Here is a 144179-nt window from a genome sequence, read left to right as displayed (position 1 = left end):
GACTTTTGGAATTATGGAGAGGTTAAAAATGTCTATGTTTTGTCTGTTAAACCCTGGAGGGAATAAATGTGACAGGTCCAAGTATCCATAATAGGACCAGACTCTGTATGTCAAAACAGTAAGGTTGTTCAAATATTTTAATTGCTGTCTGTCTGAGAAATGTCATATTCTAAACAAGCACAGAGAAAGAACAGCACATCTTTTTTTGACTAAGTGACGCACAAATGGCAGCTGGATCCATTCGCTTCTGCTGATGTACAATGATCGGATGTCTGATTCAGGACCAACTTTTCACAAATGCAAATGGAGGTTGAAACACAGCTGTTGGCTTTAGCTTTTGAAAACACAACTTTCAGGAGACTTAATGTATTGACTTTAAAGACAGAACAATGGGTCTCAGTTAACAGGTTAATGATAGTGATCACAGAAATGTATTAATTATAGTCGCAGAATCACTACTCTAATTGCAATGATATCAATGAGGAAATAAATATTAATACAGTGAATGTAAAAGGATATGAGCAATGGCAAATGAGTTGCACACTGGTCTATGTCTGCGTAGATCCTGTGGTTCCACTCAGTGACTCAGGAGAGACATAATTCAGCTCAGACTCAAAAATTTAAGCCTGGTCTGACCTCAGTAAACAGGAGTCCAGCTGCAGCTTGAGGCCGGCACAACGCCAAACATTTCACTGCTTTGTCATCTCAGGCAGATTCTCCCATGCTGTATGATGCAGATTCTTACAAGAAAATTACTGTAAAACACATCAAGCTGATTCAACTTAAAGACGCAAGTTCCCCCGACTTCCTTAAAAAATGTGAGACAGTTGAACTTTAGCTGAATAACTAGTTCAAAGTCATCTGATGAGTTTTAAAATGCAAACCCAAGTGAGCTAAATTAACTCAACTAGAGATAATAAGTTCAAGAGACAGTATTGGGATGTCTGCTAATATGCTGATCATATTTTTTTTTTTAGGAATTTAATATTTAGAGTTGAATGAAATCCCGATTGTGCATTCACTGATAATTTTGATGAAAACTACACATTTTAAATTAAATTGAAATGAATAAAACTGATATACCTACACTCATATTTGCATTACGTTAATTACAAAATATGAGTTGATTTCACTTAATTCCTGTATGATGTTTTATAGTCAAAACATCAAAGCACCACATTTTATTTTAACTCATGCGGCAGGTAGAACATCATCAACATTAACTATATGTTGAGATACTGTAAAACCAAATGGTGCCATTAGATAACTGGGTGAGAGAAGTAAAATTAGTAACAGATCAGATCGTTACCAGATCGAGTGTGAACAAAGATTATACATTTTGGCTATATTGAACTTTTTTCTTTTTTTTTTCCAAATATAGCCTATTGCAAAAAAAAATAAAGGACCGAGCTTTTGTGACCACAATTCATTCAAAACCCTAAAGTAAAAGCCCATGAGTAAGCATGAGGACAGAATCACTGTCACTTTAAGGTCAGATCTGGCTTCATACTCTATAATTCATAGGCAGCATTAGGATTAACGGATATATACTGTAAATGTGGGTGTCATCAGCATATTGGTGGTAAATTGACAGCGTGGTTCTGTAGGATTTGCCATGTCATAGCACTCAATCTTGTACTATAGTTTGCTAAAGTTGATTGTGCATGTTCCCTGTGAGATTGTGTCAAATGTGTCTAAAGCCGCACAAAGATAATAGTATCCCATTGTTTTTTTTGTTTTTGTTTTTAGGTCTGGTCATTTGTTCATTATCTGGATAATAACTATCTCACCAATAAACTTTTGCGATGATGCCAGACAACATTGCTAGGAGACTGGTGATGCAATTGCAAACGCTCAAACAAAGCAGTGTGTGATTCAAATTTGATGACTGTGGTATATTACGTGTGTATGAGTCAGCTTGTTAAAGCAGTGCAGCCGTCTGAGTTAACCACAAACCTGCTCAACCTGACTGATGCTGACGACTGAATGCATTGCAGTCATAAAAGGAAGGAAGAAGAAAGTTGAGAAAGTTGTTGGTTTCGATTGTTACTCCATTTTATCCCAAAATGTTTGAGGTTGCCTTTGTTTGTCATTTCCCATTTTTGTCTTATAAAGAAATAAAATGCCCCCCAAAATTACTTAAAGGTGACAAATCATGCTTTTTGTGATTTTATGATGTCAGATATTTAATATGCTAAACGTGGTCAAATGTATGTGAATATATGTAAACATGATCCCTGTAAGTCAAAAGTTTCAGCTTGCCCTGAACACTTTGTTTGCAAATTTTACCTCTACATCCTCCTTGTAATGACATCATATTGTCCGCACATGCCCATAAATGGCCATCCGTTGTATCGACTTTGCTGCTAAGGTTGTTGCATGTGTTGTTTGCATTGTCCACTCGCATATTTCAGATTGGATTCAGGAATCAAACATGTACCGATGTATTTGAGAAGTTTCCATTTCAAGTAAAGAATAATAAAAATACAATAAATCCTGCTACTACTGTTTGTTTATAGCCTCCTGAGCCACCAAAAGTCTGCTAAAATGTTCAAACAGAGGCTAAACTGAGTCAATCATGCAAAGATATTCCAATTAAGCTCCAGAATATAAATATAGACCTGTAAGTGTGCAAAATGTGTCTAAACTAAACAAAAAAACCCTGTTACAATACAATATGATATGATACAATACACCATATAACTTTATTGATCCCTAGGAAAAACAACAACAGCACAAAAGACAAGTCTAAGATAAAAAAATAATGGATAGAATAATAATTACCTTATGTAACAAGGGTTTATTATATGGTAACAGTAACAACAAAATGTGTTATAATTACAAGAAATCTCTGCATACCTGACTTGCTATTCCTCCAGTCAAGTGGAACGTATAAGTGTTTGTCTCTGTACCCTGACGTTTATTTCAGTGGGTCCCCCCCCCTATAAGTTATGTTATCTGCCTCTGCCTCTCCCCTTTTGTCAATGTACTTGATTTTTGTCGCGGCTCGTCAATTTAATTAATTGATCCTGTCTGAGTCTCTGCACCTACACGACACATCAACCATCACCAATTACACTTATACTGAATATTCAAAGTTGCAATGCAAATGTTGCTCATTAGTAGTGCAATCATATAAATTCCTTATTAAGTATATTATATAATATGATATATAACAACACAGGAAATCCATGGTTACCATTGCACCCAGATGTCACAATGAAATGTTGCAAAATCCAATTCTGACCTCATAATAAACCATTTTGGGGACTATGTGACCGGCATGGTTTCTATGACACATTATGATTAGTACCATATGTGTGTCCTATTAACGTCATGAGACTCAGAGTCATACAGTACAGCTCAATGGTTATTATGAAAATACTTTTCATGATAACATTATGGAATCTCCTGTAGTGTTGGTCATAAAACTGAAGCGACATAACTGTGCGTCATATGCAGTATGATACATTTGTGTCTAAGCAACACCCTAATATTTAAATCAAATATTGCACTGCTGTAATAATATGTAAAAGTATTGTCTAACATTCCCTGGTTTGTATCTCAGTGTATGCCTGGTGACTTGAAGATTTATGTAAATCTTGAGAGTAACAGAATGTTTTCTTTGGAAAGTCAGCCATTTTTATATCAATTAAAGGGAAAATGATGGTTCCTTTCAAGTGAACATTAACTTTGTTGGAATTTAAATGATCGGTGGCAAGGTTTGATTATTCAAGCTACATAAACATTGTTCTCTTCCAAGTAAGCCCTGTCTTGCGATAAAGTGTCTTCAGTGGAAGAAAGTACTGGCATGCCTTTAGCGTCATCTGTGACCAACTGCCTCTCACTGGCTAGGATTGCTGCTTACTGTGTTTCAGTGAACGGTGCGTGTGAGTCTGTGTTTGGAGGGAGAATAAAGAGAAACGGTGACGATGGTCGAGTTGAGCGTTTGTGAGTCAGATAGGCTGTATCAACAGAGAGGTGATTTAACGTCATGAATTACATCAATATTTCATGGGATGCATTTCCCTTTTTTACTCACAGGAAGAAAAGTCATTCCCACAGAAAAGGACATTTTCTCAAGTAGTGTACCGTATTTAGTCAGTTAATGATTAATTTTCTACTCCAGACATGATGAAGACAAAAAGCACATTTTGCCACAAGGGATGCTCCTGACCTTGTAAACGGGAAAGTTGAACAAAAATATTACTTGTGAAGCATCTTCCCTCTTGGATAGCTTTTTTGGGAATCTGGCAGCAAATCATGAGAGGAAAGTTTGAAGAAGTATGATTTATTTCATGGGTCAAAGAACTTTGAAAAAGAGTCTTCTCATACTTAACTCAAAATTGAGCAGTCAGTCAGTCATGCCATAATTGATTCAGGGCAGTAAATAATACTATAAAATCAAGGAAAACCTTGTTTGAAAGACAAGAATAATGAAGGAAAAATCTAGGATCGTCGTCTAGGATACGCCAAGGACAGCTCAGCAGAATTTGATAGGAAAATAAACTGGACAACATCAAAAGGACATAAACTGCAACAGCACAAATACACTAAACTGGAATTACTTAAGGATAAATCCAGCTAATTACCACTTTTGAGTGATGATAAACACTCACCAAAGTAAGTGTCTGAAGTCCGACTGGGAGAGAAACACGAGCTAACTCTTTAGCTAGAATTGTCTCAACCACTTGTGGATGTAAAACTGAAGGAGGTCAAACCGCAAAATGTGGGTTATAATCCCATATTTCACAGTAAAACAGTTTGCTCTCTCAACTCCAACAAGTACTGCAGGTCAAACTTGAACCAGGACCTCAGACTCTGAGGCCAAGCAAGTACTAATGAGCTAATCTCTTAGCTGTGTGGTTGTGGGAAATATTATAACAGTATTAGATTATGTAGATCTGAGTACTTGATGGGGTTATTTCATGAATTTTCATGGTTACAGTTCATTGTTTATTGACACAACATTCACTTTTTAGTCAAATATGTTGAGGTTTACTTTCAGCTTCCAGTTAGCCCCAGTCTTTTACTCTCAAAACACATTTTTATGAGGTTTTACACTCATTACTATATTTCAGTTATCTTGTGTGCTTTTCCACAGATGCCTTTTCAGAGAAGAAGCTTTTAATGTTTGGGGGCAGCTGTGGCTCAGGAGGTAGAGCTGTCGGTCCACCGATTAGAAGATTGGCAGTTTGGTTCCCGGAAGAGACACTTAACCCCAAATTGCTCCCTTTGCTGTGCCAACGGTGTATGAATGTGTATGAATGGTTAGTTTCCTCCTGATGAGCAATCTGTGTGGTGTCATCCAGTCATCAGTGTATGAATATGTTTGAATGGGTGAATGAGACATGTAGTGTAAAAGCGCTTTGAGTGGTCATAATGACTAGAAAAGCGCTATATAAGTACAGTCCATTTTATCATTTACCATTTAAAGTAGCAACAGTAAAACAGTAGTGAAAAGAAGCCTTGAACACTGCCTTGCAAGTTGTACTAATAATGTATAACACCTAAGTATTGTAATAAAGTTTAATTTTACTGTTTGTCTTTGGGCTTTTTTCTTCCTTTTAGTCCGGCTAACTTGGGGATTCGTTCCAGGTCTCTGCATCTAACTTGGTGAGTACAGTGTTAACATTACCATCTGGAATCAAAATTACGAAAATAGGTCTCAAATTGTAATAAACTAGGATTATTATTTAAGGACTGAATCAAACACATTGAGCCAGTTCAGACTTGCAGACAGACAATGCTGCAACCTGAGACATAATGTAATAATCTAAACTAAGGTGAACTAATGAACCATGGACAGTGAAATACCGGCGATAATTTATGAAATCTGTGTTTTGTTTTTTTAACATTGCCAGAGAACCAAAATCCCAAATCCCAAATCGAAGACTGGAAATTACATCTTTCCCCCGATGAGAAATGAACAGCTGCCTGCAAAATGTTTGTGTATGAGGATGAATTGTGTCTCTGCCAATGTAGATAACATTGATTTTGTTGTTACACATTGGCAAAGAAGGATAGTAGAGAGTTTAGGGACTATAATGCAACATTATTAAAACAAAGTATAATGTCCACTCTGAAGAGGGCAAAAGTTTAACCAGTTTTAAGACACTAAACAGGAGCTGAAACAATTGCTTTCCCTTGTTATTTCCAAAATATAATGAGTTATAGTTACAATCGCTATTTTGACATTATAAATGTATCATTACTCTGAACAGTCTTTGTATTTCTTTGGCATGTGAAGTGCACTCTTTGAAACATTAGGAGTGTGACCTCTTGAATATTTTTAGCCGTAAGGGTCCACCCTGGTCAGCCGTTGGCTTCTCTAAGTAGCCTTGAGCTTTTATCCGAATGCGGGTGCCAGCTCTTGTTAAACAAAAAGTGACGATCATTTTTCAATGCTTGTTAGTCAACATATTCAAGGCCTACATCCCAATGGAGTACCTGAGTCTCACAGCCTTGCCAACACAGCTACAGGATCTGGATAGGATTTTTTATTAGCTGATGATTTGAGAGGAAAATGTGTCTTTGTTCACACATCCCCCTGGCCACAACATTTGGCCTCTACGCCAACATATTGTTTCTGTTGCTATGGAGGTCATTTAATTGCCAATGATAGTACAATAAAATGCACCACTAATACACAAAGTCATAAATCTAGCTAGGCAGTAGCTCGCTGCAGCGGCCAGTTTTATAATGTTCCATGTATAGATGTGCATCCTGTGCTAGTGGGGTGATTTAATTCTGCCAGAGACCATTGTTCCTGAAACCCTGCAGACGTCAAAGTTGTTTTTTTACAGGTTTCTTTTGGGACACCGCAAGAACTCCGTAATGCATTTATAACAATCCAAACCACAAAACAAAGCCATCATTACAAATCAAAATCAAAATCTCACGCTGGAGTCAGTCAGTGGAATAATCAAGCAGTAAATGCTGTCAAAAAATAACTTAATTGGCACAGTTTAACCTTCTTATAAAACTTACTGGAACACCACACAGTTTTGGAGAGGACTCTGCTCTGGTCTCTGGACCAGTATCGATACAAAGTCAAAGCTGAACCGATTCCCAGTATAACCATCCTCTAACAAAGGGCCCAGTGTGAGAGACTCGTCCAGTAAATTAATAAAAGAAGTTGCTTGAAGCTCCCTCTTAGTAGCAGGAGCAAATTTAATTTAAAGCTGCCTGGAAGCTGTTTTACTTCCTTTTTAATTCATGTGATGTAAATTAAACCCTCACATCCAGCAGACAGATAGTTGTGTTTTTGGTCTTACACTGAAAGCTAAAATGAGGTGAGTGTGTTGGGTTTTTTTTTTTACATTCTAACCACTGCTGCATGTTATACAGCAGGTTTTATATATCATCTGGTGTTTGCAGCTTTGTAAATGCTCAAATTACGTCATAAAGAGGCAACTTCCCATTCAAATTTAAAAGAGCATGACGTTGAGAAATTTAAAAGTGTTCTTTATAGGTAAGAAAAACATTTGGGAAGCTGAAAGGGTTCTGAAGTATTTTATTTGAGTGTTGTTTATTGATACAGAATGGCTGCATTAGTGGAAAGTATGTGAGGTACATTTACTAAGCTTCTTACCGAGAAATTACATTCATATGCTGCTAATTTACAAAAGACAGGAAAAGTACTGCGGTTTGGATGATGCTTCCTCTGATGTTGTTTAACAAAGTATCTGCCAATTTCCATTTTATAAAGCTTTATATGTCTTTTCCACGACACGTCAGAGGGAAGTTGTGTTTCCTTTTCTTGTATTACATTCATTTTTACAGCTATAGCTACTTTAAAGAGTCCAATTTAACACAGAGAACATCTGATAAGTAAAGAAAATACAATGCATTAATAATTACTAACTTACCAATAATTGATAACCATCAAAACATATGCAAAGTCGTTGAATATGATCTAAAGTTTAACATTAAAATGCTTCTTACAGATTACTATATCAATAATTTTAATCTAATAATCTAATATATAGAATAATATAACACTGATAGGGTCATTCTGCAAAAAAGAGCACTTTAACATCTGATACTTATAGTACATTTTGATTTAAATCATTTTGTATTATTTGCCCTTTTTTTGGGTTTGTTGGGAATTGATTTTGAAAGGTGACAGGAAGTGAGGGGAGGGAGAGGACAGACGATGATGATGATGGAGGAAGGAACAGCACAAACCATGTAGGCCTCACAGAGATGCTGTATACTTTGAATTCAGGACTTTTATTAGTAATGGGATCATTTTAAATGGTAATATTGTATCTTTTTCTTCTGCAACACTGGATTGACATGCATGGAAAATTACAAGTAACATGTTCTCAGATGGACACGTGCAACACTCATGACATGAGGATAGCATGAAGGAGGACAAGAATATTTTTTGGTAACTGTTTTATTCAAGGCAACAGGAGTGAAGTGCTTCATGTCAAAGGTTCATGTTAACAACTTAACCCGAATTAGACCTTGACTGGAGCTCTGCCAGCAGCTGGGTCAGTGCGTGCATGTGAACGTACCCTTCCTGATTGTACTATGGATTATAAATAGCTTGATTTAAAAAATAAAATTAAAAAAAACGTTCCAATAAAAACTAATTTTTCTTGCTGTTGCACTTTTGCCCGCATTTATTTGTAATGATTAACTGAATTTCCAAGTACTGAACATTCAGTCCTAGCGTGACATGAGTAGCAGCTGTGCTCCTGCTCCAACCATGAGGTTTGGAAATGAAAGGAAAGAAAAAGAGAGAGGAAAATGTAAGACAGAAGGTCTATTACGCTGCAGTAAACACTGTTCTTTAATTCCAGTCAGTCCTCTTTAATTTTTTGACATCCAACAGCAGGACGTGTTGTTCTCTTGTTTCTCTAGGTGACCGGACTGCCTGCGTGAAATGAAACTCGATAACAGTGCAACTCGGGCTCTTTGTGATTCAGTGTGATTCACTATTTATCCTCAGAAGATTTAAAACATGTGTTCATGGTTCTGTGTCATTTTCTGGGGTGTTGGCCTACAGTACAGCATGAGGTTTGATCAATGGATACAACAGGAGCAGGCTTTTTGAGTGAAAGCCCAACAAAAGACGCACTGTTAGAAAATATGCTGAAGCCTCCCTGACTTATTGTCCACAGTTATGTAACATGTGACATAGCCTATAACTCCATTCAGAGAACAGCTTTCACTTATCATTTCCTTGTATATTTTATAGGCCTGTAGTAAATCGACCCTTGTACAATAATATGACTGCACGGTTTACATTTCTGGACTCTGGGCTTGGATGTGCAGCCTGATTCAGGCAGAGAGGACTTCCACATAACTTGTAATTCAGCCTCGGGGGTTCAGGAAGAGAGTGAAAAATGTTTGCTATCCATCTTTTGAAATACCTCACACTGCTTATTATCCATATGTGTTTACAGAGCTGTAATGAAAATATAAATGTTAAAGCACTGCAGTGACAAATGACAAGTAAAGTCCTCAAAGTCATCTCAGGACAACATTTTCTAGGATGAAAATTAAGAAGGAATACATATAAAATTCTTACAAATAGCTGTTATTTTCATATTTGTCCGTCAAGCAAAACCTAATTAAACAAATCAAGCCTAATCTCAATTACCACCGATCTCCATCCCTGGCCGGCTGTCAGTGCATTCACCAGAATTATTCATGGAGGGATAATTAAGCCACAATGAAAGCCTATAATCACTGTGAGCATTCCTTTGTTTTGGCTCCGGTTCCATGCCCAGAAACGATGATCTGGAATTCATTCAGCCCACAGTTTTCCTGCTGATAGTAGTATTTCATGTTCCTAGTAACAGCTGAGGGTCAGGATGAACATATATGGTATCAAACGCACCACTAAGAAGTCTCCTTGCTTCTCTGTGTCTCTGTTGCAGCCCACAGATTAAACTCTAATTACTGTATCTAGCTGGAAAATAATGTTCGTTACTGACAAAAGTTGCTTATATTCATTTTTATTTGTTAGGTCATTTAACATTGAAAGTGCACATTAATAAACCGCTGTAATATGGGGCTAAGACATGATTAAAGTAAAATATCATACATGACATTATACTACATTGTCAGATACTAATTAAAACATATGACACAGAAACGGAGAATACAAGAGAAAAAAACAACAGTGAAATTTGGAAATGATCAATATTATTAAAAGCATGGACTGAATAAAATGACATTGCACATGCAGGAAAATAAAAAGGTTCATGTTCCTCTTTGCTGAATAAGATTTCAGCAGCAGAAATGATTAAAATTATAATAGACGACATTGTTAATACGTCAAGCAAAAACTTCGGTGGATTTGAATGTGTTATAAAAATTAGGATTATGATGTAATTCAGATGTCTTGAAACATGCAGTGTGTGTTCCTATTTCTATATGACTGTTCTTGACATTTGATATTTCTTGTTTTACCTAAAAACTGAAATGACTGTAGCAAAAAGGAGAAGATACGAAAAGGTCAAGAGGCAGGGGGATTTTTGTCTACTGATTGTAGGAACTGAGAAACTGTTACGTGATACCTGTGCCTGCCAGTTATGAGTGGGGGCTGGGATCATACAGCATAAAACTTCTCTGATCACGCTCCACGAGGAGCCTTTTCTTCTGTAACTCTTGTTGTTGCATTTGAGAAACGCTCTAATTCTTATGACAAAATGGTTAGTATGTATAATGATGCATGTTTTATGTCACAGCCATAGTGTACATGTGCAGCTCTGGGCAACTTGATCTTTATATAGAAGATTTAGAAAAAATGTAGTACAATGAGGATGAATTTAATATCAATAGATTTGTTGTAAATGAATGATAAACTGAATTCCACACATGGTTTTATAGTATATATGTCAAGAGTATCAGCAAGTATTTAGTTGTTTATTTAAAAGTCAAAAAAACAAAACAAACGATACTCAAAGCAAAGACTACAACAACAAAAATCTTGCTTTTTCAGGAGCTTTCAACCACATCTCACTGTCTTCCTCTATCACCCTTATAAACAATGACAATTTGCAGCAGATAAACCAGAAAGTGCAAATAAATCCCAGAACTGTAAAAGAAGATGTGTTTCTAATCAACATTTCAATATTTTACTTTTTACATGACTAAACTGGACTCCCGTCAACACACACAACAGCTCCAGCAGTTCCTCACGAAGACGGACGGGCACAATGATGCACGCATGAATAGCAAGCAAGTATGCACCAAGACAGACACAGAAACACACACAGACCCTGCTGTGTTATGCCGTAGCTGGTATTTCCTAAGTAATCTTCCAGCTGTTTTCTTTAGGAGAATCAGTCAGCTGTCTGTCTTTCTCTGACTGTATGCTCAGACGGTGGGATGATCCTCCTCTAAACCATCTACCACAGTGACTGTCCCATACATGTTGTCCTAATGACGTTTTTATCACCGGAAAATAGGTGCTGCAGTATCTTAAGATCATTTTAGCATTTCATACCAATGAAAAGCCTTTAAATCACACATAGACCCATTTTTATTAGAAAATGCACAATGCTGCTGCAGCTGGTGCAGCTGCCGAATTGAAAACATATCTTTTAAAACTTTATATTGATACAAGATGAACTGCACATGTGCTAAATGCTGGTGGGTTTACACAGCTTTATTTTAAGAAACTGGCTGTGTAGTCAATCTGGCAGACAACTGGAAGTGTGTTTTTTTTTTGACGCACCACCAGTTTACGGTCATTTATATACAAGATATACTTGTAAAAAGAAAGGAATCATCCTTTAATACAACATGCATCACAGATTGCGGTACGCTGGAAGTTGTGGTAACTGTGACTCAAAGATAACTACCACATTTCCCCCCCCCCCCCCCCCCCCCCGCACTTGTTTTCACAAGTGATCTTCATCGGTCAAGAACTCCTCTCATTTACTCCCTCCCCAACTGCGCCCACTGCCACTAACAAAGCATCAGCCAACCCTTCGATTGCCAAAATCTTCCTGGTTTCTCCTGAACAGCCATCGATCACACTCCACACTTGTTTTCAGACAGTCCTCCCCTCTGTGACTCAAAGCTCTGGCAACAATTCAGCATCTCTCTGCCTTACAGCTGGCCGTCGAGCGCTTGTTCAGAATATGGGAAGTAGCATCCGTATACACTCAATCCAAAAGCCAGATGTGTCTTATGTCATCATCGTGCCCCTTCAACAAATACAAGAATTCAAGTTTTTTTTTTTTTTTGCTGCTGCTGCTGACAGAAATGAATCATTTCCATGGAAAAGTTGGGATTTCTAATTCACATGCACTGATTTTAAAAAGCCAGTGGTGGAAGAAGTACTCAGATCCTTTTTACATGAAAGTACCAATACAACAATGCAAAAATTGACAAGTAAAAGTCCTGCATTTTGTAAAATCACATAAATATTAGCAGCAACATGTAGTTAAAGTGTTAAAGTAGAAGAATTATTAGGATTTATAGAGCACTCCTCTAGTGTTCAACAACTTCAAAACAAGCAGATTGTAAAAAACAAAATAATCAAATAAAGCAAGCGTTTCCATGCAAAACAGCAGTCAAAAAAATAAATATATAAATAAAAATCAAGTACAGGAAAAACAGGAAAAACTCTCAGATAAAAAGCATGTTTTTTTTTTGGTAGAGATTTAAAAGGGGCCACTGATTCTGCTGACCTGGCAGCTCTTTCATAACTTTGGGGGCTCTGACTGCAAATGCTCGGTCTCTAGTTTTCAGCTGCATCTCAGCAACAGACACATGGCTGCAAACAGGAGTGGGCTATGGTAATTAAAAAGTGTACAGAACTTTATTTGTTCATTAAAAACGTGAGAGCATATAGAGTGGGGTTGGACAGTGTTAATGTGATTTATTTCACAGGTAAAAATTGTATATTTATGGTCAGATACATTCATATTTATTGATTCCTCAGTGTGCACTCTCACATGAAGTGTGAAAACAAGGTCCAAGGTAAGGCCACAGCTATATGTTGATCCACAAAAGAACGGTTTAAGGTTAAAAGATGTAGTTAGGTCTGTTTGTTTTAATAGTGAAGCATCAGTGTTAGAGCAACATGTTACTGTTGTAGCTACTGGAGCTAGTTTGAAGTACTTTATGTACAGTTACCTCATTGAGTTCAGTGGTTCCCAACCTAGGGGTCAGCCCCCTCCGAGATAAACCTGAGGGGTCATGAGATGAATAATGGGAGAGGAAAGAAGAAAAAACAACTGATACAACTCATACATCTGAAATGTGACCCCGACTACACAATTATTTTTGTAAGAAAGCCAAAAAGGTTTGAAACCACTCGTTTCGTTTTTAACAATGTGTTGTATTTTAAAAGCTTGTTATATTCATTGTGTCAAATCTTCATCTGAAAAGTAACTAAAGCTGTCAAATAAATGTAGTGGAGTGGGAGTATAAAGTAGCATCAAAGAGAAATACTAAAGTGAAGTACAAGTACCTCAAAATTGTACTAAAGTATAATACCTGATTAAATATGAGTACTTTCCATCACTGAAAAAAAGCCGACATTGTCACATGAAATCTACAAGCAGATCATCTCTCCTCTGCACTTTGTTTTAAAACAGAATAAACCTTGTTAAGCTTAACTGGCAGAGTGGATCCACACAGCTTGCTTCTTGACTTTGGTTTCTGAACACCGGTTGGCTGTTGAAAGCAGATGGATAAAAGCCATGCAGTCTGCCTGTTAAAACTGAACATAATCAAATTCTGCTCTCATGGAAAAGGTAGAGTCATGCTGTTTGGATTATGTTTTAGCACCAAAATCTTGCAGTGGCAGGACGCTGCAGGCTCCACTCACACATGCTTCTGCTTCTTCTTCTGCTTCTTCTTCTTCTGTGCTGCTTCAAAATCAGGAGAAATGAAAAACACTCCTACAAGAATAATTACAATGTTAACTTTGGATGTTCAGCTGATTACGTGAGAGAGATTTGTGGTGATCTGGTAGGAGTCAAGGTTTACAAGCCTCATGTTCCTTTACTCAAGGGCAGAGGAATGAAGGGGAGGCAAAAATGATGAGAGACTGAAGGGAAAAGCTGAACCCCCCCCCTGCACACATTCAGCAAAAAACTCTGCAGAGTAGTCTTGGCACTAGAAGGAATCCTCAGGTTGAGTAAAATATCAGTTGTTTTTGATTCAGGCAGGCTTGGAAATTACCCTAAATCCACAGTTGCTTGGCTTCACAATTCATCACTTAGGGATCAGAGGAATCTCTGGAGCAGGATGCAGGATGTGTGAGGTCTTTTTTTGTAACTTTTAACAAAAAGTTTGCAAAGAGTTGCATTTTTATGCACCAAGAGAGATTCAATTATTAGAATAAAAGGGAATTAATGACAGCGTTGACAGACTTAACTGAAAACAACTTACTACTCACATTTCTGTCTGATAAGAGACCAAAATACGACACCGGCTCCCTGCACTCAAACACGCATCCAGACACACATAGGAAAACAACACCCGACCAGTACGTGCACACACGCACATATATACACACGCATTCCCTCATTTCCTGGCATGAGAGACAACCTGAGGTGTTAGACATGGGCGTTCTCACATGACCAGTCGGCTCTCATCTGCTTTCACTTACCTCTCACCATCGTCATGTCATGACCCTGGCACACAACACAACTGGCACTGCATGTTGCTGTGCAGCTCACTGTAGCTGCCTCCAAGTCTGTCCCACGATTTCCGCTCCTAACTGTCTCACACACACACAGGCACAAACACTCTCTCTCATATCTGTGGTCCTTTTATTTTTCTGCAGACTTGTGTGCTTAAAGATACAATCAGCCCCGTAACACATTAGCTATCAGTGATGGACCTGGTCTAAACCGGAGCTGGCAATGCCATGTGTTTTGGTGCATCAGGTTCCAAGAATCATTTATCCAACAATCCCCACATGGCAACACCACATCCTTAGTCCAAGATAACCTTAATGACACTAATGGGGTGGGTTATTTTCTCAGACCTTGCAAAGTTCCTCCAGAGACACAGAGAGACAAACAACAGCTGAGCATTGAGCCCCATGAGAAGCAAACTGAGCTTCATGTGTATAAAATGAGTTAAATCAGGGAAGACACAAATTGACACGAGTTCAAAAGTTTAATCTGATAGTCTTTGGCTTTGACCCTGTCAGTAAAATGGATACATAGCGACGGAGCACTATAAATAGAAACATGTCTGAGATTTCAACTCAGGGGAGCCAGAGACGGGACCTTGACGCCGGGGATGGTTGGGTGGGGTGGTGGAGGGAGCAAAGACTTTAATAACAGCAAAAGACAAAATAGGTACGGTTGTTTTTACATATTGTTCACATCATATTTGATCTGTTTTGACATTTGACAGCTGTAAAAACTCCCCATATGTTGTTCTTTTACCCTGAAATTTGATGAATTTGATGACTTAAGTGGCTCAAAATGCACAAAAAAAAGAAAATATTTTAAAATGTTATACTTTTGCACAAGTGCTACAATGTTTTGTCCATTGAGGCTGTTCTGCATCAAATTTGACCTGTATCTATTGACAGGGCTTTTGTTAAATGAATAGTTGATAGTTTTAATAAGATAATAGTTATGAGGATTTCTTTTTATGATGTAGTACTGAAGACTGATGGCTCTAATGGTTATTATACAGTAAACCCAACAGTCCACTCAATCAAATAGATTTAAATCATTATTGCTGTTATATTTTCATATCTTAGGTAAAATAGGACATGATATTGTGTCATAGTAGTTGTTTTTTCTCCAAAAACTAGTGGTGTAAAACCTAAGAAATACACTCTCTCTGCTCTCTGAAACATTAATCAAGGTTTAATCACACATTTATTGATCAGTCAGATCGACTATTGAAGCTTTCTAAACAGATCTGTGATTCAAAATTTGGTATAGACACTTTTTATGAGGAAATTCTTAGACCGAGTCAAAATTGACCCAGAACATACTGCGAGGGTGTAGAATATAAACAGTATGTAAGGGTTAAATATTCCTCAGCTAAGACAATCATTGGAAAACATTTGAAAGGTGGATATTTCGCAGTATTTCCTGCAGTTCAAAATACATCCATGAGTTCATTAAGCTGCCTGTAATCGGCTCCAACTACAGACCAGCATTTATATACAGGCTACAGAACAGGATGTTAAACATCTTTGCATGTAAGCAAATAGGTTCCAGGTTTTCATTTTGTAGCATAAACCATACCAAACTAAGGCTATGAAATAGAGTCACAGAGAAATAATACGTTTTAAAAGAGGTCGTGAGTGGTGAGCAGACTCAAGAAAATCTCCAGACAGGCATATTAAACATTTGACTGATAATCAGACTGACTCCAAAATCTGTTTAATACCGCATAACTACTAATGATCTACTTCTGACTGCTGACAGAGGTGATGGCTCCATTGTAGTTCTTTCAGATTTAAGAGCTGAGTTTAACACAGTGGATCATGGTTCCCTCTGACATCGCTTAAAAGCTTGAGTAGTCCTCAAGGACTAGGCTTTCAGCTTATTACGCTCATACCTCTCCAAAAGAACTTTTTCCATTGCTTTGGGTAATTCGACTTCCTCAATCTGTCAAATATTATTAAGGAATCTATGAATAATCATTGATGCTAATCTTGTTTGGTCGTGTTTCTTAGGGCTAAAGATACTCTCTAAAGTTATTTCCTTATTGTCAGTTGCTGATTTACAAAAAGTTGTACATGCTTTTCTTCTATTCTCAGTATTGCATCACACTTTACTCGGTTATCAGCAAGAGGCAAGAGGACATTACCCTCGTGTTTGCCTTCCTACATTGGCTCCATGTTAGATTTTGCATTGATTTTAACATCTTAATGCTCACTTTTAAGGCCCAAATATATCTCTGATTTATTAGCCTGTTATGTGCTCTCCCAGTCATTAAGATATTTGGAGAGAGCCCTGCTGGTTACTCCCAGGTCATGGTCGGTGACTAAGGGGCGATAAGACTTTTGCTATCGGAGCTCGCACATTGTGAAAATCCGACATGCTAAACTGCTACCTCCTTTTTTTTGTCTTTTGAAAGTTTTTGATTTATGTGTTTATTTATTTGATCCTTTTCATTTTATTGTCTTTACTTTTATGACCCTCTTAAACAGCTCGTCCCAAAAAGGGCCAAGCATAATTACTAGAATCAGGTTGTTAGTCCAAAAAGAATCAATTTATGAACAAAACACACATTAATCTCCACCTAAAGCTGACATGCCGGCCAAAATAAACAAAAAGAAGGGAAGACACCCAGACCAGCCCAGATAGGACCGTAGGATCTGGGCTCAACAAAGAAGGCAGTGAAAACAGGGCCCTGTTCCATAAAGCACAATGACCAAATAAGCCAGTCTTATTTCGTTAGTCTGGCTCATTTTTCAGCGGATCCGGTTCCATAAATCAAGCTCAGCATAGTATAAGCTCAGTTACCACGGCAACTTATGCTGGCAAACTAACCTGGTCCGGACCAGGCTAATTGTCAGGCTTAATCTGAAAAAAAGAGAGATGATTTAATAAATTATATGGCTTCATTATTCCCCATTATTTAAAAAGAAAATTAAAGTTCACATAAAGTCGACTTGAGTGTGTGTGTTCATAATATCTCTCATTGAGACATTGAGGCACATGCTTAGTAAATCTAAATGACCCTGACAGAATAACAGCCTCATAAATACTGAACAACTTAAAAAAAAACCCATTTGGACACGAGATGGGAGATGTATTGGTTACTGATTAGTTATTAGTAGATTTAAAATAATGTCTAAAAAAGTAGACTAAGACTTGTTTAATGGATGCATGTCTAGGCGTTTCCCTTTTTCTTCTACATGTAATTGATTAAGGTCCAGTCTTTATAACGACCACAACCCATGCGTTGTTTCTCTGTTAGTCATAGCGAGTCTCTTGATTGAAGAGCTTGTACATGAAGCTGCCATAATACACAGAGCACTGCAACAAGGGCTCACCTTCAGAGACAGATCAGACCCATTCAATCGATTAGCAATTTCCTGCCAGTCTTTCTCTTTGATTTTATTTATTGCTTTATGTCTAAATTCTTCATATGTCTGCTGGAGACTGCTGCTGCTGCTGTGTCGTTCTTTTGTGGTGGTTTTGTCATTGTGAATCCGTTTTATCTGTGTTCGACCTCATGGGCTGCTCATGAATGGTGTACACACGCAATGAGTCAGGCTGAAGTCTGTCTTGAATTAGTCTGACTGCATGAACGTGGATATATGGATCGGACCCCCAGTGTGCCGGTCCCATCAACCAAACAAAACTGACAAAATACAACAGGGAGCGCGCACACACACACACACACACACACACACACACACACACACACACACACACACACACACACAGACACACACACACACACACACACACACACACACACACACACACACACACACACACACACACACACACACACAAGCTGCTGCAGGCAATGGAAGAGAGACACAGTTCAGGTTCATCCCCTCTTTATAGGTCCTACATCAATCAGGATGAATAACAGCACCTGTAGAGAATCACATCACATATGAATAGCATGTCATGCCAAGTTGGTCCAGCAGGGGGAGGTGTATGGTTTTATTGTCTTTTTGTAAAGCAATTTGTAACATCGTCAAGAAAAATTGCTATATAAGTGTATTAGTAAGTTATTACAGTTATTAAAACATATATACTTTAACTAAATATATATATTTGGGGGGGGGGGATTGCATTCTTGGGCTAAAAGATCTACAAATAATCATAATATTGGTCATTTAACTAATGGATGGAAACTGCAGGTTTCAAATAGGTGTCAAAATAGTTTAAAAAACAATTTTCTTATGAGGAAGGACATGTATTTAACATTTTTGAAGGGTCTCAGTAATGTGCATGCTGCATTTTGGTTAAAACCAACCAAACAAACAAAAAAACATTTAATGCAAACATAACATTTGTTTGTTTATAAAATCTCCACCGGGTAACCTTTAACCCCTAAATCCTGTATCCAGGGTTGGGTTTTGGAAATGTAATAAGTTACAGATTACTATTTAATCTATTTAAAATGTAATAAATAACGTAACTATTTCAATTACTTAATAAAATTAATATAACTTATTACATTTGATTACTTTTTGATTACTTTTCTAATGTTCTAATGAATGTTTTCAGCTGTTAGGGTAAGTGTACCCATTAAGCACCTAAATCTAAGTTCAGGTGTTTTTCATGGATACTGACATGATTTATAAGGGAGATCATTTCTTATAAAACAAGATTTATCTCTCAATTGAAAATGTATGTAGATTTTTGGAATATAAAATAAAGATATTTTGAAGAATTGGTATTGTGACACCATTTAAGCCCATTTGTGCCCCAAATAAGCCCACATCATGATTTACTTACAAAATATAAAAAATATTGATTTCAAATAATTAAAAACAGCAATATATGTATTCAGTAACATGTTAAATCTTTAAAAATGAGAAAAATCTTAAAGGTCTGACTTCAGATGTAACCTCCTTTGTAATTATCAACATTTTCATAAATAACTGTAATTTAACCACATATTTTTTCTCAGTAACTGTAACGGATTACAGTTACATTTATTTTGTAATCATTACATGTAACTATAGTTACTCCCCAACACTGCCTGTAACTCGTGCTTAACACTAAACTCAAGCTCTGACCCTATACATGAATCAGTAAAATATTTTCATCTTGTCCTCACACAGTACATAGAAATACTGAGAGGTAAATATTTTCTCTTCTTCACACACGTTTCCATGACAACACATGACGTTAGCAGTTAGCTCTGACCTAAACCAGCTGCTTTTAACCCCGGCAGGACTGAGCTGCACTTTTGAAGCATTGACAACATTGACGTCATCCCTTTGATAATCAGGCCATCACGCAACAGATGCGTTCATAATTTGTATATTGGGATGTAGTGGGATGTTTGATTGGTTTTAGACACATTCCAGTGGGATTGCTGTTGATTGCTGTCATCTTATGACGTATCCACAGAGCTTTTCTTCATGCTGTCACTTTGGGCACAAATCCTCCTACACATCAGGCACAACTGTTCACAATTATAACTCTGAATAATGTTGAAGAATATTCCTTTTAAAGTGATGCTTCAACCAAAACTCGTCCCCATCTACTCATTCAACAAGGTTTATGCATGAAGACTGAACTGTATCATGTGAAATATTGAATAAAAGATTTTTTGGAATACACTGACACAGATTCACATCAGAAAAATAATTTCTGCTGACAGCGTGGTTTGAAAGTTTATCTGTTTTGATATTTTCCTGATGTGAAAACCTGGAAAAATGGCAGAGTTTATTGGAAACTTTTTTTTTATAAATGAAGTGAATCCAAAGTGATCCCAGCTGCTGTTCTCTGTGGAGTATCTCCTTAAAACTCATGACTTCACTTTAAAGCAGCATTAATTAATTTTTATCCTCTTTGGTTACCACAACAAACTGCACAGTATGCACAACATTAACATAATTACCACCTCTGTATGTCGATAATGTGTGAATGTGTCAGCAAACATTTACCTGTTGATTATTTGGATTTGTGTTTTTCCCACCTGATGAGTGAGATCACCACAGACTCTTGAGAAAAACATCCCGCTCGGTAGCTACTGAATACTCCACATATGTTCACCAGACAGCTGCCGAGTTTTCCTGAGAGCCATTTGGTGCCACGAAGAGCTTTTTTTTTTCACCAAAAACATCTGCATCGTCTGCTGCAGCTGGAAACAAGATTGAAGAGAGCAAAATGACTGAAACAAAACAGTAACGTTGCAAGCTGTAAAACCATAACAATGAGCTGAAAGGGGTTAAAAGGCTCCATAGAGTGAGTGATACAGCTCATAATACACATCCTATATTGACCCATTGTTGCAATTTATTCCTTACTAAAAACACAGGTGCAGTATTTATACTTTTAGATATCATTAGAAGTTAAGAATTATATGATCTCTCACTTTCTGAGACAAAAACATCACACGCTCTATTTTCACTGGCAGCTTAAAGTCTTCCTCATGGTCTGCCTCAGTGTTTAATTGGATGTGATTCATTGCTGATGTAATTCTAGAGAAGTACAGCCAAGATTAAGCAGAGAAACTCATCAGCTGCTTTAATAAAATAATCCACTTTGGCGTCTGAGTCAGTGTCTCCAGACAATTCATTTTTTAAAACTTTTCATTACTCTTTAAACACTTCAGGGAGATAATAAGTAGATTATGATGGACTGCAAACAACATACCGTCTCTGACATGTGCACCGAGTGTAGTAGTAAATCTTATCGAAGGCCTGTTTTCAGCGTTTAGGAATGTGTCCAAAACATTTTTCACAATGGGCTGAAAACTGAAAGGCTGGACTTATTGGATGTTTTTAAAAACTCATCCTTGCTGGCCATGTTTCTGTCTTGCTAAAACATATACAGTTCATAATCAAACAACTGTGGTAAGACTGGAACACAAGTCAAAACACTGGCTGTCTTGTGTGCCTCTCTGTCTGGAGACTGTCTGTCGACCATAAATCCTGCTGGAAAGTTACCTTAGACTTGGAGAAACACTTCATGGAAAATAATTGGTAGATTATGACAGACTGCAAACAGCATGTTTATCCTTTCGTAAAGATAAACTTCTTCTTTTATACAGTGTTCATTATAATTGGAATTTATATAGTATATATACGTTTTTTAGAACCACATATAAAGTTGTACATTTAGGAGGAGGATTTTTTCTTTTAGTTTTGTACATAAGTTACAGTACTAGAAGTTTCATGTTAGATAAAAAAAAGTTTGATAAATAGTGGTGTCTAAACTTGTGGGAAATAAAAAAAACAATTGATTTAGTGGTTGAACGACTTTGGTGGCTGCTGAAAATTACATTAAATTGTATTAATTGAATGAAAATAGGTTTTTTGGAGGTTTTCACGGCATAACAGTCGATGTTTTATGTCTGTTTTCATGCTGAGATGTGTGGTTTTCCACTGAAATGTCACTTTGACACTTTGTGTGTTGATGATTTTGTACTGTTTCTGTTTTTCTCTCTCTTCCATAATCAACCAAAGTGGAAATATTCAACTTCATCCTGGATGTGCAGGAGTTAGCGGGATGCTGCAATATTTTTTTAAACATAATTTTTAACATATGGGAACACTTAAGTACTGAAGACAAAGATGTCATCATCTGTATAAAATGCACCATGAAAAGGCCTCACTGAAGACGTCTGTGACATTATTACAAGTTTTGTAATGCCTGTAAATGTTAATATAAACATTTCTTGAGCTCATGAAACAAAAAAAGAGAAAAAAACAGCTCACTGAGTTTGTTGTTCCATTCAAATGGAAAACTCAGACAAATAACAGCGTATGTGGCTGCTGGTGGAGCAGCACTGTAGATATGGAAAAAGCTGTTTCACAGCTCACAAATGTACGGGAAGTGAAGTCAGACAAGACTCATAACTGTCAATGACCGTGGCACACTATTCTATTCATGCATGTATATTAGTATGTTTATTGATTTGAAAGGTTTAAAAATGGAAATATGATGCTGTGCAGAAACACATAATATTGACCATTATATGATAGTAATAAAAATGTAGTAAAATGGATATTGCACTAAATGAAAAGGGATAAAAACCTGTCAAGCCCATAATGTAAATAACTTGCACATAATGGAATTAAAGCATTACACTAATATGATTGTATTGAAACAGAATCTCTACACCATGGTTCATCACAGCGAGGGAATATTATTATTATTATTATTAGATTACTCATAGCAGCTCATGCCTTATTTTAACATTACGTGCTCGCCAACTTTCTCAAAAAAGCACATCAGCACTTTCTTGGATCATCAAACATGAAAGTAAGATAACAGAAAGTCCCAGATTATCAGTCCTCATCACACAGCAAACTTCATCAATCCACTGTCCTCCCATCAAGTGACGTTTATAAAGTCGCTCTGGCTGGAACAAACATCTGCAAAAAATCAGTTTTTCCAGCTGCTATATTATAAACAAACCGTGAGGGACATTTCATGCTTACACTTATCACATATTTGTGCACTTTTTTTTTTTACTTCTTGCACAATCATATTCACTATATTTGTTATGTTTGTCTGCACGACATACATGTTTTAGACTTCATTAGCTACATCAATGACATCTTTTCATCATTTTGTGATGGGCAATATGTTTTTTTTCTGAATCTGCACAAATGTATTATCACTTAAATTAAAAAACCCTATCATGCTCAGGCATCATGCTCAGATTAATGATGATATTTCCCTTCAGATTTGCACACATTACATAGTTTGTGTACTATGGGGGTTGCTTTTCAACACAGATTTTGTCTGATAAAAGACATGCACATGAATGTTTGCAAACTGAGCAGCATAAAGAGAATTAGCATGTCTTTGATTAGCAGCAGCTAGTTGCTTAATTGGATTTTCGGGCCTTTGAATGACATCTGAACCACTAGCATGACTTTAGTGGCTTTATAGACCCATGTTAGTTCTTGTCAAGTCAAGTCAATTTAATTTATTCACAACAGAAGTTATCTCAGGGCACTTTTCACATAGAGCAGGTCTAGACCGTACTCTTTTTTTTTAACAGATACCCAATATTCCCCCATGAGCAAGCACTTGGCATCAGCGGCAAGGAAACTGCAAAATGCACTGAAGCACGTTTTAGTTTATTATATGTTAGAACAGAAATATCATCATTACGTAATAAGCAGAACAAGATACAATAACATTTTACATTACGCAAAAGTAATAAACACAACAGACGACTTTTTTATTAGATTATGCACAGGTATTACATTATGCTCAGTTATGTTATGAGTTCACACTGAGTGCATGAGGAGTGAAAGACGACATCTGGAAGGCATGCAGTGAGCGAGACAATGAGCTTTGGTTTGGTTTTTGCGCAATTGGTGAGCAACATGATTACATCAGCTAGACCAGTGATTCCCAACTGGGGGGGGGGGGGGCGTGACCGTCCAAGGTGTGTAATGTGAACATCCCTCCTGCAGTAGACAAACACTGTGTTACAATCGCCTCCGATCTTGCAGCCATGATGTGCAGACCACATGGTCCAAAGAAAGCACTTTGTTTTCCTGTATTGACAATTTCCTGTTAGACAATGAAAATATAGTAATATAGTATTAAGTGATGTGAGAGATTTGTTTGTATTATACCCTTCAAAAGAGGAGGGTGTGTTCACTCGTGAGCACTTATTTTATGAAGTTAGAATAGAGATACAGTGGGTTGATATGACTTATTCTTTCAGTGTTACAATTGCCCCCCACTTCCTGCATTAAATCTAATATCTACATGAAAAGATGACTGGTGTATTTCTAGACAATTGTGAGTTAAGAAGGAAAAAGTAAAGAATGTTACAATTGACACACAAAACAAGGGGTCTGGGGTGTCCTCCGCCATAAAAATGTTTTCGATTTGAATCCCATTTCATATGTATACATACATTTGGGGACTATGGTTATACAAAATCCAGGAAGTAATGACGTTGGTAATAATGATATATTCTGCCAGAAAGTATAGTACCACCTACCTAGACTGGTAAAATCTGGAGTGGATTATCTCAGAGAGGCCAAAGTCTCTTTAAAACACAGTTTCAGAATTGTGAAAGCTTTATTCTATCTGTGAAAATGCTATAAAGGCAGATTTCACGTCCCCAGTGGAAATTACGCCCCAGATCAGTGCAATCCAAGCAAAATATGGGCAGACTCATAATGACAAAAATTATTGTGGTAAAGAAACTGATTTGTGCAACAACAAAATTAACGATAGATCATAATAGGAAACAGAAAAATGAGAATGGCCACTGATCCCAGAGCTGCTGTTGAAACACAAGAGCCAGTAACTGAGAAAAAAGCCGCTCCTAAGTTCAGTAACTATCAAATGACTTCCACCTTCTTATAATGCTGTTCCTTTAATGTTTAATTCTGTCACAAATTTAACATAATATAAACTCAACTCAACTAAAATGTATTTATAAACTACATTTAAAATGGGATTTAAAAATAGGCAGTATGATATAGGAATAAGAAAATAATCTGTTCTGAAGTTTATATATGACTAATTTTACACAGGTTTCCTGCAGGTATTAAGAGGTAAGGTTCGCTACTTCATGCAGGATGGGGTGGGGTGGGTCCGTCAAGAAAAAGGGGAACCACCGATCTAGCCTTATGTCTGCAGTGCACACACGTATTTTCGATGGAAGTTGGGTGGTAAAGTGATTCCCCACAAGAAGGAAGTATTAGCATCAGTGAATTCTTCTCGTGGGCACGTAACAAATACCCACAAACTGAGTGTTTATTAAGATGGATATGTGTTTTTAACAATATAATTCAGAGGAATGTATCGTAACTCTTACGAGACTGTTGTCAAGATGTTCGGAAATGTACAACACTTTAAACACATGTGATAGTGGTTTGAGCTGGATGGTAACTCTACATTACAGGGTTGGCTTGTAAGAGGACACCTTCATGGTCTCATTTGTTCGTACAGATGTTGGGACTTCCCTGCAGAGGAATGCTGTTTGCACTGGTCAGAATGTTTAGATGCAACTGGAGTGCATGTACATTTAGGCAAGAGTTTGAAAGAAACCCTCCGACCCTTTGGCTGGTGAAATACAACAATACATCTAAAAAGCGCCTTTTCAGATGCTTTCCATATGGAACTGAAGTGGTTTCTTATCCAAACTTTCATACTCAACTGTAAACAGGCAACCTTGAAAGCTAAAGTCACTGCTTTTATTGGATCATTGAAAGGAAAGATGCATATGTGAAATCAAAAGAGGTTTGAACCCACAGTTAATGAAAAACATACATGCGTCAAAGGCTTCTGCTGTGCACTGCAAGATATTAATTAAATGCATACAACTTAATTAAGCAGAATGAAATATGATATCAAATTCAGATGCATTTTTATCACTTATGGGTGTTCTCTGAAATAGTGTGAATGTCTGAGGCATGACCAATGGCTTGTTTCCACTGCAGGAGAGGAGCACTGATGCCATCTATTGATTGGTTCCACATACTTTTTGCTTAGACGATGAGAACATTGTGTACTTTTCACACATGCAGTATGCAGATGGACAAACTTTGCATGTTGATGAGAAATGTTGCTGCTGTTTAATCACTATTATATGTCTCTCTTTGTCTTTTAAAAAAAAGTATCCATCATATATAATTATACATGTGCCACTGTTAGAAAAACAATTCTGCAACATCTGGCATATTTAATGGAGAATAATCTACAGTGTTTTTCAAAATGCGGCCGATTACATGCGTAACATTTCTCCAGGGATTCAGTTCAGATTGCAAAAAGCTGTTTTGCGGTATGTATTACTAGCACAGAGGGACCTTCAATCTGGTTAAAGTGACATGGCCTCGCCTATGTGCAGCAGGGCTGGCATCGGATGTCCTGCTGTGGTAACAAAGTGTAAAAACCCATATCAGACTAAATGTATGTACAATTTTATCCAATTGCTGTGCAGATGTTTCAAGTTTCCTTTGCTTTTTTTGTGAGCTTTGTTTGTAAAAGCTGTAGATATGATACAACAACCTTATTTAACATTACAAATAGAAATGTACATGCTTGAATTGTGTTGGGTGCATTTGAGTCCAGCTTATCCAGAGTTACAGCAGATTAGACATTGATCAGCCACTTTGTTTGATTTACATTGGAGATAAACAGCACAGTGCAGAGTCTCCTGTAGTCATGGGTCAAACTGCAGCGAACTACTCTGTGGCTCACTGCTACCACTCAGTGGCTGCAATAAAAAAAACTTCACTGAGGTGCACAGAGTCAACATAGTTTCCGTTTTAGATGAGTCACACAAAGCTTTGTGCAGTTTCTGTGTTCTGGATAAGTTGGGAGAGAGCACCAGAAGTCTGATTATCTTCCATAAGACATCACATGACAACAAGTTATTATATTTACATGTCAAGTTTCCCAGTATGACTGAATTGAAAATGCTTAATCTGTAAATGGTAAAAGGAGACTGTTCATAATAAGGTGAAGCACTGATCCTAATGTAATGATTAATGCTTCACAATCATGGCGACATTTTATCTAAACAGGCAACTGCAGATTTTCCACTAAATGTGGTTTACTGCAGTGTGAACTGTCACAGATGCACGCTGAGAACACTTCAGTATTGTTAGGCCTGCAAAGGAAACACCTGTTGAGGATTTTTTATGAAGTTTACTGTCATATCTAAGTCTGCAGTTTTAACACTGATAACATCTACTGTACTTTCTGCTTGAAAGAAGCCTATATTTTCCCCCAATCTTTTCCCACTCCTTAGATAAATGAGTGCCTCTAAAAATGTAAACTAATTTCATTAATGACCTGTATTATTTTTTATCAACATGAGTTATAGAAAGACCATTAATCTGTCACATATGAGTGCAAAAAGGTAAGTGAATCTAGAAGTCTTTCTAACTCATTTAAACAAGCTCAAAATAACCAGACTAGAGCATTTAGCTCAACATTTCAGCACTGCAGATTAACAGTATATTTAGATCAGTTGTTTATATGAAAGTTGCACTACCACAGCTTTTTAAAAAATGCTTTCATAAAAGCAAACATAAGAGTGAAAGTATCTATGCATCAGCTGTGAAATGTAACACCCTTACACACCCATACTTTACCCTACACAGCTGTTTTCACTTATGATGCTTGCTAGGCCTCCTCTCATGACTGGCACACTTTGCATCTCCTTCACCGTTCTGTTGTTGCATTTGTTTGGATAATTTACATCGTTATGATTGTAAAGCTGCAATCAGACTGAAAATCTCCTGGTGAAATGTATTAATGTTCTGTGGCCAACAGCGGAGGGGACATATAAAGGATTTTGCTTGTCAAAGTGCAATTCGATTGAAATCTGTGCACAGCATTACCAAAAAAGTGAGAGAGGCTGTGTCCGTTTTTTGGCTAGAAGTGAATATGCATCACCCTGTTTCCTATAAAAATTAATGGTGAGCAAAATCTCATATGTTTGCTGTAGCACATTAAGTCCGGTGACGTTACTTAATCACCAGCAGAGTTCCACCCAACTTCGGCCTGTGCAGCAGTCTAATAATCAGCTAGAATAATTGAAAACACCTGTGTGGGTGGCCACAGCTTTTACAAATGAGCCCTCTCACATATTTGATTAAATATGTAAGCTGTTGGGTGGTATATAAACTGTTTAGTAGAGTATGAAAGTACAGATGTAAGTACTATAAATTGAGTGGAGTAAAATCTACAATACTTTCAAGCGTTCAAATGTAGTGGACTCACAAACTGTAAACACACAAATAAACTACAAATGCCACAAAATTGTATTTAATTACAACATTTAAACACTCTATATTGATTGAAGTGTTTCCCAGTTCTTCCTAGTTTATAGGCTTGTTGAGTATGTTTTACAGTTATGCTAATTGCTGATTAAATGCTTATAAAGACAAAGCATCTTCTGATAGGGCATATACAGTATGTGCTACACTTCAGGCAAAACTTACTACTTCATTTCATTGTTATTTTTACTTAGATGACCATCATTTAAAAAACATTTTAGGCACTTAAATGTTTAGATTTGTATCCATAATGCAGTACCATCAGGGAGGCGTCTCATCGATCCCAAATTAAACATACAGCCAGAGTCAAAAATAACTTTTTTGTCCACATGAAGAGCAAGGAGTCCTGCAACAGATGGTTTGGCCCCAACAGAGCCCCGATCTCAACATCATGGAGTCATTCTGGGATTACATGAAGAGACAGAAGCAGCCGAGACATCGAAATCCACAGAAGAAGAAGAAGAACTGCGGCGACTTATCCGAGAGGCAGGAACAACAAACCTGCCAAATACCTGAGAAACTGTGTGCAGGTTTACTGAGGAGAACTGCTGCTGTTTTATAGGCAAAGCTTCTCACAGCAAGTACTGATTTAATTTAGGTTTTTTTTCTATTTACTGCACTTTGTATGAAGGTAATTGTTAAATAAAAACTATTTATAGAATCGTTTTTGTATGCATCTTCGTGCTGTATGGCAGATGCACACAGTAATATATTATAATCTGTTTTGAGTTTATGATGAAGACTGTCATGATTTGCATCCTCTCTCTTTCCAGAAACATCTGCAGAAAATGAAACACAGCGTCACATCAACACAGAAAAACAGAAACAAGAAAACTCAATAAGACTCCAAAAGGGGAAATGAAAACGGAAAGGACGGTTCTTGGTTCTTAAATTTTATAGAAGCTTCAGAGAACTGAAAAAGAGTACTGTGGTCGCTCTCTAACTTTTCCATGGCTGGTAAGTTTATGTCTTTCCCCGTGCTGCTGTGTTTGAGTGTTTCTCCCTTCAGCTCCAGGTAGGCGGAGACGGTATTGGTGCAACAGGGTGCAGCTGGACAGTCAATTCCTCTCACTTCACCGCTGACTCTCCCTCCGGCTCCACATGTTTACTTTTGTTTATTTGGCTGTGTTGCACTTCTCTTTAGTTTAAACCCATACAACACTAAACATTCACACATCCACTAACCTGTTTCTGTTTGTATGGTCTGAGAGCCAGGTCATAACAGTATATGTTATTGAGTGGTGTGGAAAGTGGCTTCATTTTTACAGAGACCCTAAAAAAAAACATTTTTGTTACCATGGAGCTGCATGTATTTCAAGCTCCATTTCAATCATTTTCACCCACTCTCCTCATCATGTGGCTCACAGATGACTACTTTCTGAAACAGAAATGAAAATAGAAAATGAAATAAACAAAAGAAACCCCGGCTGCAAGATGCCTATAGCATGCCTATATGCAGGTATAGTGAAAAGGTTACACATCCTAATTTGAAGTTGTATCCTGGTCCATAGATTTATACATTTAAAAAATCTTAAAAAGTCTTAATAACCCTTACATACTGTTCATGTTTACATATGAGAGCTGTTAAAAAACCCTATATACATTTCTTCTAGGTGGACTTTTCCTAATGTGACCCACAGTATAAAAATGGAGATAAAATGTATATATCTTTTTATTTTTGTGCAGCTGATACACATTTTTGTATACGCAAATGTACAAATTTGACCTATGTTTATTACAAAATTCAAAAATCAGCATTCAAACATGTTTTTATATGCTTCATATTCTATAAAATGTTCTCCTGGACCATAATATAGTGATTGTGAATGTCTAGAGACTAATTATGAGTCAGAATATGAACAGTATGTAAGGGTTAATCAAATTATGATGTAGTTTATTTGCTCCTTCCCAATGTAAAAAGGTACATACAAAACATATTATGATTAATGAGGCTGTTTGTTGAATATATGAAGAGAAAAATATATAAAAATGTTCTTTCTTCTCTTAAAAAAAAAGTTTAATGTGTTAGTTTTCCGTCTGTGAAGCCTGAAATCATTGAGTAGTTTCAGTCTTTCTGTCAGCAGTCAGGTGTTCACAGGTAAATACTGTGGGGAGGAAGTTGATCCTGCTGCCTCAGGGCATAAACTGTCCAAACTAAGGAAGGGGCTGGATTTAGAGTTAGAGTAAGAGTTAGTTCACTCAGTCTGACACTCTATCATTTTAGGCATATTTTATTAATTGACGTGTAATTTTTTGGGGGGCTTTTTGACTTTCACTACTATACTGTATATTCAAGAAGTAGACATTAAATGTGGGAAAAGAGAGAGGGATGATCTGAAACAAGTGAACATAGTATACATTTATCCTAAAACTGGCATCAAATCACATACAATACAATACAAACAAAACTAATAATAAAGAATCAAAATAATGAATTACAAATCAATAAAATAACACAATAGTTCAATAAAGATCATTTTAAAAATTACGCTCAGTTTTTTACACACAGCTTTTACAGCCTACGTTTATGAATATGAAACTTGGACTGATGATGTAAGCTTGTTCCTCAGAATATGTTTATACAATAAAGCAAAATGAGCCATACATGTAATATGAATCAACTTAGAAAACCTCTTGTCGCAATCTTTTAATATCATAACAATGCCAAAATAAATGAGGCACATATTTTTTTTAATCAAATTACATATTTCTTGCCAGGAACCTTCTAATGAATTTCCAGTTCCATCTCAGGTCCTTTCTTGGAAATTATGCAGGAACAATGGGACCTGAACATTTTTTCCTGCTCTCAGCCACCACATGCTGGGACAGACAACAACCTCTGTGACCATATCAGGAAAAAAGGAAGTGTAGAAGAAAAAATGTGCTCCAGTAACCACCAACGTGTGGTTTAATTCAACAAACTTCACTCAAAGACAGCACAAATTCACACAATGATAACTTTAAATAAGACTTGTTGGTTTTGTGGTTAACAACATGGTTTATGTCGTCTGCTTTGCTGCTGATCAACCACAGGGAGGCCTCAGTTCACACTTCTGCATTCAGATCATGGTATTCATGCATTGAAATGTGTAATTTAATCCTCATCCTACCAACATATGTTTAACAAAATACAAGAACAACTGAACAAGCTCCCTGTGGACATCAACAATGAACTACAGTAAGGCAGGGTAGGGTAACTTTGTTGATCCCCGGAGGAGGAAATTCAAAATTGACATAACAGTATTTACAAAAGTTAATGCCACCCCACGTTTTCTTATCCAAAACAAACATTTAACAGTGATATGATATTGACCAAATTATCTAATTGTTTGCATGAGGCATTATTTTTACTTCATTAAAACATTTCTAGATCCACCCCTGTCAGAACTTAAGAGAAACTGTAAACACTAATATCAGGCAGGATTGAAGATTGAAGTTCTTATATATATATTTTCCCCCCACAACTTTCGAACACTGTAGGCCATACTGTGAAATCACTGCGATGTGGAAATAAACAGTTGGGGCATCAATACTGTATAATTCATTATTATTTAGTGTCTAGATCTGTATTTTTTATATATATGTTTTTTTTATATGTGCCACCTTTCCTGAGACTGTGCTCCAGCCATGACAGCATCCAACTTTCATGGACCATCTTTCCTCACCACTTTAATCAGTTTATCTGCACCACAGCTCTTGATGCCCCCAAAGAAGATGATCACAGCCTGGTAGAACATACATAGCAGCCTGGTGCACATGTTAAAGGACCTGAGCCTCCTCAGAAAGAACAGCGTGCTCTGTCTTTTCCTGTAGAGGGCCTCAGTGCTTGTCTCACCAGTCCAGCTTCTTGTTTAGCTGTAAGAAAGAAACCACAACAACTTATTCCCTCTGAAAACATTATTAGTTATGTAATTAATGACATCTGGAAAAGAAACTAAATATTATTCTTTCAGGGTTAGGGTTAATCCTTTTCCCAGTACACTCCTGAGGATAGCAGTATTTAGGGTTGCTGACAGAGAACATGAGGAAATCTGTGTCTCTTTCTATCAAAGAGCCCTCAACGCCCCCCCGATAGTGTGAGATACTTTATTTAAATTAGGACCCATGGTGAACATGAACTCAATAAATAGCTCCATCTATTAAAGCAGCATAAGTAGAATAAGGGTGCTTTTGACTGAGGTCCCCCAGGACTCCAATACATGGGTATTTATTAAAAGCACTAATTAAAATAGACACAGTGGGTAAGACCAATTAGTAGGATTAAGGTTAAATAAAACAGCCTGTACTTTTTTTTGGTAGCTTATTTGTATTTCTTTAATGTAAGATGTATTAATACACATCAATCAACATTTTAGTTCACACTGTAATGTCAATGTTTCAGACTAGCAAAGCACAATAAAAAGAAAATAACAACAACAACAATAATAATAATAATAATAATAATAATAATAATGATAATAAACATTACATTTTAAAATAATTACCAATTAAATCATCAAAACCTCTATTTTGCTTAATTAACATCTTCTCAGTATTAAATTAAGATCACATTTACATATATTGTTAAAAATAAGCTTTATTCTGAAAACCTAAAGTCCTCACACTAAACTTCTGTATGAACAATTGTACATTTAATACTGAAGAAGTTGCATTGTAGGCAGAAACTAACTGATACAATCTTGGAAAACATTGATATGTGTTATTGTTGTTGCCAACACTATTTCCTTGTGTTAGAGATGCTGTTGGATTTGCGATTCAGGCCACATGATTTAAATGTTAAATTATGTCAGGCACAGTGACAGTTTATCTCACTGGGTCTATTTGTGTTATCTGGAGGAAGTGGTGCGGCTGCTTGGCAACAATGTGCCTACAGAGACGGCTTTCATGAGCCAGGATTGGAGCATGACAGCCTGCGGGGGATTATAAACAGAAAATGTTGGCTTTTAATAATAGTCCCACTATCTGCTGTCATCCTTGTAAAAAAGCTATTTTTATAGACTTCTATAGCCTCATTAGGAAAATGATGCTTTAACTTGTATAACTCCTTTATACAAGTTCCTCATTTGCAGCTTGCGTCATTGTCAGTTGAAGATATGTCATTATGTAAACATGAAAATGTGGTCTAGGGAGTAAAAACAAGATTCACTTATATATAAATACAAAAACAACTTATTTAAAGTCTCCCTCCACTCAAAAATGTGAAGCAGAAGACTGTTTTCACTGACATCTGCCAAAGAGGGAAAGTCTCTCACCTTCTCACCTCATCTTTAAATGGATAATTGACTTTTTTTGTGGGGGAAAAACAACAAATCAGCTTTAAAATTGCATATTTTTATGTATCTGAAAATATGTCTGAACAATATCTAACTTACAGGCACTTGTAGAAGCAAAGTACAGGTACTAAGAAGAGCACAAAGAGAGTAAATAGAGGCAGAGGTGAGAGCAAATGCAAAAAAAGACAGATTTACATTGGTGTGAGGAGGCATTAATTTGGCTACCAAATCCATCAACTCACCGTGGCTCAACACTGACGTCCTCACAAGTCAGACAGTCATGGTTCGGTAAGATGGCATTGTAACACAGGTGACAACTTAAATGAGCGTACCACTAATCAATGTGGAAGTGAGACCAAGACAGTCAAAACTACAATGTGTCTGTTCACCTAAAAATGGATGTTCTATGAATCTAACACAAACTTATAAGATTTAAATTAAATAAATCCACTAATTTAGCACCCACCAAGACAAATTCCAGTCAGTGTTTCATTAAAATGGTGATAAATGAAATGATAGATAGATCTTGAATATATAGCTAAAAAAAAGGAGCAGTGTAATCAGTTTAACCTCTGGAGGCAATGCATGATACACTCTATAGGTTCAGGTGATATGACGATATATACCTTGAGACCAGGGGTGCTGCAAAGGATTTTGGGCCCCATGAAAAGATATCACATTGGGCCCCACTACCACACACAGGTCACGCCAACCAGGTGCAATTGCTGTAACCACACCTCACCCTGTGACGTCTTGCAACTCTCTTGCAGCCCAATACTAACTGTATAATATTTAGTGGCACTGAGCTGCAACATGCACCATTCTGCATACAAATAAAACATTAGTTTAATTGCAAATGAAATATTGTATTAATGTATATTAATGATGGTATGTTAATAAAAGAATTAGCTAATGCTCTAATATTTTTTTAAGGCCCCTGTCAGTTACGGGCCCTCAGAATCATCTTAACTTTTCACCCCCTTATGGTGCTGCTGCTTGAGACAATACACATTTATCATCATCCCCTTTCTCTTTACTATCTGTGGTTGTATTGCACTGTTGCACGCAATGTTTGCAGGACTGATTCATGGTGATATTAGATTGTAGATTATTTTTGCATCAGTGTTTGATAGGGCTGGATATCAGCACTCAATATCTTTAAGGCATTGAGCACAATAATGTAGTAGACTACCAAGGACCAATTCCTATAGTAGTAGTTTTAATACCTGCATTTGATCCTTTTGTATCCAGATATAGAAAACTAGACCATTTGTATGTTTTTTCTCACAGCAAATCACGACTAGCGTTCTTTGATTTAATGTAACATGACTGGACCACTATCACAGCAGCTACAACTAATGTGTGTGTGTAGTGATAATACACAGTTTTGCAGACTTAATTAATAAATATTCCAATGTATTTGTGTAAAAAATAGGTAGCATTTTACACAACCTAATGCTTCCATTCACATGATAGGTGTCAAATGAAGTAGTAGAAAAAGGGTATTGAATAAAATACCCTATTGGTATCAATATCACACTATGGGTAAAGGTATTGGTACTGGTATCATTCTTTTTTAAATGATACCCAGCTCTAGTGATACTTACTTTGATTTGTTGGATATTCACATCACACACTGCCTGATTGTTTTATTCATAAACTGTTTCTTAATTAATGTTGTCAGAAAATTCACTATATCATGATAATCTAATATCAATGGATAAAGGAATGTATCTATATACCTGCTCCAAATACTTTCTATTCATTAAAAAAGTAGAAAAATAAACCTATTAACTTCTAATGTGTCATAATCACTGAGGTAACATTACACATGGTTGAACTAAATACAATCACACAGGTATTCTCCAACACTACTGGTGTCCTATTTAAACCCAGTATCTGATTCCCAGTCCCAGCATCTCTACTTCCATCTTCTGCTGTAGAGTCGCCTCCTATCAGAAGAATCGAGTTTTCCTGCCTTGTACAGTAGTTTCAGGTGTTACATCCCACGCCCTTTTTGTTGGGTGAGACTTATTACAACAAACCTGATTCCAACTCAACCAGTCAAACCTGAACAGGCTTTGTCGACCCATAATGCAACTAGTGGTGAAAAGTATGTTTACTCAAGTAGGCTACTGTACATAATTTACTGCTTTGATGCTACTTTATACTTCCACTCCACTACCTTTTCAGAGGGAGATACTTTCTACTCCACTACATTTATTTGACAGTAACATGCTGCTCTAACACTGATGCTTCACTATTAATAATCTAATGATGTCATATATAATAATATATCAGTCAGAGGACCAAACCACTACTTTTACTGTAATACTGCATACTACATCGCTCATAATACTGCAGTACTTTTACTGCAATACTTTAACTACATCACTCATAATACTGCAGTACTTTAATTACATGTTGCTGCTAATACTTATATAGGCCTATATATATATATATATATATTTTATTTTTTTTACTTAAGTAGGATTTTTCATGCAGGACTTGAACTTGTAATGCAGCATTTTTACATTGCTGTATTGGTACTTTGACTTCCTCCACTAAGTATAACTGTACACTCACCACTATTTCTTTTTTCTAAATGACAAACCGCAGATCATGATCGTGTGGAAGGAGTGTTTATATTGTGTGGCACTGAAGGTAATTTACGCTTTAAGAGATTTTTTCCGACTGTTCACTATTCAAATGCGGCCTGATTTACATTTCCTTCTCATATTACACAACTAAAAGGTAGGACAATGATTCGTCCAGCAGGCGCACAGTCTCTCCCTCGTTGGCTGGGTTGTACACGTCAGCAGTCAATAAATTGTACTGAAGATGTAATAGTCCCATCATCCTCTTCCTGGTATGAGCGTGACACATTACACCCACTTTGGGGTAAGTCAAATGAAAGCTAAACTTCTCTTTTCACACGCCGAAGTACGTCAGCGACTTAACTTCATTTCGCTTTTTTGTTTGGCTTTTGCTTCCTCACAGGTGCCTGAAAAAACAAGCTGAAGCAAGAGTTTGGCAAATGACACGGTGTTCAAGTGGAGAGACGAGCCTGCGAGGGGGAGAGCAGCCATCAAGAATCGACTGACACTTGGTTTTTTGAAAGACGGGTCACGCGACGGTGGAAGTGTGTGTGTTACACGTTTTTGGATATAAAAAACGCGCGAGGATACTATGTTGCAATTAAGTTTACAATGAAGACGCAGGCGATAAGGTGACTTTAAAAAGAAAAGAAAAGCCATTGTTGTACTTCAAAGGTTGTTTTGTTTTTTTAAAACTTTGATAAAAATGAGGTTTCGGCTCAACAAAAAGAATCTGCTCGCGCTGTTGGGTGTTTTCTTTGTAGTTGCGACTTTTTTGATCTCAACACGTGTTTTAATCGTCTCTGATAATGAAGCGAGTGGAGCCAGTAACGTCGTTCAGGGAAATCACGGCGTGCTGTCCGGTGGCGACAAGGTGAAGTTTAACTTTGGCTCGCTGTCAGACTTGAGTCAGTCCGTTTACAATGCTAATTACAAGCAGTGCATCCACAATGCGGATAAGTTTCCTGGGGAGCCTCATCTGGTGCTGGTTGTGCAGGTCCACAACAGGCCTGAATACCTCAGACTGCTTATCAAGTCACTGGAGAAGGCTGCTGAAGTCCACAGCTTCCTCCTCCTCTTTAGCCATGACTATTTTTCACAGGAAATAAACGCCATTGTGCAAGGGATAACTTTCTGCAAGGTACTGCAAATTTATTTCCCTTTCAGCACTCAGCTGTATCCCAATGAGTTTCCTGGACAGGATCCACGAGACTGCCCGAGAGACGCATCCAAGGACAACGCTCTGAAAACAGGATGCCTCAACGCAGAACACCCCGATTCCTACGGTCACTACAGGGAAGCCTTCATCACACAAACCAAACATCACTGGTGGTGGAAAATGCACTTTGTGTGGGAGCGAGTGCAGGCGATGCAGGGCTACGGTGGCTTTGCAATCTTTCTGGAGGAGGACAACTACATCTTACCTGACTTCTACCATATGTATAAATCAATGATAGAGTACAGGAAGAACAGCTGCACAGACTGTGACATGCTGGCTTTGGGTAACCACAACGACCTGACTGATTTTCACAGGCTGTCCAATAAGGTGTTGACCACTGGGTGGATGTCCACCAAACACAACATAGGCATGGCCATCTCCAGGGAGGTGTACTACAAGCTGATGGGCTGCAGCAACGTCTTCTGCACTTATGATGACTACAACTGGGACTGGACTCTGCAGCACCTCTCGGGGTCCTGCATATCAAAGCCCCTCAAAGTGCTTGTAGCCCAGGCTTCCAGGGTTCTTCACACAGGAGACTGCGGCCTCCACCAGAAGGAGAACTGCAGGCCAGAGTGGGCCTTGCAGAGGGTTGAGGACGGCCTTAAAATGGCCAAAGACACCCTCTTTCCACCGTCTCTTGTCCTTAGTGTGGCAGAGTCAGTGGAGCATAAGGCACACATGAAGAACGGAGGATGGGGAGATGTCCGTGACCATATTCTATGCAATAACTACGCCAAACGTCTTTGAACTATTCCTTTCTTTATGTGATATGGGTAAAAATGTTCATCTGTATTCTGCAAAAGATGTGCCATTCATACACAACCTGTTAGTGTTTAGAGGCTGCAGTGGTAGTCACTTCGAGTGTGTCTGGGTTCTCTACCTGCAAGGTCTTCCACAACAGCAACCAAAGCAAGTCTGAGCATGTTGCATGTACTCAGCTGGAGTTTTAAAACTGTACTTTTTGATGCCAAAGACTTTGTTGACAATATGTGTTGAGTATAATGCATACAAGCTTGGTCATGCTGTTCATTATAATGTCACCAGGTGTGTTGATCTCTGGGTGTCTTACAAGCCAAAACATTACATTTATTGCACAGTAATGGAAAATGACTGTATATAAACACAATTTGCAATTTGATTTGCAAATATTTCCCTTTCTGAGAACACTGCACAGGATGTTAATTTCTAAGAGGTTCAACTTGCAGTGCTTTCAATTTGCAGTGTTTCTATATGTGCTTTGTATGGTACGATGTGTAAGTGCAGCAACAAACAAAAAAGGCACATGTAATGCACAGACTCGTAGGTTTAATCAAAATGTATATGACAATCTTAAATATTATGGGAAAGCTGCAGTTAATTGAGTAATGATTGACTTTACTGTCACAGTGATTTCATGCACATAATGAAATTAGTGTTACTGAATGTAACATTCACTTTCTTTCTGTTATAACCAGGGGTCATTATTTCTTTTCTTGCTTCATCAGCCTCCCACTCCCCACTGTATTGATCCCTGGTTGCAACAACTAAGGCTGGCTTGATGATTGATTTCTTTCTTTGGCTGTGTGTTTATTTGCTCTTTGAAAGAAGAACAGTGACCTTTTGGAGTCTCGCTCAAGATTTTTTTTTTTTGTGTCCTGCAAACATCAGGGTCACGTGTGATTCTGCATTTCTATATTTGCACCTGCTTGATTAAAATGTACTTTAGGATGCAACACAGCAAATCGAGAACAGAATGCACTGCGTTGAGATTTTCATGAATTGGAAAGACAAACGTGCCTTTTCTGGGATTAATTCAGTAGTTTGTGAAACTTGTAACACATATCCCCTTATAACTGAAGTTGCCTTTTTGTTATGAGGAAGTTAACATAAGCACAATGATGCTGTCAGTGCCTTACGATGACCAAAAGTGCCTTTTTAATTGTTTCTGTTGTGCCTGAACCTGCTTTAAAAAGGTTTTTAAAGGTGCACGGAAAACATTCTTGTTGATCAAGTACTTGTATGACAATCTTCTAATGCTGGGGACTCACAGTGTGCCTTTTAGAAATATTTGGGTAGTGTCATTGTTGATTAGATGTTGAGGGAAAATAGAATGTGAAAGTTGATTTCACAAAAATCATTGTTGTACAGTTATGTAAAGTTATTTCCTCGCTGGCATCTGGCTTGTAACAGGTGTCAGTAGCTCCAGATCAGTGGGCTTCCTGATCTTAGTGAACCTCTTCAGACTGTTTATTCCTGTAATTGTCGATGTGCCTTATGGAGATAACCCGGTCAAGAAATATGAAAAGAATGTGATAGTGAAATAAATTACCTTCTATCTTTTGGAGCGTTTGTTGGTAAAGGTTGAGATAATACAGAAAGATGTATCTGTATCTGTCGTGTGTGTGTGTGTGCGTGTATGTAGGTTTTATGGTTCCTCAGTTGGTGAGATGTACAGTTGTTGGGAAAGAAAACCAACGTTTTATTTTTGTGTCTGTGTGTGCATGTTTTCTTGATTGTTTGCTCTCTGATCATCACTTGAAATAGCTGTTCATTGTTCACTCAATGTTTGCCAAATGGGAAAATAAAAAGATGAAGATTAATTTTCATTGTTTGTCTCATGATTGATTAACAAAAAAACTTAACAACTTAATGATTGATAACAAAATAACAGAGTTATTAAGTCATTACCAAGGAGATGAGGTGACCATATAAAAGTGTAAAAATGTGTCTACAGCCAAGTATACAGCTCAGCAAATATGTAGGGTCAACTTTCAAATAACTTACAATATGCTTGTAATTACAGTAATACATAAATAGACACATATATGCATACATAGATGTCCTTTATTGATCCCAAATTGTAAAACTCTTGTGTTACAGCAGCAGGATATTCAGCCATTGCACAATAAATACATATCAACATAAACAACATACATATCAACACCAGAAGAGAGAAATATATATAAATATATAAAAGTAAACACACACACACACACACACACAAAAGCTCAATACAAGAATATAAGAAAACCCATTAGCATTCACTTTAAATACATTAAAATATAGAATATAAACATAGGATAACATACTGTATACATCAGACAAGTGTGTTGAAGTTTTAAAACTGCAATGAGGTAAAGTATAGGAGTATAAAGATGTGCAAATTCACCATGAACGAAGTTTTTGAATGAGCAAAACAGAGTGGAGTGTTTTTTCGAAACAGCAACTATAGAAGATAACAGATCGCTTTAAACAGGAAAGATTTCCTGTGTCACACCTTGTGACAGCAAAGCTGAACCAGTCTGTGAGATAAAGTGCTCTGCTGTCTGGACAGTAGGTGGTGGTGAGGGTAATCAGGATTATTTGTTCACTGACTTCGTCTCCAGCAAAACTTCAAAGGTGTCTGGTTTGCAGCCAGTTACGGAGCTGGCCTTCTTAATCAATTTAAGTCTGCAGGTGTCACCTCCAGCGCTACAGCAAAGAACGGTGCTCTGGCCACAACAGACTTGGTGGAAGATTTCCAGTATCTTGCTGCACAGGTTGAAGAATCTCAGCTTCCTCAGGAAATAGAGTCAGCTCATTCACTTCTTATGAGTGAATTGATTTCTGTCAGTTTTTTCTCAGTTCTTTCTGCTGCTTTTAAACACAACTAACTTAACTTCAACATCTGTAGAGAGCATTGCCTCTATTATGTCAATTGGTGGCAAATTACAAAGGTATTTCCTGGACACATCTAAGGAAATAGTTGTGAAATAACGTGAGTCAGTGATGGTAAAAAGAGTTGAACAATGACATAACGGAAGACATATGGCTGAACACCTGGGAACCACAGTCATCCTCCACCAACTCTTGGACATTGAGAGGCTTTTGTTAGAAAAACTTCATTACACTTCAACTGTTGGAGGGAATGTGGAGAGGTCATGGCTGTTCATGTCCATATCTTTTGGCCTTGCCCATCCATCCACATTTCCTTTATCTTGGAAATATTCTGGACGGACTGAGTTCCATTGACACTTATGTTCTGAAGGTCTTACTGGCAGCAAACAAAAAGGCCATCATAAAATACTGGCTTTAGAAAAACTGCTGCACCATAGGCATATTTTGTTAATATGGTTAAACATTTACATGTTTTAGAACAAATTACTGATTCCATATGACTCCAAAAACATTTGGGAGAAAATCAGTGGTAAAATTGGCATGCTTATTTAGCCAAGGACATAGACTACTGTGTCTCATGTGTGTGTATGTGTATTTTGTTTTGAATACTAAATACTAAAGAAGGCCAGCTCTGTCCTGGGATGCCCCTTCAACCTGGTGGTGGAGGTGGTGGGAGAGAGGAGAATGATGGCCAGTCATCTCTGCTGAACAACGACTCCCACACCATGAGGGACACTCTGACCGCACTGAAGAGCTCCTTCAACGACAGGCTCCTTCACCCAAAGTGTGTGAAGGAGCAATATCCTCCAGGTCCTTCCTCCCTGCAGCTGTCAGACTGTACAACCAGCGCTGCTTCCAGTAAACCTCACACAGACCCCCAACCTGGACAACTTTACAAACTGTACTTTTAATGTTCACTACTGTGCAATATTAGTATTTCAGCTATACTACTAATTTCTGTTTAACCGTGCAATAAATACAATTTTGACTCATTATGCCTATTTTATAGATGTTCTTTTATTTTATTATATATGATCATTATTTTATCATATTTATATATGTTTTTTACTACATTTACCTGGACCTGAGTATGGTATTTTGTTCTCTTTAATGTATCTACATGGCTCAAATAACAAAAAAAACTTGAATCCTTGAATCCTTGACCTCTACACCCAGTCAATGAAAGCCTGCACCTCCAGACTCAACAGTTTCTTTTACTGGGCGATAAGAACTCTGAACAAACAATAATCCTGTGCAATACTCTAGGACAATAAATAAAGGATGTCCACTTTGCTGCTGCAGCAATGTAAATTTCCCCACTGTGGGACTAATAAAGGGATATTTTATCTTATCTTTTTAAAAAAAAGCTCATTCCAAGGCAAGGCAAGGCAGGGCAGCTTTATTTATATAGCGCATTTCATACCCAGGAGCAACTCAATGTGCTTTACATAAAAACAAACATTTGACAGTAAGAATTGGAAACAAAAAACATAAAAACATACAATTTGAAAAATAAAAATAAAACCCAATAATAGTAAAAATTGGAAACATTAAAACATACAATTCATAACAAAAAAACCCACTAATAATAAAAATTTAAAAAAAAAAAACAGAAAAATAGAAAGAGAGAAAAATTTAATAAAAACTAGACTAGAATAGAGCATTAAATATAAGATTGCAGCATAAAATAATGATTGTAACCCAGTAAAGCCTGAACCATCAAATAATTGCCAGAAAATTCTAATTATTTTGAAACTGTAGTGTGTATTGGACCTTCTTACAAGTAATTAAAAAATTAATTAAATAAAATTTTGCATATATTCATTATAGGGTTAAATGACATACAGTGCAAATGAAAGGTTAACATTTAAAGTTCAGAGTATCATCTATTTAATCTGATAGTGTTTAAAAAAAAAAAAAAAAAAAGAAATATCATTAAGTGTTTAAGGTCTTTTTGAGACTCATGCTGAACAAAAGAGAGGCTGATTAAAGCTCTGAGGTATTTTCCACAGTGATGTCATGTGACCCAAAACCGTGCGTTCTCATTGGTCAGCTTCTACTCGGTGTTTATTTCCGGAAGTAAGTTGTCAGTGTCAAGCTTTTCCCCTAAAAAAAACCTCACGTACGTCTCACAGCAACGACAGGTAAGCTACATGACACATGATTATACATCTGAACTATTAAGGTTATATATATTTAGTCGTGTCATAAAGCCAGTTGTCACATCTCTTCAGTAAATCATGTTTTTATCTCTCTCTCTTTTTTTCAGCCAGTGTTAGCCTGCTAGCTGTTATTAGCTGTTACGTAATGGGACTTTTTTTTGTGTACAAGAAGACTCACAAATGATACGTAAACATATACAGATGTTAAAGCTCACAGTTAACCTTATGGTTGTGTATACGCTTGTGAGTAGGGTGACACTTTAATCAGGTTAAAGCAGTGTGTTTTGTAGCGCTCACGAAGCTAAAAGGCTAGTTTTTTTTCTAGCAACCATATGTTAACCCTATAATGTGAAGTGAATCATATTTAATATATGAGTTTTAGAGAACTCTACATCATCAGGATGATCTTTTTTCCCCCCTGAGAAACCCGATGTATACGATCAGATACATGCAGTGCACAGATAAACCAATGCTGTGTTGAATTACTAAATATTTTGTAGTTTATTTTATTATATTAATTACTATTGAAGATATGTGCATCAAATGGGATACAGCAGGTATAGAAGCTCATTTGTCTGTGCATCTGTACATTTTATGCATTATGTATCATCATCATACATACAAAGTTTAGTAGGTGGTGATATGAGCTTTATGCAGGACCTATAAGGGGCTTTAAACTATTAAATTACTTGTCAGAAGGTCCAATAAACACTCAAAGAATTAGAATTTCCTGCCAATTATTTGATGGTTCAGGCTTTACAGGGTTAATTAACATGACGATAGCCAGTATTTGACGTCAGCTGTTCACTCCCCTAAATAATCCTCCCTAAAATATCTACAGTAACTCATGATTTTATCTCTTAAGAAAATTCCTTATTAGAATAGATATAACATCATCAGTTAATCACATGTCATTCTCCATCTTTCAGCCTCTTTAGGTGTGTCCTCCTCACACTCTCAGGATGGCTCATTGGTTTCATAGAAATCCTCTGAAGGCAACAGCACCTGTGTCCTTTAATTTCTACGGAGTGGCAGGGAGCCCCTCTGCCAACAAGATATGCAAGTATGTGTTATCTCCACTTTTAAACACACTGAGAACAATGTTATCACAATGGGCTGTGGCTGTGAGCATAGATATAAATAGAGTGTGTGTGTGTGTGTTATTTTTGTCTTTTTTACCCTCCTCTAATGGTGATGTATGGTGTGAAGTAAGATTGACATGCCTTGTTGGACACAGTAATCACTCCGAATATTGTAATAATTATCATTTTAAGCCCACATCAATAATGTTACTCGGTCTGCGTCTTCGTCCGTCACTTACACCAACCCACTTTTATCATTAACACTTTAATTACATCCCGTCTGGACTACTGTAATGCTCTTCTCTTTTGGTCTTCTTCCGAAAATCTCTTTATAAACTCTGACTGGTCCAGAAGAACACAGCTGCTCGTATCATCACCGCCACTGTCGCCAAGTGCTTTTGCTCATATGGGAATGTTAATTTAAATATAAAGGCGCTATATAAATAAAGATTGATTGACCAGAACTCCCTCTATAGAAAACATCACTCCCGTTCTGCAGCAACTTCACTGGCTCCCTATCGAATCCCGCATTGATTTTAAGATACTGCTCCTCACTTTAAAGGTCCTTCAAAACTTCACACGATTAGGACTGTGTATTGGTACTCGATACCTTTAAGGTATCAACCAAAATGAATCAATACCAAGTAGTATCCAAAACGTCTCCCGTCAAACGATACCTCCAATTGATACTTTTTGCAGCCAGAGCTAGAAAATATTACTATTTGTATGGACTCATTCACAGCCAATTAACATAAGCTTCAAAGTTCAGAGTATTTTGAACATTTTGCCTCTGTAGCGTATACGTCGATGCACATACACACATACGTGGATTACAAGTGTGTGTAATGTACACTGTGACCCACGTCCTGATTTTGAGCATTTGTGTAAAAATCTAATCATTTCGATGTGGAGGTAGTGGTGGCATTTTATACAATTTAATGCCTCTATTCACAGGTATCAGTATCACTTTAAGGGTATTTGGATTGGTACTGGTATCATCATTTTTAAAACGATACCCAGCCCTTCGCACCATCATATCTATCTGAACTTGTTCATATCTACACATCCTCCTACACTCCGATCCTTGTCTGCCATCCAGCTCTGTGCTCCATCTGCCAACTTCCAACAACCACCATGGGGACAAGAGCCTTCAGCCGATCTGCCCCCCCGCCTTTGGAACTCCCTCCCACCAGACATTCACACTTCTGACTCTTGTCTCCAATTTAAAATCCCGCCTGAAAACACATGCAGATACAATGATGAAATGAGATAGAGTCAGGAGTTCAGACATCCGGGGGAGGAATAGAGCCGCTGCTCCTTCACATCGAAAGGAGCCAGCTGAGGTGTTACGGGCACGTCTAACTGGGAGGAAACCCGGGGCAGACCCAGAACACGCTGGAGGGATTATATATCTTTCCTGGTCTGGGAATGCCTCGTGATCCCCCAGGGGAGGAGCTGATGAGCTTGGTTGGGGAAAAGGATGAATGGGTTTCATTGCTCAGCCTAATGCCATTGTGATAGGCGACAGAAAATGGATGGATGGATGGATGGTGTTTGCTGATTTTGTGATGTTTGATGCACTATTGTTTGTTTTTATGTGTGTCTTGTAATATGGCTGGGCGATTATAGCAAAAATAATGATGTTTTATGGTGTGACGCTGTGGTTAATGTCTAGTTTACTTGATTAGAACTATGAAAAGATCATGGTTTGGGTTAAAATGATCACTGGAGACAAGTTTTCAAATTCCTTTAAAGATATGCAACCTCTACTGTCATGGCAACAGTGAACACCACGATTAATTGACATGAGCAAGATTAAGTCGATTAGAGTTTCTAAATGCCAGTTTAGATTATTTTTCGATTATTTTTCGATTAATTGCCCAGCCCTATCTTGTAAGGTGTCCTTGAGTAGTGCTTTGAAAGGCGCCTATAAAAAAAGCATCATTATTATTATTGTCATTATTATAATTATATTACACCGATTTGTTTCAGTGACTTGAGGACAAACAGAGCGAGACTTCTGGAGATGTTCACCGATGTCACCTGCAACCCAGAGATCATGAAAAATGCCACAGATGCGTACTTCGGCCTCCTACAAGGTTGGTTTCCACTTCAACTAACAGATTATTTTCCTCTTTAAAAGGTCGGTTAATCAGGCAAATTTTCCACATATGAACACATTAAATAAAATGTTAAGTAAAAAATGTAATCAGCTTCTCTTGCTATGAGCATTTATTAGATGAACAGACCTCTTTAATCAAGTTTAATTAATTAAGTTTAACTTTTTCTCCTTTTCTATCCTTTAACATTAACTTTTATTCTACTCATTTTGATTTGCAACTAACTAGCTGCTTGTGTTTTTGTTTTTTCTCTTTTTGGTTAAATTTTGGTTTATGACACAATAGGCTTTATCTTATCCTTGGATGGGACTACACAAGAGAACAAGATGAGGTTCATCCAGAACTTCAAATGGACTGACACTTTACAAGGAAACACACCAAGGTAGAAACATGAAGAAAAAAAGAGTTATTACTTCTAGTCGCCAAGGAGGAAGCATTATAATCAAATATTGTTGTTGTAGAGACTAAACAACCACTTACAATGAAGGTTAATTCATATTTGAATGATTTAGTGTTGCAGTTTGATCATTTCTTAAAATTGGTAAAACATGTTGAAACACACATTAATTATATTATTTACATGATTAAATTGGCAAAAGTGACCACACACACACACACACACACACACACACACACACACACACACACACACACACACACACACACACACACACACACACACACACACACACACACACACACACACCTACCTAATTGATAGTTTAGACTTTTCATTGAGTCTAATCTTGCTTGACAGTGTCTGTGAAAAAAAATATAATGAAGTGCTTAGTACAAAGCATCTCTGCTGTCAAAGTCTTAAGTCACACACACATGATTATTACCTGGCACCATTATTATGGTGCTTATATCAGTGTGTATAACCCACCGTCTCTTCTTTCTCTCGTCTCAGTGCCCAGCAAGATGCAGTCTTTGAACTGGTCTCCATGGCCTTCAATGTAGCCGTCTGGTATACCAAGTTTGCCTCGAGACTAGCAGGGAAAGAAAAGTATGTGTTTGTTTTTTGGTCCGTATTGTTACTTATAAAAACTGTCAATGGATTTGTTATTATATGTTTAAACTGCATGTTGACGGTCATGTTTGCAGCATTTCGGAGACTGAGGCGAAAGATGTTCACCGGAGCCTGAAGGTTGCTGCTGGTATATTCAAAAATCTCAAGGTAGGAGTGGTTCTGTTTCTAAAATTACACAAACTTGTTTCACTGTGACTGCCTGACATCTGTTTCATGTGAGTAATAAGGCAACTCAATGATGTTTTGAATACTTAGATGTTTTTTGTTTGAACGTTTGTTCCCTGAATCTTGATCCTCGAATTTGATTTCTTATCAAGTGATTACGACAGTCAGATGCCTTTTTTTTTGGTCTAAAATGTAACAAGAAAAATAGTGTCTGAGGACCCTAAGAACATCATATATTGTTCCCTTTACTTCCCCCTCTCACACACAAAAAGCCCCATTCAAATGAACACAGTCTTATTTTGACAGAATCAAAAGGTATGAACAGATTCATGATAAATTATTAACACATAAGTTTCTGTGTTTTGTCGTTTTATGTCTTACAGGAGCTCCACATCCCTCGTCTCATCACCCCAGCTGAAAAGGGCCGAGACCTGGAGCCCAGAGTGATTGACGCATACATCATCCAGTCGCAAGCAGAAGCACAGGAAGGTAAAGTGGTTACATTCTTGTACGCTGCCATCAGAAAAGCATTATAAACGTCAGCTCACACCGAGTTGAGGAGCCCAAATGTGTCAAATCAAGTAGATAACTTTCAATGTTAGTCTTTTTGTTGTTGTTTTTTTTGGTTTAAGATTTACTTTGGGCTTTTTTGCCTTTATTTAGATAGTATCTGGCAGAGAGGCCGACAGGAAACAGGGAGAGAGAGAGGGGGGAATGACCTGCAGCATAGGTTCCTGGCCGGATTCGAAACAGGGACACTGCGGTTACGTGGCATGCACTCCAACCACTCGGTTGGGCGCTAGTTAGTCTTTTTAGTGCCAGAGTCCCTCTTTTTGTTACTATACTTCCACCACAGCTCAACAGGGAAACACAAAGAGGGAATTTGATGCTAAAAATACTGTAAATGTGGCAGATATCCACTTGATATGACTAACTCAGACTGCTGAAGCTGACATCACTTCCATTGAAAGCACATTTGAAGGAGATCTTTTAGACGTCAATATGAACAGGAGGAATGATTACAGCAAGGAAAAACCTGTTACAGCGTTCTTATGGAAACATGACTGAACTGAACCCTTTAAGTTTATCTGATCCATTTTATAATAACCACAAAATAAAACTGAAATAATTAAAGGTTGTATGAAGTAACAATAAACTTTTCTCTTTAACAAAATAAATCTTAACTTGGGTGGACTAATGTTGTAACCAGTTTGCTTCTTAAAATGATCAGAACTTGTTTAAAATATTGAAGAGGGGTGTTTCCAGGCCAAGAGTCCATGACAGAAGATATTTGAGTGTGTGATTACTTTTTTATTAAATTTTTCTATCAACTCTTTCTCGTTTTTACAGTGACAATTGCCAGAGCGATCGAACTGAAGCATAATGCCACGATCGTTGCAGCGTTGTCATTCGAGACGGCAAACTTCTATCAGAAAGCTGGTCAGTACTTTTGTATGTGTGGTTTTGAAGATGTATGTTGATGTGTTAAAGTTCGTATTAAAAATTGCATTTTTTTTTCTTTACTTATTGTTGCTTTTGTATAAAACATACAGTGTAAATCAGTCAATGATTAAAACAGTGCTGAAGCCTTCACCACTTAAATAAGCAGCATAAATGTGAGTGTTTCTGTCTCTGCAGACCACACGCTGAACACCTTGGACCCAGAGTGCAGCAGCAAGTGGAGGAAGTACTTCCAGCTGAAGCAGCACTTCTACATGGCTTATGTAAGTTCATGGATATCTTAAGACAGTTTAAAAAATCATCCATGTGGATTAAGGTCTTAATAAGTAAGTTAACTTTGAGCATAGAGTACAGTCCTTTGGATCTAATTGTCTCTCTTTTACGCAGACAGGAAAGGAAATTGATGAGCCTACACTTTGATTCTTTTGCATTCAAAGTCTTATTATTATATCCATTCATTTTGTTTGTAGGCGTACTGCTATCATGGACAGACGCTGCTGGCGGGTGACAAGTGTGGTGAAGCTATCAGATCTCTCCAGGAAGCAGAGAAGTGTATGTATGTCTTGAAATTTGTTGTATTTCAGAGTTGCATCGTGAATACACACCCCACAACTTTCAAAGCCGTCATATCGTTCTAGTATTCACACTACAGCTACTGGCAGGAGGAGAGGGGGGGACATTACAAGATCTTGTAATGTCCACACATTACAAGATCTTTCAGGAGGAATCCAAACAAGTTTCCGAACTTTGTCATGAAAACATGCATGAGAAACACGCTTATTTGCAGAGAAAAACTAGGAATTAAAAAGAAAATATGGGTGAGAGAATCAATCAGGATATGCAAGCAACAAAGATTGTCTGTTTTCCAGAGAGAGTGGAAACATAGGCAGCTGATTCTGATAGAAACTATATTATTCTGTCCCCTCCCTCCATACAAATAGATGAATCAGACTTTGTTCAGGAAGCTGCTGCAGATGACAGCTTCACCTCATGTCTTGCACTCTCATTGGCTGCAGCTCGTTGCAAGGCTCCCTGAAACGACCCGATATGTAGCTTGATATTTTTTCAGGCGTCTACATTGCAGCTGCGAGCTCTCGGAGGCATATCTTTTAACAGTACACACATACTGATCGAGCATTGCAGGCGCCAAGCCAACGCTGATGTGACTCTAATCGTGGGGATTTTGTCAGTGATCTCCAAAACCTGTAATCTTGATCTAAGAAATCAGGGCTAAAATCATGTGGTGTGTTTGAGCTGTGAGCTTAAGTTCATCAATTCAGATACACTGTATAATTCAGCCTCAGCAGGAAGTGCATTTTTTTCAAAGTGCTTTTTTCCTCTTTGCCAAGTCTGAATTACTTTCATATGAGCCGCCTCGCAGGTGTTTCCTGTGTGTTTGTTTCTTAACTTGCTGCAGTATTTTTAGATTTTTATCTCACATTCTCTCACAGGAATGGTTTTACTCGCTTCCCCTTCTTCTTCACACGCTGGGTTACTTCTCTATTAACACAAAAATATCTGTGTCTAGGTTACTCCCGTGCCGAGGCGCTGTGTAAAGAGTATCGTCAGACCAAAGGCCCGGGCTCCACGGCCAAACCTTCGGAGCAGCTGTTCTTTCTCAAATTGGGCGGTCTCATTAAAAACACACTGGAGAAATGCGAGAGAGAGAATGGCTTCATGTGAGTCAGCTTGGGCCGACACACACACACACACACACACACACACACACACACACACACACACACACACACACACACACACACACACACACACACACACACACACACACTCACACACACATACAGACACACGCAATCACATTCTGCTGTGTACATCTGTAGATCTAAAACCTCTCAGTTTTACATCCAATTAACTCACTGTGTCTTTAAGAATACTGTACATGTAGATATATATATATATATATATATATAACCAGGGTTGGGAAGGTTTAGTTTGGAAATGTAATAGGTTACAGATTACTAGTTACCCTATTTTAAATGTAATAGGTAATGTAACTATTTCAATCACTTAATCAAAGTAATGTAACTTATTACATTTGATTACTTTCTGATTACTTTTCTAAGTTTCTAATGAATGTCCTCAGCTGTTAGTGTAAGTGTATCCACATATAACAAACTGACTTTATCAGTTGTATCATATTACATTTTGGCTGTAGCACCACTATCACTGCACCCAGCTCAACATTATCAAAATGGTCAATCTTTTACACAGTATTTTTTAAACTCTAACAGCTCTTTTCACTCACTCAGAATATATTTCTAATTATTTGTTATTGTAAATTCTTTACTAATAAAATGTATAGTCAGCTGACTTCAGTGGCAGTTACTTTACTATGTTTTGGTACTTCATGTTTTCTCTTTCTTTCTATTTTTTGATTGTTACGCATCACAGGACAAATTCCTTATATGACTTAAAATAAACCAGGTTCTGCCTCTGAAACGTGATCATCCAAGCTTGTAAATGTTTTCATTTGTAAACTCTTCACGTCTTTAATTGCAACTTTAAACATATTCCACAGATACTTCCACAAGATCCCGGCTGAGGCGCCCCAGCTCGAGTTGAAGGCGAGTTACGGCCTGGCGGAGCCGATCTCCTTTGAGATGCCGCCCCTCAGCGAGCAGTGCAGCGCTGAAGTTTACGCCACCTTTGACCTGACCAAGGGAGCCAAAAATGACAAGGTATACGGCAGCTCACTTCAAAGTTAATGGCATCTTATTTCAACATGTGCGGCTGAATGACACACAAAAATGGAATGAAATCTTCTTGCCAATGAAAATGTGATGTTTTGTTTTTTTTCTTCAGTGTTTCTATGGTTACATTTCTTAATCATTGTGTCATTGGTGCTTTAACTGCAGGCCAAACCCAAGGAGGAGGAAGTGAAACCAGTGAAGGAGCCAGATTTGAAGCCTGAGAAGGACACAGGCTGTACAATCTCCTAAACATCCCACACCCCGATTCTTATTTTCAGCCTCAGTGCTTCAGTTCCATCAATTATAATGATGGATCCCATTTTTCTTTCCATGTAAAACCTCCACAGGAAGAATTGTTTTTTTTGGTTGTAATATTAATCCACTGTGTTTTACATTCATGCTGAACATGTGTAGTGTATTTCATTATGACAACCACCTTTCTTTTTCTACGCCAGAGCCAGTTAAACATCTTAGCATGCGACCACGTCCTCTGAACAGCTCACATTTGATGAGAATTAATGAAAACAGCTCGACATGAAGAAAAACATTTTTAAAAAGATGGGACAGCAGTTTTTTTTTTTCAGGTCAGCTGAAAGGATGACTTTCAAATTAGCGCTTCACATGCAGGCAGTTTCAAGCTGAATGATGATAAACAAGCCTTATGAGTGAAGCAGTCCCTATTAATGGTGCCTTTGGCTGCAATGTAAACTATTCACTGTGGCCCAAAAAAGATAAAAGTGTTTAGACTTTATCGCACGGAGCTCTGGCCTGAAAATCAGCATATTAAACCAGATCCAAGCAAAAGATGCAGCAGCATTCAAAAATGTTAATAAAAAAAAAAAAAAGACCGTTATTCACCCAGAGTATTTACCACTACAAGAGAATGAGATACAACTCTCTGAGTAAATATAAAGGGGCATTCCCACAATCATCCTGTATACTATTATAATACTTTTATGAGCATTTGAATGCATTTTAAGCTGAAGATTTGTTCAAGAAACGCCTCATTTAAACACACTTCTGATGATGAACACAATAGAAATGTAAATCCGCAGTTTGCATTTTTGTTTTGTTTTTTTTAGCTGTAGCAGTTTACAATCACTAGTCTAGATCACATGATGTATCTACTGTAGTTCCTTTTTCTTTTTGTACATGATGTAGCTGTTTTTCTACTTTTTACTATTATTGATTCAAGAAAACTTTCTTACTGGAGGAAGGCTGATATATTCTTTAACATGTTGAGATGCGTCCCTTATAATAATAGTAGTTATTTTTTATTTATTTCTGTTATGTAATGATATTTTTAGTTGACTACTTAAAAAACACAGTGTATTACCCTATGTTCATTCAAATCATTCATTCTCGGTGATGATTGTTTTTGATTATTTTATGTTTCGGTGGATACATCAGAATAGTCACTAATGCATAAAATGCTTACTCTTGTAAACATCTAGTTGCTGAAAGAGTGCTGTCGTCAATACAGTAGTTGACACAATGTATGTACTGTACCTCTATTGAGTGTTATCCCCTTTCTATAATGACATATTGCAGATTGGGGCATTGTGCATTAATTAGATAACCAGGGGTGGGAGACAGTATTGAGTCTTCATGTCTGAAATAAATCCAATATGCTGCTGAAGAGCCGCTCATGTTATCAAAACTCTCCCAAACTCTTGCATATAAATTCCTCTCATAAACATAACATAACCATCAATTGCTAGAAACTTGTATAATCTGTAATATACTGCTCACATGTGCTCATTTATGTCCGTACATACATATAAAGTATATTTGCTTTAGCTGAGGTAGACTGATCAGTAGTAAGAAATACTCATTTATTTCTTTATAACTCATTGTAACACACTTACCGTTAACGGTTGTTCGTTATATTTGGAACAGCGGATTAAACGTTGCAGAAATCCGACCTACACCGGTACCCTTATTCTTTACAAGGCCTCTGTTTATCAATAGGGCGGGTCCGATTGCCGTCACTATGTATCCTCATTGTAGCGAGCACACTCCTGTGACTCGTTATTCTTTTCTCTAATGGTGTCCTTCATGTGTAAAATGTATCTCAAATGGATTAAATCATCCATGAAACTCATTTCTTCCACGTCTTGTTTGTTTATGTCAACATAGTTATTAATAAATGGGCAATCCACCAATTTTAAACATACAGTAAAGTTCATGGTTAGTTAAAACAGTGCTAGAAGTCTAATATAAGATTGAGCTTGATGTTTTCTAAGGGTTAAAAGTCTGTATATCTCTGGAAGTGCCATTTCAACACTGTATCATAAACCTCTAAGGACAGATTCACAATTTTACAAGTCTGCCTTAAAACAACAGCGTGGAGCCCAAATGAAGGTTAAAACAGGTTTTTCTTGTTGTAATAATTGTTCCTGTTCATATTGGCTATTAATAGATCCCTTCATAATGCACTTTCAGTGATGGAGGACAGAATCCACAGTCCTCCTTCTGTGCAAAAACGTTTAAACGTTTATCTGAAGCTAATATGAAGCTAATATGAAGCTCGTCCAAATGAATGAGTCACATCAAGTAGATATCTTTCAACATTACAGTCTTTTTAGTGCCAAAGTTTTTGTTACTATACTTCCACAACAGGGAAACATAAAGAGGGAATTTGATGCTAAAAAGACGAAGTAAATGTGTCAGATATACACTTCATATGACTAACTCAGACTGCTGAAGCCTCAAGGAAAACCTCTTTCAGTGTTCACATGGACATTGAAAAAAAATCCTTTCAGTGTGTTCAGATCGATCACAAAAAATGGATTGATTCTTGTTTCAACTTTTATTTTAATTATGGCAAACAGTGCAGTACAATTTCAATACAATTTTACAACCTCAACGTCAAAAAAGTAAAAAATAAAAATAAAAAAAACTATCCGAGGATCTTAAGAAATATCGTAATGGATAATGTCTTTTTCTGGGCAATGTGTACATCCTTTTAAAAGTTATTTAACTTCAGGAAATGTGAGTTTGTGGTCCATTAATCGTGCCCTTGGTGTAATTTAAAGTATATTCAAAAACGTATATTCCAACACTAAAATACATTGAATTCATTTGAAATTCCAACAATAAAAATAAGAAACATGCAGAATATAGATATCTAAAGGATTGTGGTTTCTTGGTTTGCAGTCAAATAAAGCGGAACAAATATTTTTTTATCTGGCTTTGCGGCTTCCTGAGTGGGAAATTAAAGAGTTGATAATAAACCTTGACATTCAACACACCATAACAAGTCCTGCCCCTTAATCCCAAGAAGGAAACGAGTTGCTGCTCTGACTACTTGCCCCTGATAAGGTTTACACTGACTTCTCCATTTGGTGTCTCAGGTTTCAGGACTGATCTCTGTATCCTGTTGTTTTTCTTCCACAAAGCACAGTCAGCGTTGATGGACTTACACTACACCACAGCTGTGACGTGACAAAGTGTGTCTACAGTGTTGTATCGGAGCGGTAAAGAAAGACTTTAAGTATCAGAAGAATGAACAACAGCCACCAGGAAGTAAGTGTTGTAATACCTGAAGCAAAGTAAACATGAAGTAGCTTTGCTTAGGTCGTGTCTTTTAACACTTTCCTGTTAGTTAATTTTCAACAGGTGTATGTGGCTATCTGCTGGAAAATCACTCTGTTAGTATTTAACCTGACAACATGCTGGAGTAAGATAATGCGTCATAAAGACAACCTGTAAGGTAGCAAATGAAGGAGAAACTAGATAAAAGTTTAAGTTGAAACCTGTCCGATCTTTCAGGTAACAGACACCCAGGAAACAGAGTTTGGAGGTGCTGCCCCGCCAAAACAGAAGAGGATCATTCACTTCGCCAACGGTGAAACTCTGGAGGATGAGGACAGCGAAGAGGAAGAAGAGGAGCAGTCATCAAACAGAGATCCCTTCACAGAACCTGCAGTGAGGGTGGGAATCTTGTTTTGAGGAAGAAATTTCATGTGAGACGTCATAAATATCAGCAAAGTCATCTGTTTTTGTTATATGTCTCTTTATCAGTCCTCCAAGACCCGGTTCTCATTTAAGAATGTGGCCTTTCTAGTTGGGAGGGTGTCGCTGTTAAGTAAGTAACGCCACAATCAAATCCATTAAATTATAATAAATACAAAGCTAGTTTAGCTACTTCATGTAAGAAAGTCTCACGGAGTTGCTCTCGTGTTTGTTTCCACTTTCAGTTTGTGATTTCCTTGGAGAGAGAACGGCAGGTGCACTTGGACTGAATGCAGCCAAATATCAGTACGCTGTAGATCAGTATCAGCGGGACAACAAGGTAAGGTTACGTTCAAGAGAGACAAGACAAGAGTCAAAAGGTAGACTATACTGTCTCACCTTAGAGACTTCTCGATCAATGATAGTGTGATTTCTCAGGACAGAAAATGAGATAACGCACGCAGGCCTATTGGTAACTACTTCCTTTTCTTTCACTCTCTGTATTCCCCTGCTTTATCATTCATAGACAACAAGCAGCCAAACCAAAATGGGAGGACAGGCAGAGACAATCCACCTCTCCTCTGGACTGCACGGGAGTCTTTATGGAGCTACGGGAGATTCGAGATGTCCCACTGACCCCCAAAAGAGCTGCGATGGGGGAAAAAATACAGACAGAAATGAAGGACGTCACAACAGAGCTTATGAAGGAGATGAGGATTGAAATAAGGCACATAAGATCTATTGTGTATCGGACGTAATGCATGCACGATTCCTACAAAGTATGATGGGGCTGTTTGTATAGTAATAATAATGTTACAACAGAGATATGTGAGGCAAGTGACATCATTGCCTTTCCTCGCTTATGCAGAAAACACTATTTTCCTACTTGTCCCCTGAATCCCACTTTGTCCTGTTAATAGCTTTTATTTGAATGTATTTTTCCACTCACTCTTCTTTATTCTATTCTGGGGAATGAGGATATACTATGCTCACCATCAGATGTGAAATACAGTATGACTACACTGACTGTTTTTTTTGTTACTGTACATCTTACGACACTGCCACTCACAAGTGCTTTAAAAGTATTTCCTTTTTCTAATGCTAATGGGGCAATATTGCAAATGTTGTTCATGTAATGTTTGCTGTTAACATTGACAGAAGACAATAAAACCGAGTCAATAAAAATAAAGACTTACACCACTAAAAAAAACTTGTATAACTCTGTTTTAATAGAAGACACTTGGTTTTCAGACTGCACAAAACCACAGCTCCCAGTACCTCCCACCATATTAACTAGGATTAAGACTCAAACCATACATCGCTCACTCACAATTCAAAAAAGACTGATGCTGCACATGTACAACAGTATGCATGAGGGTATTTGTACCTTTACCTTCCTATATAAATCCCAGGAACATTGCACATGTATATGGGTCAAGATGTGTAATTTAGCATCTGAAGACCATTATTTTAACTTAAAAAGATAATTATGCTTCTAACATAAATATATAGAACAATGTGATTATGAGAAATTGACATAAAAGGTTTTGGGTTTTTAAAACAAAACATAGTGTTATACTGATATATATACTGAATAACCTTTTTCTCAGGTAAATTCATATGAATCACAATAAAAATGAATTACTGGATTTTATTCTTGAGTATAACTAATATAAGGGCGTAAGTGACACTCCAATGAACATAAAAAAAGCCTTTTAGGGAACTGTACTTGCTTATTTTTTATCTGTATGAGGTTATATTCTGTATATAACTCTCATGAACATTCACATGGATATAATCTCAGTAACTTCTGCATATTGCACATTTATATATCGCAGATTTATTTACACAATGATCCAGTTTACTGTTTATAGTATTTTTTTTCACTGTACTGCTGTGTCAATTTGAATTTCCTCCCAAGGGGGATCAATAAAGATGCCTCTTATCTTATCTAGTTGTTGGGAGGAGAAAAAAAAAGACGAAAACTTGTCGACGAGGATGGGATTCGAACCCACGCGTGCAGAGCACAATGGATTAGCAGTCCATCGCCTTAACCACTCGGCCACCTCGTCCTTGTGGCTACTATGTGGAATTACACTCAATTTATAGAGAGACTCCCTCTATGTGAGTCTCACTTGATTGTAGTCTATTACAAATAACAGTTTTAGACCCGCCGATACTTACAGACTGCCGACACTGACGACCTTTCACGATGTTGTTGGTAAATACTTTTAAGTACATGTAAAGTTAATGAGTCGGGTGTGTTAACGTGAACTGTGGAGTGTGAAAACCGTGTTTAAGGTTTAAAAGACAAAAGCAGTCGTCTGAATTTCGTTGCGCCTAAAGTAGCGTAAATACGGTAAAACAGTCTCATAGTGAGGCCAGGTCCTGAAAGGTACATATATGCGTTTCATTATTTTTATTATTATTATTGTACTTTTTACACGTTTGATCTGTTGTAAGTTTTATTTTACCAATAGATTATCAGATACATCTTAAATTATGCTTCTGTTGTCATATTTAATATTAAAGGGAACCTATTATAATACATTTCCAGCTTTGTATTTTTATTCTGGGATTCAACTAGAGTAGCTTTTCATGATTCACCATTCAAAAAACTTAAAAGTGTGTTCAGACTGTGCCCTATTCCCAGGTTTCAGGAAGCCTGCAGGGGCCGCTGTTGAGTTGTGTTAATTTACCACTGATTCAAACCCAACATTTCCTGCTGTAGTGCTTCATACTAAAAGCTTTTACATGACTGAATTATGAGAGGCTTTTATTGTGAAGAATTTACAGGAAATGAATCATGTTCCTCACCAAATTAGCAAAGCTTCATTAGACTCTTAGTAGAGGGATCAGTTAGAAATAATGCATTGAGGAATAGTACAAGTTATATGTTTGATGAAGAGCTGCACAAAACCAGCCAGCACACCTCCAACAGGTAAACAACTTATTTTACTTTGCCCTGCTGTGTGATGGAAAAACACTCACAGCATGCCAGCACGACTCAGGCCATGGCTCAGCCTGATTACCCACAAAATGATGAGAAAATGCCATAATGTTAGCAGAGAAGAGCAGTGAACTGGTATACTGTGCATGAAGAAGATGACCATTTAAAGAAATCTGTCACAAACCAACATCAGCTTGGGTTGAAAGTTGAACAAAACATTGGAAAGTGCTTAGAGCAGTACACTACATGGTTAATTTATGGTATTTTATTACACTGTGATCAAAATCTTCTGTGAGACTGTATGCCAAATTGAATTTCTCAATAAAAAGACATTCGAGAAAAAAAAAGGAAAAAAATCCTGTGTAAACAAAGCCAATCCAGATACTGAATCCCAAAGTGCTCCCAAAGGCTGAGCTGTTGGTGTGTGAATGATTAGAGACTCTTGTAAAAACTCTAGTGTAAAAGGGCTTTGAGTGGTCCTCAGACCAGACTTTACCTTATTTTTTTATTATTTTATTTTATTTTTGGTAGAGAGGACATTAGGAACAGAAATCTGTAGCATTTATCTGATAACCTGTTGGCAAAATACAACCTACAACAGATCAAACATGAGGGGAAAAAGTACAATGCAGAAAATGAACGAAAATGTGTATATGTATCTTTCAGGACTTTGGCTCCGCAGAATACCGTAATTACTCTACTAGTGGCGCAAAGAATTTCACCATGTTTTGGGCACGTTAAGATTTTGACTCGTACAGTGAGACGCGTGTTTTTTTGTTTTTGTTGAACACTCACCAGCAACATTCAGTGTCCAGTAGATCTGCTACCACAAATGAACTTTTCTGTCCTTGTTATGATAGTTTCTGTCTGACATATAAAGCTCTGGGTAGACAGACACTGCCGCAGCAAGCTTATCTTCCATTATCAACTATTCTTACTCAAGATAAAATGGGATGATTTGGAAATTGCATAAGGCCAAACTGGAAATTACTACATGACGTGTGTAATGGTCAAATAACAAAACAAACATACTGAAAAGTGGTTGAGTGCCTGCAGAAGTTGTATTCAATGAAAAGATTATGTCCTTAATAATAATAATTATAATAATTATAATAACATGATAAACAAGAGCTCAACTGATAAGAGCTCAACAGCAAGTCAAAGAAAAAGAAATGCTCTAAAAAGAGTGAAATACACAGCGAGAACACTGCTTTTAATCAAGAATCAAGACAGACTCTTGGACTATTTCGTATATAGGCAGTTCAAAACCAGTATATCTCATATGAGCACAAATCTTTTATGCCAATATACCCACTCAAATCATCCCAGCTGAAACCACAGACAATAAATAAAATAGGAGCCCAATATGATCAAACTAGTGTTTAGTTGAGGATGCCAATGTTTTTTAAAAAGCTCTCTGTTATGAGCAATTAGAAAATAGTCACTATAACAGTACTTAACCTCTGTGTATAATAGCATAGTCAGTTTATTTCATGTTGTCGGTATTCACTCATACTTCATATCAACAGTATTAATTTCTCTCTGCATTAAAGCAGCAATACTGGAGGCAAAGATATTGGCCCATACTTCAGTACTTTAAAATCCAGACAGTGGCTATTGAGTGAATAACAGTTTCACAGAAATTATGCTATTTGTCGCCATCTAGTGGTTGAATGAGAATAGTCTACTGAAATAACACACGATTCACTCCTTGTCCTTTATTTGACTTACAACAAAAGACAGGTGAGAACCATCGACCAAATCTTTATATACACAGTGTATGTTCATTAATAGTCACTTTCATCAAAGTCAAACAATAACTTTCAAATCAGTGAGAGTCTCTAATAACTCACTTAGAAGAAGAAAGAAACTTTTCAACGAGTTTGGAGTTTAATGTGTGATTCTGTGTAGAGTGAGAGGAGTCACAGAATCATGAATCACAAATTATCAACATCTGTGAATTAAAGGAGCTTTGTGGTTTTTCTTTGTTTGTTTATTGTGTCTTTTTTTATTGTTTATTTCTTTATTATTTATTTTACTGTTTTTTTTTTGTCTGTGTGTATAATTGGATGGGTGAAGATAATAAAATTCCTTGGACATATGATTGAGATCGTATAGAAATTAGTGGTCAAGCAAATTAAGCAGATCAAATTTATGTGATTTAGTTTCTATAAGGAATGACAAATAAGTTGAATAGTTATATGTTTTTATCCTTGATCACTCCAATAACAAATAATTATGGGGGAAAAAAGAGAGTCTCAAATAACTGCATTTCTTTTGCAATGTTGGGGAAATTGAAACACCTGAAAGAAACCCAAGCTTGCATGCCAAGAACTTGCAAAGTCCACTTAGAAACAGCCTCACTTTGATCTTGTGCCGATTCATTTTCAAATTTATTTTCCAGGATTTGACACAAAATTTAAACATCTGTAGCAACTTGCAGCCTTTTGTTGTTAGGTCAGTGTAAACAGTGTGCTGCTTGCCCCTTTTGAGAAAAAAAAGGATTTATTCTTTTTAAGTTAATAATAGCCAGATAAGGAAGCAGTAGGTAATAAAAAAAACCCTGCATGTCAGAGGACCCCTATGCACATTTAACTTCATAAACCAGTTCACCAATCAGTAACACCGTTGAGTCCCAAAGTTATTATTTACAGCCAACATAACCTCCATCAAGGGTTTAAAGGTCCAACATGCGCATTTAAAACAAACCAGCAAAGTCTTTTCGGTGTCCTTCAACATGATGATGCAGAGCTTGCTGTTGTTGTTTGGATTGGTGGCTCTGGCCACTTCACATGCTGTAAGTATTTATTATTTATAACAAAGAGCAAGGTGTGATATGGCTACTAAGTGTGTGATGACTTACACTGGTTTTATTTTATGCAGATACCTGTAACCCTCGAGGTAAATGGTATGTCAAAACATATTTTTCTTAACCCTAAAATGCTTATTGAATCATATTTAATAGATGAGTTTTAGAGAGCTCTATATCATCAGTGTGATCTTTTTTTCCCTTGAGAAACCTGGTGTATACGATCAGATACATTTAGTGCAAAGATAAACCAATGCTGTGTTGAATTACTAAATATTTATTTTATTATATTAATTCCTGTTGAAGATATGTGCATGAAATGAGATACAGCAGGTATGGGAGGTAATTTATCTCTACATCTGTCAATTGTCATTTTGTTGCATTTCATGCATTATGTAACATCATCATACAATTATATGAGCTTTACGTAGGACCAATTAGGGCTTTAAACAACATTGTATTCATATGTTTTTGTTTCTTTAAAAAAAAAATGCTATGAAAAATAATATGCAAAAACGTTCAGAAGTATCAAATATGATAGAAAATAAAAAATCATATATGCAAAGTGTTATTAATTTTTTTAATTACTTGTGAGGAGGTCCAAAATCCGGTTTCAAAGAATTAGATTTTTCTGGCAATTATTTGATGGTTCAGTTATTGGAGCTGTGAAATGAGTCATGTTTGTACTTGTGTTACAGAGGTGTATAAAAATGGTGAAGATGAGAACCCCATCTTGAACCTGGGTGAGAAACCACATTTCAGTGTTGTTCAGAAATTAATAATTAAATGTATTGATGCTGTATTCACTGAATACGATATATGTTGAGTTTTAATTATTGCTGACGTCTAATTTGCTGTTGTCTGCAGGCTTAGACCAGGGCGACCTGTTTGAGGGGGACATTGTAATTCCCGTAAGTAGAATTTTTTCAAGGCAAACACTGTCACTTAATCCTCCAGTTTGATGGTTAATGATTGCTATTTGTTCCTTGATTGTTTTACTGACATTCATTGCTTAAATAAGCAATCACAAGTCTGCTAGTGAATTTCCTTTTGATGTTGTGTAACTATTACAGATAAAAGTGGTTTCTGATAGACCCTGTATTAAATTTATATATGTGTCTTTATTAGCCTTGATTATCTTTATGGTCACAATTTGAGTATGTTTTAAATATGTCCTTTGTGATACAGAAAGTACGAAATGCCCTCGTTGACAAAGCATACAGATGGAAATTTCCAATCCCCTACATTCTGGGTGATGATTTGGGTAAGTTTCTAATAAAAACATTGGAGAGTGGTTTACTAACAGTTATCACTATAATGTGGATTTTTTGAGAATCCACAAAGACACTTAGATATTTTTTGGAAAAACTCAGATGCTTAGTTCGTTGCCTCAAATAGAACAATAATATGTGATAAGCACAAATTGGGGCCAATCCAGAGTTACAGCACAGACTTCTCATGTACATTTTCAGCTTTTAACTGATGCATTCACTCATCAGATAACATCAGATTTGGAGGGGAACATTTTATGTTATGACTTTTTCTTTCACTCCTCAGATCTGAATGCCAAGGGCTGCGTCCACCAGGCTTTTGAAATGTATCGGCTGAAGTCTTGCATCGACTTCAAGCCTTATGAAGGAGAGAAGACCTACATCAAGTTTGTGAAGAGAGGAGGGTACGGCTCTGTGTTTGTACATTATATTGACAAAGTTGCTGCAGTATAGAGATGTCGTAGCGCTGCAGCCAAGCTCATTAATGTGTATGAACGTCATACTTTCTGAGTGGGAATGAACACTGTATATCTATTTGCTGTATACCATGAAAGTCCAGTTGAGTTAGGCCTTTTTTTCTTTTTCTTTTTTTAAAGAAAATGTACAGTTTTTGCACTTTTTCTAAACTCTCAAAGGGGCTCTCATTTACCATTTACAAGGAAGGAAGCATCAAAATACTTTAATTGTTGCTTTATTGGAAATGTATGTTGACACTGTTTTGCAGCTTGTCCACTACAAGGGACTGAAACTCAGGATAACTTAGTTTCTGCTGCTTTGATTTAAAATGTTTTTTAAATGTTATGGAAGTGCAACATTGAATCACTGGAGTGTCCCTTTTACATTTTTGGGTTTTTTTTTGTATTTTGGATCCCAATTTTAATCAACTGCTTCTGCTTGTTTGTATGTCATAGGTGTTTCTCGTACGTTGGTGACCAGCAGGTCGGTCAGATTCTGTCTTTGGGGAGAGGCTGTGACCACAAGGCGGTGATTGAACACGAGCTACTCCACGCTTTGGGCTTTTGCCACGAACAGTCCCGCACAGACAGGGATGACTATGTCGACATCTTGCTGGATGAGGTTGTACCAGGTATGTGTGGGAATGTCATGGTCCATCATTTGATCTCTTTCTTTATTGTGAAAAACACTATAAAATGTAATATTGTCTCATGCAATACACCGTTTGGACCCAGAAATGATAAAGTGGAGCAGCTGTTCCAGCCATTTTGTGGCAGAAGAGACTAAAAAAACGGTTATCTCTCACAGGAATGGAGCACAACTTCAACAAATACAACGATGACTTCATCACAGACCAAAACACAGCGTACGACTATGAGTCCGTCATGCATTATAGGCCGTTCTCCTTCAATAAGGATCCAAGCAGGCCCACCATCACAACCAAAATCCCGGAGTTCTATAACATCATTGGCCAGTACCTCGACTTCAGCAAGATGGACACCTTCAGGCTCAATCGCATGTACAACTGCTGTACGTACTAAATCGTGTGACAGTAAATTTCCTATGTAGACTTTTGAAATGTTTGAAGATGAACGGGATGCAATATTATTAGATAAAAATGATCAGAGTCTTTGTGAAGAAGGGCTAAGTGTGCAAAAAAGTCTGCTAAGCAATAATTATATCCTCCTGCTCTCCAACTCCTCACCCCTCTCTACCCCCAGCTGGTCCTCTCACCCTGCTTGACCAGTGTGCCTTTGAGTATGCCAGCATCTGCGGGATGATTCAGGCCTCCTCCGATGATGCTGACTGGGTCTATACCGAGAGCAGTGTGGGTTCAGAGGATCACACGCTCCTGGGAAGATGCAGAGGTCAGAGTGGAATAATGTCTCTTTTGAAGTACCAATTACTGTTTATCCTCAGTTTAAGCTGCTTGAAAAAAAGAGCAAAAAGGAAGTTGATTGTCTTATGTTGTCTGATTTTCTAGATGCTGGTTACTTCATGCACTTCAGCACCAGGACTGGGAGACCTGAGGAGGCAGCTCTGCTGGAATCCCGAACCCTCTACCCCAAGAGGAACCTTCAGTGTCTGCAGTTCTTCTACAAGATGACTGGAAGCCCCAAGGACAGGCTGGTGATCTGGGTCAAGATGGATGATGGCACAGGCAGCGTTCGTAAAATGAAGAAAATGCACACCTTTTATGGTAATTATCAAGTGGACTAACCCTAACCCCTAACCCTAACCCACATATTTCACAACAGTTACCTGGAAATTTACTTAATGCCTAAACACCCAGATTTCCATCCAGGCAAATGTTTATTTGAACATTTGTTTTGCTGCTGTTTCGCTTGCATGTTTAAAAATGATGTTCAAATCAAGTAAACTTTAGACATCATAAAGCATACAATTCACACAGTCAGTGGACAATGGTTGGAGCAGTTAAGTTGAAGTTTGCAACTGTGATATTAGTATTAGTGGTATAAGTAAATGTTCCACATTTTGGAAAAAAAACTTGTATTTGCTTTCATGATGATAGTAAGATGAGAAAGTCAGTATCACTTATATGTTTATATGCTAAATGCTATGCTCGAGCCAGCCAGCGATTCGTTTAGCTTAGCATAAGGACTAGGAGCAGGGGGAACAGTTTATGCCTTTGGCTCTGCTCAGAGTTAATAATATGCCTACCCACACTTCTAAATTGTATTTATTAACATGCATCTTGTTTGTTTCATGGTGTAACAATTTCTTGGCTTGGCAAGTGATTTCCCTGCAATGTATCTGTCCATCTTTGAACAGAGCCTGGCTAGCTGTTTCCTCCTGCTTCATGCTAAGCTAAGCTAATCTACTGCTGAATGTAGATTTATATTTAGTGTACAGACATGACAGTGGTATCAATCTTGTCATTTAACTCTCTGCAGGAAAGGAAATAAGTGTGTTTTTCCACAATGTTCCTTTAAGGTGATTAGCATGAAGGCTAAAGGGATAAGCAAAAGCTCACTGCTGATATTAAAGTTTGTCTGCTTGTCTTCCCCTTTTTGTTCCCAGGGGATGATGACCACACATGGAAGATCGCCCATGTCCCCATGGAGGTAGGGGTGAAATTCCGCTATTCTTTCCAAGCCGTTCGCGGTGACCCCTCTGCATCCACCGGTGGCATCTACATTGATGACATCAGCCTGACAGAAACGCGCTGCCCCAATGCAGTGTGGAGGATCCAGAACTTCTCCAAGATTATGGAAACAGCTACCCCAGGAAATGGTTTTAACAGCCCTATTTTCTACAGTCCAGAAGGCTATGGTTATGGGGTCAGGGTCGTACCTGTCACACAATACACTGACTACACAGGGCGCTACACTGGGCTGTACTTCTTCCTGGCCAGTGGGGACAATGATGCCGTGATGAAGTGGCCAGCGTTAAACCGACAGGCCACCATGGTGGTAATGGATCAAGACCCAGACATTAAACTGAGGATGTCCACTGCACGCAGCCTCACTACTAATGAGATGAAGGGTATGTTCTTTTATCCATTATCTCCAAAATGATTAAGACCAGAGAAGAGCACTAAAATGACAATATGACACGGAACTTTTAAAGACTGCAACCATGTTTAATTAGATGGTGAAACTTTATTTATTGACATTTATAAATAGTGTAAAAAGCGTTTTCCAGGTTATAGAAACAATTAGCACAGGGCTCTAAACTTACGGATCTCAAAGTTTTTATTTATGAACAAACCAGTAACTTTAATGGCAAAATCTAAGGCATTATTAAAGGTAGTGAAGAGGAAAACAAATGTGGGGAATGTGCAAATTAGAAAGGGAAGCAAATCTTTCCATCACATTTTATGTGTGAAAAACGCCCAAAAAATGTTTCCGAGCAGCGGAGTTTAATGGAAGTTTGTGAAATATTAACAAACTTTAATCTATAGAATAATTTACATAGACACACATTTTCTCATTTTTCAATGATATTCAGCATGACTTTCAAATGTATTTCAATAGAAAGTATATTTCATGCCTACACCATGTTTAAGTGACAGATGCCATCTATGACGTCTATATATTGTACAAACACACAGCATTAGCTGAGGCCGATGGGAAAGTAGTTATTCAGATATTTGGTCATAAACCAAAGTGTTGGACACATTGAAATTTAGACCAGATCATGGAGCTGAAAGAAAAGTCAGAGGGCCACCAAAGATTCATTCTCTAGTGAGCGTGAATGTCTCTACAAACTTTTATGGCAATCCATCCAGTAGCTTTTTGAGGTATTTTATAATAAACCAACCAGTCAATGCAACACTTTACTTGCAGACTTTCAACATTAGGAGGTAACTGATTGGGGTATTTTTGTGGTCTACTGTATCCTCACATGGTGGTTCTGTCTTTTTGTGCCCTTTCTAGATAGCAATGGACGGTTTGTTTGGGACAATCCCGCCAAGGTGGGTCGGTGGGACGCTAGCTGCAATTGCTACAAAGGGACAGCATGGGGCTGGATGAACATGGTGAAGCACTTTGACCTCAAGCGTCGCAATTACCTCAAGAATGATGACCTCATCATTTTTGTCGACTTTGAGGGTTAGTGATCTGTGTTCAAAGTTTGTGTGTGACGGCCAAATAATCCTAATACTTCTACCCAGTAATAAGAAATTATTTCTTGGTCCACAGATATATCGTCACTGATCAAAACGGAGGTTCCCATTGTGCCACATGCTTAAGGACACACCGGCTTTTATATCATGTTGTACTGGAAGTAAGACTTTATAATTTTATTCTGATTGACCTTTGAAGATAACTTTGTGTGTGCAAATGATCATGTGAAATTACTTTGTGTTTTTTCTTTTATCAGACGCAACATATGCAGCTTGGATGAACAAACTGTGAAAATGAAGATACGGTGGAAGATTAATGCTGTGACACAATATCAGAATTAATGCATGCAATATACAAAACAATAAATATAAAGATACATATGTCATATAATCTATATGTAAAAGTCAAAATGTATACATGACAAGGTTTTGAAGCACACTTTTTGCTTGTTTTGTGTTGTCTGTGGTATGTGTCTTTTGTTTTGTGATGAAAATGTGACCATTGCAGTATATGAAACATGATCGGCAATTATGATAACCAGTCTTGATGAAGATTATGGTTTGACCCAACAAAATAAAGCAGAGAAAAGTGTGTAAAAGAATGCAGCTTCTATACTTGTAGTAAAGTAGAACTTTATTAACAGACCAATGTGTTTTGGCTTGTGGCCTTCATCAGGGCTATTATTACAAGTAGCGTTCATAAAATATATACAAAAAGTAATGATGTGCATCCAGATATGCATCAGCTATTGGCTAATCCACCAAAATGGGTTGGGTACATGGTCATGTGACTTCAGGCCAATCATTGTCCCAAACAGGCAGGGAGGCAAGGGGAGTATCTTACAAATAACATGAATGAGACCAGGGGCGATTGTAGGATCAGACTTTTAGGGGGGCTCAGCTCCTAATGAGAATTTGACATACAATGGGCTGCAAGTGTTAAAAAAATACAATAATTATTTATTTTTAGGGGTGCTGAGATCAAATTTAGGGGCACTTGAGCAGCCCTAAAAAGGGTCTAAAGCTGGCAGGATGGCCTGTTGAACCCTTGGCATAGTCTACATCTTGCAACACAGGGACCTCAAAAACTTGTTCAGCTCCCTAAAATCCAAAATTGGCCCGAGTCTCCCATTTTTCTTGGGAATTGTATTATTATACTTGAAATGAGAAAAGGTTCACTATGACAGTGCTTAACATCTGTGTGTATCCTGTAATAGTATAGTCAGTTTATTTCATGTTATTGGTACTCACTCACACTTCATATCATCAGTATTAATATATCTCTGCACTGAGGCAGCAACACTGGTGTACTTTAGTACCTTGACTTACATACTGTCCAGGGTCATATTTGACCCATTTTTATATCAAAGAGCAGTAAAAAATACTTTTTCTTTTAGCCTGAAATGTGATGTCTTCCCCATATGTGACCCAGGACATACACAAGGGAAATACGTTTGACACATATTCATCCAAAATGAAGAATATTCATTCTTCACATTTAATAAAATTTGTTGAAATAGTTATCATAAAAAAAACACTAAATTATGGCCCAGTGTTACATAAAATAACAGTTGGCCATAATATAGTGTTTTTTTATATAGGTTTTTTATCATAAAAACTACAGAAAAGCTTCAGTAATGATACATCATGCTTATCTGTGACTGTTGAGGTCTTTAATGAGTGATTTATGGTTCAGAAGTTTGGTAAAGAGACTAATTATGTGAAAAAATACTGTGACGGCTCAGAAAATGAACAGTATTTAAGTGTTAAAATCCTCACAGTGGCTATTCAGTGAATAACAAAGGTTCATTGAAATGTTGTTATTTGCGCCATCTAGTGGTTTAATGAGATTACTGAAAAAACAAACATGCCATTACTTGTCCTTTATTTGACTCACAAGTCACAACAAAAGACACGTGAGAACCATAGACTACATTTATCTTTTTATACAGTGTATGTTCACCAGTAGTGACTTTATAGTTAAACAATAACTTTCAAATCAGTGAGAGTCTCTAATAGCTGCATTTTTTTCTGCAATGTTGGATAAATTGAGACACCTGAGGAAAACCCAAGCTTGCATGCTGTGAACTTGCAAACTCCACTTAGAAACAACCTCACTTTGATCTTGTGTCTTTTCAATTTCAAATTTCTTTTTCAGGATTTGACACAAAATTTAAACATCTGAAGCAAACTTTCAGTCTTTTGGTGTTAGGTTAGTGTGACCAGCATTTCACTTGCCCCCTTTTTGTTTTTAAATGATTTATTCATTTTAACAGTTGCATTTCATCAAATTATTAATGAGCTAGCAGAAAATGTAATAGATTTAGGAGAGTTATCAGATGGTATTACAAAATCAAATAATAGCCAGATAAGAAAGCAGTGGTTAATAAATTAAAAAAAACCTTCTTGTCACTGTACCCCAATGCACATTTAACTTCATAAACCGGTTCACAAATCAGTAACACTGTTGAGTCAAAGTCCTGCAGTTATTTTTTACAGCCAACATAAACTCTATCAAGGGGTTTAAAGGTCCGACGTACATATTTAAAACAAAGCAGCAGAGACTTCTCAGTGTCATTTAACATGATGATGCAGAGCCTGCTGTTATTGTTTGGACTGGTGGCTCTGGCCACTTCACATGCTGTAAGTATTTATTATTTATAAAAAAAAGCATGGCGGGATATAGTATTAACTAACTGTGTGATGACTTACACTGGTTTCATTTTATGCAGATACCTGTGACCCGCGAGGTACATGGTATGTCAAAACATATTTTTCTTTAAAGTAAATCAAAGTTCTTAGAGCTGTGAAACGAGCCATGTTTGAGTCATGTTTTTATTTGTGTTACAGAGGTTTATCAAAATGGTGAAGATGAGAACCCCATCCTGAACCTAGGTGAGAAAAAACATTTTAGTGTTGTTCAGAAATGAATAGAATATAAAACTAAATAGATTGATGCTGTATTCACTGAAATAATACGATAAATGTTGAGTTTTAGTTATTGCTGACATTTAATTTGCTGTTGTTTGCAGGCTTAGACCAGGACGACTTGTTTGAGGGGGACATTGTAATTCCTGTAAGTGGACATTTTTTTAGGGCAAATGCTGTTATTTGATCCTCCAGTTTGATGATTAATGATTGCTATTTGTTCCTTGATTGTTTTAGTGACATTAATTGCTGACATATGCAATCACAAGTCTGCTAGTGAATTTCCTTTCGATGTTGTGTAACTATTAAAGATAAGAAGGGTTTCTGATAGACCGAGTATTAGATTTATATCTGTGTCTTTATTAGCCTTGATTATCTTTATGGTCACAATTTGAGTATGTTTTAAATATGTCCTTTGTGATACAGAAAGGACGAAATGCCCTCGTTGACAAAGCATACAGATGGAAATTTCCAATCCCCTACATTCTGGGTGATGATTTGGGTAAGTTTCTTATAAAAATATAATAATAATAAACATGTACAATATTTATTATAGTCTTGACACTGTGTATTGACCTTAAATACACAAGTCTGGCCCAGAAGTTAGCCCCAGTTTGTGGCCCTCATGTATTGACAGAGTAAAGCACACAGTTTCCTGAAAAATAATGACTTCAAAAAAGTAGAAGGTGGTTTACTAACAGTTATCACTATGATGTGGATTTTTTGAGAACCAACAAAGACACTTAGATATTTTTTGGAAAAGTTCGGTGCCTCAAATAGAACAATAATATGTGATAAGCACAAATTGGGGCCAATCCAGAGTTACAGCACAGACATCTCATGTACATTTTCAACTTTTAACTGATGCATTCACTTATCAGATCACATCAGTTTTGGAGGGGAACATTTTATGTTATGACTTTTTCTTTCACTCCTCAGATCTAAATGCCAAGGGCTGCGTCCACCAGGCTTTTGAAATGTATCGGCTAAAGTCTTGCATCGACTTCAAGCCTTATGAAGGAGAGAAGACCTACATCAAGTTTGTGAAGAGAGGAGGGTACGGCTCTGTGTTTGTACATTATATTGACAAAGTTGCTGCAGTATAGAGATGTTGCAGCGCTGCATTCACAACACCACAAAAGATGCAGTGCTCATTATTGTGTAGGAACTTAATGCTTTCTGGGTATTATCTCAAGTGGCATAATGTAATTAGTGCCCCCCAGAGCAAAAATCTAATCAACTATTGGTATAAATATAATTTAAAACGTTGCTTAAAGCTATATCTTTAATTGGAATTAACTACCTACTATAATTCTTGTATTTGCTGTATACCAAGGTTATTATACCTTGAGTTTAAAAACTTTGAAGAATTCATTACAGAAAGCCTGTGTTGCAGATTTGGGGAATCGTAGGTTTACAATACATTTACCAGGAAGGAAGCATATAACAAAAATACTTTGTTTTTATCGACTGCTTCTGCTGGGTTTGTCATAGGTGTTTCTCGAGTGTCGGTGACCAGCAGGACGGTCAGATTCTGTCTTTGGGGAGCGGCTGTGACCACAAGGCGGTGATTGAACACGAGCTACTCCACGCTTTGGGCTTTTACCACGAACAGTCCCGCACAGACAGGGATGACTATGTCAACATCTTGCTGGATGAGGTTACACCAGGTATGTGTGGGAATGTCATGGTCCATCATTTGATCTCTTTCTTTATTGTGAGAAACACTATAAAATGTAATATTGTCTCATGCAATACACCGTTTGGACCCAGAAATGATAAAGTGGAGCAGCTGTTCCAGCCATTTTGTGGCAGAAGGGACTAAAAAAACTGTTATCTCTCACAGGAATGGAGCACAACTTCAACAAATACAACGATGACTTCATCACAGACCAAAACACAGCGTACGACTATGAGTCCGTCATGCATTATAGGCCGTTCTCCTTCAATAAGGATCCAAACAGGCCCACCATCACAACCAAAATCCCGGAGTTCTATAACATCATTGGCCAGTACCTCGACTTCAGCAAGATGGACACCTTCAGGCTCAACCGCATGTACAACTGCTGTACGTACTAAATCGTGTGACAGTAAATTTCCTATGTAGATCGGGATGCAATATTATTAGATAAAAATGATCAGAGTCTTTGTGAAGAAGGGTTAAGTGTGCAAAAAAGTCTGCTAAGCAATAATTATATCCTCCTGCACTCCAACTCCTCACCCCTCTCTACCCCCAGCTGGTCCTCTCACCCTGCTTGACCAGTGTGCCTTTGAGTATGCCAGCATCTGTGGGATGATTCAGGCCTCCTCCGATGATGCTGACTGGGTCCATACCGAGAGCAGTGTGGGTTCAGAGGATCACACGCTCCTGGGAAGATGCAGAGGTCAGAGTGGAATAATGTCTCTTTTGAAGTGACAATTACTGTTTTATTATCAGTTTAAGCTGCTTGAAAAAAAGGAGTAAAAAGGAAGTTGATTGTCTTATGTTGTCTGATTTTCTAGATGCTGGTTACTTCATGCACTTCAACACCAAGACTGGGAGACCTGAGGAGGCAGCTCTGCTGGAATCCCGAACCCTCTACCCCAAGAGGAACCTTCAGTGTCTGCAGTTCTTCTACAAGATGACTGGAAGCCCCAAGGACAGGCTGGTGATCTGGGTCAAGATGGATGATGGCACAGGCAACGTTCGTAAAATGAAGAAAATGCACACCTTTTATGGTAATTATCAAGTTGATGTCTCTACGGCAGACACATATTTCACAACAGTTACCTGGAAATGTACTTAATGCCTAAACACCCAGATTTGCATCCAGGAAAATGTTTAAAAATGATGTTCAAATCAAGTAAACTTTAGACATCATAAAGCATACAATACACACACAGTCAGTGGACAACGGTTGGAACAGTTAAGTTGAAGTTTGCAACTGTGATATTAGTATAAGTAAATGTTCCACATTTTGGGTAAAAAATTTGCTTTCATGATGATAGTAAGATCAGAAAGTCATTATCACTTATATGTTTATATGCTAAATGCTATGCTCGACCCAGCCAGCGATTCGTTTAGCTTAGCATAAGGACTAGGAGCAGGGGGAACAGTTTTTGCCTTTGGCTCTGCTCAGAGTTAATAATATGCCTACCCACACTTCTAAATTGTATTTATTAACATGCATCTTGTTTGTTTCATGGTGTACTGTAACAATTTATTGGCTTGGCAAGTGATTTCCCTGCAATGTATCTGTCCATCTTTGAACAGAGCCTGGCTAGCTGTTTCCTCCTGCTTCATGCTAAGCTAAGCTAATCTACTGCTGAATGTAGATTTATATTTAGTGTACAGACATGACAGTGGTATCAATCTTGTCATTTAACTCTCTGCAGGAAAGGAAATAAGTGTGTTTCCCACAATGTTCCTTTAAGGTGATTAGCATGAAGGCTAAAGGGATAAGCAAAAGCTCACTGCTGATATTAAAGTTTGTCTGCTTGTCTTCCCCTTTTTGTTCCCAGGGGATGATGACCACACATGGAAGATCGCCCACGTCCCCATGGAGGTAGGGGTGAAATTCCGCTATTCTTTCCAAGCCGTTCGCGGCGACCCCTCTGCATCCACCGGTGGCATCTACATTGATGACATCAGCCTGACAGAAACGCGCTGCCCCAATGCAGTGTGGAGGATCCAGAACTTCTCCAAGATTATGGAAACAACTACCCCAGGAGTTGGTATCGACAGCCCTATTTTCTACAGTCCAGAAGGCTATGGTTATGGCGTCAGTGTCGTACCTGTCACAGAATACAGTGACTACACAGGGAACTACACTGGGCTGTACTTCTTCCTGGCCAGTGGGGAGAATGATGCCGTGATGAAGTGGCCAGCGTTAAACCGACAGGCCACCATGGTGGTGATGGATCAAGACCCAGACATTAAACTGAGGATGTCAACTGCACGCAGCCTCACTACTAATGAGATGAAGGGTATGTTCCTTTTTTTCAGCATTAGCTGAGGCCGATGGGAAAGTAGTTATTCAGGTATTTGGTCATAAACCAAAGTGTTGGACACATGAAATGTAGACCAGATCATGGAGCTGAAGGAAAAGTCAGAGGGCCACCAAAGATTCATTTTCTAGTGAGCGTGAATGTCTCTACAAACTTTTATGGCAATCCATCCAGTAGCTTTTTGAGGTATTTTATAATAAACCAACTAGTCAATGCAACACTTCACATGCAGACTTTCAACATTAGGAGGTAACTGATTGGGGTATTTTTGTTGTCTACTGTATCCTCACATGGTGGTTCTGTCTTTTTGTGCCCTTTCTAGATAGCAATGGACAGTTCTTTTGGGACAATCCCGCCAAGGTGGGTCGGTGGGACGCTAGCTGCAATTGCTTCAAAGGGCCAACATGGGGCTGGAGGAACATGGTGAAGCACTTTGACCTCAAGCGTCGTAATTACCTCAAGAATGATGACCTCATCATTTTCGCTGACTTTGAGGGTTAGTGATCTGTGTTCAAAGTTTCTCTGTGAATGCCAAATAATCCTAATACTTCTACCCAGTAATAAGAAATTATTTCTTGGTCCACAGATATATCATCACTGATCAAAACGGAGGTTCCCGTTGTGCCACATGCTTAAGGACACACCGGCTTTTATATCATGTTGAACTGGAGGTAAGACATTATAATTGTATTCTGTTTCACCTTTGAAGATAACTTTTTGTGTGCAAATGATCATGTGAAATTACTTTGTGTTTTTTCTTTTATCAGACGCAACATATGCAGCTTGGATGAACAACCTGTGAAAATGAAGATAGGGTGGAAGATTAATGCTGTGACACAATATCAGAATTAATGCATGCAATATACAAAACAATAAATGTAAAGATACATATGTCATATAATCTATATGTAAAAGTCAAGATATATACATGACAAGTTATTGAAGCACATTTTTTGCTTGTTTTTCATTGAAATTTCTTAATTAAAGCTAAATCACACGTCTGTGGTATGTGTCTTTTGTTTTGAGATGAAAATATGACCATTGCAGTATATGAAACATGATCGGCAATTTTCGATAACCAGTCTTGATGAAGATTATGGTTTGACCCAACAGAATAAAGCAGAGAACTCATTGAAAAGTATGCAAGCTTCTACCTTCATGAGAATAATGAAATGAAAGTCTAAATGGGGAAAACACTCTGCAGCAGCGCCCTGGAGTTATTTTCTTATCCCAATCAGAGTTGGTGAGAAGTTTTGTAAAGTGGGGAATTGTGTGTTGGTAGAAAGTAAATCTCCAGCAACACTTGTAGTAAAGGAGAACTTTATTAACAGACCAACGTGTTTCGGGTTGTGGCCTTCATCAGTGTCATCATAAAACACATAAAACACAAGCAGAATTTATATAGGGTATTTAGGGTTAGGTTAGGGGTTAAAAAGAGTGGGAAAAAAATATATAGATTACAAAAAATAACCAATAAAGTGCATCCAAATATGCATCAGCTAATGGGTAATCTACTAAAATGAGTTCAGTACAGGGTCATGTGACTTCACGCCAATCATTGTCCCAGACAGACAGGGAAGGAAATAACATGGGTGACACCGTATGTAGTCCATGAACCAGAAAAATACAGCCTAAAATGTAAACTTACTTACTTACATACTTTCTTCAGACTGTTTTTTTTCCTTCTCCATGCACCTTGGAAGTAGGTGAAGTTGTGCCAGAAACCTCCACCCTGTTTCTACAGAAGTGTGTGTTGGTCAAATGCTTTGTTGTGTAAAGCTAATTATTAACTTCCAATCCAAAGTGTAGATTCACCTTCATTGAAGATGAACTTGCAGCACAGTTCTGCATGAAATTGGAATCTATGAATCAATTCAGAATAGTAAAATATAAAAATCTTGACTTTGCTGATAATCATACAAGAACCTTTCCTCTATATTATTAATGGGGAACTTAAAGATCAGTTTAGTTCTGTTCACATATCACAAAGTGTCCTGTCATTTCGATTTTTATTTGCCTCTTTCTTTTGTCTTTTAATCTCTTTTTGACCTAGTTTTAGTTTAGCTTTTATTAGACTTCATCCTTTTTATTTCATTTTACTTTTCTTTTGTCTTTTTAATCTATTTTAACCAAATGTTTTACTCTAAGTTATAATAAACCTTTTCTATTATTCCTTTTTATTTTACTCATTTAATTATTTTATCTAATTATTTATTTATTTTTACTTATTTAAATTTTCTAAACATTTCTCATTGTTCAATCATTCTTATTATCTCTTTTTATGCCTTTTCTTTAGGTTGTCACTTGTTTGAACTACACTAGCCTGTATAAAAGGTGCTATATAAATAGAGTTTGATTGATTGATTGATTGATTGATCCACACTATTGCCTTTAAAATCTGTCTTGTGTGTCCCTCAACTTTAGGAAAGTGTAATGGTAAATCACTAACTAAATCAGCTGTGTAGGCATTTGATATAATGCTTTGACAGCGCAGTAATTATAAGATAAGGACAACATAATTTGGATCCTTATCAGGTATTACAGGTGCCTATCAGCAGCATATTAATTATCCTGTGTTCTGCTCTGTGTTTACAGCTTCACTCTCTTGCCAAGCAGTGTAGAGAACACTTGGAATCCAGTATCAATAAATCTCACATAATGCTTCTTTATGCTTAACTAGCACTTAAAGTCCACCCTCCACTAAAAAATGAGTCCCTCCCTACAGTTGTTTGAGCTTCACTGTGCAGAATGGTGTATTTGCAGAGTTTGTTTTCACATTCATCTGCTGAAGGTTTCTCTGTGCTAGTTGACAATATGATTTTTAAGGGTGGGATTTGTGCCATCTCAACTAGATTGGAGCTAATCATGGTCAAGTATTCAGCTTGCACAAATGTAATGTGGAAACTTGAATCCTTCAGGTGTACAAACGTTGAGAATGGACTTCACAGTGAAGTAGTTCAGCAGTTCAACTTTTGAGCCTAAATATATTTGCATATTCATAGAATCTGGGGTTTTAAATGAAGGAGAAGGAGTGCATGTTATTTTAACGATTTTAAAGTGGTGATTACACATTATTGAGTATGAGTATTTTTGTATGTCTTAATATAGTTAACAGAAACAGGATACAGTTTCGACACTTATCAGCAGACCCTTGTGTTTTCCTGCCTGCAAGATTAGTCCGTGAGCCAGAGGGGTTGGTCGTTACCGAAAAAGTGGCAAAGGCTACCATACCTTTTCTGAAAGCCTGGAATCTCAGCTTTTCAATGATGTATGATGGCCATCTGACAAGAGTAGCTGTTTTGAGTTATCACACATAATGTAAACTAAGGTTGAGAAAAATAATGCGTATAAATCAAGCAGAACACTGACAGCTGAAAATCTATATTGGACATATTGGAATATTTTATTTTGTTATGTTTGGTATCATTTTAAAGGGGAGACTCTGGGCTTTCATTTAAATCCTTTTGTGAACATTTTGGATAAGTACAGCCAACCCTGGAGCTCTTCAAACTTTTAATCACACACATTTTCCTGCCATTTCCGCCTAAGTCATCTTTTGTCTTTTAATCCTGTGGCACCAGGGAGCATCAGAGAAACAAAATCCAAACACTGAAATACTGGCATGACCCTAAAGATTCAGAAAATGTATCATTTACCCATATTATCTGATTTGGAGGGGGTGATTTTCAGTGTTATATCAGACATGGCGTTTGAGAAAATAATGCCTATAAATTAAGCAGAACACTGACATAGCTGAAAATCTAAAAAACGGTATAACAAATAACAAATGAGACATGGATTCCTATGTTTTAAGGTGTGGTAAACCCAATTATGACATTGCCATTACTGTAAAAGGTCAAGGTCATGACTTTTAGGCATGGTCAATGACATTTTATGACATTTTCGTACAGATTGCATCATTCAAGGCCACGACACTAATCAAACTCCTCTTCGGAATCCTCATCAGAGGAATAGGATTGTTTCTCATCAGCAAAGTCATCCTTCTGGTTTTTGCACTGTCTTGCATGGCATAGGTCAGTGCAGGGCAAGTTTTTGGCAACACACTGACATGATGGAGTGACACAGTCCCTCTTGCATGAGCAGGACAGAAACTCAAGTACTGCTTGTGGACCAATGGAGACATTGAACCAGTCTATGGAGAGCTGCAAGTCACCATCTTGGTCCACTCTAGACCACCCATGCTCAACTGGGGAAGGAACTTCAGGGTTGTTCTCGAGGCATCTTCTCCAGATAGCACCTTGATAGTTAGCTCTGAGACAGTGCTTCCTGAGAGAATCTGAGCATGGAGGTAACTGCCAGGATTCTACACCTTTCTTTGCACAAAAAAGTGCATACCTCATTTCATTGATGTTGGTGATTCTGGACTTGGAGCTGTACATTTGACATGTGAACTCCTGTAAGACTGCATACAACTAAGGTGTCATTGTCGAGTCTGCCCCAACCTTCTGAACAGAAGTTTTCATTCTTCTGAAGAAGTTTTAGGGCTGACACTTTACCACGACCTGCAAATGCACTTACAGTGTCGCAGCCTGTGTATGCGTGTAAACCAGGCAAAGCCTGACACAACTGTGAACCCAGACCACGAGCGAGTTGTGAGATGTTTACGTAACTAGTGCGATTCTTTGTCCCTGACTTCAGGAACAGGTCACATGTGAGTGCATCACTGGTAGCCAGGCTTATCACCAAGACATCAGTGTCATCAGACACAAGGATGACAGATTTGTGACCAGTCCTTGAAGCATGGCAAGCATGGAGTAGCATACGGGTGTCAGCCTCTTCCTGAGTGGACGACAGGTCTGCTACCTTGTGCACTCCCTGTTGGGTCAGCTTGTAACACTGATCTTTGGTTGTAGTGTACAGAACCTTTTCACAGATTCTTGTTCTAGACTGTTCTTTGCCCCACTCTTTGAGCAAGAAGGTAGCAAGATTTGTTTTGTTGTTGTTGCTTTGTAGGAACTTCTTCCATTGCTGAACTCTGTGCCCTGCAGTGATCTGTCTGACCTCTGTGCCTGAGTCTGCACCTCTGGCCACTCTCTCCATGTGTTTGATAGAAGCCTCATTATATACATCAAAAACAATGTCAACACGGGTGCTGTGACTTGCTTCAGCTAGCACAGTGGACAAGACATAGTCTGCAATATCAGCAAATGTCTTGCCATCACCGTTCAGCTTCTGAACAAGTGCCATGCCATCTATTACGCAGCTTGAATTTAATGGCAATGATTCAGCAACACATGGGAACTTGAGCAGTTGCTTGGCAAGTGAGGATTTGCAAGTCTTCCTCACAAGCAAGAGCCCACGGAAGTGGTCCAAGGGGATGAGATAACACTTCCTTCAGGTTGAGCTGTCTACTCTGTGCAATCAGTACCATGTGGGCAAATATTCGATTATCAGCTTTGAGGATAACTTCTTTATTCCCAGTTTTGCATATCTTTGCTTTTCCCTGCATTGAGGAGAATGTTTTCAGTTTCTTCTTGGAGAGTGGTGCATGGAACTGCTTTGCAGGAAGATTACTCTCAACACGCTCAGCAGAGAAGGTTCTGTAGGCATTCTCGCCAATGGTGTGTGCTTTCAGAAGGTCTTCAGCAACATCTGCTGGTGCTGTACTTCCAGTAGACAGAGAAACAAGGGACTCACCACCTGCAAATGGATTTATCCAACTAGAATCCAACAGATCCACAGTGCTTGTAATGTGTTCTTCATCTTTGGCAATTCTGCTTTGCCCAAGGTCCTTGTGAGAACAGTCACTTTGTTGGGGTCCCAGGGAGCTTTTCAATATAGACAGGTAAGTGCTTTTGTACTCAGCAGTAAGGTAATATCTTGAGACAGCTGCTGGGTTCAAGCTGAACCCTTTTGTGCCTCCAGCTGTCTGAGTGTCCCGATTGACAGTTTCCTCTAGGGTCTGGTCAATCGGAACCCTGCAAATGTGTTTGTTGCACTCAGCTGGGCCGAAAAGCCACCTTCACAGAGAAACATGTACAGACCTGGTTTCTCATGTTCAATGCTGCTCATCTCTGAGTAGTAAGCAGTGAGTGACCTTGCATAATTCAGATTATCATAGGCAAAGGTCCAGGGGATGATTGATCGAATGCTAGCCATGTGCAATGCCCAGTTTCCTTCACGTGATGCCCTCACAAGGTTTAGTACAACCTCCACCATGTCAAAATATGACATCCAGAAGCGGGCCAGTGGACCTTGCTGAGACCTGAGATGCTGCATGAATTCACAGAAGTACTGATGGACCTTTCTGAAAACTGTACGGTCAAGTGATTCTTCTACAGTGGTTGATGATATACCCTCAGAAAAGACACTCAAGACTAGGGGCCGGATATCTAGAGATCGGAGATCGTGGGCATCAGGATGGTTCTCTGTGAGCCACTGGGGAAACTGATTCCAGACTAGCCTCAGGAGGGCTTCATACATGATTTTGTGGAATCTCAGAGATCTATTGTACTTATGGCCATCCAAAACACCACTGACAGATCCCTCAGCCACAGCTCCAGATTCAATGCATATGTCCCTTAGGCCTGCAGCCTGGAAGCGCTTCCCAATCACACCCAATAACATACAGATAGTGTGAAAGACTCCAAGTCTTGGCACAATGTCAGGAAACCTGTCTCTATGTGCCCACAGAATTTCTATAACTTTACAGTAGAGAGCCTGATCAAAGGCAACTGACATGTTGCTGATGTGTAAGGAAGTCATGATGTTTTTACTTTGAAGGAGAATCTCATGAACAGTTGCCATCTGGGTGGCCGGGGCATTGATGGTTGGCAGATAGCTGACAACACTGGGAATAACATTAACAGAGTTTGCTGCTAAGATGTTGTAACCTGTCCAGCTAGGGACACTTTGATTTGTGGCAGAGTGCAGTCTGCATACCAACCATAAGAAGTTCTTCTTCAAAGCATCAGCACAGATATCTGTCTTGACCTCAACATAGGATCTAGTTGGAGGACCACACCTAGTTCCCACAGCATACACTGGCAGAGCTGGCAATGATACAGAGACAGTGCTGTTGGGCACATCACAAGCTGGTCTAGGCAGTTCAGGACCGAACATCCGAGGCTGCACTGCAATACCATTGACCCTATGGGATGTTCCAAAAAAAATAATCGAAAACATTTTCTGCCATCGTTGCATTCTGTTTTTATTCACTTTTTGTTTTTATTTATACATTACAAGCTCATTATTTATACATTTTATTTCTGACTGGCTATTATTATATGTTTAAACTGCTTAAACCGCAATGATAACTTTTAAGGTGACCTCATCCAATATATACATGTCAAGTTTGAACATTTCTCCAAATTAGCGCCTATTTTAGTAAATGAAGCCTCATTTGTATATTTAGCCATTACTTTTGAGAAAACCTGCTATACAAGCAATACTTGTCTTAATTTATGTGATAAACTGGGAAAGTTTTGTGGTTATGTATAAAAGTTTTCTTATTTACCAGAGTCGCCCGAGAACAAGGCATTCATTTTTTAATGTAAATTCCATGAAATTGGGGACCTGATATAAATTATATTTGGTGGATATGTATTAAGGACCTTTTGAACTATCTAAAAATGCTTAAAATGCTGAATAACAACTTTCTCTAAAAAATATTTACCTCAGACTTCAAACAAATTAGCATAGGGGTAATAGTACACTACATGTTTCTGTCTTTGAAAACGCCATGTCTGATATAACACTGAAAATCACCCCCTCCAAATCAGATAATATGGGTAAATGATACATTTTCTGAATCTTTAGGGTCATGCCAGTATTTCAGTGTTTGGATTTTGTTTCTCTGATGCTCCCTGGTGCCACAGGATTAAAAGACAAAAGATGACTTAGGCGGAAATGGCAGGAAAATGTGTGTGATTAAAAGTTTGAAGAGCTCCAGGGTTGGCTGTACTTATCCAAAATGTTCACAAAAGGATTTAAATGAAAGCCCAGAGTCTCCCCTTTAAAATGATACCAAACATAACAAAATAAAATATTCCAATATGTCCAATATAGATTTTCAGCTGTCAGTGTTCTGCTTGATTTATACGCATTATTTTTCTCAACCTTAGTTTACATTATGTGTGATAACTCAAAACAGCTACTCTTGTCAGATGGCCATCATATATCATTGAAAAGCTGAGATTCCAGGCTTTCAGAAAAGGTATGGTAGCCTTTGCCACTTTTTCGGTAACGGTTTCCATATTTTGAGGCCCTGGCTCACGGACTAGATTGCATTGTGAAGAGGTACCTTACATGACTTAGTATAAAAAAAAACAGGTATCCTCAGCAACAGGGAGATCAGAGGTCAAACTTATAATCAATATATAATTGCCTATTTTATTAGATTTGAGATCAGCTCATATAGATCTGTTGTTAAATCCTCCAGGGTCAACAGTTTATGGCTTTCATTACATATGTGCGCCTGTACACCTGACCAAATGTCTTTAGAGTAACACTGAAGACACGTGTGAAATGCTTGTTACTCATTAAACATTATAACAGCGATCAAAGTTCCCTTTCAGCTGCTGCCTTTATGGGCATGTTTACACTGACATCAATAACACATTTCAGTCTGGATAACACGATGGGCTCCAGAGACGGTTTGATGAAGATTGCTGCACTGATTGGAGTTTTAGTGATTTTGAAGGTAAAGAGTTTTTTAAGGTATTTTAAAGTGAATTGAAATAATCTTGCAGCGGACTGTGTGAACTGAGAGCTGTCTCTATTTGTGTGCTATAGGTGCAAGCTGTGCCGACACGTACCGGTTGGTTCCTGTTAACTTTATTGATCACATGCACACATAATACAAGCTCTTACATTCATTATGTTACTTTTTTTTGTGGCTTTTAACAATAAATATATCTTCCAGGTGATGATGCGGATGAAGGCGAACTGAGAGACGACATACTTGAGATCAATAAAGGTACATTTGTTAAGCCAAGTCTTGTGTACTGTGATCATAAGCTTTGTTGACTGATATTCATATATACTAAACATGACATTTTAAAATCTTAGATTTAGATGACCTGTTTGAGGGAGACATCGCCGGTAATGTAAGTATATTGAGAATCTGTGTAGCGTTTGTGTGTTTTCAAAGACATAAAAGCACATTCTCAATGCTTTCATTGTGTCTTGTAGCCCAGCAGAAATGCAATCGTCGATGAAACAAGAAGATGGAAGTTTCCTATAGCATACATCCTAACAGATTAATTAGGTACGCTGTGCACAATGGAAGTACTTTCTAGTAATGAATACATTTGATGAGTATGTAAAACGTGCACTGATTTTTTTTTTATTGATTTCTATTATTTTAGATCTGAATGCAAAAGGTGTGATCCTCCAGGCTTTTGAGGAGTACCGTCTGAGATCCTGTGTGGACTTCAAGCCCTATGAGGGAGAGGCCAGCTACATCTCCTTCACTAAGCTTTCTGGGTGAGTTGTAGTCTCAGAAATCATCTCAACGGTTGCGCAACTTTATGGGTCATGCTGTTATATCCTTTAACTTGAGACATTATGAACCAAGGATTAGGAAATGCTGATGTGTTTAGATTTTTCCATTGAATTAATCTAGATGCTGGTCATATGTGGGAGATGATAGAGTAGGCCAGAATTTGTCCATTGGAGCCGGGTGTGACACCAAAGCCGTTGTGGAGCACGAGCTCCTGCACGCTCTGGGCTTTTACCACGAACAGTCTCGTTCCGATAGAGATGACTATGTCAAGATCTGGTGGGACCAGATTGAAGAAGGTAGGTCGCAATTAATTCATAATTTTTATTCAGAGCTGTAGCTGAAATTTTAGAAACACTGACGTCAACATGAGTCTAAATTCCCTGAATTTTGACAGCCAACAACCAAACCCTGTGACCTTTATTAGTATTTGAAATAATCACAGATTTCACGTTTTATTTATTGATTGAACCCTAAAATAAAGTTGACAACTTCATGGTAGGTGTTCGGGACATTTCTGTTGTGCTGCACAGTCTTCCATGTTCACATTCACCTTGTTTTCTAAGCACTTTAAGGATTAAGGAACATGATGGCTTACGATTGAGACTTAAAGTTCAATCTTTACCTCGGAAACATTTTGACAAAGATTAACTCACTACAAGGTTCACTCAATTTGCTGTTGTGGCGCTTTCAACCTTATCTGCACAGTGCATCCACAGTTTACATCATCAGCAAATTCAGTCATCATAAATAAATGAGATTTATTAGTCTATTTATTTAGTCAAACAGTCAAGTTTCTTCAAATCTCTGTTTGGTTGTATTTAGGCGCAGCGGCGCTAATATGCTGATGTTAAAATTTAGCTGGTGAACACTGATGAAAAGTTATCAGGTATTCAGATTCAGTTTCAGATTACTTATTTATCCCAGAGGGCAATTCAGTTCCACAATCTACCAGACCTTACACAAAACAAAAAAACACACACTGAGATTTGGCAATGCGTTCAGTTTCAGTCGAAAATGTACAGGATGATCACATTTCTTAATCAAATTAAATGTATTTTTGAATTATTATCACTACACAGCCATAATCTGATTTTTTTTTTATTATCTTGGGCTGTGCCAGAGACAACAGATAAGGACAGTGCACACTGACACCTTGTGCGGCCCACGCATACTGACTCACACAAGGGTCAGGCAAGTAAAACTGACATTCGTAGCATAAATAAATAAATAAAAACATTATAAGATACATCGCAGAAACACAATACAACCGACTGTTTTGGTTAAAAATAAATAGATCAATAAATAAGGCCGTGATTTAAGAACATTCATATTGAAGGCACCTATTTAAAATGACTACAGTCAGTATTTAGCAACCTGATAGCTGAAGGATGTTGAAGCATGTTCAGACAATGGGGTTGATCTTAAAACCTCTAACATGAAATTGTAGAGTGTAAATACTTCTTCATCATCATTAAACCTCTATGTCACTCATGCTAGTTAAAGCCCTGGTTTTATTTGCAATGTATCAGACTGTGTCCTTTAATCATGCTTCGCTAAGTTGGTTTTTCCAAAAAGACATTAACGTAATTTGTAATGAAAGTACACAAATACAAACAACTGACAATACAAAATTGACATGTAAAAGCAAAGGTTTTACAGCTTCTACATGTTGTGTGGTTGTACTGTTTCACACATATCAGTGACAATGTTAATCTATCCTCACAGGGAAGGAGCACAATTTCAATAAGTATGAGGACGACTTCATCACTGATCTGAACACGGCGTACGATTACGAGTCCATCATGCACTACAGACCACTGTCCTTTAACAAGAACGAAAGCATCCCCACAATCACCACCAGCATACCGTATTTTAATGAGGTCATCGGCCAGCGGTTCGACTTCAGCGAGGTCGACATCACCAGACTGAACCGCATGTACGACTGTGGTGAGTGTCTCCTCTAACATCTACTGTGTTTCTCTGTGCTCACCTCAAATCTGAGTTTTGGGGTCGTAGCTACAAGCATGATTTATATTAGGTAGGAGCCCAGTGTGATGAGACGACTTGAAGCAGTTCACATACACTCAGATTGGGCTTTTCAGTGATTTCGGACACACTTAAGCTTTTAAACTTTGTCGACTCACTGTTGATAACTGCTCTGTCACAGCCAACACTCAAACTCTTCTGGACCAATGCTCCTTTGAGCTGATCAACATCTGTGGAATGATCCAGAATGAGGAGGACAATGCCGACTGGGTCCAGACACTGAGCAGTCCAGTCGATACAGATCACACCCTGGAAGGGCGTTGCAGAGGTACGGAGAACATTTTTTTAATATCATATGCAATGGTATATCAAACATAGATCTCAGCTAAATCCTATAAGAAAACATCTTGTAATCTAATGCAATTTGATTTAAAAAAGGTATCAGTCTAGCCCCATATAAAGGTTATTGGAATTTTTATTTTTGTAGTTTTTATTTCATTACAATTTGCAAACAAAATACCTTTTTTTATTTATCTCAGTGACCAATGTAATGGAACAAGAATTTGAAACAGCAGCCTCCTGGATGTAAAACACCTATAATATATGTCTCACGCTCATATGACAGATAATTACTCAGTGTTATCTTTTTAAATCTCATCCTAAGACTCACTTTTATTGTATGGCTTTTTCTTAACTGTTGATATTTGTTGTGTTATTAATTTATTGTATATTTTGTTTTTACTTTGGATATTTTACTTGCATTATCTGTTTTTTACTGTAAAGCACTCTGTAACTTTGTTTTGAAAGGTGCTATATAAATAAAGTTATTAATCATATACTGTACATGACAGACTGATATGAACATTTTATTTTTATTAGATATATATCTAAACCTTATTTAGCATTGTGTAAGAACATATGTGCCATTTGGTAATTTTTGTGTCCCTGTAAGCCATGACGGTGAGTCAGCATGCAAAATATATGACACTGAAAAAAAGGCAGCTGAATTTAATGTTTTATCACTCTGCTTTTTCTGCTCTGAAATGTGAAAATATCCTCTGTGAAAATAGGCCTATTAACAAAATACGTACGGGTCACCATTTGTCTTTTCAGATTCTGGCTACTTCATGAAGTTTGACACTTCTTCCGGCGCAGTTGGAAACAGCGCCATGCTGGAGTCACGTATCCTCTACCCCAAGAGAGGCGAACAGTGCTTGCAGTTTTTCTACAAAATGACTGGAGCAGCTGGGGACACGCTTGTGATATGGACCAGGGCTGATGATGGGACAGGAAATATTACCAGTGTCAAGAAGATCCACAGCTTCACAGGTATATTATTGTGTCACTCATGCGACAATTGAGTATACACTTGAATTTTCTAGTTTAATCTATAAATTATTTAACAATGGTCATTAAATTACTTGCTTTTTGTCTCTCAGGTGATGGAGATGATGCCTGGAAAATTGCCCATGTGTCACTTAAGGAGACAAAGAAGTTCCGCTATTTCTTCCAAGGCATCAGGGGATCACCCAGCTCCTCGGGCGCCATCTTAATCGATGACATCGCTCTTACCGAGACCGTTTGCCCCAGTGCTGTTTGGCAAATCTCAAACTTTAGTAGCCTCCTTGACGAAACCCCTGTTGGCACTCCGGTTAAAAGCAAGTGCTTCTACAACTCAGACGGCTACGCATTTGGTATCAGTGTTTACCCAAGTGGGAGAGACAATACCTACACAGACTATGTTGGTATGACCATGCACCTCTGCAGTGGGGAAAATGATGCAGTGATGGAGTGGCCTGCCAAAAATAGGCAGTTAACCATTGTTGCCATGGACCAAGACCCCGATGTGAAACTGAGGATGTCTTCCACAAGAAGCTTCACCACAGGTAGGTCACGGCTGCTGCCACCTAAACTACAGCTAGTGGTGTGTAACCATGCTCAGGTTTGCACAGGTTTTGAGATTTATACTCCACCCCAATTCAATGGAGGTGAATTATATTTTTCTTGTGGTTTTCACAGCATTAAAAAAAAAAACATTTAAAGGAATGTATTCAAGATACATTGTCCTGGTCGCTCTAGATAATTAACAACTCATTCTGTCAACCGTTCTTTCAGTAACCCAGACAGTTCAAGGGACACGTTTAAATCATGTGTCATTTCAAACATACTTGTAATCAACATAAGTATTGCCAAATCAATAATCAGGACCTTTTAAGTCCTAACTTAATTTGACATTTAAAGTGATAATTAATCCTCAGACCTGCCATAATAAAATATTTACGACTGCCAATATCACACTTTTTGTGATTTTTTGGTGATTTTTATACAGTTAGGATTTCAGAGGGTTAGGGTTAGGGTTGTCATCACACCTACGTACTGTAATTGATGCACCATTAATACAAAATGCTGTTTGTTCTAATTAAACTTGTTAATTTGAAACAATCCATCTTTACCTTATCTCCTACCCTGACATCCTGTTTTAACCACAAATATATGGAATTAAGTATCAATATCACAACTTCTATCACTGTCACTATCACAGCTCCTTCAAGGTTTCAAATGTATCTATTGCACTGAATGATGAAAAATGTATAACGTGTTGCTTTTTAACGCGATTGCCCCTCAGATTCTCACGACCGCTGGAACAAACCAACAGCAGCTTCAGGAGCTTCGTGGGATCCCAGCTGCAACTGCTACCGCAATCAAGACTATGGCTGGGGCACGTTCATTTCTCACAAGCATCTGCACAGGAGGAGCTTCCTAAAGAACAATGACCTCATCATTATTGCTGACTTCAATGGTGAGAAATATCAGCTCTTATGTGGCTAGCCCTATATCACATTATGTGGTGACTGGTGATATATATAATCTACAAAAAAAAAGTAAAATTTTAAGCTAAAATTTCCAACATTTATTTTACTGTTCCATAAATGCTTTCATTTATTCATGTTTTTTTTACACCATGATAATAGATTCACACATATGCTACATGAGCTTCCTGGGTGTCAAAATGACCCTATAACCATACAAACTGGAGCCCAATTCATAAATGTTCTCTATAAATTGACAACAAAGTTTTCTGAGATTTGGCAATGCGTTCAGTTTCAGTAGAAGATGTACTTGCAAAAAACAAGCTAGTGAAACAATCCAGAATGATAACATTTCTTAATCAAATTAAATATTCTTGGATTAATATATATATATAATACTACACAGCCTGATTTTCTGATTTTTTTTTTTAAATCTTCTAAATGTTTTCTTTTCACACTAAAATGGTCCTATGAAATTAAAAATTAAAATGCATTTTAAAAAGTCTAAATTTATGAGATATTTTTTGAAGTAATACATAGGTAGAAAATCACAAAAAACAGAAATTGGAAGACACTTTTTCCTTGGTTCCCAGGAAGATATAAGAAGAAATAATCTGCTAAAAAAAAAAAAAAGCTGGAAGGACGTTTTTAAGCTACAATTTTTGACATTTATTTTACTGTTCCATAAATTCTGCAAGCAACCAATTCATTTAATATAATTCATCTCACATATCTTGTCTGAGCTTACGTATATGTTTCTTTCCATGTAGCATTAGCTGATATTTTTATTCAACTATTGATTTAATTTCGTTAGATTTGACCCACCTGATCAAGACAGAGGTGCCTGTCAAACCGGCCGCCCCAAGTAACGACATCACAGATGAGAAGCCAATCATGGAGGAGGAAATAAAACACAGAGAACCGCGTGCTGCCAACCCCTGTTATCCCAACCCTTGTTTGAATGGAGGCGTATGTGTTGAGAGCGAAGGGGAACCCTCATGCAGGTATGTATTTGTGGAGGATGTGTATTTGCCTTAATAAATGTGTTTTTATATTTTGAAATGTGGGAATTTCCTTTTTTGAGATTTGGGGATGTTTCAGCGAACCGTCTTTTCCAAAATATATGAATTTACATTCAGAGTCAGTTTGTGCTTATATGAGTTTAAAGAAATAGTTTAACAATTTAGGGTATACACTTTCCCAGGGGCGGAGTTTAACTTTATTGCATTGTATGACTGCTGCAAACATTAGTGGTAGTAATAGTGATTTATGTTAGTCCTTATCAACAATTTTCCAAAACCAGTGCACATAGAAATAGATAACTATAATAAGTAAATAACAATAAGGAACTAGAAAATTCCAGGGAAATTTTGAGTGCCACAGGGCTACTGCCGGGAAGAGTACACGATTTATTTCCAGTGTTCAAAAGTCACCCTGATCATATTCTGGTTTCAAGTATTACTGTAAGTTCATCTTACTAGTCAGTATCAAGTGTAATGTACTTTATTCTCAACTTAACATCCCTGAAAATATTAAGTAAATGTTCATCATATTTAAGTATAAATAATATTTATTTAAACTAATTAAGTAAAGTCTACTTAATTTTTCCCAGACAGGAACATCACTGTTATGAAATGATTAAGTAAATCTTATCATTAAGAGAGTAGATTTTATTATACTTTTTTTTATTTTATATGTTTTCACTGATTCAAATACATTGAGATGAAATAAAGTCTACATTTCAGAATAGGCCTTCTGTGAGCAGCTAATGTAAAGCTAGCGGAGCTTAATTAAGAAGACAGTTTCTTACCTCGAGAGAAGGATCAAAGGGGAGAGCTGTATTTCTGTCTCCATATGTTAATGAGGTGGGCGGTTCTAACATTAGTCTTAAGGTCCGTGTAAGTTGACATACCACAGAAAAGTGTGTTGTTAACCACCCTGCTTCTCTTCTTGGTAATATAGTTTTTTTTAAATTTAGTTCAGACTTTATAGTTGACACAGGTTACCATGGTTACCTGTCTCCAACCAGCAATGAAGCTGTCAGGAAGTGACTGTTTATGTTTATTCACACAGTAGTACACATATTGAGTATGTAGTGCATAATATTTCAATTTCCGATGAAGCTCTAGTCTTGCTTCCTGGTTTTAGAAAATCCACAACAGAGAAGCAATCCTTTCATGATCTGCTTCTCTGTTGCTACAATAGAGTAGGTTTTACGATCTTAAAAAACAGTGGCCCTTTTGGCGTAACTTTATCTTGCCAATCAGGTGACACAGGACTCAGAAAATACATGAGGGAGCGTACGTAGGACTTTTAAATTCAAAGCAATTAATATTTCTTTCTCCTGCTTTTCAGGTGTGCATCAAGCCAGAGCACCTACTACACCGGTAAGACGTGTGAGAATATGAAAATAGACCAAGGCATACTGGGAGCTTTGATTGGCGGTGCGGTGGGTACCGTTGTTCTGACACTGGCCATCTTCACTGTCATCAGGAGAAATAAGTGAATCACCTCCCACAGGACTAACGTGTCCTCTGCATTCATCCATCAGAGTTAAGACTTCTCAAATCTACCCCTCCAACCCCTAAAATATAAGTTAATAATACAGGGGTCACTTATAAAATGAATGTTTTTTATCATGAAATAGTAGCAGTGGTGAGTCTGAAACAGAAGGAAAGCTAGGATCAAAACCTAAATGAGGGAAATGTCTAAACTGGCGTCATTCTGCAGGATAGCATCATACGTTTGTGTCTTAAGTTTAATTTATTTGTAAGATAAAAGTGATCATACAGTATGTAGTCTGCTCAATACATTCTTATAAAATATATGTTTGCATTGAAATAAAATTAATTACATTCCTTGTTTTTTAATTGCATTACATATTTTTGAGATACATATAGCATGTTATACACACATAGTATAGTACAGGTTATGGTTTATGTCAAACAGTGCAAATTTACAAACTTTTCATTAAAATGAAAGGATCAAACCAAGCCAGACATTTAAAAAACAACCTTATTTTGTTCCATATACAATCAGCAAATACAATCCAGAATCAAAATAAGCTGGTATTAATTAAAGCTGTTCCTTAAAGCTATACAGTGACAGTTCAGTATTGATTTTCAACCCTGTTTTCACAGTCAGTGCCAATACTACTACTAATGGTTTTCAATCAAATCAATAAATATCATCAAACAATCAGTGCTGTGTTTTATTTACAGCTTTCAGTTAACAATAACCTAGTTTTCTACACTATTGGAATTACCCAGGAACTACAGAGTGATACAAAGCAAACTCTAAAATATGGCTGTAAATAGAGCAATATATCGCACGTGTGAGTTGTTGTTTCTTTCATATTTGGTCGGTCTTCATTGTCTGAAATGGAGAGATGACAGACAGACTGGATTCACACACAAACAACAAACAATACAAGTTTTAACTCACTATTTTACGGTTGGAAGTGTCCAAAATGTTTCACACAAAATAAGGGAACGTTTGAATCATGAATGTTTCTGCTTCTAATCTTTCAAAATACATAAAATAATGTGCCGTCATTCATTCATCATGAAATTATGCTTAAAACATTTATAGATTTTTAAGGGTTAACACAGTGAATAAATACTGATATCGATTTTTAGCCACTTTGGTGACCATCTTGCACCATTATCAGGTGAAAGTTTTTACATATTAATTGAAACATCTAAAAATCTACTGGATGTATTGGCACTTAATCTAGTATAGATATTCATGGGTCTTAGATGATGGTGCCTAATAACTCTGAAGGTCCTCTGCCTTTTTATCTAGTGCCAATATTATAGTAAATGGAAAATGGACTGTACTTATATAGCGCTTTTGTAGACCTTCGACCAACTCAAAGCACTTAAGTTGGGTTGTTATGTTTTTTTCAATGAAATGTCTATCGGAAGGATTGCCATTAAATGTAGTGCATATATTTACCATAATGATTAATTGTAATAACATAGGTGATCCCTTAACTATGCATTTAGTGATCCTCTGACTTTTATTATAGCACATACCAGCCCATCAGGTCAAAATTTCAATTTGTCTAATATTTTGGTTTATGACCAAATCCTTCCCATCAGCCTCAGCTGTACTTTGTGTTTAGTGCTAACTTGGAAATGTTACCTAGATGGTGAACATGTTTTACATTTCATGTTAGCATGCTGACGTTAGCATTTAGCAAAGCCTCACAGAGATGCTAACATGACTGCAGACGATTGTTTAAGTGTGAACATTGTTTCTAGTATGACCTTCACAGTCCAACTATGTTAAGTAAGATAACAAAACAGATTTAAGCATGAGATATTCTTTATATAAAACAACCTGACAAATAACAATGACACCCGTTACAGATTAGAAGCAGTCATCTTTTAAGATTTGCGTTAGAGTTTTGAGATTGTTACTCTACTTTCTTTAATGCGTGTATCTTGAACAATAGAAAATGTATGGACACAAGTAAACAGGAAACTATTAATAACCTAATATAAAACTGACCTGAGTTTTCATTTGTCTTTTGTGTATGTTGTTGAAGTCGACTTCTTTATACTCTGCATATGTCCTTTAGATTTTTCCTGAGGATAGAAGCAAACAGAGTTAGAATATATGTTTTCTTAATTTCATCATTTAATTCTAAATAGAAATAATTTGTAAACTTACCGTTAAGAGCTTTAACACTTCGTCTCGAACCTGTTAATAAAAACATGAATGTAACGTTTATATATAAGTCAGATGGAAAATACTAAACAACATAATTACTGGGCAACAATTTGGGGCCCTAGTGCAGTCCACCGGACATCACATGCCTTCCTTTGCACAGGTAAGAATTTGACCACCAAGGGATCTGTGCAGTGTTGTGGTTCTGCTGGATTTTCATTGTTATACAATTTCAGTTACAAAAATTCACCAAAATAATTCTACTTATTAAAAGGCAAGTTTAAAACAATGTATTGGCCACCACAGTGTGAGGCTGAATATCTGCTTATTGACAAAATGACAAACCTACCTTCTTCTCTGCAATACATCCCATTATCAAAATGAAAAAGCCCTGCAAAACAGCAAAGGTAACAGGTTTCAAACTGTGTTTTTAAACAGATGCTTTGTAAAAAAAAAAAAAAAAAAAAAGACAATACATTTTTCATCATATCTATTAGACCATGATCTTTCCTTTAAGTGTTAGTTGACTAGCCATTAGTGATGTGAACAGTACAATATCCAACAGATAGGCGCTGAGCCAATACTTACCTTAATTAGCCCTTTGGCTATTGACTATACCATGACCAATTTACATTAAATAAAGTTTCATTGACACTAGCAATTTGTTGTATAAATTACATTCATTAACACGCGGCCACATTTTACCATAAATACCAAATAATTCAAATGAAATCAAGGCAGTGAGGTTTACAGATTTTAAATTTGGTAAAAAAAAGTAAGCAATGGTATCAAATGGAGAATTGGGAGATGCTGGATCTGGAATTAGTATTGGTAAAGAAAAAGTTGGATTGTGCATCCCTAATGTCAATTCTATTTGGTGTGTGGGTTGCTTTCAAGTTACCTGGAAGGAATTGATGATGGTGAAACTGTAGCTAGCAATGTTATACAGGGGACTCTTTTGATCTAACATCTGCAAGCAGAAGCCAATGACCCATGTTACTCCAAAGACAGGGGTCAGAAAGATCACCACTTTAAGGATACTTTTAGCTGTCTCCTTGTCATCTGTCTTGCTGCCATCAGGGACCGAGGACTTCAACAGCGTAAGAATGACAACCACCATGGAAAAGAGGTTTGTCAAAATAATAGTTCCCACGGGGAGGACGAAAGCATGCAAGGATCCCTCCAAGAGTCCTTTAAAAACTAGCCAACAGGTTTTCTTATCATGGTAGTCATCCTTGGTGTATTTGTAATACACATAGCTGGATCCAACAATAAGGAGTGGGCAAACATAGCCTATAATGCTGGACAGGAACATGAAGACTCGCTTCCTCAATGGGCTGAAGACAAAGATGAGCTGGTGGACGAGCATGACACTCAAGCACAGCATCCAGCAGAACATGGCCAAGTAAAAGAGGTGTTTGCATGCCGTTATAATTAGACACCAGGGTTCCTTTTCCTCTACAAGAGCCGTGACCAAGAAACTGCAGTTAGCGAGCAAGAGGAAAACGGCAATGTTAACCATGGCCGTGTGTCGGAAATGTGAAAGATTTGTCTTGACCACAGCTGACCAAACCAGAGATTCAACGATGAGGAAAATCAGCAAGGAGCAGATAGACACACCCAGGCCAACATTTGTAATCATAGTTAGGACGGGGTCATCTGGGGCATCCTTGCCCATGAGGATAGAGAATGCAGTCAAGTGGTTACACTGGCAGAGTGTGTAGTTTTCATCAGTACTTTTGACAATGCACCCATTATCCGACCACTCATTCGTTGTGGTGTTCCAGAAGACGCATGAAGGTTCCTTTCCCTCCATAGTGGGAAAGCTTAGACTAATTTGTAAATCCGAATCACTGTTGTTTTCTTTTGTGACTGATAATAAGAGGTTGGTAGAATTTTTGTTGGCCATGTCTTTTAATTTGTTCGTTAGACCTTTCACAGCAACAGTTCTTATTCGTCCGGTGCCATTTGTCAGATTCACGCCAATATCAAACACGGGCTCAGGACAGGCATTTAAGCAAAATTTAAGTTCTACATTTGGACTGTTCAAATCGCTGCTCTGGTTAATCTTGATATTCTTTACCAGATCTTCCATAGACACAAGGTAATCTGATGACAGTTTCTGAAGAACAGTTTCGTTGACCCCTTCCCAGGACTTGTTCAACATGTTGCTTGATGCATTGACAAAATCCTGAAATAGAAGAATGATGCGGAAAAAAATCAGTGTTATGGTAAATTTTATTGGTACAGGAATATATTCAATTGGATTTTTGCAGTTTCCAGGCTTATGTCAGACTCAAAACCTACCAGTAAACAAATCTCACAGCCTTATATGGGCCAGAGTGAATTTGTTACTTGGGTTAACTAAAAAACACACTGGATGACAATTGTGCCCATGATTTATGATTTAGCTCATTTGACAGCAATTCATTCTTGTAAAAGAAAGAAAGCAAGATGTGGCAGTGAAGTGCAATTTTAGGGTTAGAGCTTTATAAAAAACTGCACCAGTATTCATTTGTGAGTGCACTTTTGAAACATAACCAGTGAAAACAAACCTGTACATTTAGACAAAAACAATGTTGAACTTCTTACTGAAGCTTTCAACCAAATCTCCACATATTTCAAAGTGCTCAGTTGTCATGGAGATGGTTTAGTTGTCATACCATCTAAGTGTGGAATTTCACATCACATGATAATAAAGGGAAATCGTATGTGTTGGGACGACTGACGTTTGTTTCTGGTTTTCATTCAGACCCCTTCAAATCACTGCTTTTAATGTTTGATTGTTTTGTTGTTTTCTTTTATTTGTTTTTCTATTTTCTTCCGCTCTGCATTGCTTTTATTGATTGTGTTTTCATTTATACTGTTTGGTTTTATTGTTTTAATTTGCTTTAATTCTGTAAAGCGTCTTTGAGTGTTGTTAATACTAGCTCTAAGCTCTGTACTATTATTATTATTATTATTTATTCTTCTTATTATTATTATTATTATTAGTAGTATTATTATTATTGTTAGCGGACTCCAGTTTTCCTCTCTGGGCCTATATTGATCTATTCACTTTCTATTCTGATGTGATAATATCTAAACCATCTTCATGACAACTGAGCAATTCTGTCTGTAGAGGAAAGCCATGAGATGTGGTTAAAAGTTTCGGAAACAACAAGAAAGGCAAACCTTATGTTAATATCTTTTTTTTCACACTGCTCTGTCTAAAGTCAAGAATTAAAACTTCAGGCTCATAACTGAACATGTATTACAGTAAATGTAACAAAAAATGACAAGGGCTTACAGGTAAGACACGCTCGTCTATGTCAATATCTTTTGATGAAATGGCCATCACACTTAAAATGCTGATGGAGGCAGCAATTTCAGCTGTATTGCTACCTGGATCATCAGAATTAGATGTAGATTGGTTCTTAAGTCCTTCAAATATACTTAGGGCCACCTGTGAAGTAGCCCCTTGTCCCATCTGGAATTGCTAGAAAGGTGAAACAAACAAAAGTCAGTATTTCTTTGTAAGAGTTTTAAAGACCCCCACAAAAAATGTATTTTAAAAAAAGTCTGATTAAACTTTATAATCCTAAAGTCATACAATGCTATGAGTTGCAAATGCCACACTCACAGATGCTGCATCTGAAATTTTGTTCAACTCTTCGTTGATACAGTAATGGAACACGTCCTGCCATTTTGGGCCATCACAAGTGCGGGACTTAAAGCCAACCTTGCCTGGTTCACATTTTCGATTAAACACGGTATGTCCAAATGGAGTATTTGGCCATATCACACCAGGGACTAGGGACTCCTCCTCGCAAACTGAAACACCCTCTTGGAGAAAAATGCAGGGAATAATTAGTTGATGAAAGAGAAGCAAATGCAAATGTAAATATAAGCAAAGCAACATTTTGAATAAATGAGACTGGGAAATCATCATATCATACCATACACTCATTTGAAATTCAAGCATGTTATAACGATTAGAAGCTGTATTACTAAACATGGAATTTTTTATTCTTTACAGAGTCACTTACTATAGACTACTGAAATATCCACTCGTGCACTTTTTGTTTGATTCACTGAGTTTTCAAAAGTGACATTCAGGTATTGTGTCTTTGTGGTTTCTTCGCAACTGATAGGAGCTGTGAAAGAGTACACCGGGTTCTCCTTCCCATCAGCTGTAAAGAAAGACAGGTATTACTTTAAAATGTTATTATTATAGGATTTTACATGCATTTTGCAGGAATGTGAATTTCAATTTGTGTTTTTGTGGTGCAGTTGACAAAAAGGAGGAAGGAAGGAGGATGTAGATTTTAGAGACAGTGAATGTTTGTCTTACTTGTTTTCAGGACATTTTTCCCTTTACCCATGTAGCTCCACCAAACAGTATATTTCTCTTTGCTTTGTCTGATGGTGGCAGTGACTTGCACTTTAACATCTCCAGGGCTCTTCATTTTTGTACAGTCCGCTACAAGAGGATCTAACTCCAGGGAGATCTCGTCAGGAAGGAGTGACACTTTCAGCTGTGCCTTGGCTGTGTGCCTGACTGACCCATTAGTGAATCCACACTCGTATGTACCTGCGGGGGAACATGTAGGTACATTCACACTGGTAACAATAAAACTGGACCCAATATGATTTTTTTCTCTCTCTCATATATGACTTAGATGAGCAATGAGATACAGTAGAATTAAAACTGAAATAGTGTTTGATTGATGCGATCATCATGGGCTTTAAAAGCCTATTCAATATTGGCACATATCGGACAACATATTCGCTGATACCGATATATCCATGATAGGCCGCAATCTTCTGATAATATCGGCTGACCGATATATCGGTTGGGCGCTATTTGCATTTACCTCCAGTGAAATTAGAAGGATTGCTTTCACCCAAAAAGAGGCAGGGACATAATAATAAAGGGCAAAATACCTGGATGTGCTGCTCTCTCTACTCATTTCTTAACAAAAAAGAATATTAGTTTCAGTTATACTTTAATTTAAGTCAGGATTGTCAATGTAAAACCTCTGTACTTACCTTCCCACAAGCCTGTCACTTCCTGGATCGTAATGTTCACACATGACTTGTTTTCAGCTGTGGTACAGGATTGACTCACTTTCGCCACAGTGCCACTGTTGATCTCCAAGCGCTCGCCCTGCCTGGTCAAGTTCCAGCCAGCGCTGTCTGACTTCTCATCTAAAAGACATTTCAGCTCTTGGCTGGTCTCGTAGGGAACTTTAGTGTCTGGGGACTCTATGGTGACCATTCCTGTGTGAAAAACAAATCATCAGTCTATTGTTCGTTCCTAGTACCTGTTTCCACTTATGGTTGATGTAGTGAAGATGCTATTCACTGCAGTTCACAGTAAACCAAGTTTTTTTTTTTTGCAATAAGCATAGCTCAGACAAAAACTGAAGACAAATTAGCTTCAGATTATGCAGTAAAAAGTCATCATGATCTAGATCAGGGGTGTCAAACTCATTTTGGTTCAAGTGCCACGAACAAGTCAATTTGATCTGAAGTGGGCCGGACCAGTAAAACTAATAAAAGTAAAAGTAAAAGTAATAACCTATAAATAATAACTTTACTATAATAAACCATCTATTTACAAACAGATGAACAGCCTGAGATGTGTTAAGAAAAATATGTGAAATTTCCACAATATGTCTCAGTTTTTTCAGATTATGATTAAATTAGACTTTGTAGAAGCTGCTGATTGACAACATTTTGCACAATGTCCAATATATATCAATGTTTTAAACGTCTGAAACAGCAGAACATTTGTAATCCAGTGGGCCGGATTGGACCCCTTGGCGGGCCGGTTTTGGCCCACGGGCCTTATGTTTGACACACCTGATCTAAATGGATGTAAAAAGAATAGTAATACATTTTTACTGACCTACAGTGTCAACCCAAATTACAGCTTCCAATGCTTTTTCCAGCGTAGTCACTATTTCTTGAAGTTTAGAAGTCAGAACTTCGACGTTGACAACTGCCTCAAACTTAACTGGGTCTGAGCTTTAATATTGTGGAGAGGAACAATGAAAGGTGTTAAAGATATAGAAAGCGTCTCTGTGTGATTACCAAAACAACAACAACAACAACAACAATAATAACAATAATAATAATAATAATAATAATAATAATACATTTAATTTATAAAGCACTTTACATGCTTACAACATGTGACTGCTGCCACACCCTCAAAAACAGTATTCAAATTGACATGATTCAATTATTTAAATTCTGTTGTCTCAATAATGTCTAATAAATCAACAGTCTCTTATCTATATGTCAAATGTTGGTGCATGCCATTTATTATTATTATTATATATATATTATTATTACTGGCCAGTGAGCCTAAGAATTACATGTATTTACTACTAATGTGCAACAGCAAATATGTTTTGAAAGAAACAGACGTATATATAGAAGTATCTAGTACCTAGTCTGTATATGCAAAAAATAAATTACACTTTATTACACAAAATAATAAAACAATAAAGTTTGCAAAGTACAATACCTCTCAGAAATGTTCACACTCTCAAAGGCATTCAGCTTTTGAAGTTCACTTGTAAGCTTTAAAAATAAAGAGCATTAACTCTTTTACATTTTGAATGTATGTATTAATAGCAGAAATATCAATATAAACAGGGCTTAATCACATACACATTATCAGGAATATATATAAATTTGAGATGAGAGTGAGATGTACCGTTGTTGCTTTGGTTGCATCCCAGGAGCTCTTTGACAGTATAACTGATCCATTGATTTGAACTATGTTGATTGAAATAATATTGTTACTGTTAGTTCTGATATCACATCGTATCCCAGCAAACATTGATTGGACGTTTATATGACATCATGAAAATCAAGTAAAATTTATATTTAACTGAAGTGTGCATCGTTTGAATATGAATACACATACGCAAGTGTCAGCTCCTCCTTTTCCTTACTATGTTGCACCAGGATCTGACTTTAAAACCCTTACATTCATGCATGATTTTTTTTATACAAAAATGTTTAAATCTGCCTTCAATTAATTGTGAGCAGGTCTCTCTCACAAAGAATGTAGGAAACAGTAAAATTGTACTGCATACTACAGAAAGGCTAAAAAAAATTTAAAAAAGGGCCCATTGATAATGGCCAGTGACTTCATTGGAAGGCCGCGGGTAGACAACCAGGTCACAGCCATTATACATTCATTATATCATACTTATTTACGAAATGCAATAAAATGATCACAAGAAAATAGCAGTACAAATTTTACAGAAGCAAAGAAAAATTAAACACGCATCAGGATTGTTACCTTTGTGTTTGGGAACGCAGAGTTGTCTGATGTCTGACAAATTTGCCGTGCATACAGATCCACTACAACAGTTTTTAATGGTGCACACTTCATTGCTCCAATAGTAATTCTCAGTGCAGTTGCATGTGGATTTGTCTCCAATGATCACGCACTCTATAAAGAGAAACACAGGTGCTCAGATTTCTGCCTTTTCAAAACTCGAAAGATGTATGTGTGCTCAGTGTGTCTTTTTATAGCTGAAATCTGGATTTTTTTTTTTTTTTTTTTTTTTTTTTACAACTGTATGGTGCATGCTGAGGTGTTTTGCAGGTTCCTTACTTCCATCTTTCCCCCCTCTCACTGTATTAAAGAAAAAACATTGCTCTGGGAATATACCTGAAATCACTTTACTGAGTAAGACTTCCACATCGTGGGAATTCCCTTGGAAATTCACTTTGAGGGCAGTATTGTTCAAAGCTGACTCGATGGCATGGGCATACAGTGTGACATTACTCTCCACCATCATCTCACCAAAGTAGATTTTGCGCGACGTTTCTGAAAATGCACATTGGACATCTGTGACACACTTGTCATTTTTCACTGTAACATACACACCAAACCTACAGTACATGTTACATTACAGTATATCACTTTAGAGATATCCGATTATTGTATGGAACTATATATACAGTAAACATTATTTGTAAAAAATACATGCTAATAAACAGATGTACCACAATACGTTTAAAATAGCTTATGTTAAGTAGGAAATAAGGAAATGACTGATACACATGCACAGATACTCTGGTATACTCTGAAAATGGAAAAATTGAAGTTTTCTTTTTATTTTATTTTTTTTCTTTGTTAAGCACAACATCTAAATATCAGTGCATGGTACACTATAATCCAGTATAATCCTGGTTTAGCTGATGATCGGTGGAAGTTTCCTGAAGTATTTTATGGAAGCACCCTACCTACATCAGCAGAACTTGCAAAGACCTGCAAAAGCAAGAACAAGCAGACAACAAAGTTAATTTTTCTCTCATAGGTGTACTTCAATCTCTTGAAAATTTTAGCAACACACATAAAAAAAAAACAGTAACCACAGCAGTGAGTGATGTTATTTTTCCACACATGCAAAAATAATTTAAAAATCCAGAATCTATGAATATGCAAACCTTAATTTCCAGAGTTTAACAGCTGAACATAAGATGTCTGTAACACTGAAGGCTTCAAGTTTCCACATCAGACTAAACTTAAATTTGAAGTGGGCCTTCAGTCAGAAGTTTGGACACACCCTACTTCCCTTGTGTCCAAACTTCTTACTGGTACTGTTCGTCATGCTGTACAGTAAAGCTCAAACACCAACAATAGAAATGTTTTTGAGTGTGTCCTCTTAAAAATTCATAGCTATAGCCCTGGCCAGCAATATGTTACTGATTACACTGAAGCATCATTACCTGACAGTAGATGTACACAACTCCAATCAGGCTCAGAAACACCCGGGAATCCATTGTATTTCTAGTAGAAAAAAAAAAAATATCAGATTAACCAACAGTAGCATCAACTGACAAATAAGAGTATTGATAAATGGGTCAGTGACGTTTTTTGGTGTCCAGGTGGTTAAGTCAAATTTAAACGTGTTAAAATGTGAACCAAGCATAACATTTCTGCTTTTAATCCATTTTGAGAGAATATATTAGAGGATTATGGCAAAAATGTCTAAGTGGTATAACCATAAAAACTTTGTACCAAATAATTATATTTAAACTTAACTTAACTCCGCTTAAAAACACTTAATTCTCAATAAAACACCACATCAACTAGTGTGGCATGATCTTACATTATAACTTTTTTATATTAAAGAAAGGTAATGGGATACAATTGTTCTAAATATTACATTTAATCTGGGGAATCATGTCAATCAGGAACCATGTCATAAAAAAAAAAAAATTAGTACACTTAAATACACTGTAGGTGGATAAAATATTTATATTTATCATTCTTTTGTGGTTACACCATTTACATTTTCAGGAGCATTAAGTCTTACTTCTGGTAAAAAATTAAAAAAAAACCTTAAAACCAACAAAAATAGAAAAATGTACATTTTAACAAACATAATGCTGCTTTTAAGTGAATTTTTAAAGATATTTTTGAATTGCTCATCTTACCAACCCTTATTTGTCTCTGACTCATATGCAAAACACGCACACTCACAAATGCATGTATAGTAAATGTACTTGCACTCAATATTCTCCAATATGCAGATGACTTCACTCTCAAAGTTTGCTCTAATTTTAGGAAGATAACGCTTATATACAGTCTTAAATCGGCACACACTTAAAGACTTTTGAACTTATTTAACGGTGCAGTGTGTAGAATTTAGTGGCATCTCGTGGGACTGACTTGGCAGAAAAGGAAAATAATATTCATAAGTATGTTTTAATTAGTGTCTAGTATTTAATCAGTACGTTGTTTGCTCCATTCACCCTTTTCATATTGTAGGGTGTAGTGAGCACTGCAACCTCTTGGGACTTCTACCAGAGCTATAGACTTTTAGCTTGTTGGTTTAATGGTCGTAAACTAGCACAATTATCCAATAACACCACAAGACATTTTCACTAACGGTGCTAACAGAATCTCTTGTTACCAACATTTCAAATATTCTTGAATCATTCAGTCAGTTTCACCCAAACTTCCGCACTACTGCCTAATTATGAATTATCTGGTTAACTGAAAAAAGATGGCAGTGAATTTAGACCTGCTTGTATTGATTCACGTCACTTAGCCACTAGGGGGCACTGCAACAAGCTGCAAACACTGCACTGACGTTATCATTCATTTGGAGTTGTATTCATGGCCACATTATTTACTTAACCCTCACATGCTGTTCATATTCTGACTCATAATTAGTCTCTACACCAATTACATTCATAAAGTCCCCATCAGTCATTCATAAATGTTTCATTAAAGGGAAAAAAGACATTCACAATCACTAAAAATAGAAAATATAATGAATATAAGATTTTTGAAAGCAGATTTTTTTTTAAATAAACACAGGTCAAAATGCTACATTTGCATATATAAAAATGTGTATCAGTTGCACACAAATTTTAAAAAAGATGCATTTTGTCTCCATTTTTGTATACTGTGGGTCATATTAGGAAAAGTCTGGCTAAAAGAAACGTGTGTAGGGTGTTTTTATAGCTCTCAAATGTGAAAATGGGTCAATTATAATATTCCCTCTCCTTCTGGCAGATATCAGACTTTTTACTTGCTAAATGGTCCACTATGTTCATTTGTCTGCTGTAGAATTTAATGAGCTTATCAGAACTTTTTTGTTAAAAAAAAGGGTGGGGTCCATGAGAGCAATGAGAGTTTAAAAACAAGAACAGAAACGTTGCAGCTCATAAAACCAAAATAATGACCTGGAAGAAAAATGCTCCATAGATATGATGAGAACTGCAGGGTGTGGTGATAATTGTCTGTTGGCTCATCACTACAAGTGACATATTTATTAAAAAAAATAATAATCTGAGCAGGCTTTGAAATGTTCCTTTTGCTACCTCCATGTTTTTTTTCTCCCATGTTCTTGTCCTTCTTACTATGCGTGAAAGTTTATATTTTCAGTCCCGATCAGCTGGGAAATATACAAATTGTAAACTTAATAGTCAGACTCTTCGATTATAAAATGCATTTATAGTGCACGAATACACTTTATAGGGCCATTAACAATCCATAAAAATCTAATTTAACTTAAGCAATCAATCTACATAAAACCTGCAATATAAACTTATATGCTCTATATTTGACTATGCGTCAGACTTGTGGTGCATATACACCTATTATTATAATATTGTTTGTCCAAGATAGTCTTATAAGCATCCACCTGTTTTTCCTTCCAAAGAATAGGAAGCTCCTATTTTAGCTTGTCCAACATTTTTGCATCACTTTGCATTTGGACCAAGTTGGTGGTTTTCACTGCTTCTCATAACAGTGCAGTGTTCACTCTTACTCATATCTGTGGGCAGCATATTCCCAGAATGGTCAGTGGCTTGTTGAGATGGTTTACCAACTCATTTTCTTACAGGACTTTTCGGGCATTGTTACACTGTGCTTTTATAATACTGGACCAACGGTGCAGCCAAACTCTTAAACTACCAGCAACATGCATGAAATACATGCATGTTGCAAAAATGTGCAGATGCCTCAAGAATTGAACCATATGAGTCACAAATATACACATGCTGACATCTACATACAATAACCACACCCATACAGACACCCTTGAACCAAACTTCTTTAGCTTAAGAATAATGTTCTTATAAGTAATGTTGAGATCGCCAGACTGCTTTTGAAGCCGTAGTCGGTGGGTTTTGTTATATTAACTTGCAAAATGATCTCAGAGTTAATTTAAGACTTCTCTTTTCAACAAAAAAAACTAAAAAACAGCTAGTAGGCAAGCTCTCCACAAGTAGACCTTTGAGCTCAGAATCAGTGTATTGTTGGTGTTTAATTATGAAGCAAATCATTCATATTTGGGATTAGATACAGGGAATCTGTTTCCATTCATTATTGTATTTTCCAGAGAGAAAAAAAAAACGTTCCACACCCCCTGATGCACTTCTTAGTTTGGAAATGTTCCCAATTAAAGCAAGAGTAAATCACCGATTTAACTTCCAACTCTGATTCTTCACAACCAAATCACTCAAGCATGTACGTTTCAAATTTCCGTACAGCAAAATACTGACTGCACTGTTCTCGATTGCAGGAGTAACATACACTTTGGCAGTGAATAGTACATTAAATAAAACAAGAATAGTACATTTTAACATTAGATACTAGTAATAATGATCAGATAACTCATATTTAAACAAGACTTGAGAGGATAAATCAGATAATCAGTCATATGTTTTTAAAGGTGCTACTTACACTAATAACTTAATATTAAGGATAACACTGTCAATAGTAAAACACCTGTTCAGATCCTATTTCTTTCAATAACAAGAAAAAAACACATAAAAGGCTCTCACCTTGGCTTCACACACACACAGCACTGCAGAGAAAGCAGACGATTAACCCGTCAACCAAGTTGCAATTAGCAAGCAGGAATCCGATTGCTCTCCATGTCTATGAGGTGCACATCAGAATTAGTGTCAAAGTAAGTGAGCACATCTGTCAGAAAGACTGGGCTAGGCTAAACAGGGTGTGTACGTGTGTGTATTGAGGGTGATGAGGGTTGTGTGTGGAGGGGTGGGGGTGGGGGGTGTTTCAGGGCACACTGATGTCCTGTCTTCGCAATGTAACACCATTTGCATTTATGGCATATCTCCATGCCAGTCGGATTAGTCAACATACGTACAGAGCCTTTCAGCTTTCCATGGATATTTGTTTACCAAATCAAGTGTTCCTTCAGGAGGTCACAGAACAGCCGTCTGTTTCGTCAAACCAGTTCACTTTTTTGCTGAACTGGGCTCATACAACCTAATGCTGAAGGTAATCACAAAGCACATCGCCTATCTCCAGGAACATAGACAAATCTGGATAAGATTCAACAGAACAATTAGATAATGGGATAAATAAATCAAAAAGTAGAGAGTAGTGAAAGGATTAAACTATAAATAAAGGTATATAGACTGTCATCTTTGAAGCAATGCAGGTAAAAGTATTTTTAAAGTTAAAACTATGATTTCCCTGGTCATTTAAATCTGTCTCTACTTAAGTCACGCCACACATTAGGTTAAGATCAGGCAGAGGAAGTCCAACATCTCTTTTCAATGCTATGCAGATGATTCTCAAATCTACCTCCTCATTAATTCACAGAACCAGGTCGATGTGACCCGACTACGAAACTGTCTCTATGACGTCAAAGACTGGCTGGCTCATAACGTCCTCATTAATCATCTGTACCTTGTTTATCTCTTATTTATTTTAGGTAAGCAAACGATATTTGCATATAAAATTATGTAACGATGTAATAATGATGTCCTTGTTGGCTTTGAGCTCTTGTACAAGCAGCTGTGTCTGTAAGTAGGCCTGTACTGTGTGTGTGTGTGTGTGTGTGTGTGTGTGTGTGTGTGTGTGTGTGTGTGTGTGTGTGTGTGTGTGTGTGTGTGTGTGTGTGACACTTCCTTTCTTGGCCTTCTCCACTCACCTTACCTTCTGGCTTGCCTGTCATCCTCATTCCTTTTTATTCCTATACTAAATCCCCTTTTTACATTACTTAAATCCATTGTGTGTGTACTGCCTTTACTGACTGCAACATATTGTGCATTGTTGACCCGCTAGCACAGGTTGGGGGTGAGGGAGCAGGGGTGAGGGTTTCATATCTAGTCATGCAAATGACTTGACGCCATTATAAAGACAAACAAAATAAAAAAATTGAACAGGACAGTCACTGTACTGAACCAGTTTCCTGTGCAGTGCAACGGATAATACTTAATAATTTTAAGGGATAAGTGGGAATATGAATGAGTGAAGAAGAGTTGCTGTGTTTAAGCTCTCGCCTGAGTGTATTTTGACTAACACATAAAACATTTGTTACATTATGTCTATGTAATATTAACATGTGTTTCAAACCGTTTTGCTTGCCAAGTCAATTTAGATAATTGTATATACATACAATTATGTATGATATAACATACATAATTGTATGTTTTAACGTTTTTTTTTTAAATTTTGTACCACTGAGACATACCACTGGACCTGTCTATTCTGTAGTGTCATGTTTAAAGGGAAGATAAGGTATTAAAAGTCCTTTGACTCCTTAAAGGTACCGTACAGTACGGCGGCTTTTATCTTTGATTGTGCCGAAGAAACAGATCCAGGATTCGTAGTGACAACTACGTCTAAAGAGAAGGATTAGCTAATCATGGGAAATACAGGAAACAAGTCCAGAGAGCCAGAGGGCCATCTGGTAGAGTACATGATAAGGGTCTATGGAAGAGATAGTGTTAGGTGGTTGTCCGTGTTGTCGAATAAATTTGTATTTCCATGTTTTCACTATTATTGGGTTTCATTTAATTTCTCAAATTGCATGTTTTTATGTTTCAATTCTTACATTGAGTTGCCATTGTGTATGAAATGCCCTATATAAATGAAGCTGCCTTGCCTTGCCTAGCCTATGAGAAAAGTGGCACCTTTACTGATGCCACTTCAGAGATATTTCAACCTCTGCTTCATACTAATCATATCCTAAAACTACACACCTGTAACTCTTTAACGATATAAAATCATAGTCTTGACCGTGTGCCACATTACCAAATTTTGAAAGCAGCTTTAAATGTAATCACTGATGAGTTGTCATTCATCACATAAGCATAATTTATAAAACGGATACATATGCTGTGGGCCAAATAGAAAAAAAAGTTATGTAGCTGCAGCATACATTATACAAAGTTTACAACAGAACAAAATGAAGACTTTAAAAACTACATGAAGATATATAAATTATATAAAGTGCAGGAAGAAGAAGCTTTTTTGAAACATTATCTCCACATGTGCAATAAGTAACAGTCTACTTAAAATTTAAGATAAGATAAGATAAGATATTCCTTTGTCAGTCCCATGATGGGGAAATTTACATTATTGCAGAACGAAGTGGGCAGTAAAGAGCTATTTAGATATTGCACAATAAGTAAACAATGATAAATGCATTTTAGAAAATTGTCCAAGTACTACTGGGAACAGCACTGGTTGTACAGTCTGACAGCTGCAGGGAGGAAGGACCTGCAATATCGCTCATTCACACACTTTGGGTGTCTTCAATTCACAAAAAGATATAGCACATTAAACACTAAATCCTTCAGAATTAAGAACTGAGCCCTTTCTGACACATAGCATGCAAAGAGTTTGATGGAGGATTAATAAAGCCTACTGAGCAGTTTGATCAACTTTTTAGTCCTTTAACATTTATATCACACACCATAGCTACAGCATACTGCACAAAATACACACTGCACACTATTAAAGATGGTTGTTTATATTGGCATTACAGATTTTTACAAAAAACATATTCATATATGTTAAACTGTTGGACTGTTTGGAGTAAAAAGTGGAAAAAGTACAAAATTGAGAGAGTTCTTCTTTTCGTCAGGCATGAATTAAAACAAAAAAAGCATCCAAAGAGCTTTTATAATCAACCAAATTTGCAGCGCCAATGCCTTTCCTGCAGCGACATGTCAAAATGTCTGCTGTGAAAAAGGCCTATACAGCTAATACTTTACTTGTGTAACTCCTACTTCTTTGCCTATTTGTAATATTATTTGACTGATTGTCCTATCTAAGTCAATCTTTCATTGCGATGCATCCCAAGAAGTAAACACAACTTTGCTGATCTGTGTAAGACGGCCTTGCCATGTCTAACTGATTTGATTGTCAAAGTAAACCAAAAGGAGTGCCGTTTTGCATCTTCCTCATGTGCATTTTGTTGTTTGAAAAGGGTGTGATGAATACCTTAAAAGTGTCAAAAATGTTCAAACAAAGCTTCTTTTTTTTTTTAAATAATTTGAGTGAGGGTCTAAGTGGAATTAATGAATATACAGACACACAAACACACACAGACAACTGTGCAGTAATAACACTGTTCTATTCACTCCAATAAAAAAAAAAAGTATTTGCATATGCTCTTCATAGGAAGTTTGTGTCATGGTTGCTGCTAAAACCTGCAAATCAAATGAAAACAATTTTTGTTATTATTGGAAAATACTTATATTTAGTACTACTACAGCACAATAAATACTATACATCCAAAATACAGCATGTAACATTCATAAATAGAGTATATTTGTGTTGTTATGAGCAGCAACAAAAGTAAAAGAAGGATAGCAACAAAATACAAGATTAAAAGTAACACTTTACTGTAGGCTTGACTGCACAAGTTTGTTTTATAAAGCCGCCATAAAGCCTTGACAGTTTGGCCAATTTAGTCATGCAGCTGCAACACCGACTAAGGCGTGCTGTATGTGCAAGTTAGAGTATTGATTGCCAATTTCTGTTAATTTATTTCAAATTTGTGCCAGTTTTTGGTCATGGTGGATGCTTTAGATGGTGAAGCAGCACAATTTAGGTTATTTTTATGCAGATGAGGATGTGTGGTGCAATTCGATGTCAGTTAAGTGAAAAAAGGGGAATCAAGGGAAGTCAAGCTCACATTAAAACTGATATGCAGGCGAAATACCAGGCTTAGTTAGGGTTATATATATATATATATATATATATATATATATATATATATATATATATATATATATATATATATATATATATATATACATATATATATATATATATATATATTGCTTGATAATGGCCCAAACTGACAGATATAGAGGAATGAAAGACTGCAAATAACATAGAAACAATTATGATGGTGAGAGATAAGTCTGCAGGTGATAGCTATTAACCTCATAAAAAGATGCATTGTATACTGTATACCACCTCTGGGCAGGGCAATAAACGGTATGCCTCTACAAGCAATCATTTTACAGTCTGTTTTTTCCTGATTATATTTCCTGGTAATAACTCACCTCAGGCCTCCTTTACCACCTTATGATGAAACCCACCAGTTTCATGGTAAGGTTGAATAGATAGTGGCAAATTTGGTCAGGCAAAAACCAAATGCAAATGTAAAGCAAACACATCATGGAACATTATTTCGCTCTGTGAACAAGAAGAAGAAGAAGAAGAAGAAGGAGAAGAAGTAGAAGAAGAAAAAACGAAAAAACCTAACAACGATGACACTTGACAGGTACAAGCTAGAGGGGAAGAAGTGTTAAAAGGAGGAGACTAAATGCAACAGCTGCAGTGGTGGATGACAAATTCAGATTCTTTAGTGATAGAAGTAATGCCACAATACAAAAATACTCCATTACTCATAATAAGTGCAGTGAAAAGTAGTAACGAGTATTATTGCAAAGTAGTTAAATAGTGAGTATTATTGCAAAGTGTATTTAAGTATCAAAAGTAAAATTAAAGTAATTAAAATTAAAGTATTTAAAATATCAAAAGTAAGATTAATGCAGACAAAGGCACCAGTGAGTGTTTACTATTATATATTATTGGGTTATTATCACTGATGTCTTATGTTTAAGCAGTTTTTTCTGTTCTGGCTGGTCATGCTGGAGCTATTTAACTGTTTTATATAATCTAATGTTGAGTAGCAGATGTGAACACACATAACACTGTAGAGACAGCAACCCACAATTAGAAGTGTCATGACGTTAATCCTGCAGCCTGTAAACTTTGCTATGCTAGCACCACCATGTGGTGATTTAACATAGAGGCAGAACCTACAGTGGACTTCTGTTTTGATTGATTGCTTCATCTGATTATTTGCTTAGGAGGCAGCAAGAAACTCCCCATGTAGGTAAAAAGCTCCTCTACAATATTTGCTTAGCATTTCTTCCAGATAGAGCCTTTGCTTGTAAGTTTTGATGTTTTTCTTATATTTTGTGCAAATGTGCAGATTTTAATAAGTAAAAAAATAGTGTTTGTGTTTGAAAACTTAAGAATGTTTTATAGTGTAACACCTAATCTAAGGTAAGCATGTTAATATACCATGTGCATTAAAATAGTACAACAATGTAAATTACTGTATGCTTTAGTCTCTGAGTCTTCTGTAACCATGGATTGCAACTTTGTGTTCACTACAGCTTTACAATAAAAAAAATGAAAGAGAACTGCAATGCTCGGTAAAAATATGTCAGCTGTATTCATGCGTCTGACTTTCTGTGGACTGTGAGCATTCAGTCGTCCAAAATGTGCAAGGAACACACATTAAGGGGAGAATAAAAAAAGGTCTCCATGAAAATTTTATCTAGGTTGAGTGAGCTGAAGATTAGTCACAATGTGAAACAGAGCTGGGAGACGCTGGAAAGCTCAAGCATGAGAACCAGACAGACCACAAGAGGAGAAGCAGCTTGGTTGAATCAATGGCACAAAATAATACAGTGAGATAAAGTCTAATGTTTATTTTAATTATTTGCTTCTTTTCAATGTGTTTTCATCAAGTCTGAGGCCTTGAGAACTTGATTTCTGTCTGTCACTGTAACATATGCAGTATATATATATAGATGTAATTTTGTGCTGCTCTGCCTTACTTTGAAGAAACGGGGAGTGCAATAAAGTACTTGGTGTCTTGATGAATGGAGAAGGGTGGGCATAAGAAGCTTTGACTTAAGCCTTCATCTTATGTAGGAGGATTTGTTGACAGTTTTTAAAAATGTGCTTCTTTTTGGTCTGTATATCTTGATGAAGCTTGATGACAATTACACACCAAACACACAGAAAATGTATTAACAAATATAACAATAGTTTAAATTAGAATAGAATAAAGCAAAAATAATAGGCATAATTATACTGCATGTTTATTATTGAGGTGGTAGTGGGTGTTGGTGGTGGTGTACCCGAGTAAATTATATTGAAATGTGTTTCTAATATATGTCCAATACATTCAAAAGTAATTACAATATGTGCAAACTGTATTTAAGCTGTAGTGGTATAAATGAAAACTACGTGTGCCTTTTGTTCAACTCCAATAGAAATGTATTGAAAGTGGGCTGCACTAGTTTGCTTTTGTGCACTATTTGATCAAACATGACCTATTTACATTAACTTGCATTATTATCATTAGTTGCACACTGAGCATACTGTTTAAACTATAAACATTTTTACATTCTTGATTGATATTTTGATTTTTCAATTTAAAATATAACTTGTAGCAGCTCTTCTCACTTGGAATGAACATTTAATTAATGCACAGTCTTACCTACAGGAACCCGAACACACCACTGCTTGCTCCTCGGGGACGCCACTACCAACCTCTGCACCAATGGGGCGGGGGCCTCCAGACACTTTTATAAAAGGACCTAAAAACCTTACTATTCAGAAAGGTGTTTTCATCTCAACTCTCTGTATTTGATGATAAATATTATGACGATGATGATGATGATGATGATGATGATGATAATGGGATTATTGTTATTATTATGGGGGTGATGATAATGATATAATAATAATAATAATGATAATGATAATAATGATTATAATGATTTTATTACTATCATTATTATTATAATGACAATGATGATGATGATGATGATGGTAAATATGATGATGATGATGACGAAGACAATGATGATGACGGCGATGATTATTATTTTAATGATTATGATGAGAATGATGGTGATTATTGTTATTATAATAATGATGATGATGATGGTGATGATTATTATAATGATGATGATGATGATGATGATGATGAATATTATTACTATTATTATTATTATCATCATTATTATTCATAATAATTAAACCTTTGACTGATTATTATAATAATTATTACGATGATGATGATGGTTGTTGTTATTATTATAATTATGATGATGGTTATTATTATTATTATTATTATTATTATATTATTATTAATATTATTATTATTACTATTATCAGTATTATTATGATGAATTAAACCTGATTCTGACTCAGTTTCTGATCCCATCTTTTACGCTGAAGGCTCAGCCTCGGTGTTTCCGGTGACTGAGTGGATTTCTGCAGCTTCTTCATCCTCAGCGACTAGCCGAGCTACTGTCTGCAACCAGCGTTTATCATCTGAGGACTATCATGGAATAAACATGGCCCACCATAACAGAGGCTATTTCTTTGAAGGTAAGCCGTGACACTCCTCTCCGTAGCTCCGATCAACCCTGGACACATTTTAAACCTGCACACAGTTGTCTAATCCTGGTGTCACATAATCGGGTCCCAGAAAAAAAAAAAAAAAAAAAAAAAAATATGAGTGGAACCAGAGCTAAGTGGCTAACTTTAGCCTCATAATGCTGCATGTTCATCCTTAGCCAGGGTTGAAATGAGTGCTGCCAGGCCGGTGACAGCACCACATCCTCGGGGCCTGCAGCAGGGAGACTGGACCCTCGTGGTACCGGTCTAGTCTGCAGGGTTTGTTACTATTTTTAATAAATAAAAACTGAGCCTTGGGTCTTAACAAGCCTGAGTTAGCAGGGTGAAGCTAATGCTGACGGTAGCTGCATGCACAGACACAGTGGGAGAAAAGGCCTTCCTGTCTTTGCGAGGCATTTAGCTGCACAGATAACATTCATGCAACACATTTAAATGCATGAAACGCCTTTTTAATAAGAAACATTGCAAACATTTAGTGTTTGCTCTGACACCTCTCCCAAGCTAGCCTGCTAAATTAACTAGCCTCAAATAATGGGTCGCTAACATTAATCACTCCAGAAATGTGTAAACAGTTTAATTCCCCAGTGTTTTAAACATTTAATTATGGTGCTATTCACATGTATAATAGTGCATTTGTAAAGTTTAGACGCCGTTTGGAGGAAAAATATAAAGAAATACAAATGAAACGACCTTTTTAAAAGCCTTTTTTTGTGTTAAGGGCTCAGCTGCCTCTTTAAGTGCTTGATATTGCCATTAACTTTTGTTCAGGGAAAAGAAAAAAAGCAGTCAAACATCAAGTGTTCAGTGTTGCTATTAAAGGGCAGATCTGCAGTTTTTTTATTAAGTGTATGACATTAATAGTGAGGAGCCCAAATACACATTTAAACATGTTTTTTTTCTTGCTGTAATAATTCCTCCTGTTCATACTGACCATTAAAAATATCTCTTTCATTATGTACTTACAATGTAAGTGATGGGGGACAAAATCAAAAGTGCATTTAAAAGTTAATCTAAAGGTTAATATGAAGCTTCAACCATCTCAAATAAGTCAAATCAAGTAGATATCTTTCAACGTTAGTCTTTTTTAGTGCCGACGTCCCTCTTTTTGTGACTATTCTTCCACCACAGCTCAACAGGGAAACACTAAGAGGGAACTTGATGCTAAACAGACTGTAAATGTGGCAGATATCCACTTCATATGACTAACTCAGACTGCTGAAGCTGAATATAAGCTTCACATCAACTTTTTTAAAAATGCATTCTTTGCACCAAATGTGGATTTTGGCTCCCATCACTTTCACCGAAAGGGCATTTGAAGGGGAAATCTTTTAATAGCCGGCATGAACAGGAGGAATGATTACAGCGGGGGGGGAAAACCTCCTTTCAGTGTTCATACGGACACCTGACTGCTGTTGGAAGTAACTGTGAGCCTGTCCTTTAAAGCTAACAAACCCCCAACAACTCTTCATCAAAGCCGACCTAAAGACATGTTTCAAAATCTTAGCATTTTTAGAAATAAGACTAGATATTATTTAAAATTCGTGGTGCCTAAACAATACTTCTATTTGTCTTTTTTTATCAACAAATCTCATGAAAAGTCTAAATATCGTGTGTACGTCAAAGCCTGGTATTAGTCGTCCTGTGCCGTAGACCTCCGATGTCATCCAAAAACTATTAAAAACACATCAATGAGTCACGCCACTGCGCTGGTCGACATGTTCCTTCATCACCATGAACACACACACACTGTAGTTTAATTTGATTCAATCCCACACACACACACACACACACACACACACACACACACACACACACACACACACACACACACACACACACACACTGCGTCCTGCTGCCAGAAATACTCACTAGGGCACCAAATGTGGATTCATCCGCCGCTGAAAATAGTGCCCCAACAAACGCATGATTTCATCCTGTTTTGTTTGCAGTGGCCAGCTGTTACTGAGTGATAATTAAAATGAAACTTTGTGCATATTTGTGAGCTGTTTTTAGAGGTTTACGTCTTCAGCCACGGACAAAGTCAGGAAGTCATGTGAAGTATTGAGAGAGAGAGTGTTTACATGTCGTTGCTTTTGGTCTCTATATTGGAAGAAGAATATGATCAAAATAAGATAAAAATAGAATAACGCTGGCCTTGTTTTGTCCTTTTTTACTGAGAAGAAACCAAACTTAAATATTCTCAACTTAAACTCAAGCAGCCGCACAAGAACATGTTAAAAAATAAAGTCACAAATTGGCAGAATTTTGATTTAAAACAACAACTATTTAATGAAAGTAAACTAATTAAGTCTATTAATCTGAGCAGACATTCAACACCAGTTTCCTGTATGAGCATTCAGTCACATTTGAGCTTAAACATCCTTTATTATTATTCTTATTTAAAAGGATTAGAGCTGAAACTAACCATTATCTTCATTATCGGTCAATTGTCGACTATTGCTTGATTAAGTTGTTCTGTCTATGAAATGTCAGAAAAATCTTTTTAAAAAATCAATTTACAGTCCAAGGAGTTGTCCTCAAGTCTTCTTTAATTGTAAAAGAAACGTCCACAACTCAAAGATATTCAGTTTCCTGTCACAGAGGAATAAATAAACCCGATTCACATTTGAGGAGCTGAAATCAGAGACTTTTGGGGCATTTATTCTTTTGGAAAATGACAAAACAAAAATTATTAAAATATCCAAAATACTTGCCTGACTAATCGTTTTAGCTCTAAAAAATGATACCCACCTTTCCTCATCGAGGTATCATCATAGACTCATCTTGTAATGGAGCCTGTTTCACAAGAGTGATTTGCAAATATCGGCAGCTTCACGCTTCACAAATGATCGTTGACTGCAGATTTGCAAGTTTGTAAGCTGTGCAGGGCTTCTCTCTTGCTTGTAAGTGGATATTTTATTGGTATTTATTGGTAATTTTTAATGCAACATGTCCATTTTTTGTATTTTTTAATGTCTTTATGAGATAGTAATAGTGGAGAAATGAAACAAATGACTCCAATTGGGGAGGTTGTAGTTCATGGTCTGCGTTGAATTTTACAGGAGAGGGATTGATCTCATGCTCCAAGATTTTTTGATAGATTACCCAGATGTTTTTTAATATATAGATTAGTTGCATTTCCTCTTAAACATCATGCAAAGACTCGAAGCTCTCTCTGTTGTGTTTCAGCTGCGCTCTCCAGGCTTGTTTGGATAAATCGTGTCCGTGCAGCTGTAGCTGTCGTCAAAGATCCCCCGTCATGGATTTGTCCTTTTGTTATAATGAGTGTACCAAAAGCGCAGCAGGAATCTAAATGTCCCCCTCCTCACTAAACATTATCGGAGCATTTTTGCTGCTGTAATTTACGATGCAGGAAAATGGAGCCAAACATAAAAAACCTCCTCTTAATAGCTTGGAAGAGTCGGGGAAATTGGACTCAATTAGGTTTGTGTAGAACAGCACTGCAATCATAATCTAATATGTGATTTTAAAAGTTTTTTTGGAAGGATAATGCATTAAAAGAAGCAGGCAGTCTTATTTTTCCCCTTTTTTCCTACTCCCATCTCTTCACTGTTTACTAATCCACGACTACAGCTGCACAGACGAGCGGAGAAGCATTATGCATCGAGGCCTAGAAGCTCATAGGATCTGGAAAAAAGATGCAGATTTTTTTTTTAAGGCCTGTATTTAATCCCCCCTACGAGTGAATGAAATGACAGGAACTGACTCTCATGAGACTGCGCTTTAAGTAATGTTTACCTGCTGGGCTCGCGGCCAAATGGATAACATGCATTAACATGATTATGGAGGTGAGGTTTGTGAGGTCACTGGGATCAGTTTGGCTCTGTGAGGTTTAAAGAAGCAGCAGGACTGAAGAGAGGTGTTATCCAAGCACATAAGACTCATAAGATGCAGTTATTTAAAGAGCTTTTTTGGTCATTATTGATTAGATTATTTACTCAGAAATCATCAGAACTTCCTAAAAGAGCCTAAAGTGATGTCTTTAAATAGCTTTTTTAATCAATAAACAGTCCAAAACCAAAAGAAAGTTAACCCTTACATACTATTCAGTGTCAAATTTGACCAATTTTTACACATTTAAGAGCTTTAAAACACCCTATATATATTTTCTTTAGCAGACTTTTCCTAATTTGACCAACAGCATAGAAAAATGGAAATAAAATGCATAAACCTTTTGATTTTTGTGCAGCTGATAGACATTTTTATATATGCAAATGTACATGTACATGTTTGTTGTATTCTTCATATTCTATAAAATGTTCTCCTGGACTATATAATAGTGATTGTGAATGTCTTTTTTCCATAAAATGAATTAAACAGAAGGATTAATCAAACATTTATTAATGACTAATGAGGAATGTATGAATGTAAATTGGTGTAGACACTAATTATAATTCAGAATATGAGCAGTATGTTAGGGTTGATTAAATTAAATGAAATATATCATTAAAAGCAAGCAGCAAATCATCATTTTTGGGATCAGCAGATTTTTGACATTTGTGCTTGATTTGATTAAAGCTGCAGCACTTAGTTGATTTAATGGATTCTTGCCTCTTGGTTCCAGCTTCTTAACTCTTACATACTGTTCATATTCTGACTCATAATTAGTCTCTGCACCAGTTCACATTTCTACATTCCCCATCAGTCATTATTAAATGTTTGATTAATCCTTCTGTTTGATTAATCTTGCAGAAAAAAAGACATTCACAATCAGTATTTTATTGTCTAGGCGAACATTTTATAGAATATGATGCATTTTTTAAACATACACAGGACAAATTTGTACATTTTCATCATCAGCTGCACAAAACTTTTTTAAAAGATGCATTTTATTATATGTATATGGTGTTTTTACAGCTCTCAAATTTGACCCTCAACAGTATTTAAGGGTTAAATGTGAATATTTTCAGATTTCTTTAGTATTTTGTGGCAGTAAACTGAATATCTTTAAGTTGTGGACTGTTCATCAGGACAAAATGAGACATTTTAGTTCACATCTTAGTCTTTGGGAAACAGCGATCGACATTTCTTTAACCATTTTCTGACATTTTATAGACAAGAACAGAAATAACCTTTTAGTTTTAGCCTTAATTTTGATAATCAAAATGTTATTATGCACGTTAACCTTCCCTGGATTCATTTTAATACAACTTTCTCCAACATTTGAGTCCCCTGTTTTGTAACTGACTTTTGTTTTGACTCCACTTGACAAATTTCAGTTGGTTTTTGGGAGGAAATAGGAGACCAGGGGGTTGCGGCAAAACAACATTTTTTGCACCCTGCTCAACAGCATCCAGCAGATGTTCAATATTTGTGCATTTATTCGATTTTGGATATATTTATTTTATGGTTTGAGAATTTAGGACACTCCTTTAAAAAACCATAGAAACAAAGTGAAATACGTTAAAAATGATAAATTAATATTTAAATGAGCAAACAAACATTTTGGCAGATATTTGATAGTTACTTATAGTTGATAGTTTTATTATGACAACTTTCTGCAAGCTTTGTTAACCTGTAGTGTTAAATAAGTGAAATGTGCTCAGACTACCATTAATTAATCATTAATCAGTTTTTTGTCATAGTTAAAACTAATAACTCAAACTAATAATTCATTAGGTTTTTCTGGCTCAGAGTGGGACTGCCAGGCCCGACAGATACACGGTTTTTTGGGGCTGATATCGATATCAATATAACAGCTTTTTCAATGATCAAATATTAGTGACACAGATATGTAATGGAGGCTGGATATTTTACAATTTAAGGATAAACTTGTTTGTAACTCAGTATTTAATAATTATAAGTAAACGACAGCTGAAAACATATTTATTTAATTTTTAATTAATGTCATTTTAACTTATTTTTACTGAATGTCTTTTTAAAAATGGTCTAATTTAACTAAATTTCTCTTTTTTTATTCAGTTTTATTTGCTCTTGTTTTATTGTATTTTTATGCGTAAAGCACTTTGAGTTACATGCCTTGTATGAAAGGTGCTCTAAAGATAAAGTTTATTATTATTAAATATAAATAAATGACACATAAGACAAAAAGACCTGCGTATATATTAAACCTAAATTAAGAGAAAGGATCAAATATACATAAAACATTGCCCATATAACTGAAATATATAGACATTAGTGCATATTAGACAACATATCAATCAATCAATCAATCAATTAAACTTCATTTGTATAGCGAGGAAACACCAGAGGTAGGATTAAAATTTAAAATAAATAAAAATAATTGCAATAAATAGCTAATAAAAGATAACATATAATAGATAATAAAATACAAAAAAAAAAGTCATTTTATCACAACATTGAACAAGGAAGCAGGACACGATGCTGTGGTTGTATTTCAGTGTTTTTATGAACCAACTTTTATTGTTGAAATGACAGGAAGTCTTCTCTCCCCAGTTAGCGCTAGCTTCACAGCGTTCAGGCCCAGTCAAAACAATGCAGCTGAGCTGGCTGCATTGATCCAGCTGCAGCCGCATGTGTAAGATAGCAGCTGTGGATGATAGTCAACCGCTGCAAGGCAAAGAACTATTAATAGTTTATGTTCTGCTTTATTAAAAGTTGTTTGATAAATTCCTCTTTAACACGTTCAGAGAGGATTTAAAGTGTCGTTTTTTTACTCTTAATTCTTATCATTTTGGCGCTGGTTAAAACTGCTTTTTACAAATTCCTCTCTGCAAAGAAAACATTGTATAATGAGCCTCGTCACCTTGAACCTTGTGTTAAACGTAAAGTACAAAGGTCCTGAGACATTCTGTGCAGGTCTTTGCTATCACATCTGAGCAAGCAAGAAAAAAAACAAAATGAGTCAGAAACTCAACACAAAGTTGATACGAGCCTTTAAGGATTTCCTGCCATCGAATTAAACATTTCTCTTTGTTTATAATCAATTTATTTCTCATGTAAACACTGAACTACAGGATGAGAACCAGCTGCAAAATAGCATTTCATTCACAGGCCGTCTAATATAAGCAATAATGATACATATATATATTTATTTATTTCTCTAATTAAAATAAGGAAAGCAGCCACATCTCACTTAATAAAAAAAAAGCTTCACGAGTTAAATGCTAAGCTAATTATAGTAGGACAAAGAGCAACATACAGGAAGAAGCATTTCTAGTCTTTCTAAAGTTTGATTAGTTGAAGCCGCTCTGTGTGTGTGGATGTTATCAGCGAGGCTTCGTGTTTTCAGACCTTGACCTGAAAAAGCAACGTTGTGTTTGAGAGCCGTAAAAACAGACTCCTTTAAAATGTTTGTGTGTCGGTTTTTAAACAGTACAGTGAATGAATTAATACATTTTCAGTAGGAAACAATAATTTTTAAAAGATCTTTAACTTTACTGCAACTTTTCAATGGCAGAGTTTTTTTGAAGCATTTTATTGTCCTCAGTTTCAGACTTAAAAAAAAGACAGTATGATCGCCTGTTATTCCTTCTTTTTACTTTCCAGATAAGCCGTCAACCCACACTTTCTGCCCTGTAGTTTTATAGTCTGGGTTTGTTTATACCATAAAACAAGTCGACTTCCTTCTCATGTGGACCCACTATCAGCTGGTGAATGGGAGATTATGTTTAATTCCTTAAAGCCATCAACAGAAATTAGCTTTTTCCTAATTAAATACCAGTTTAGAGGCTGCAGTTTATAGTATTTACGTCAATAAACAAGGCTCTAAGCTAATGTGGAGAATTTTAAAGTCAATTTCAAGTATCGTATGTAAACTGTGAACACTACTGAGTATTTAAATGTATTACAAAATAACAAACTATTTCAGTTTTTCTCTTTTAAGGTATAAAATATAATAATATTCCTATATTTGATGGTAGATATGAGAGCAGACAGAAGGCAGGACTCACTATCAGCTGCTGAATGGAGATTATCTTTAATTCCTTTAAAGCCAGTACCAGAAATTTGTATTTTTTTACTTACTAGTGAGAGTTTAGAGGCTGCAGTTTATAGTATTCACTAGGGCTGGGCAATACATCTATATCATATCGATATCGTGATATTTTATAGATATCGATATAGATTTTGAATATAATATCGTGATATGGAATAAGTGTCTTTTCCTGCTTTTAAAGGCTGCATTACAGTAAACGTGATTTTCTGTTATATTATCTGCTTTTATCCACATTACTGATGATTATTAATCAAAAATTTCATTGTGTAAATATTTTGTGACGGCACCGAAAATATCGATATATTGAGGTATTTGGTCAAAAATATCCTGATATTCGATTCTGCCCACATCGCCCAGCCCGTAAGAGCTAATGTGGAGCATTTGAAAGTCAATTTCAAGTAATTTATGTAAGCTCTAAACACTTCTAAGTATTTAAATGTACTGCAAAATAACAAAAAAGGTATAAAAAATAACAATATTCCTCAAAATTGATGATAGATGTGAGCCAAGGAAGACAGACGCTGAAATGCTGAGTAAAAAAACTGACTGAAAAAGTGTCATCAGAATAACAGACTGATGTCTAGAGGAAGAAAAGCAACACATTGAGCACATTAAATGCCGACACAAGGTTTCATAGTAGGAAACGTCTCAGAACGGCTATAAATCGACCGTAACGGCACCGCAGGGGTTCCTGTCACAGGTGGTCTCTCCTCCAGCGGCTGTAGCGCTGTCATTTTCACTAGACTCTGATTCATGCTTCATCCGGTGAGGTCGTCAAAGGATGCATCATTTTTTATCATCACAAACTAAAATAACAATGTGTCACTAAATACATCTAGCATGACGTGAGCGCTGTGAACTCGGGCAGGTGTTGTGAAAATTGTACGAGGCGGGGGGGAAGGGTTGGGGTGGAGGATTAGATGGGGGGGAAGCAGCCAAACGAAGCAAATCAGAGAGGAGATTATACACCAAACATCTGGTCATTCCTCGGTGGGGCTGCAGTGGTGCTGTTATGATTCTTGGAGGGGCTATTGCCTCGTCTAGCCCAACGATAACGACGAGAGCATCCACACTTATGAACGTTAATGTTCGACACAAGGTATGAATACAAATCTGAAGCCTAAAAGATTCATTAACTTTGTTGTTTTCTCACATTTATAATGGAGAACAAACTTCCAGCATCTTTTGTATAATAAAGAGAGAAAAACCTATTTAACCCTTACTTACTGTGTTCATATTCTGACTTATAATTAGTCTCTACACAGGTAAAATTTGTATATTTGTATTTATAAAAATGTTTATCAGCTTCACAAAACTTTTAAAAAGATGCATTTTATATCTAATTTTGTAAACTGTGTGTCACATTAGGAAAAGTGCATTTAAAAGGAATGTGTGTATACAGAGTTTTTGCAGCTCTCAAATGGAAAAATTGGTCAAATTTGACCCTAAATAGTATGTAAGGGTTAAATAAGTCTCCTCTGAGTGTCATTTTGCTCCAGTTCACAGCACATCAGTTCACGGTGAGAGAGAGGAGCAAATCCAAGTTTTTTTTTAAAGCAAATCATCAGTCAGTTTTTACAAAATTAAGATGATACATGCAGGTTTTGAAGTTTTGAGTTTCCAGCAGTATTTCTGTCCTTATTACTTTGGCACATGTGTCGTAGTTGCTCCTACACTCATGTCACGAATCATGATATTTCAAGTTTTAATAACAATTTTTATTCACAGAAAGAAGTTGGCTTTATCCAACCAGTATCATCACACTTTTATTGACTATAAAAGAAACAAGAAGCAAAAGGAAAGATGGAAAATATGATGTAAAAATGTCCTTTTGATGAAACTTTACTGCAGTGACATGAGTGTACATTTCTTATATTTATTAAATGATGCTTTTACAGTTGAATATGACCAAGGAACCTCTCCCAATGTTCCTCTTTTCTAACTATCACCAGTTTTTTTTAATAACATCTAGTTGAAATGATCAGCCCTGACATGTGGCGTCATTTCAACTGATGGCTGTGTGTTGCACTTGTGTCCTTGCACTGACTTGAGTCTGGTTTATTATTCAATTCAAGCTCTGGATAGATCAGAGACCAGGCGAGATGGAGGGTACAAGCACAACTGGAGCTTTTCTCTTTCTGGTGACAGTGAAGAGGAAAGGAGACATGAGTAAGCACTTCTCCAGCCCCCTCTTTCTCAGCACCACCAGCGCTGCACTGCATCACTTTCTCCACCACACAGCTCTGCCTCCCAGATAAAAAGGAAAAAAGACCCCAGTGACACCTCTGCTGATGAGCAGGCTATTCCTGTTTCTGATGATATACTCACTGGACCTGTTTTAGTGTAGCAGAACAGATCTCTGCAGCCACATAAAGCACTGTCTGCATATAAATCCTCTCTTCGGTTAGAGTTGAGTTGGAATCTGCTAGGGTTGGACCGATATGAAGAGTTTCTCCAGATCACATGTGTAGAAAAGATCTGTAAAACCTGCAATGTGTCTTTAATTATTTGAATGTGTCATTTATTTAAAAGTAGCAGGGCCACAAAGAACGATTATTTACTTCTTTCAATCTATTAATTGGTTGTTAATTTAGTCTATATAAGGTTAGAAGTTTTTTCCACACAGTCTAAAATCCAGAATTACTTGATTAACAATATTATAAAATAGAGAAAAGCTGCAAATCCTCAGTTGAGGAACCAGAGAACATGTGACACTTTTGTTTGACTTTAATGTTTAAACAGCTGTCAGAATTGTTGCTGAATAATAATCTGTTTAAGGGACGGATCGATTGGATTATCATTACTGTGCTAAAAGGCCGTTAGCTTGTCAGCCTCGCCCCAACCCTCTGAATGGTGGCCTACATCATGGATTTAGTAAGAGGTTTAAATAGGTTGGGTTTTTCTGGTGCTCATTGAACAACTATTTCCGCCAGTCGGGGAAAGAGTTGACCAATCAAAGCCTTGTAGGTGGGATTTAGACAGGGGAACGTAATCTTAGTACCGGTCGTATCCTTAGAGAATAGATCACTCACTGATTGATTAGAGCAAAAAAAAAAAAAAAAGCATTTATATGTGGAGGTTAAAAATCAAACAAGCATACACAATTGACTCAAAATAAATTAATGTGCATGGAGATAAAAGAAGCCTTATAGGTGTATTGCTTAACTCTAAAGACATGATATTCAGCACTGTGCAAAGGCTTTAGGTGCTTTAGATGTTTAGATCTGTCTCCATAATGCAGCATCATCAGGGAGGCGTCCGATCGATCCCAAATTTAATCCCCAGCATGACACGGTGAACTTTGTATGAAGTTAATTGATGAATAAAAAAAACATTAAGGTAATTATTTTGAAAGCATCCTCACTTTACTTTTAGTGCCTACATTTTTGCACAGTACTGTATATAAATATATAAATATAACTATATAAGAGAAAACTTGCACTAAAACAAAAAAAAGGTATCGCAAAATCTAAATTAAATATGCTCTAAGTCAAGTTATCAGTCAGGCTCTAGAGGGAATACTAGATGCATGTCAGGGCTGTGCAATATGACCATATTTATTGTATGATGATAAAAGAAAGTTGTTTAATATTATGCTTTATTGTTTATTTTGTTGGTGCATAGACCAGCAATTTACTCATTAAATTAGATACGTATCTCGTTATCAGGATATGAAATGACATATATTAGGATATGAGATTTTGGTCATATCGCACAGCCCTAATATGCATGCTTTTTAGAATGAAAATGGTAAAAATGTTAAGAAAAATGTAATCTCTTGGCACATTGAATACTAAAACGATTAAATACGCATAATAACATGAATATATAAACACCATATCGGTCAAACCCTAGAATCCACTTCATCTCCTTTCATTTTGCAGAGAGTTCATTTTATTCTACACTGATATACACTTACACACACACACATGTTTTTAACTGAGCACCTTTCTATTTAATGTTAATCTAAACTAAGACATGCACACGATTCTGACCACACTTTCACTTTGTGTGCGTTTCCTCTCAGTGCGAGTGTGGTGACCATGGAGGAGATGGACAGGCAGCAGCCAACCTCCCCCGAGGAGAAAAAGGTAAAGCTGTTCTCCTTCTCTCTCTCTCTCTCGCTTCCCGACTCACCCCTGCTTGTCGTTGACTCCCATCGGGGGGCCGAGGTGGCTCTCCGATCGGCCCTGCAGTCGGTGCAGATGGTGCCAAAGCCTCGCTGGCGCCCGAAGGACCCGAAGGACCTCGGCAGACTGAAAAGGAACACTGCTGGGTTGCTCAGGGAGTCATTTTCAGCTGCTGCTGCTGTTGATGTTGTTGTTGTGGTGGAAGTGTGAGTGGCTGTGGGGTGTTGGCTTGTAATCGTTCTACAGAAGATAACTTTCACATTAGATCAGATTTTTGTCATTACAGTAACAGAAAACCTGCAGGGAATTAAAGCAGTTAATGTTTTGGTAACTTTAGCTTCTGTGGTCAGTACAAAACATGTTTACTTGATGAATTAAACCATTTTTTGTTTCGTATTCATTAGTGTGTCCTCTCTCCAGACTCCCACTCTTAGGCACTTCACTTCCTCTGACCCTTTGAGAACGTATGAAAACCGGCCAAATAATCACATTAGGCCTGTGAACAGGCTGGCACCCAAAAAGCTCAGGTATGCTAAATACTGTTTATATAAACTCTGCTGTTACATAATTATAATTTAAAATAAGTCATACATTTGGAAAAGAAAGTGAGTTTAATTCTATTGTTAGTTCTCAAATTGATATTTTGTGAGAAGAATCACCGTTTACTGTGTTCACCCCGCCACATAATGATAATACAGCTACATTTATTTTTTTTAAATGTGATTTACTATGATTTTAATGTTTAGTAAAATTGTTGCTTTTTCAGTTTTTTCAGTACTTTTATGCATTTGAAAAATAATTTCAATTCCTCTGTATTTTAGTATTATACTGACAGTTTGAGTGACAATTTCTATACATTTATAGGAATTGATAGTAAATAAAAGATGGAACTAATTCATTTATTTATTTATTTTTGTAAAATTATTGCTTGTTCTGTTATTTTTCTTGTACTTTTATGCATTTAAACATTTTTTTTGTATTTTACTGGCAAGCGTTTATAGAAAAGGATACTAAATAAAACATACATGATAAATCTAATTCATTTATTTATCTTATACAAAAATATTAGATATTTTCTATTTTTAATTTCTTCTTTTGCCACTTTATTACTTAGTTATTACATAGTTTATTTACTCAGTTTGTTCAGTAATGGCAATTCTATGGGAACAAACAAATAAATAAGATAACTTATTTTTAAAAAGACATAATGGTTTTACAAGCTTTCTTCAGGCAGATAAAATCAACAATTACAGAAGATGATTTAATAGTTTTAATAAATTGGAAAAGGAAATGAAGGAATAAATAAATGGAGGGAGGGAATGAAATAATTAAATGGTAATTGGACTCTATGGCCATGTAAACAGCATTTGTAGCATTTAATTTGTGTTACTGTAACTAACTTTATAGATATTGTAAAAGCTTAATTAGTGAAAGAATATGCATTTGGTTTAGGTATCACTTAACTTCACTTACCCTGTAAATTTGACATTATGTGCTAATATATTTACACTGTAAAATATCTGGTGAGCATCATTTTCAAATAAACTTTTTTATTTAACATCTGACTTTACGTTCTCCTCCTCTTCCTCCTCTTCCTCCTCCTCCTGCTCCTCTTCTATTGCAGCGTGGACCCTCTCACAGTAGCAACGTCCTCCCCAATGCCCAACAGAACCAACTATTTCATCATCAGTCCAGCAACCTCACAAGGCATCGTCCTACAGGGGCGACACTTTCAGCACACGCACATGCCCTCCACAATAAGGAAACCTGTCCAAAGGTAAGACACTGAGTCTGAGCAGCATTTTAAAACTGTCCTGCTGGTGTTTGGGAAGATCTATTCTGTGTTTTCTTACTTTTGCTCCTCTCTTTTCTCTTCTGTTACATTTCTTTTATTCTATTTGGTGGTTATTGCAGAATCTATTCAAAGTATCAGTGACTAGTTGCCGTTCCTGCCTCCATAAGACTACTTAATCTGACTATATTTGTTAATTCACATCGTTTGCCTTTTGATGGAAAATGTATTCATGGCATTAAAAGTGCAAACTGCATGAAAGTGTGTATTTTATAATTGTATTTGATGCACACAAGATATTCTTCAGTGTAGATGAGAGTGATTCTGAATCTGCTCTGGTTCATTAAATTCATCCTCTGGATACACGAGGGTCTGGTTTACAAAACGAAAGGAGAAAAAAAAGAATTACGGCGGATGAGTTAATTGCATTAGTGAGATGTTTCCCTCTCTCTTTGATTTTTATCTACAAGCAGCCTTGATTTGAAAGAAAGGTAAGACTTTCATCCAGCTGCATCACTCAGTCTCTTTGTGAAGTCAGTGGATGTAATTTCATGCTGACAAAACATCACACATTTAGTTTTCTCTGGGGGCTTTGTGTGTCAGCTGCATCTTCTGTGGACTGTGATACTTAATGCTACTGTGTGGTTTTTGTCCTTTCCATGATATTATGGCTGCAATGATTATATTCATTATCAATTCATCTGCAGGTTATGTCCTCAGTTTTTCATTTTGTCTGTAATATGTCAGAAAATGGTGATTATAACTACCTAAAGCCCATGTTGTCAAAAAAAATAGATTTTTGTCTGATCAACAGTGTAAAATGGAAAGATATTCAGTTTACTATCATGTATGACACGTAAAAGCTTCAAAAGTTAATTTTGAGAAGCTGTAACCAGTAACTTGGAACTTCTGCTGTCAAAAGTGATTTAAAGAATATGTGATGACCGAAATAGTTGCCAAAACAGTTATTTTTCTGTTTAATGAACTAATCGTTTCAGCTGTACATGACTGTAAACAGCAATTAAAAGTAACTATAATCTGTATTTTTATAACAACACTGTCTGAGCTGACGGTGTGTAACGTGTTGGCAGCTTCCCTCTGCTTTATGGAGCTTTAGAGTCAGTTTCAGCTCAACTGCTCAGCTGTAACTTTACTATTTTGGTGGATTCTCAGTGTTTTCATCGTGCATCTTCAGCCACACACAACAAACTGGGTGGACATTTCCCAAATGCATTATCTGATGTTTTAAACTGCTATTATTGATGTAGTAATATTTTAATCAAAATGCCTTTATATTCAGTGTTGTCAGCTTCTCAAACGCGATTTGAAGCTTTTCTGTGTCATACGTGACAGTAAACTGAATATCCTTTGATTGGATATTTGGAGGCATCTCTTTGAGCTTTAAGAAACTATATTTTCTAATTTTTTGACATTTTATAGACAAAATGATTAATAGATTAGTTGTAGAGGCAGTCATTGTGGAGAAAGATTGTTGATATTTAAACTAAACACCCAAATAATTAAATACACCCGTCCCTTCTCGCTCATTCAGAAGCTCTGCACCAAAATAATGGAGGTGTGACACTAAAAACTGGATTAGCTGACCAAAAGAAAAACAGGGCAAAATCCAGGGCGTTGTGTCAGCTGTAGTCACTTCTGTTCCTCTCACACTTTATCACAAGTGGGGGAAAAAAACTTTATGTCATGTGAGCACAACAGTCCATCCACACTCTCCGCCCCTCTGTGGCCTCTCCACTCCTCACTCCAACTGCTTTCAGCGTCTCTGTCCACAGAAGCAGCCGTCTGTCAGCCGCAGCTTCTTAGGAGGTGAGAGGACAACGGCCAGTCAAACCGCCTTCTTTAGACTGTAGAAACAGTAGAGACAGTAGAAATTTACTGAACTAAAATAATCTGCATGTCAGCTCGACTAGAAGAAATCCACTGCCTTTTTATTTATTGATTCATTGATCCTATTTCCACACCCACCATATCAAGTTAGGGGAATCTGCCTGTAATGAAATAGACAAGCTCACAGCTACACTGAAAGCCTTGATCAATCATATAGATGCAGTTACTGAGTTTGAAATGCATATAGAGCAGGCAGGATATTAGTGTATACAGCTGCCTGCTCAGATTACGCTTCGCTAAACGTGACAGAAATTGCATAAAATAACACAGGTGGTTTCAATAGGTGTGATTTCAGTGTGGTTTGATACATTAAAACAGAGACATATCTGTTGACACGCAAGTAATGGACATCAAAAACACTTCCTGTGTGATTTGGCCACAACTTCTTTCTCTTTCTCCAGTTTATAAAGCCCTCTCCCAACATGCAACAGGTGCTGGAGATGGTGGACTGTCCTCCTGTCTTGTGTATGAGCCACACACAAAAGCATATTGAACAATCTCTCTCCAGAATTGCTCCACATTTTAGTACAGGAAATAAAAGACAGACTAATCATTGATGAAAATAATTGTTGGTTGTAGCTCTTGTTCCAACCTATGTAGGAAGGATTCAAGAGTCATTCAAAGGTTTATTATCACAGGCACAGAGAATATGTTGCAGTGTACAACAAAATTCAAGTTTGTAGCCGTCTTTTAATGCTATCTTTAAAAAAACAAAAAACACAGAAATGTTCTTTAAGTAAAACAGGGACTTAAGACACTTTCACGCAGTCGTGTGACTTAGCAAGTTTCAACAGTCGACATTTCGACAGTCTGATAATCAGCTCTCCTCAGCCTGAAAGAGAACAGACACTGTAGTTTTCATGCAATGGTGAAATACCTGTGGCTCAGCACGTGTCATCTACGTCGATCTTACAACCACTGAGCGACCTTTGACCCGGATCAGCTGAGTCCGTTTACAGCAAAAAAAACCACATACTGCATTTCACAACAAAAGAAGATTGTAAACTAATTGACTCAGTACAAATTACTCTTGTTTTATGTTTCTATATTTATTGAGAAACTTTTTGAGACTTGTCATTTGTGGGCATTTTATTCCAGTTTTTAGGGTCTGATGTTGACAGTAGTCTTAACTTTTTATTGGAAGAAGTTGTGTGGGTTGTGCACATAGACTGTATATAAGAAATAGATGTAACATCCGTGTTGTCACCCATTGGTTTGTGGACTGCTGCTCGGGAAAAATAAAAACACGGATTCTACTTATATCGGCATCAGGAGGAGCCTGAGGAGCCCTCCTGAACCTGTGAACCAATCAATCTGTCAATCACAACGTAGCCACGCCCTAATGCATACCCTGCTTTATCGTCAAATATAAAATCAGGGAGGCCAAAATGTCACAAATGAACATCATACTGCATTGAAGAAGGCTTTAAACTAGCGATTGAGACCATAAACACATTTTGAAAACGTTTACTGAGGTTAGAAATCAAGTGAGAAGTTGGTGAATTCTCCATTGACTTGTATAGAGACGGAAGTCCTTTTGACACCAGAACGGTCGCCCCCTGGTGGCCTTTTGATAGAATGCAGTTTTAAGTTACGTTGGCCTCATTTCAGAGGACCGGAACTCCCCGCCTGGTTGTGCAGCATGAACAGCCTGTTTACAAGGTAATTGCTGTCCCAACAGGCCTTGAAAGTCCTTGAAAGTTGATTGATTTTGGAGGGGGGGGAAAGCGCTTTTCAGCATAAAATTGGATATTGAAGAGTCTTCATTTTTTTTACTCATAGACATTTATTATCACTACATGCTGTGACTGCTCTGCTTCTGCTTGACCAATAGAATGGTGCTTCATTTGTTCCTCTCAAACTTGCTGTGCTGTGTTCATGGTGCCCTCTGAAAAAAATGATAATTAACTGATAATTCAAGTCAGGTGTCCATATGAGCAGTGAAAGAGGTTTTCTTCACTGCTGAGATCCACTTCAAATAGGTGTTGTTCATCTGGATGTTTCACCATGGTATACAATACAATACCCATCAAAAGTTCACTTGAATGATAAATTATGTGCAAACTTTTGACAGCTGCTATGGAGTAAAAATGGAGCACAAAGCTGCACATTTCTAGTGTCTCATCGCTGTCGGATGTTTATGTAAAACCAGTTTTTTTTCCAGAGTGGTTTCACTGACTGAACTTTGCATTTCTTCCCTTGCAGAAACGACTTCTCCACCACGCAGCCAACTGTGGAAATGGATAGCATTGTACTCACCTGTCCAGAAATCCCAGGTAGAGTTCACAGCTCACCAGACACATCACACCTTTTTCTTTTTTCTTTTTTTCTCCCCCCCCTCAAGTCTCAAGCTGTTTTTGAAAATGAGGAGGATGCTGGTGATTACAGGCAGATAGCTGGTGTTGAATTTCAATGTGTTTGTCATTTTCCTCCCGCTGGAAGGGAAGGGACTGGATTGTCGTGTGTGTGTGCGTGTACGTGGCTTTGAATGTTTATGATGAATACTGATCAGTATCTGTGTTGGTGGAAAATGTGAGCTGGCTGTGTATGCTATGCTCTGTGTATTTATGTGTGTGTGTGTGTGACAACCAGCAGCGTCTGCAGGCCTGAACATCCTCCTCCCCGCTGCTGCTGTAAGAGGGAAGAGGCGGAGAAGGAGGAGGAGGAGGAGGAGATCTCAGGTCTCCCACATTAATTCTCAAAGCTCCTGCAACTTCCTGGCAGAGAGTAGAGGAGCTTAATGAAACACTCACTCAGCTAATGAAGGCTCAGTTAGCAAAGCAACTCCTTGAATATGATTACACACACAAATAAAAAAGGGGTAAAATAAAGTTAACCTTGGAGGAAAACGCTTATCTAAGACAGTTTGTCTGTTGCCTCTTCAATTGCCGTGTTTATATTTTTATTTTAGAAGACAAAAACTGAATAAAAGGAGGCTACTGATGTCTCAGGAAGCGATGAATCAGTGAGTGTTCTTATGTTGTGCACTGAGATGTTCTGGTACTCATAAGAACAAGCTATTAAAGTCAGATATATCCTGAATGTTATAGTCTCATGTCGGCTAACAAGACTGTTATTTCTTCTGGGAATCCGAGGACAAGAGTGCAGGGCTGGAAATGACTGTTTTTAATGACGGTTGCTGGAAGTCAGAGTTTCTTATGCTTAATATTCTAAAAGCAAATGCAAGAGTTGTTATTTGATATGTTGATGTTAAAAAAAGAATGTAAATAAATATAATCAGGTTATCAGAAAAAGTTCAGTTCAGTTCAAGTCAGAATGAAAAGCTTCTCTAAAATATTAGTCATGATATCTTTCCAAAAGTAGCAAAATAAAATCGATTATAACTCATTCAGATATTTTTTGTCATTGAATCACTTATTTAAATGAAAGAAAGTTTGGCACGTGTCCCGTCTTGTCAGCTCCAGTGAATACCTGTTTGTACAGTGTTTTGACATCCAGATTCAAATGCACAATGAAATAAATCTTGAACTCAATTAAAATAATATATTTAGAGGATTTTGTATGAATGTGCTTCCTCAGCGCTTTGTTTCAGAATTCCAAACATCTGAAAACTTGCTACTTTTACTTGTCTTCCATTTAAGGATGTTTTGGAAGTTTTAGGCATTTGTTAAAGTTGTTTTGTGCTCTGGGAAATTGTAATTCTTCAGTTTTCTAACGGTAAATGGTCTGTACTTATATAGCGCCTTTCTAGTCTTTTCGACCACTCAAAGCGCTTTACACTACAACTTATTCACCCATTCACACACATTCATACACTGATGGCAGGGGCTACCACGCAGGTTGCCAACCTGCACATCAGGGGAAGTTAACATTCATACACCGTTCGCACAGCAACGGGAGCAATTTGGGGTTAAGTGTCTTGCCCAAGGACACATCGACATGTGGACTGGAGGAGCTGGGAATCGAACCGCCAATCTTCCAATTGGAGGACGACTGCTCTACCTCCTGAGCCACAGCCGATTAAGACCAAACAATGAATCGATTAATCGAAAATACTGCAGATTAATCTTTAATTGTAGTCTATTTTCCTGTAATATAAGATTTCCTGTTGTACCTTGTCTATATTCTTCGATTGAGGATTTATTAAAAAAACTGATCAAAGTACGAATACAAGAGAATATGAGGACCACTTTTTTATTGTCATCTCACCACAGTTACATTTATACTTTTCATTTGAAATGAAACATGAAAATTGTGTTTCCTCGAACTTTGGTGATAAAGTAGTGTAAATGCATAAAGGTATTTATGTAGATAAGAATAAAGAGTATAGAGTGCAACCGAGAAATGGTGCAGGCAGTTGAAATTGCAGCAGCATTCACAAACATGGATTGTGCACATACACGTTTAATATAATGTATTTGGCTAATGTACTACTTAATATCAATACATTCGAAAAGTGAGTTTCTGCTAATGTTTTAATTGTTTTTATTGCTTTAACTTTTGCAGCAGAGGACACCCTGAACATCAAACGGCGCATCCAGCAGAAGAGGAAACCCTTGGAAGGCTGCTGTAGTTTTCCCACGCAGGTCAAAGCAGCAGAGGTACGAAAAAAAACAAAGATCTGCTTACACAACAGCAGCACAGAGCTTAAAAACTTCATTACCCAGAAATCCCACGATACACGTCACAGCCCTGATTGTCATCTACTCAAGTCAGTCTTAAGAGGATGTTGATGAATTTAGATTTGGATAATAATCTTAACCGTCTTTGTTAAGGGGATGTGAGATACTCTTGCATTATGACTTGTACTTTACTGTTTCCATCCCTGTATATGAGATATTAAGGGTGTGGTGCCACTTCTCAAGCTGCTGCTGCTACTGCTGCATCATCCTCTCATCACTTTGTCCTCAAATCCTCTCCAGCACACCTCCGACACTGCAGCTGGAGCCACGGATAGACACAGAGCTGCTGTAGATGTGAGCTTTGATCCACAGACTGTAATGTGTTGTGTGGGACAAAATGCTGTGATCAGCCAATGACCTTTTTAGAGACACAGTGACAGACAGTGTGAGTGGAAAAGCTTTATCACAGATACCGAGTTCTTCTGCACTGCGGCTTTCACCACAGTGAGCTGAATATAAGGGAAACATTCAGCTACTCTTTCTAAAAATACATAGATCTTATAGGACTGGATGGATAAATGTGAAACTCAGCCAACTAGTCATTAAAATTCTATATTTGCATCGCCGAGAACAAAGGTCGACAAACTGTGTCAGATACGAGCACGGCAGAAATTAAAGACATATTTTAGGATTTAATGTGACTTACTCTTCCAGGAGGTATATATTTATCTGTGATGTGCAACAAGAATAAATATCCATGAATCTGCTTAGAAATCGCAGGAAAAAGACACTCCCCATAACTGCAGAAGTTGCCTGAGAATCATCACATTTTAAAGTTTTCTTCGGTATCGGAGCAATCCTATGATGGTTGTTTGTGCATCCATAGCTACACTGCAAACTGGAGCTGCTAATAGCTAATTCTGCACACTTTTAATGCCATTTTGTCAAAATTGTAAACTAACACAAGCTAAAAATAACAGGGCTCAAACCTGTAGCCCACAGTTTACTCACTGAATCCGTGGTGATACTATATATCCTGTTTTAATCCCTAAAGCATCATGGGAACTGTAGGAAGCAAGGGATCACAACAGAAATAAGCCTCAGGACTTTATTGTGTTATCCTGACTTTTCATTTTATGGAAGCACTTAATGAATGCCCTGGTAGAGCTGGTGGTTTTAGAATGAAGTCAAGTCAAGTACATCAATCAATCACCTCAATTATCCTTAGAATAATAATAATAATCATAATAAGAGACTCAGAATCCATTAATAACTAAGAATTATATTCCTGGAACACAGACACTACATTACAGTTTTTTTATGAGTTGACCAAATATTGATGGATACATTTATCAACTCCCGAGAGCTGTGCTGGAGTCAGTTTTTTCCACTTTCCATCAGAGCTAAAAGATTATAAAGAATGCACAGTGTTGAGCTGCTTTTTGCTTTAATATACTAATATGATAGACCAGACTTTTATATGCTCCATTAATCAAGCTTCATGTAGATTAAATGAGTAGATTTAACATGAAAGATGGCGCTTGATGGTGACAAACCCCCTGGGGAATTATCACCAACTCTACTGAGCTTTTCCGCCTCTTTAAGTGCAGTTTAGGTTTTACGGCACATTTACTATTGTGGTTCAGCTCTTATCTGCATCATTTCCTGCAGCAAACAGTCTCTTTATAAGCACCAGCAGCAAACAGCAGACGGACTCAGTTTAAATACTAGCTGGTGAAGAAAGTGGAACATTTAGCAGCTAAAAAGACAGACATGAAAGAAATAGAAGCTTAAGTGAATATTTGACTTGCACTCACCAGGTGGATGCTATCATGACTCTAAAGCTTATTATGGAGTTCTTCTGACCCCAAGAGGCTCAAAAATACTCCTTTTAAAGTCTTGATGAGTGTTTTTCTTTGGCAGCCTCTCCGGCCGGTCTACCAGGCGGTGTGCATGAAGTGCAACAAGCTGATCGACGACAGAGGCAAGTGTCATAACTGTTGCGGCCCGGCGCTGCTGGCCTGTCAGCAGGCCACGCTCTCATCCCCGACCCCCCGACCCCCAATCCGATCGCAACCCTCCCCCGGACCAAACAGCCTGCCGCAGAACTTCTACAAACCGGCCACGACCATGAGGGCGCCCCGTGGGGAGACTCTGCCCGTACGCATCACGAGCACTAAAGGAGCCATGCTGCCTCTGAACGGCAGGGCTCCTCTGTTAGCCGGGACCTCGAGCTGCTGCGGCGCCAGGAGCGTGCCCAAAGGGAAGAGGACGACGTCGGCCCAGCAGCTCGAGCTCAACGACCCCAGTGAGTAAAAAGATGCACCGATGAGGATTTTGAGATTTCGTAAACTCACAAACTCCTCATTGCAATATTGAGTTTTTTTTATGTTTCCTCCGCAGTCGTCCTATCCAGCGACGACGAGGACGAGGCCGACAACGCCAGCACGGGAAGCGTCAACAGACTAGACAGCGTTTCCCCGCGGCCCGCCGACTCAGCGCACTCTTCACCGGCGCCCTCTGGAGGCAGAGTGGAGGCGGCGGTTAAAAGCACCGCAGAGCAAGAGGAGCTGAACACAGAATTCTTTGAAGACGTCAACATGAAGATCACGATACCGCGGAGAGCACGGATGAAAGATCAGGTGGGACTTTTTAACTCCTCCTGCATGTAGCCGACAACAAGGAGAAAGACGCAGTTGGGTTTTGCATTAAATCCATTTTATTATATTTCTCTATGTATTTTCTTATGCACACATGGCTGGTTATCTTCACATTGTGGTTCAACTGTGCAGCCACTCTAACATAGACGGAGCATGCAGGAAATGACTTAACTTCCTTACTCACTCAGTAAGCTGGAAAATAACAAATAATAAAAAAATACATCTTCAAATTGCTTCAGTCCCGAAGCCAACAGTAGTAGTATTAAACTACATGGCAAATAAAAGCTGCAAATCCTCACATTTATGGAGCTGAAACCAAATAATGTTTTTGCTTTATAGCTTTAAAAGTGACTGATCTATTCTGACTCATTATTAGTCTAAGCACCAATTTACATTAATAAAACCCACATCAGTCATTAATAAATGTTAATCTTATAGAAAAAATACATTCATAATCACTATTTTATGGTTCAATCGAACATTTTATAGAATATAATGAATACAACATGTTCAAATGCTGATTTTTTTTTAAAAATAAACAGGTCAAATTTGCATTTAAAATCTGCACAAAAATTAAGAAAATTATGTATTTTGTCTCCATTTTTGTATACTGTGGGTCACATTAGGAAAAGTCTGGCTAGGATAAAACGTGTATATGGTGTTTTTACAGCTTTAAAATGTGAAACCCTGAACAGTGTGTGAGGGTTAATCGACTAATCGTTGCAGCTCTATACATCTTTCAGGTGTTCACTCTCTCTCACTCTAATATTAATTAAAACATCACACAGTCTCACAACAGTAAACTCCACAGAACAGCGCATCAAACGAAGCCATCACTCTTTAATCTGTTACTGATTTAGTTTTTATAGACATGAAGCACCTGCTGGCCTAGTTAACTCTATACACACACACACACACACACACACACACACACACACACACACACACACACACACAAACCCACCAAAATGATCTGAAACTTATAATAAATAGTAGTAGTAGTAGTATGGCTCTAGCTAACAATTGTTTCATTCATTATCGATTAATCTTTTGATTATTTCTAAATCAATCAATTAGTTGTTGGTTATATAAAATGTGGATCACTGTTTCCCTTAAACCCAAAGTGGCCAACCAGTCCATGACTCAAAGGTATTAAGTTTAATATCAAAGAGGACTAAATAAAAGAGAAAATATTCACATTTGAGAAGGTGAAACAAGGGTATTTGGACAGTTACACATTATTTGGATCTTCAGGCGCTGTGCTTCCTTTCATATCTCTCTGATAGATTTTTTCCTCATCTCCAGGCATTATTAGCTAAACTTGTAAACGCACCTTTTCCTCTCTGCTTCGTCCTTCCTGTCCAGACTAAAACGGCGTCTACCACCTTTTCTCTTTCACTGAAATTGTTGTAATCTGCTCTCAGTAAACAAAATGTCAGGAAGTGGCTGCGGAAATGGAAATCATATGTGATTTAATCTTCAATTTTCTGTGGCTGACTTGCTCATCTGTCCTGTGCCCAGTAGGAGGAGAATGACCTGCTTTGTCATTTTAATGTGAACAGAGGTATTTGCAGACATGAGCTGCAACTCCTGCTTTGTGTATTTTTTCTAGAAAAGTAGCCAAGTGTCCAATTCCTTATAAAGCCCTAAACTTTGGACATTGTGTTTTAAAAGGGCTGCTTCTCTCACACAGTTCTTCCTATATTGATGTTCACCTACTCAAATTAAAGTTGAGACTTGGCACTTTAATATCATATTCATTACTTTACTCAAATTGAATGTGCTGAAGTCCAAAACCTTAATGCCAGGACTGTATTTTAATGCACTTTTAAAGATCACACCTGTCTTCTTTTCCCTGAAGTCACATGTTTGCTTTTTCCTTTTCTCGCAGTTTGGAAATCAACCCCCAGTCGAGCAGTTTTCCCCCAGAACAAAGAAGCCCAAAATCTCGTCCGATAAGTGTCACAGTATCATCCTGGAGTGTCGGAGTGTGAGAGTAGGAACTCTACGTAGGATGGTGACGAAGCCCGTTGTTGTAAGTAATCTTAGCGCCTGTCTGCCAGACTCTGCAGCCTGTTTGTTATCACTTTAAGCTTCACATATCATTAATGAACAACATATGACCCCTGTGACCCCATTCTAAAATGCTGAATGAGTTTAATTTGTGCTGTGTAGTGCTCAGGGCTCAGTTCAGGGCTAAAGCCAGGATATTAGAAATTAGGTCATGAGTCCAAATTCCCTTTAACACCAATCTGAACCCCCAAGAAACTTTGAATTAGATGCCAAAGAGAGGAACTTTTTTTTCGCTATTCTTATTTATAGCAATTTAACTGGTCACTAAATGTTCTTTCAAGGCGTTATTCTTTCTTTAGATTAGAACTGTTACATTTTGAGTCTAAATATATATTAAAATGTGAAGCTGCTGTTTAGACGTTTACTCAACACTTCTTCAGTTGTTTCATAATCAAAGCTTTGCAGGAAAGTGAAAGGATTTTCATGGTGTCACATTGAAGTTTAATTAACAACAAATTAACGCAAACTTTTTTCATCATAAACAGGAAGTCTTCTTAAGAAAATATGATCAAATGTAAAAGTGAAAGTACAGGCCAGACTCTACTGATAATCTGCCTCACAGTACAGTTAAAAGTGTATTTGTTGCACAGGTAACTAAGAAAATATGACTTCTTAGGGAAAAATAAAGATCCAGAAAATCCAGTTCAGAGTCCAGATTTGAAGCTGAACTTTAAAAACATAAATTAATGATTAATTTCACTCTTCTGTTTTTGTGCTTTTCAGTTTTCCATCGACCAAATCCAGCTTGAAACTGAAGGTATGAAGCAGCAGTAAAACACATTAGTGTATTATGAGTTACGGTTTTTCCAGTGCAATTTTGTACCCATGCATTCATCCAATCTCATTTTATTCATAATTTATTAATATGGATGCATAGAGATTACAGCAAATATGACATTTGTTTAGGTATTTTGGTCACTCATTGGCCATTACTGGAAATAAAATCATAAATCTGGCATTATGTACAAATATTTTTCAGACTTCAGTAAGCAAGAAAACTTCTGCATTCGTCTGTAAAGCAAAGCTAAAACTTGAGAAAGACAGACACACAGAAGTCAAGTTATAATATTGTTAAATCTGTTATTTACAAGTTCTGTTTTTCATCTTTTCATAGTTTTTTTTTTTCATACTTTTCTGCAAAAGTGACTGATTGAACAAGTGAATCAAATGTGTGTGTTACTCGTCAGACTCGGTACGCGGCATGACGGAGAACGTTTGCCTCCAGGCGTCGGAGCTGATCAGCTGTGAGTGGTGCAGCGTCCGGAAACTGCCGGTGTTGTTCTTCCAGACGGCTCCGGAGGAGTGCGCCCGCCTGCGCACGCAGCTCAACATGTCCAACGAGAAGGGAGGACAGTGGTACAACTGCTCCGGAGAACGTGAGTACAAAGATACACAAATTCACATCCAACCTGAAAATATAATGTGTTCTTTTATAACTACAGAACAATTTAATAATATCAGTCAGTGTGTCAGTATGCATCCACATTTTTTATTTTAATACTTTTTCTTACTTTATGACTACAAGGATATGCCACAGATTTATCATTGTACTCCTATAACATTGGTGAACTCGTGATGGACAGTTAACAAAAAAATAAAGGATCAGAATCGATGCAGCAGAACCAGTGATATCATTATTTTTCATTCATCAAAACATGGCACATACATTACCCACAATGCAACTCAACCACTAATAGTTTGGTTTATGATTCGAGTGGGTTATGCTAGTTGCAGCTAACGTAGCCTGGAGCTGCTAGGCTACAGAGGTCTGCTAACCTCTGTTCTCTCTAACTTCACACCCCCACATTTCCTTACTTTTTATACACATTTGCAGTTTATATAATCAAAAATGAATGACTGTGTTAAGACGTTAGGATTTTTCAAATAATGCATTAAACTCAGTGTCACTGTCATCATTCATTAACTCATCAGTCCTAATGATTGTTAATGGCCTTGTTACACTACTATTTGTTAAATTGTACTCAAGCCATTGATCTCTAATGTGGCTCTGAAAAAAAAAATATTGAAAGACAAAGGGAGGATCATTGTGCAAATACTATGTATACTATAACATATGAACCAAATTACTTTTAGGTACAAACACCTGCTTTGTTTATTTTTAAATAAATTATTATTTAAATAACAAATGCCAAAATATTAAGTACATAGAAAAAGTAATTAAAGTAAAAACTCTCCTCTGTGCTGTTATCCAGAGTCGGACGAAAAGTACATTGTTCTGATCTTCGAGAACGGCCTGGTGATGAAGGAGCAGATGATCCTGGAGGACATCCTGCGAGAGATCGGCAGGACCAACAACATCAGCAACTTTCCCGCCAAGCTGCCCTTCGAAGAGGCCAACATCCGACTGGTCAACTATAACAAGCTGTCCAAGCAGAAGGAGGAGAAGGTGGGTGGGGGGCTACTGAGACTTACTGCTCATGAGTCACTGGTACAGATCAGGAGGACTGCAACTAAAAATTATTTTCATTATCTGTTAATTAAACATTTTTCCCCCCTAAAATTTTCTGTAAAATATTGGTTCTGTTTGTCTTAATTCCTGGAGGGATTGTTTATAGATTACAATTTATTGTTTTCATTTTCTTGGACCTCACAAACACCGTTTCCTCTCTGCAGGTGAAGCCAGTACAAACCCCTCCCAAAATCTCGCAAGGTTCCCCGGTTGGCAAGGTCCCTCAGGTTACCACGGTGATGCCCGTACGCACACGAATGTCCACTCGGCAGCAAACCAGCGCCTACTTTGAAGAGGACGACGAGGACATGACGGACCTCCAGCCCACCTTCTCTGGACCAATCGTCAAGTGAGTGACTGATGATGAAATGACCACAAAATAATTTAAAAAAAATCAATTTAACAGAAGAAATGTTGCACAGGTGAAATGTCACAACTTTCTAAAAAAAATGTTCTCACTGTAAAACAATTTTCCTCACTTTCCAAAAATGTACTAACAGACGTTTCTCTCTTAAATACGTCACGGTAGCGACATCTATTCATTATCAGCATGTGGAGTCATAAAATAGGGGTTCCAAACCACCGGTCTGTGGACCAGTACGTGACCACTGCAAAGAAAAAGTAGGAGACGCCAAAAAAAGCTGACTATTGTAAGAGAGATAATGTGTGGATAAAAATTAAGTTAAATATTATGCACATTTCAAAGTTCATATTTTCATCTTTTCGTCTTTAGTCGGTGTAGTGAGTGACGTCATGTGCAGCAGAGTAGTTGTGGACGAGGAACGGGAGAATGTAGTCTTTCTACCGTATGACCGATGTAATTTAATCTTTTTGTTTCAGTCAATATTTTTTAACAGAATTACATCTCCTGTCATTCGCCTCAGATCTAGTTACTGTTCCTACTGCTCATTAGTGGCTTATTTGACACCCAGAAGGAAAGCCACAATACTAAGGAGGTATTATACAATACGGCATTGATTTTTTTTTAACGTACGATTAACATGCATACGTTCAGTTTGACCCTTGTCCCGGCCTGTAGTTTGGAAATAAAGAAGTGATGCAGCAGTAACGGTTTGACTTCCTCTCCGCTCGTCAAAGGTGTGTGTGTGTGTGTGTGTGTGTGTGTGTGTGTGTGTGTGTGTGTGTGTGTGTGTGCTCTCGTAATTATTACTTGGTGGGGCCATACCACCTGTAGCCCACCAACAGTATGGGGCCATGAATTCTCATGGGGCCATTTTGCTGGGCCCCACACCGTTTAGTGCTTTAAAGTGGCTCAGGAACCTTCCCTGATGCTCCTCATGCTTTTTTTTTTACTTGGCCCACAAGTGACAAAAAGAGGAAATGTGTGTGTGAAGTGTGTGTGCTCACTGGTCCCCTGTAGTTGGGGGGATGCTACTGCAGCCACACACACACTTCCGGAAGTGTGTGTGATATTAGCTAATGTTCAAGACCATTAACCCTTTAACACCTATAATATGTATGTATATATATATATGTATATATATATATATTTTTAGCTGTAATAGTGTCATACAGTCTGCTATGAGTATGTGCTTTTGTCTCTTTTTTCAGGACAACTTATTCTTTCAACATCTGGCAGTTGTTTTTCTCTACTGTATGATATAAGTGGTGTAACAGGGTGTAATAACAGAAAATCAAAAAAAAAGGAATTGAATTTTTGTGGTTTTTACTCAATAAAGCACTGAGAATATACATGAACAAAATAATTTGAATGTACAAAATGAAATATAAAATATAATACACTAAAAAATACAATTATGTCAACTTTGACCGGGTAGTTTTTTGTTTTAGGTCTCATTTTTCCTAAGTGGAACACAGTGAACAATAATAATAATGTCTGCTTTCAGAAACCGTGTTCCTTTTTTCGATTGCGCGAACGGTTTAAGATTTACAGTAATTTTAAAAAGTGGTGTAGAATCCTGTCAGTGCCGACAGCTTCGCTTTTCCGGTGGATCACATGGCTAATTAACCTGGCGAATATTCATGAGACGGCGGAGCTCTGAAGTCAGGAGTTTCAACGTCTGATAAGGTATTTATGTGTTGTGTGTATGATAAATGTGTTTTTGCCGCTTTCAACGGAAATGGTCGTCTCGTACTTATTTTTATGGAAGCTACGATACGAAGTACGGTAGAAACTGTTTTGCTAAGGGCGAACATCCGGGTGACTTACAGTTAAGTGCTAACAGTGTTGAACGCATGCTTTAAGGGGGTATACGAGCAAACGCAACGTCATGTTATACTAGTCAAAAATGTCACATAATCATTGTAAAACCAACTTAATTTTTCGGTTACGTTATACGCCTTTGCGATAGGCACGGGCCCGGTCAGTAAAGCTACCTTTCACCCCAGGCTTGGGCCCGGTCAGTAAAGCTACCTTTCACCCCAGGCTTGGGCCTTGTCAGGTAAGCTAACTGTGCTCCGGTGCTAAGGCCTGGTTTGTGGGGTCCGGGCCACCCCCTCAAATGCAGTCGTGTTGAGAAATAGTTAAGCTAACCGATGTTATTAGTCAGGGGTTAATGATCTGTGTGAGTCACAATAATTGAAGCATGAATCCAAAACAGCTATTTTCGTAGCACATGCCATATTCTCATAATTGAGAAAATAAATAATAACGTGCTAAGCTACAGTTCAGCTAATATCATAAACCTTGTTTATGTCATAAACCTTGTTTATGATATTCTTTAAGTTACAGAATTAATGAATGAGCAGTCTGTTTTCTCATGCTGCACAGCTGTTTAATGTTATAAAAATATTTTCACAGAGCAATGACATCCAAAAGGAAGGCCCGGGTAAAGCCTGTTGAAGATGCAATCTCATATATTCTGTCAGGTGGAGACAAGCCATGGTTTGCAGTGAGATTTATCAATAATATCAAAGGTATGACCTCTAGTGCTTTCAGTAGCTGCAAATTACAGCAGCACATTTTTAGATACTATTCATTATTAACATTCTTCATTCAGAAGATATCTTATAGAAATAAGTGGCTTCAATCGTCTGTCTTGTTTAAATCCAATGTGTTTAGGTATACAGTAGGTGTGTATAAATGAGCCTGATTTCCATAAGAGAAGTTTCAGGTACACACTGGTATAAATATACCAAATGTAAAGTTATATATTTTATTTCTGCTGTATGTAAAGTGTCCAGCACATTCAAGTACTATTAAGGTAAGTGCTGGACCAATAGAAGACTGTAATGAAAATGTGAAACTGTTTTGCATATTCAATAGTAACATTTTAAGTTAATGCATAGAAGTAGTTACACAAACTGAGAACCAGAATACAGGCTTGTAGGTCATGTAGTTATCACATGATGGTCCCTGTTAAACAGAAAACCTTCATATTTAAAAAGTCATGTCACATTTTAGACAATTTTAGAAAGACAACTATACAGAGAACAAAAGCACACAATTA

At 37.2% G+C, this 144179-nt stretch overlaps 8 protein-coding genes, 1 long non-coding RNA gene and 1 other non-coding gene across 12 annotated transcripts in view; 8 read left to right on the top strand and 2 right to left on the bottom strand.

The window, feature by feature from the left end:
- The first annotated feature begins 36459 nt into the window (after positions 1-36459).
- si:ch73-91k6.2 (alpha-1,6-mannosyl-glycoprotein 2-beta-N-acetylglucosaminyltransferase) lies at positions 36460-40046 on the top strand. The gene is made up of 2 exons (XM_062437534.1): positions 36460-36549; positions 36649-40046. Exon 2 carries the CDS (start codon positions 36952-36954, stop codon positions 38212-38214), a length of 1263 nt encoding a protein of 420 aa, XP_062293518.1. The 5' UTR covers positions 36460-36549; positions 36649-36951; the 3' UTR covers positions 38215-40046.
- A 3105-nt stretch (positions 40047-43151) lies between these two features.
- On the top strand, positions 43152-53922 carry brox (BRO1 domain and CAAX motif containing). The gene is made up of 13 exons (XM_062437601.1): positions 43152-43247; positions 44195-44328; positions 46340-46446; positions 46753-46849; positions 47378-47473; positions 47572-47644; positions 48046-48151; positions 49013-49102; positions 49301-49386; positions 49594-49675; positions 50652-50802; positions 51663-51822; positions 52000-53922. Exons 2-13 carry the CDS (start codon positions 44228-44230, stop codon positions 52081-52083), a joined length of 1233 nt encoding a protein of 410 aa, XP_062293585.1. The 5' UTR covers positions 43152-43247; positions 44195-44227; the 3' UTR covers positions 52084-53922.
- A 762-nt stretch (positions 53923-54684) lies between these two features.
- Positions 54685-56946, top strand: LOC133997602 (protein FAM177B). Of its 2 annotated transcripts, none has more exons than XM_062437261.1 (5): positions 54685-55362; positions 55609-55764; positions 55861-55924; positions 56037-56131; positions 56318-56946. In XM_062437261.1, exons 1-5 carry the CDS (start codon positions 55342-55344, stop codon positions 56510-56512), a joined length of 531 nt encoding a protein of 176 aa, XP_062293245.1. In that variant the 5' UTR covers positions 54685-55341; the 3' UTR covers positions 56513-56946. The 2 variants fall into 2 exon arrangements, with proteins under 2 accessions (XP_062293245.1, XP_062293244.1); XM_062437260.1 differs by having other exon boundaries at positions 55609-55770.
- Positions 56947-57781: 835 nt separating this feature from the next.
- On the bottom strand, positions 57782-57863 carry trnas-gcu (transfer RNA serine (anticodon GCU)). The gene has a single exon. It is a non-coding gene; the product is annotated as a tRNA-Ser (tRNA).
- Positions 57864-61478: 3615 nt separating this feature from the next.
- LOC133997601 (meprin A subunit alpha-like) lies at positions 61479-67525 on the top strand. Its single transcript, XM_062437259.1, has 13 exons — positions 61479-61538; positions 61625-61649; positions 62249-62293; positions 62418-62461; positions 62739-62814; positions 63108-63225; positions 63733-63908; positions 64085-64306; positions 64498-64644; positions 64761-64976; positions 65819-66283; positions 67177-67350; positions 67441-67525. The coding sequence occupies exons 1-13, from the start codon at positions 61479-61481 to the stop codon at positions 67488-67490; spliced, it is 1818 nt and encodes a 605-aa protein (XP_062293243.1). The 3' UTR covers positions 67491-67525.
- A 2422-nt stretch (positions 67526-69947) lies between these two features.
- On the top strand, positions 69948-75143 carry mep1a.1 (meprin A, alpha (PABA peptide hydrolase), tandem duplicate 1). The gene is made up of 14 exons (XM_062437407.1): positions 69948-70007; positions 70097-70121; positions 70215-70259; positions 70397-70440; positions 70719-70794; positions 71232-71349; positions 71787-71962; positions 72139-72360; positions 72530-72676; positions 72795-73010; positions 73794-74258; positions 74602-74775; positions 74866-74950; positions 75047-75143. Exons 1-13 carry the CDS (start codon positions 69948-69950, stop codon positions 74913-74915), a joined length of 1818 nt encoding a protein of 605 aa, XP_062293391.1. The 3' UTR covers positions 74916-74950; positions 75047-75143.
- Positions 75144-82878: 7735 nt separating this feature from the next.
- Positions 82879-91047, top strand: mep1a.2 (meprin A, alpha (PABA peptide hydrolase), tandem duplicate 2). Its single transcript, XM_062437700.1, is given in 14 exon segments — positions 82879-82941; positions 83034-83058; positions 83164-83217; positions 83310-83347; positions 83433-83508; positions 83609-83726; positions 83866-84041; positions 85471-85692; positions 85913-86059; positions 86845-87060; positions 87171-87617; positions 88358-88531; positions 89356-89545; positions 90897-91047. Coding segments are annotated over 14 exon segments (2097 nt in total).
- Positions 91048-93064: 2017 nt separating this feature from the next.
- Positions 93065-102011, bottom strand: adgrf3b (adhesion G protein-coupled receptor F3b). The gene is made up of 16 exons (XM_062437698.1): positions 101958-102011; positions 101472-101496; positions 100894-101052; positions 100519-100671; positions 99925-99986; positions 99733-99788; positions 99109-99227; positions 98247-98477; positions 97549-97788; positions 97244-97387; positions 96838-97040; positions 96505-96693; positions 94117-95406; positions 93565-93606; positions 93219-93248; positions 93065-93133 (listed from the first exon to the last, which is right to left on the bottom strand). Exons 1-16 carry the CDS (start codon positions 102009-102011, stop codon positions 93065-93067), a joined length of 3066 nt encoding a protein of 1021 aa, XP_062293682.1.
- A 10992-nt stretch (positions 102012-113003) lies between these two features.
- On the top strand, positions 113004-141097 carry senp6a (SUMO specific peptidase 6a; the record flags this gene model as incomplete). Of its 2 annotated transcripts, XM_062437564.1 has the most annotated exon segments (14): positions 113004-113163; positions 123208-123301; positions 125160-125223; positions 125683-125789; positions 126887-127039; positions 131168-131238; positions 133430-133524; positions 135469-135853; positions 135949-136187; positions 138097-138240; positions 139002-139035; positions 139466-139654; positions 140492-140685; positions 140913-141097. In XM_062437564.1, coding segments are annotated over 14 exon segments (1988 nt in total), but the record flags the coding sequence as incomplete, so codon positions are not given.
- Positions 141098-143559: 2462 nt separating this feature from the next.
- Positions 143560-144179, top strand: part of LOC133998099 (uncharacterized) — a 1338-nt gene continuing 718 nt past the window's right edge. The window contains exon 1 of the long non-coding RNA XR_009927334.1: positions 143560-143646. This is a non-coding gene — a long non-coding RNA (uncharacterized LOC133998099). The remainder of the gene's footprint in view (positions 143647-144179) is intronic.

Source organism: Scomber scombrus, chromosome 17 (genome assembly GCF_963691925.1).
Source record: "Scomber scombrus chromosome 17, fScoSco1.1, whole genome shotgun sequence".
Lineage (NCBI taxonomy): Eukaryota > Metazoa > Chordata > Actinopteri > Scombriformes > Scombridae > Scomber > Scomber scombrus.
This window is presented reverse-complemented; position numbering and strand designations above follow the sequence as displayed.

Coding starts and splice junctions, on each gene's coding strand:
- si:ch73-91k6.2 (XM_062437534.1), top strand. CDS start 36,952: ATGAGGTTTCGGCTCAACAAAAAGAATCTGCTCGCGCTGTTGGGTGTT.
- brox (XM_062437601.1), top strand. CDS start 44,228: ATGGCTCATTGGTTTCATAGAAATCCTCTGAAGGCAACAGCACCTGTG. Junction 49,103..49,300: donor AAACTTCTATCAGAAAGCTG/GTCAGTACTTTT, acceptor CTGTCTCTGCAG/ACCACACGCTGAACACCTTG. Junction 50,803..51,662: donor GAGAGAGAGAATGGCTTCAT/GTGAGTCAGCTT, acceptor CATATTCCACAG/ATACTTCCACAAGATCCCGG.
- LOC133997602 (XM_062437260.1), top strand. CDS start 55,342: ATGAACAACAGCCACCAGGAA. Junction 55,363..55,608: donor TGAACAACAGCCACCAGGAA/GTAAGTGTTGTA, acceptor CCGATCTTTCAG/GTAACAGACACCCAGGAAAC. Junction 55,925..56,036: donor TGGGAGGGTGTCGCTGTTAA/GTAAGTAACGCC, acceptor TTCCACTTTCAG/TTTGTGATTTCCTTGGAGAG.
- LOC133997601 (XM_062437259.1), top strand. CDS start 61,479: ATGATGATGCAGAGCTTGCTGTTGTTGTTTGGATTGGTGGCTCTGGCC. Junction 61,539..61,624: donor CTCTGGCCACTTCACATGCT/GTAAGTATTTAT, acceptor TATTTTATGCAG/ATACCTGTAACCCTCGAGGT. Junction 63,226..63,732: donor AAGTTTGTGAAGAGAGGAGG/GTACGGCTCTGT, acceptor TGTATGTCATAG/GTGTTTCTCGTACGTTGGTG.
- mep1a.1 (XM_062437407.1), top strand. CDS start 69,948: ATGATGATGCAGAGCCTGCTGTTATTGTTTGGACTGGTGGCTCTGGCC. Junction 71,350..71,786: donor AAGTTTGTGAAGAGAGGAGG/GTACGGCTCTGT, acceptor GGTTTGTCATAG/GTGTTTCTCGAGTGTCGGTG. Junction 72,361..72,529: donor CAACCGCATGTACAACTGCT/GTACGTACTAAA, acceptor CTCTACCCCCAG/CTGGTCCTCTCACCCTGCTT.
- adgrf3b (XM_062437698.1), bottom strand. CDS start 102,011: ATGGATTCCCGGGTGTTTCTGAGCCTGATTGGAGTTGTGTACATCTAC. Junction 99,228..99,732: donor AGTGTGAACATTTCTGAGAG/GTATTGTACTTT, acceptor ACAATATTAAAG/CTCAGACCCAGTTAAGTTTG. Junction 93,134..93,218: donor AAGTGTTAAAGCTCTTAACG/GTAAGTTTACAA, acceptor TTCTATCCTCAG/GAAAAATCTAAAGGACATAT.